Source organism: Pinus tabuliformis, chromosome 8 (assembly GCF_031772625.1).
Source record: "Pinus tabuliformis cultivar Carrire ecotype Pingquan chromosome 8, CPIR1, whole genome shotgun sequence".
Taxonomy (NCBI): Eukaryota; Viridiplantae; Streptophyta; class Pinopsida; order Pinales; family Pinaceae; genus Pinus; species Pinus tabuliformis.
This window is the reverse complement of record NC_142294.1, coordinates 2,044,210,508-2,044,354,686: the sequence shown is the minus strand read 5'-3', so window position 1 is coordinate 2,044,354,686 and position 144,179 is coordinate 2,044,210,508. Positions and strand designations below refer to the sequence as shown.

The 144,179-nt window shown below is 38.1% G+C and overlaps 2 pseudogenes; both read right to left on the bottom strand.

Moving 5' to 3' along the window:
* Window positions 1–24,948: 24,948 nt before the first annotated feature.
* LOC149244664 (putative GTP diphosphokinase RSH1, chloroplastic pseudogene) lies at window positions 24,949–30,497 on the bottom strand (annotated as a pseudogene).
* A 25-nt stretch (window positions 30,498–30,522) lies between these two features.
* Window positions 30,523–138,623, bottom strand: LOC149244663 (putative GTP diphosphokinase RSH1, chloroplastic; annotated as a pseudogene).
* Between the last annotated feature and the right edge of the window lie 5,556 nt (window positions 138,624–144,179).

Sequence of the window (144,179 nt, the reverse complement as noted above, 5' to 3'; positions counted from 1 at the left end):
AGAGAATGAAAGAGGTCACCCAGGATGGGAGAGCAATTAAGGGTTCTCAAATATGGATATCAGAGGAAAACATATAAATGATCAACTGTGCAAAATAGAGTGTACTTAAATAAGTTCCGAGTTAAATTTCCAGTTAATTAATTCAAATTTGGATAACACTTAATTTTATGAAACACATAAGAAAGTAACAAAATCAGGAAAATAAAATACTTCACTACAATAGCTCATCTCCTGAATCCTGTAATGCAATATTTGTATTACTTGCTCCAGTCTATTGACTTGAAAATTGGTACAATAACACTTAGGTTTAAGATCAAAATAACTCTACAAGTGTATAACAATCCACACTTAATACTTCGATTTATGAAGTATTTATACAAAAAGAATTTACAAAATATCCCTAATTGTCTTGGAAACTAATCTAGGATAAAGAAATATCTTCATGCAAGAAGATAGAGACATATATTGAACTGTTGCTTGCCGTCCCTATTACTTAGGTTCTACTGGCTTTGACCTTTTACCTTTTAATTTGTTTTCTTGTTTGGTATTCACGCTAGATGTTCTATTTACTTTGACCTTTCATTTGATACACTTTGACCTGGCTCACCTGTCAATATCCTTTTACTATGCCCTTTTACTTTTACTATACACTTTACATTTTTACTATATATTTTTACAGTAAATCATTTAGTTTTTCCCATGTCTCAACATCTCGTAATTGGATATTGAGCATATTCTTGTAGATCTCATCTGCCTCTGTATACTTGGAAAAAGTAGGCTTATTGACAAAAAGGTAGTTTACCTCATGCTGGAGGTAAAACAAATTCTCAAAAGTTTGATACAATACTTTGCTAGTAGGTATACCCTTCATGGACGAAGTATTAACCTGATCTCTGGCCACTTCTCTGATATTTTTATTATAGTCTTCCTGTGTCATTAACTTTTCGTTTGTAACCAAGGGATTTGGTAAGCCTTTTATCTCAAAATTTCAAATTTAACCAAGAATCTATCAATGGCCAGTTGCATGGTTTGGCACTTATCCTCTAAGTTCAACATTAAATTCCTCTTGGTGAGGACTCTTTTGTCTTCCAAAACTGTACCTATTCTGTCAGGTATCACTAATTCATTCAACTCATACTCGTTCTTGGAGTTTAGGAAGTGAATGATCCTTATAGCTTCCTTTGACATATCTCCAAGTTCTGCTTTGACTCTTTCTATGGCTTCTGTAGCCTGCTTTATTAAATCAATTTGTTCAAAAATAGCCTAGATGGATGGCCAAATATCATTGACTCAGTTAATGATATTGGCCCATAGTTGCTCCTTAGTTAGATCTAGAGATTCATTCGGTGCCAGTTCCTTCTCTAGGGTTTTGATTCTTTCGATCATCCTTGTAGATTTATGTTGTTCTTCTTTGTGCATTATTTGGGAAAGTTTATAATTTGTTTACAACTAGTCACTTTTTCCTTAAGCCTGTTCATCTCAGTGGTCTAAATGGACATTTATTCCATTGCTTTGACCAACCTGTTTACCTTATCACCTGTAAACCCTGTTGATGATGTAGTTGGTGTAGATGTTGGCAATGCTGTGTCCATTGGAGCTGTGGGGGCCAATGATGCAGCCAAAGAAGAAGGTACAGAAGTGGTAATTGATGGGATGAAAATTGCAGGAGCATCATCAAGACTAGATTGTTTGAGATGAATCAAGCTATCCAATTCTTTCTCCATCTCCTTTAATTGATCATTCAACTGCAACATTGGGTCCATCATCTCTTCATCATTGGTTTCACTCTCGAGGATCTCCTTTGTCAGTGGGTGTTGTAAATGTGGCATCTTGGGTTGTTTCTTGAGGGCTGCTATATCCTCATTCTTCTTTTTTATTAGCTTTTCAGTAGCCTTAATGTCACTTGGATCATGGCCCAGCTCAATGAACAAGTCCTCTAATGACTTTATCATGTTATCTATGGCATGTGAGGAGGCCTTCTCCAATTTGTACTAGGCTATCACATTATCTAGCGAATCCTGCAACCTATGTGAAACCATGGCTTTTCCTGTAAGGGTGGAGTGAATAATTTCTCTATCCTGCTTGTGGAATTCTATTTGGTCAATGGGATGAAAGTCCCTTCCCAAAACCTCAAAATTAGTTTTCTTATAGTCAGTAGAGGTCTTTGGTTGGTAAATAGTGGTCTGCAAAAATGACACATTCATCTTTCCTGCTTTAATGTCAAAGGCTGACATTAACCTACTCTGGTTGGTTGGTTTATGTTTGAAGTATTGCGCATATGTATCTACCTTCAACTTCTCATTCCTCATCTATATTTCTTTGTACTTGTCTTTGATGTCCTTTTCTCTGTTAGTTGGCCTGAGAAAGGAAGAAACCTCAACACTTTGTTGTCTTTCAATCAATTGAGTGTTGGAGGTTGATGGCTGTTGTGTTTCACCTGACGCAATTGTGTCTTTGCTTCTCTGCCCCATTGTTTCACTATTAGTTATTTCCACCTATTCAATGTTCTCCTCCTGTTCAAACATAGGATTCAACTTGGGCCTTTTTTTGAGCTCAAATAGCTCATTTGTAGTCTCCATGGCAGAAATGGATGCCTCTTCCCTATTCCTCTTTGGGTTCTTCTCCTCATTGGTTGGGGTCTGTAATTCACGATTAATATTCATTGGTTCTCCTAGTTTTGGAACCTATAGGAAAGAGCTCTGGTCAAATTTCTTTTCAAGATCATTAAGTGTGTTCTACACATCCACAATTGTTCTATCCATGTCAATCAATTTTTTTTCCAACCACTTAGATTGGTTGGAAAACTGTTCAGTGTCAAGTGTTGGGTGATGGATGTAAGGGCCCAATTTGACCCCGAGTCTTAGCTTGTTTATGACCCCATGAGTGTCATACTTCCACATGAAGTTGTTGCTGAACTTCATCTTTTGTAGTATCTTGTCAGCGTCTGGCCTAGCCTTTTTGTTATTGCAAGTGAATGGGCCCAATTGGTTTTTCATCTTAAACTAGCTCATCTTCCTAGTAGATAGGAAGTGTACCTCATTAGAGTTAATGATTTGTCTGAAGTACTCAGATGCAAATATCCTCAGAGGGAGGTATTTGTGCAACTTATAATGGGCTAGTTGGCAGCTATAAACCCTAGTTTCAGTGTGCTTATGGTACAAGTACTAGTCTCACACCTTGTTTTTCTTAGCCAACTGTAGCACCCTCTTTATTTCTTGGCTGATTCTAGGTTGAATGCTACTGGTCAGGATGTTCATGACTGGGTATACAAATGAATCTATGAAATCTTTGTAGGTAAATGTTGTGGAATACTTCTGGACCAAGGGTGTCCAGTAGACCATTGATCTCTCTTTTCCCTTGGTATCCAACTTTTGGATGATTACAGGGAACTTATCAGCTTAGTAATACAAAAACATATGAAACAATATTGAAGAGTATTTGAAAACTCTTTTAGTGGGCAGTCTCGTGAATTGTTCATGCATTCTGTATGCAATGAACTGAGCATAATTGTGCATGATAACACGAGGCTTTCCTGGGGTAAAAATGTATAGGAAGGCTAGGATGACCTCATCCACATGCTCATCTGAGGTGTATCAGAGGATGCATGAGAGCATGGTGATTATATATCTGCATGTTTCTGAAAAAATGGTAGCAGCATAAGGTGGAGTATCTATAGGAGTATGGCGGTCTTCAATGATGAAAGTATGGAAGATTTGCCTTATCTTAACCAGGTCTAGGGTGATATATAGGTCCAATAGGTCTCCAATGGATAGAGGGGTCTGATTAGGGCTAGGTTGGACTTGAATCATTTAGTTGATGGACTCTGGTGTAATGGTGAATAAGAGCTACTGGTTTGGAGCAAAAATAACTCTTTGGCTAGGGATATAGTAGGCATGACAAAAATGTATGATATCACGGAATGGGTGAACTTCTGGGAATAGGTATTTGGGTAAATTAGATTCCCAAAGGTGGATGTCATCTGCATGGTTTAGAAATTTGTCCTTACTCCAATAGTGGAGCTTTAGGAGGTACGATGGAGCAGTAGTGTCTTTTATTTTGAAATCCCTGTCTACTAGTGACAAATGGTCGATGTCCAGGTGAGGGGTTGACACAAGTCTAACGTCCAGAGAGGTCTTGGAAGCCATTTTTTAGGGGGAAAGGTATGAATTAGGCTTGCATAGGCTGTAGCAGTGAGGCTTTAAAAACTCTGGTGGAGTGTGAGGGTAATTTGCAGTTTTCAAAAGAGGGGTTTGGGTATTCAGGTGGAAATACTCTTCAATTTAGGGGAAAATTAATTAAATTCAATTAATTAATCTTTTAAATTAACTATACGTTTCAAATTGAGAGGGTCATTCTGGTTTTTTCTCAAAATAAGTGGAAATTGGTGGTTCAGGTTGCAAATTGGTTTCAATGGTGACTGTAGAGGGTATAGAGGCTTCATCTGTGCACTAGATGCTTGAATGGAGCATTCGGATATTGTTCGGGAGGTAATTGGTGGTCAATTTCAATTGTAGAGACTTAAGTGGTGTAGGAAGGCTTAGGCAACATTCACAGTGCAAACAAGTGAAAAGAGCAAAAATGAGCTTCTTCGGCCTTTTAACCGGCAATGGTTAGAGTTTGGCGTGGAATTCATAAATGAATAGTGGATGGTTTTGGTTTTTGGCAGGGAAGCGATTTCAAGGGCCATCACACTGCTTTTGGCAGGCGGGCAGTATTTCCTTGAGAGCACGCGATTTCACCTAGAGCTGCCACATAGCAGAATAGGGCCCAAGTAAAATTGTGAATCTCGAGTGCTCTCAGGCTATTAAAGGTCGGAGAGGGAATGAGCACGATATGGGCGTGCACCGTTAGATCTGGGGATGGGAGATCTAACGCCTATCGCCTAGTTAAGATGCACAGAGGGAATCAGGAGTCATGATTTGCGAGGCCGAGGTGGTTAATTACAATCAATTGTAATTAATTGATAAAGAAGGTGGGGATTAAAAATATAATGAGCAGGTTAATGGAGTGGGACCAGGGTTTAATCTGGCGGGGTTTTCTTAACTACACCAAGAGTGGTGGGTTAAAAGGGTTGTTAGGAAAATATGAATTTGGGGAATTAAATAAATAATGTGGGGGGGATAAAACCTTACGATAAGGTTTTTTTATGCTTTTTAGGTAAAATATGGAAATTAATAAGGGGGAAGTTGATTTTTTCAATAGGGAATGGGTTTCACACTAGGGAAAAGGGGTTTTGGATAGGGGGGTGACCTTTGGAGGGTAATTTTCTGGGGAAATGTGTGAAACCAAGGGGTAAGGATCAAAACAAAGGGAAAATGGTATTTTCATAAGACATGATGGGATAATGGGGAAATTAGTAAGAAAGTATGTGGGGGTGAATTGAAATGAGTGGAAGTTAATCAAGGAAGCTTGTGAACATCTCTTCACTCTCATAAATGCTCCTGCACACTGAAACATAGGATTAAGCATGATAAATGTGCTTATGATTTAACAACCTTGTACATTTGCAACCTTTCTTCTACCTACCCTTTACTTATCCTAACATTTTTTCTTCACTTTATTGGGTGCATTTAAGCTAGCAGACCCTTTATTTCCTTTTCTTTTGACAAGTAAACTATCTAATTCTAGCCTTATAACTTCCAATGACTCAGATTAAGTTGTTGAGAACATTTTATTTCTCTACCTATCTATTGATCTGCCAAGGTTAAACTATTTCGGTAGATCTTTATTCTCTATTTATAAACATGAAATTTAAAGCATGAATTTAGTCAAGATTAAGCTATTTGACTATCATGTGTTGTGGCATTTATGACAAGCTGCACACAACCATTATTTTGCATAGTGAAGTAAAAAGTAGTGGCACTTGAATTTGCACACTTTCATGATCTGTTTTTGTTTGGGGTTCATATTTTTTCATTTTTTTGACCTTTTCTTATTCTTTTTGTCCTTTTATATTTTTTTTAGGACATACCCTCTTTACATTTTTTAATTTTTTATATCAAAATTTTTTTGCAGAAACCAAAAGTATGTACAATATTATAAGACGAACCATAGCCAATTCAAAATTATGAATCCTATTATTATAGAACCCTAATAGTGGCTCCACATGGGGATGGCATTTCCTTCTGAAATGTCAAGAACTTTAAGATCAGTAGCCTTTGAATTTTGACTGAAGTTACCTTGTAAACTGTCCTATGAGAGACAATGGATTTCCCAAACCCGGGAAGGAAAGTGACTAAATGAGGATGTCCCAAACCCAACACGAGAAACAATTGAGTGTCATGTTCAAGAGTGACATGCTGCCTTTATAGAATACAAGAGATGTCCGCTTTCATTTTCCCCCTACCATTTCTAGTGAGTACCTCTTTATTTTTACTCAAGCTTGAAGAGGATACCATATGCTTTTCGTATGAGTTCATCCTTCATATGAATCCATCCTAGTAATTTTTACGAGTCCTAGGAAGGATAAACTTGGTCTCGTCATCGTGACAAGTCCTGCGTCGTTTATGTTTTACGATTCCGACAAAGGTGAAATTCAAATTATTTTTCATGTTTAGAGAGTTTAAAAAAAATCAAAAAAGAAAACTCGAAAGGTCCCTTTTCGTAAATCATCTCTTGAACCCAAAAAGGTAGAAAACAATATCCAAGAGAACCTCTTAGACATGTTTGACTAAGGTATTCCTTTTTCATAGCTATTCCATCTTACTCTGGAAAATGGTTAAACCTATACTGAGTAGACGCCACTTCATTTACTTTAATGAGTTTGAAATGATAATTACTCTGCAATATTTTCATTTTTTTTGGAGTCTGAAAAGAGCTAAAAGATGACTCCGCCTGGAAAAATGAGTGGTATGAAAGGATAGAAATTGGTTCCGGCCGTGATGGAACTGCTCAAAAGATGTAAAGGTTAAGAGGTTGGCTAATAAGGCCACCCATTGTAGATTCTCCTCAGGAAAAGGTAAAACAACCAAGTGAAAGTGAATGATTAGCCAAAGAGATGGTGGTGATGGAATGGGAAAAACAATGATCATATGGTAAAAATCGGTTGATAAAAACAATAATCACAAGATGTAAAGTAGGAATCATTTCATTTCTACACAAGCTTGAAACAAGAGAAACTATGCTTGAGTATACTTGAAGATGGTTTCATTTTTTCACAAGCTTAAAACATGGGAAAAAACTATGCTTGGATTTGGTTTTGATTTTCACACAAGCTTGAAACAAAGATAAACTATGCTTGAGATAAGTTTGCATGCCCCCAACATAATGACTCAATTCGAGGTACATGCCCCCAAGCTTCATTTCATTCACCTAAGTAGACTACTAGTTACTAACAAGTGGATGGAATGAAGATTCCCTTACGAGATCAAGTGAAAGACTTGACTGGGATTTTACGAGATATAATGAAGGACTCGAATTGGAAGGGGATTTGTTTCATTTTTTGACGAGCTTGACACTGGAAAAGAACCATGTTCATGACACCTTGTTTCATTTTTTATGAGCTTGGCACAAGTAAAATAACTTTGCTCATGGGAAGTTATTTCATTTTTTAACGAGGTTGACATAGTAAAAGAAATATCCTCATGACCTTGATCATGGACTACAAGAGACCATGGATTCCATGAGGTTCTCATTATATGGGAGAACAACACTCTAGAAGGGATACATGTTCAGGAATCCAAATGAAAAATTGGGCTCCAATGCCCCCAGTACATGATGTACTACATCACATACTAGATCATCAATTGATGTGGGCATGGAACAAGTGCCCATGTAATTAACCTATGGCAGGGGTGATACTGCTTGCATATAAGAACCATTTAGGGATTATGGTTGATTGGTAGTTGATTCAGGACCAATGAACGTAATATGATCAATTATCACAATGCTTGCTTCATGCGTGAAACACGTCACTCAAAAGAGGGAAGAGACAAGATATCCCATGACATAAACATAGTCACGGCCAAGGAGTATATTAAAATCGAAAGGGCCTTGGAAAACCATCACGTCTATATAGACGATATTTCCTCACAAAGTAATAGGTAACTTAAGAAGGATAGTTAATGATTCATTGGTTCCTTTGTTAGATTCTAATGGATTCTGGGTGATGGGGACAAGCTAAGGAGAACCTAAATATTTCCAAATAGTTTAGGAGATAATGCTAACAGATGTACCCTCATCTATGATTGTGCTAGGTACGACCATATTGTAATCCTGTATTGTAATGTAGAAAGGCACGTAAGATGGAAGACAATATCCTTCCAGTCGAGTCCAATCAAAAGAAGTGACTAAAATACTCATAGGGGGTTCCATAGGATCATGAGAGTTGTCATATTGCAATATGAGAATAAGATAACTTCTCTCATGCACCTCAAGAATAGGAGGATTTCCCTCTAGTTCATTCGAAACTAAAGAAAATAGAATAACTTGAGAAGTACAATGTTCACTCTTTGCCGGAAAGGTACAATTAACTGAAGGTGGAGTCAAGTATACCATTTTTTCAACCAATGGTTGGTTGAGAACAGACTCATGAGACTCACTTTCAAAGAGGGTGGGGTTGACCAAAGATGACTTTTGATCAATCACTTGATCAACTAGTGAAGGATCAAGAGAAAGCTTTCGATAACTAGCTGGAAGACGAGGTTGGAAGTTGTAAGGTTTTCCAATTCTTTGGAAGCTTCATTCAGAAGACGACAAAGGTGAATGGCATGATTACCTTCACACACCTTACAGGGAAATGGATCACACTTCTAAGACCTCGGGAATACCAGGACAATTTTGAAGAAGGTGGTCACCCTTACATAACATGTAAGAGAATTTTACTTTCCAAGGCTGGTTGGAATATTTTTCTACATCAATTCATCCATAGAAATGGTTGATTGGTTTCCCTCTTGCTTATTTTTCTTCTTCTTCTTCTTAGTTTGCTGGTTACTAGAATCTAGACTTTCACAAGGCGAAGATGAAGAACGGTGTGAAGAAATAGGTGAAGGAGGTGGGGGGTCAACTTTAGGATCAATTTGAGGTTGATGTTGTTTAGGTGGAGGAGAACTCAGTTGAAAAAATAGTTTGGACACTCAGAATCACCAAGGTAAAAAATAACCAAACTGGTAGAACAATGGTCAATCTAGGAAGGGATAACATTTCCATATAGGGAGCACCAGTATTTCGAAAAGAAGGAAAAGAACTAGGATTCTCGTCCAAGGGTATTCCTTGACCAGTAGATTTAGGAAATGTTTCCATTCATATCAACCTAAGATATATTAAGGAGTATTTCCACAGGAAGGATGTTTTTTCGTGGTCAATTAATTTATTTTAGAAATTAACAAAACAAAATAAGGGAGGAGTAAGCTAGGAAAGAGGGTTTACCAAGTATCTATGAACCGCAATATACATCTCAGCCAAAACCAAGGACTTAATGTATGATGACCAATCTCCCTGAATGATGTGTTCGATGTATCATGTTTACAAGGTGGCTAACTCTGTTACTTGTGACTATAAGATAGAAGCATGGTGGGTTCTCCCAATATATACGTGATGGTACGGGGAGCACAAGTCTGTGTTAGTGTTGTCTAATGCATAATTGTTTGGTGAGAACGTTCCCATATACTTGCCATATTGGTGTGCCTTTGATATACCCAAGAGTATTGGAGAACAATCCTATATACTTTTGTCCGTGGAACAGGATATCACCCCCGAGATACTATTATAAAATTATATATTATGGAGCAATGGAACACATAAAATATTGTAGAAGTATAAACACAGAAAACACATAAAACAAGAGAGACATAGATATACGTGGTTCGCCCAGTTTGGGCTACGTCCACCCCGAACAACCAATCCTTCCTTTCTATTATCTAGCAAAATGAAGAGACACAACCTACAACAAATCCGTTGTAATATCCTCTGTTTTCTCTCACAGTCTCATCTCTCTATTTCTCACTCATAGAATACACATCTATCACACAGCCTCAAATACAACGTCGTCATACGAAGAGAGGGGTTGCCTTCTAGGGCAAAAAACCCTAAACTAAGCATAAGTTCTACCATCAGATCATTCGCCTAATGAACGCCCTAGATTGACTAGAAATTACTATACTTTTACAAGGCAATTTTACATTTATTTTTGGCTTCGGGGGTGCTGCCCCCGAGCCCCCGCCGTGGGACCACTGGCCCCCGGACCCCCGCACCCCCCCCCCCCCCCGCGTGGAGGGGTGTACAAAACTTCCTGGGGTATACATCCGGCTGAAACAAAGACCTCTGAACAATCATGCTCCACAAACAACAATCTCCCACTTGGAGAATGATTGTAGCAACTCCATCGCTGCTTCATTTGCTGGACAATGACTCCTCTTTGGACCTAGCTGTTTCTCATCTTCATCGTCATCCTTCAAGACCAATTGAAACTGAGCATGTTCTTAGTTTCTCCCTCATTACAACTTTTGTTAGCATATCTGCAGGATTCAGGCTAGTGTGTATCTTTTCCAGCTTCAACTCTCCATCTTCCAACACTGATCGTATGAAATGATACTTGAGCTTTATGTGTTTAGTCCTGGAATGAAATGCTGATTTCTTTGCAAGATGAATGGCACTTTGGCTATCACTGTATAACGTACCCATATCATGCTTCTTACCCAAATCATCCATAAACCTTTGTAACCAAATCATTTCTTTACTAGCCTCTGTAGCAGCAACATACTCTACTTCTGTTGTTGAAAGTGCAACAACAGTTTCGATTTTTGAAACCCAACTAACAGTTGTTCCTCCAATAGTAAATACATATCCTGTAGTGCTCCTCTTGTTATCTTTGTCACCTGCCATATCTGCATCAACATATCCCTGTAGGGAGATGTTTGAACCACCAAAGCATAATGCTTGATTTGTGGTACCTTTCAAATATCTCAGAATCCATTTCACTGCCATCCAATGTTCCTTTCCTGGATTGTTCATGTACCTACTTACAACTCCCACTACATGTGCAATATCGGGCCTTGTGCAGACCATTGCATACATTAAGCTTCCAACTGCTGATGCATATGGAACTTTAGACATATAATCCATGTCTTCTTGGGTCTTTGGGCACATTTCCTTGCTAAGTTTGAAATGGCTAGCAAAAGGTGTACTAACTGGTTTTGCATTGTGCATGTTAAATATTTTCAACACCTTTTGTATGTACTCATTCTGAGACAATGTTAATTTGCGATTTTTCCTGTCTCTAGTTATTCTCATACCAAGGATTTGTTTTGTAACTCCAAAATCCTTCATTGCAAACGAATTTGCCAATTTGCTTTTGAGCACATTTATTTCCTGCATGTTAGATCCTGCAACAAGCATGTCATCTACATACAATAATAATATAATATAGCTGCCATCATTTTTCTTTTTCAAATAAACACAATGATCAGAGTGACATCTAGTATAACCTTGTTCAGACATAAACTTGTCAAATTTTAGATACCACTTCCTTGGATCCTGTTTTAAGCCATACGAGCTCTTCTTCAACCTGCACACTAGTTTCTCCTTCCCTTTCACCTCATATCCTTGTGGCTACTGCATATATATCTCTTCCTCCAAATCCCCATGGAGAAAGGTTGTCTTTACATCTAACTGATCAAGATGCAAATCTTCAGCTACTACAAGACTTAAGATAGTTCTGATTGAAGTCATTTTAACAACAGGAGAAAATATTTCATCAAAATCAATACCTTTCTTCTGTGCAAACCCCTTCACTACAAGTCTAGCTTTATACCTCTGTTTTCCTCCATCTTCTTCCTTCAGCCTATAAACCCATTTATTCTGCAATGCTATTTTACCTGCAAGCAACCTGACTAAGTCCCAAGTCTGGTTATGAGCTAAGGAGTCCATCTCTTCTTTCATGGCTTGCTCCCACTTCTTCCTGGTTTCTACCTGCACTGCTTCTTCATAACATTCGGGTTCACCAAAATCAGTCAACAATAAATAATATAATGAAGGAGAGTAACGTTCAGGGGGTCTACTTATCCTGGTAGATCTTCTAACACCACTTTCGGGTGTTTGGGGTGCCTGTTGCTGTTGTGGTGGTTGATGTTGTTGTGGTTGTTGATTATTATTATTTTCAGGCACCTTTACTTTTTCAGTGATTTCGTCAAGAACTGCGTAATCCTTGTTTTCTTTTTCATGCTTCTTTTCCTGCAACTGATTCTTATACAAGACCTTTTCATTGAATATTACATCTCTGCTCCTAATGATTTTGTGATTTTCATAATCATATAAGCGATAACGAAAATCATTAACACCATATCCAATAAAGGTACATTTCTTTGACTTTGCCTCAAGCTTTGTTCTATTTTATTTATCAATATGGACAAAGGTCTCACAACCAAAAGGCTTTAAAAAAGAGTAGTTTACCTTTTTACCTGTCCATGCTTCCTCCGGAACACCACCATCCAAGGAACTTGAAGGCCCTCTGTTTATTAGATAAACAGCAGTATCTACAGCATCTGCCCAAAACTGTAAAGGCAATCCTGCATGCAATCTCATGCACCTTGCACGCTCCATGATTGTTCTGTTCATCCTTTCTGACACGCCATTTTCTTGTGGTGTTCTTGGAACTGTCTTCTCTCTGCGAATTCCATGCTCTGAACAGTACCTATCAAAATCTTTGCTGCAATATTCACCTCCATTATCTGATCTAAGACACTTCAATTTCTTTCCTGTCTCAATCTCAACCAAAGCTTTCCATTTCTTGAAAGTATCAAATACATCAGATTTATTCTTAATACAATAAATCCAAGTTTTTCTAGTTGCATCATCAATAAAAGTAACATAATAACGAGAGCCACCGAGAGATGATACCTAAGCAGGTCCCCATACATCTGTATGCACAAGCTCTAATTTTCCATTCTTCTTTTCTTTCCCAACTCTGAGAAATCTGACTCTCTTCTGTTTTCCATAAATGCAATTCTCACAGAAGTCCAAATCAACATTCTTCAAACCCGGCAACAAATTCCTTGAGTGAAGAATCTTCATCCCCTTTTCACTCATGTGTCCGAGCCTATGATGCCATAATGCTGCATCTGCTCCTTTGGAAGTTAAAGCATTAACAGAGTTAGAAATACCATTGCATAAATACAATGTACCAACATTTTTGCCTTTTGCTATTACCAGGGCTCCTTTGGTGACCTTCCAAGCTTTATCTGTGAAAGTTTTCACACAACCTTCACCGCCTAACTGCCTTGTTGAAATCAGATTTTTCTTTAGATCTGGAACATGCCTTACCTCCTTTAATTGCCATTGGTTTCCATTCTGCTGTTTTACGAGAACCTTACCCATTCCAACGATTTTACAGGGTTTATCATCACCCAAACGAACTTGTCCAAAATATCCTTGAACATAGTCATGAAAGTATTTCTTATCAGGTGTGGCATGGAATGAAGCCCCTGAATCTACCACCCAGGAATCAATAATATTTTTGAAAGAAAGAATCAAAGCATCTTGTAACACCTCACCTGTCACATTTGCTTCATGATTGTTTTCTTGCTGTGCATCTCCTTCTTTTCCCTTCCGAGATCTACAGTCTTTCTTTAGGTGTCCTTTCTTTCCACATTTCCAGCACACTATCCCCGATTTGGACTTGGATCTGCCTTTCCTTGATTTACTGCGATATCCTGAGCTCTTTCCTCCTTCCATTTTTCTTCCTCTAGACCCTGCACTCAAAGAATTTCCTGATGTCTCACCGGAGCTTTTCCATCGCATTTCCTCGCTAAGGATATCACCGACAACATCATCAAACTTTAAAGTACTAGATCTAGAAACGGAGTTACTAATGGCCATTACCAAACCATTCCAACTTTCTGGTAATGAGCACAAGAATAACAGAGCTCTAACTTCATCATCAAAGTTTACCCCTACATAACTTAACTGACTTGTAACTGTATTAAAATCATTTAAATGGTTTGCAACAGATCCACCTTCCGACATATTCATATTAAATAGCCGTTTCATAAGAAATACCTTGTTTGAGGCCGAGGGTTTTTCATATAGTTTCGACAACGTCTTCATCAAACCCTCTATCGTGGTTTCCTTCGAAATGTTGAAGGTGACTGATGCAGCAAGGCACAACCGTATTGTTCCGAGTGCCTTTCTATCGAGAAGGTTCCATTCTTCATCTTTCATACCCGTCGGCATCTTTGTTTTTCCGCCCAATGGTAGGTATAGATCTTTTTGATACATATAATCTTCCATCTGCAACTTCCACAGCGAGAAGTTTTGGTCATTAAATTTCTCGAGCCTAAACTTACCATCTTCCGCCACTGCTCCCACTCGAACCAGGAACCCTTCTTTCCTGTGAGTTTATCAGCCAAATAGACCTTCGGCTCTGATACCAGTTGTTAGAAAATTATATATTACGGAGCAATGGAACACATAAAATATTGCAAAAGTATAAACACAGAAAACGCATAAAACAAGAGAGACACAGATATACGTGGTTCACCCAGTTTGGGCTACGTCCACCCTGAACAGCCAGTCCTTCCTTTCTAACATCCAGCAAAATGAAGAGACACAACCTACAGCAAATCCGCTGTAATATCCTCTATTTTCTCTCACAGTCTCAGCTCTCTGTTTCTCGCTCACAGAATACACATCTATCACACAGCCTCAAATACAATGCCCTCATACAAAGAGAGGGGTTGCCTTCTAGGGCAAAAAACCCTAAACTAAACATAAGTTCTACCGTCAGATCATCCGCCTAATGAACGACCCAGATTGACTAGAAATTACTATACTTTTACAAGGCAATTTTACATTTATTTTTGGCTTCAGGGGACCGCTGGCCCTCGGACCCCCCAGCCAGGGGGGATGGGCCCCCCCGGGGACAAGTCCCCCTCACACCCTCCCGCGTGGAGGGGTGTACAAAACTTCCTGGGGTATACATCCGGCTGAAACAAAGACCTCTGAACAATCATGCTCCACACACAACAGATACAATGCTGGCAGATAATGACAACTACTAGGTTTATAGATACCAGAACACATCTCTAGCCTAGACCTCTAAATGTTTGTGTTAAGATCCAAATTCTCCTTAGGTTAACTCAGTAAATTTTAATGTTTATCAAGAATTATGTTTCAGTTTTGGCCTCAAAACGATGTCACCTAAACACCTAAGATGCAATTATATGAGAAAAGGAAATTTTTCATTTCAATGAAAGCTAGCCTAATCGAGGGAAGAAATTTCAATCAATAATGCATCAAGCAAAACGCCTTTCACTAACTTTGACTTTCATCTTCAAAATTCAATGTCAAAAGTAGAAATTTTTTTCACTTTTCACTATCCTAAATGCAACTTTTTCAAAAGTAAAATGATTTTACTTTACTAAGATGCACTTATATGAATTATGCTTTTCTTTTCATTTTGAATGACTCGATGCACCTAATACAGTTTTTAGCTTTCAATCACTGAAAAATGTAATATATTTTCAATGGTGAATCTCAAAAAATAACTTTTCAATGCAACTAATATAATGCATTTTCACATAAAGTAAACTTTTAAAGACAAGCTAAAACAAATGCAAAATTATGTTTTCAATGATTTCCACAAAAAACAACACTCAATCAATCAACAAAACCAACATCTCAAAGACACTCACAAGCAGCAAGTGACAATCAAATGACCTATAAACCCTAAAATCATTCCAATTGCACTCAAATAGTTAAACGTTCAAAGAAGTAAGAATTTTCTAATAAAATGGGGAAATCAATCAAAAAATCATTAAATCCAGTCATGTAGGACAAACCAAGACCTCATACGCTCACACACACTGGAGTTTGATAGAGAAACCCTAGGTTTTTTTCCAATCTCATAGATCATCGTGACTATTATGGAAAAACTAGAGCTGAACAAGGGATCAACATGACAGTTGTAACATAAAGCACACTAAGCGAGGAATAAGGAAAAAAATAAAAATAATTCCATAAACAATTCCAGACTGACCACTCTAAGATATAAACAAGTGGTTGTGCAGACCTATACATACTGAAACTAACTAAGAACACGATGGTCGGTCAAATTGATCAAGAGATCAGTTGAGAAAAGAGGATGAAAAGGGTATAGCTTCCCCAGTGGAGTTTCCATTATGTTGTGAAGGTAAATCCTCTCTGCAGATAGAGGCAATCCCTATAGCCTAATGAGTGGGTCTAGCAACAAACCAAACAAACTAACATACTCTTTCCTAGTTTATGTTTAACAAATGCAGAGAGAAGAATAAACCTACCTCGCTCTAATGCTAATTTTTCAATCCTTTGGAGATGAATTTGAATATTTCACTCCAAGCCTCTCTCCTTACTTATTCTTCACGTCTGAGTACCTACAAGGAAGGTCAAAGAGTTATGCAAGATACAAGAGCATATATGGCATACATCAAACATAAATGGATTAATATATCAAGGAGTATTAACCTAACAACATAAACATTTACACAATTATGGCAAGTGAAGATCAAATGTATATATTAATAAACTAAAAAGCGAACCATACAACCTATGCCTTGATTTTGGAGACCTCCTTTTGGTGGATGTCGATGTCCAAGTAAATACTCTTCAAGAACTCCTTCTCCAAGCTAGAATGGGTAGAATGTAAGCATAATCTCAGCATAGGGATGCAGCAGTCAATGACCAACCATTTGGAGATGGAAGGGCATAAATTTATAGGAAGGGAGAGGGCATTATGGATCCATAAAAGAGAGAGGAAGGTCCGCATCTCAAGGGGAAAGCCCATGATGATAAGTTCAAGAGGTCCAAATGTCAGAGCCTGACCATATCAATAGTAACCAATATCCAGCTTGTTGTTCTCGAAGGTTCTAGTGTACGAAGCTTCTCCTCTAGTTTGGGAAAACATGCCAGAAGAGGTTCAATGCAAGTTTTCCTATCAAAACCCACATTGGAAGCACTCGTGTATAATTGTGCAACCTATCATCAGCATGGGAAAACAGTGGAGCAAAGTGCGTTGATGCTAAAATTTAGGTTTCTAGATAACCTTCCTCAAAATGAATTCAGGGTAGTTTTTCTTTTATTCTTTAGGGATATTTTGGTCTATCATAATGTATATGCTGCACAGTTGTCAATGTTTCAACACTTCAGGATATGGAACAAGAAGTGAACGGGAGGTATGAAAAAATACCATGTAACAGATATATGTGATGAGATGAGTGATGTCCAAATGATGAGAGAGGTCACTCCTATTTATGCACTTCATTGAGGGTTTGGAGACACATTTATTGGGCTTCATGAACCTACATTTGACTAAGGCCGACCTTGACAATTGTGCATGAGAGAGAGTAAATTAAAAATTCTACTTCTTCTTGTCAGAATGAGATGATATTTATATTAAAATTGGACTTCTCGAAAAGAGGAATCCAATGCAATAATAAGCTCCATCATATGAGTTGTCCTAAGGTGGAATTTTTCCCTGGTTGCCAATTTTAACACTCCCTCTAAACTTGGGAGAATACCACCTTCAAATACATATGTCATCATCATGTAGCCTCATCATCGTGTACCATCTTTGTCATCACTACCCTACTCTGCTCTGCTTTTCTCTGCTGAGCCATGAAGAAATAATGAAGAATAAGTGATTGAGAGTGATTCATAAGATCATACCACTCTCTTTTGACTAAAGTCAGACCTTGATCCCAGATCAAGTTGTTGAACACCATGCAACTTAGTCATAGGGAATACGAAAGTACACGATGAGTCCATTGGTATTGCTATGCTCCCTAACCATATTTTCCTAAACCATTGGCCACATAATAGGTACTTCCAATGAGTCTCAGACTCTATGGGTAGGATGTGTGTGGGGGCATCGATAGGAGGAGGTGAACCACTCATCGTGTTCATATGCCATAGGAGAAGGTGAATCACTCATCCTATGCATATGTCAATTGTAGGGGAATGTTAACCACTGACCCTTCATACATGTGTCTTGATAGGGGAAGGTGACCACTCACCCTACACGTGTCAACCATCATGGGCTATCACAGGGGAAGGTCAACTACTCACCCTGTATATAGCGCACCACTAGGGGAAGGGGAACCACTCACCCTATGGTCACTCATAGATCCAAGAAGTACCCCAAGCCCCTAGGAGCTCCCAAATTTCAGTGTCCAACTCATACGATACCCTCATAGGAGGTTCTTTCCATGACTCCAAGTGTCTCTTGGAAGGTTAAGAATTTGACCTTCCCCAAAGGCTTCATGAGAATTTTTAAAACCTGCTCATTCATCCTGATGTGTTGGAGCCTTATTGCTCCTGATTGTACCATATCCTGGATAAAGTGGTACCTGATATCAATGTGCTTGGAGCAGTTGGGGAACACATGATTCTCTTATAGGTGAATTCCACACTGGATGTCATAGAAAATCACAAGGGAATATAGCATGTGCTCAAATAGCTCACTGAATAGCTTCCTCAGCCAAACGGCTTCACAACATGCCATACTCGTAGTAATGTACTCGGCCTCAGTGCTACTTAAAGTAATTGATTTACTCTTCCATCTCAACCAATATATAGAATCAAACCCTAAAGAGAAGCAACACACAGATATGATCTTACGATCCACCACACTGCCAGCCTAGTCAGCATTTGAAGATCCATGTAGTCTCAAGTTCCCGATAGTGTATCTCAATGCATAGTAGATTATGCCCCAGAGATATCTCAAGAGATTCTTAGTAGAAATCAAATGAATGTGATGAGGCTCAACCATAAATTGGCTCAACACGTTCACAACGAAGCATATGTCAGGACGGGAGTTGACCAAGTACATCAAGGCCTCCACAAGTTGGTGATACTAAAAAATTCACTAATCCAGGCCCAACAACACTTCCACATAGATTCTTAAAGTTTAGTTCCATCGGATTAGTCATAGGCTTGAAATCCACCATCCCACATTTCTCCATTAGCTTCACAATGTATTTTCCTTGATAAAGGAAAATCTCACCTGGCTTTTGCCAGGCCTCCAGCCTTAGGAAGTAATGCATCAGTCCTAGGTCCTTCATCTCAAATTCAAAAGCCAACTACCTATTGAATTGATGAATGGGAGGGTCATCACCTATCAAAAAGAGATCATCCACATAAAGGACTAGAATGAGGGTCTTGTCCTTCTCAACCTTGAACTATAGGTTTAGGTTAGCATCCCTCCTTGTAAATCCCATATTCATAAGATAGTTATCAATCCTCTCATACCAAGCCCTAGGGGTTTGCTTGAACCCATAAAGGTATTTCTTTAACCTGCATACATGTATCTCACGATCTTGAACTTCGAATCCCTCGATTTGTTCAACATAGACCTCCTCTTTAAGTTGATCCATGCAAGAAGGAAATTTTGACATCGATCTAGTGTAGGCTCCATCAATTTGAGAGAAGCCTTGAGAATTGAATCTAGCCTTGAACTTTTCAACACTCCCATAAACTCCATGTTTGATCTTGTAGAGCCTTTTTGAAGTGACCACTGACTTGTCCTTCAGTCTAGGAACCACATCTGAGACATCATTTTTCATGATCGACTCATACTCTTCTTTCATCGCATCCTTCCAAACTTGGTGTTTCATGGCTTCTTCGAATGTACAAGGCTCATATTCTACAATGGTACTCATGGAAGTTAAGTACCCTTGGTACTAGTTCAGATTTTTGCTTTCACAAAATGTCCCCTTCAGTGCAATATGTTTCTCAACATCTTCAAGAGTATCTTTGGTTAGGAATAATACTAAGATGGGGTGGGGGGGGGGATGAATTAGTATTTACAAATCAATAACTTTTTCCATTTCATAATCATATTTATATACACTACTTCAGTGAAGGGAACTGATGTGTGTACACATCTGTTCTTAAGGAAACCAATGTATATCCAATGAGCTTATGATTCACTTATTTCATCATATGTTGATCTTTAATCAGTGCATCATTACTTTATTAAACATCAAATAGTAACCATGTGTAGTAATAACATAATAAACCATCACACATAAGAAACACACATCGATACCAAGATTTAAGGTCGAAACCCAATGTGGGATGAAAACCACCTATTGTTGTTATCTCTGTCTTCTTTTTAATATAAAGAATAACCTGTTTACAATCTTCTACTAGTCCAGACTCATACCAGTATGCACGCACCACCCTGAAAAAGGAATAAACCTTCTCTCGTTCTCCAGATTCTATGGGAAGGGAGCTACAACCTCCTCATCTCTTGTACTAGCTGATATGTTTACCAGTATGTAGGCACCAACCTACAGAAGGCTACTACCTTCACTCATTCTCCAACTACTACTGGAAGGGAGCTCCAACCCCCAGATCTAATCATCATCCACTACTGGGAGGAAGCTTTGACTTCCTCACTGAAGGATCCAACCTTTAGTATCCTCCAGAGAAAAAATGTCATAAATTTTCAGACTGGATACTCCTGGTACACAACACTACAATATGAAGGCCATGTTTCATCAAGTTTTCATACTGGACCCATCAGTAACATTAAAGCTCAAAATCAATCACTACTGCAATATATCCAACAAATACATCGTCATCAACCAATCACTGAAACCCAATCATCAATCTCTTAATCAACCACAATTGAATCAATCAATCACCTAAACCTCTAACATATTTGAATCACCCAATCATCAATTTTTGAATCAATCATTGAAAACTCAATCAACCGACACTTAATAAAAAAATCAACCAATCAACTAGAACAGACATATTAATGTAACTAGTACAGAGATATGAACCCAAAACACTACATCAACAACCAGAACATCTACTATCAACTTACGAAGTTCTAAATAGATAGGAGCAAGGATCACCCTTCTTACTCAACAAATCAATCAACCAGAATCAATCTCCTTATACAATCAATTTTACTTTCAGATCTAATGAATACATCATTGACAAGTAGTATTACATCAACATTGATCCGATAGATCAATCATCTCTGAACAACAAGATTTTCTTCTTGCATACACAACTTGGTAGTGTCGAACCAACATGTAGACGCGCCTTCACCAAGGCGAACCAACGTATAGATATGCAAATGCTAACTTATAACTTCTCAGTTATTCCAGACTTTAGATATACCCAGTTCATCACATTTAAAGAGTAAAACATGCATTAGCATTCAGATCTAGCCTATCCATTATCAAATCACATAATGATCAGTCATTTCAGGTCTTATGATCTTGATCCATCATTAGATCTCATCCATCATCAAACACTTAGGTGCATACTTAGTTCAGATCAAGAAAAGCATCAAAAACCCATAACATGCATATTTTCTTTTGATCTAACTCTTCGTAATATATTGATTACTACCACTCCTTAGCCCTTTGATCTTCTCCTCCTTATATAGTTTTATCCTTCCTCAATACCTCAGACCAAAACAACACTTAGAACCTGTGGTATTCTTGGACGGTATCAAGTAACCGTTATTCCACTCAATATTATGGGAGAATACCATGGTATGGATGATTGGTATGCATTAATCTTAGTTTTCCATAAGTTTCCATCCCATACACGCTTTTCCTCTTATGAAAGTTTCTACATACTTATAAAATCTTTTTGTTCTGTGAACCCACTTGTATATGCTACCTGGACTAGGTGACCTCACGTATACAACTTCAAATAACTTAAAACATTATTTTTCTTCAATTCCTTGATTTTGACCTATAATCCTTTATCTCATCATCCTTTTATTTTATGCCATTACTTTGTTACTCTTGAATATACCTATTACAATGTTTGTTCTCATCATACATCACTTCTGAACTAATTCCTCTAAACTGTCCTATATTTTTTCATAGTTGTAAACACAACTACCATGTATTCTGTCACATCTTTTTTATACCTTTATCAAGTATTCCATTCATCAAATAGGTTGTCATCAAGGACAACTTAACAGTTAGGTTTCTTATCAAGGACACCACTAACACAATCTCCCTGTATCAAACCTTTAACCATTATTCTGTTCCATCATTTAGTCACCTCTGATATCTGTCCTGTAGCTTCATCTAGTTACCATATACAAGTGAGTTGTTCTAATGCAAGTGATTTTCCTTGAAGGACAACACATGCATCATAATTCCAACAATATCCCCCTTTGGACTTTTTGGAAACTACTTTGGTGTTTGGTCACCACACCCTGTAAATAACATCAAGACAAGCACCAAACTTTTCAAAACATCAAGCTACTCTCCAAACACCAAGCTACTCTCCCCCTTTGAAATCAAGGGTGAAGGGCTAAATGACCAATGTTAAATGAAGACTTTTCTATCTGAACTGCTCATGCTCCCCCTAGGCACAATCCCCCTTGGTACATGTTTAGATGCACTATGCTGTTCATGCTCCCCCTGAGCACATGAAGAGTCTACATAAATATTTTCAAAATAAGAACATGAACCTATAACTAAACTATGTGAGTATGACCTTCCTATGACCAAAGAATCATAGCAACTTTAATGACCCAACCAAGTGGGGATATACCAAATTTGACTCATCCATCCAACCAAGTAGGTTTACATATTTGACATGATCTTAAGAGTCCATACATGACTAAATATGAAAATTATTACATCATAATTCTTTACATGACCTTTACATCAAATGATATACATGAAATTTATAACAAATACCAAAGATCTAGACAAGGCTATGATAGTTACAAGCAACTATCATACACCATATATGATCAGCACCATAAGTATCTATCAGAAGCATCCAGAAAAATGACATGTATATATCCATAACCAGTTTGCAAGATAAGCCAATGTACCTTTAATATCATCAACCCATGACAAAGTATGCCGCATATAGATATCAACTCATCTTCTTGATCTTTATCAAGATCACCTTGCTCCATAGCCTTCCATCAATCAACTAAGCATATGTCATATCTCCAAGCAGTAATACAAAACCATTCACATCATATCATATGTATCTATATATATATATATATATATATTTATATAGATATATCTGTGTGTGTGTGTGTGTGTGTGTGTGTGAAACCACCATAGTCATCATCTATTACCATAATATCATCATTTTTATAGCAAGAATGACATGATCTTTCCATAACCACCCTCAATATATTAACCATGTCAATTCACTAGGGATTTGTTCAATCATCCACATATGATGATAATCGACATATTTGATAATCAAACCTATAATCATAAGGTAAGAAGTCATCATCATTATGTGACACAGTAAGCCATGTCTCCAAATAACCATCTCTTCAAATAGATATGTCTTCATGAAACCTGCAATAACACCATTTTCTTGGCCAACCAACATTATTTACCAATGTGTAATTTGAGTAATCATCCATGTATCAACATAATATGTATCCATCATAGAGATATCACTATGTGTCTAGAAAAACATGAGCTCACAGACATTTGCCAAGCTTTCTTGATACCATCAACAAAAGTAATCTTCAACCATTTGAGAGCCAAGAACTATACGAATCCTTATCCATAACTGCACCGTATGAAATTTATGCATCTTTGAAGGAATGATGATAACAACATAAAATAAATGACACTTATCAAATAATGAAGTTGTGTACCCAAGTTTTATTCTTCTCCTCGAACTTATGAAGATCACCATGTAAGCAACATAACTATACGCATCATCAAAAGAGTCATCCACGAATCTGATCAAAGGCATCAAAAAAACTAAGTGTCTCAAGCAAAGTATCATTTATGATTTCATCATAGGCAATTCATGACTGCAACATAGAATTATGTATCATCTAAAAATTTCAACAACATAAGCATCATCACCATCATTAGGTACTAAGCACTTCTAATCATAATGCTAGCAATGCATTATTAGAGCCATAACATATTCTCCCCCTGAACCTATGACAACTATTCACTATTAGATATGATCATTACATATATCACTAGGAATCATTAAGGCATCATCATCGACTAGTTATACATCAAGTCATCAAAAATTTATGAGGGTCAAAAACACTTCTAAGTAACATCCATATACTTTAGTCATCAATCATCAAGATAGAAAAGACAATTGATAAGAGACTAAACCATATCAGACCCCTTTTCAGAGTCTGTCCCACAACTTCTTCATCAATCCAACATATACGCGATTATGCAGCCTCTAACTCGCGTATATACACAACTTGTTTTCATACTATCTGTTAGAGCCTAGATTTTCCTCAGGCTGAAAAGGCAAGCTTCTAGGTTCAACATCAAACAACGCTCAACCTCGTAGCTGGCCCTACAAGGACAGGAGAGGGCTCTCTCCGGGTCAACTCAGTAAAAATACTCAATAGGGTCTAAGATGACTTAAAATGAGAACTGATTTTAGGCTAGTAAATAGATATGAAAGAGAGGTAATTGATTGAATGACTGAATTTTCTGGGCTGTATGGGACCAAAGGACAACAAGAGCTAAGAAATTAAATCAAAGGTACAGATTATTTCGTGAGGCAAGATAGGCATGAGGTTTCGCAATCAAACTGAAATGATATGGAGTGGACAGACTGTTGAGAAGCTGAAAAGGGAATGTATAATGAATCCTTTTCAGATAGAAGAAGACACACAGAGGGTGAAATTTTTGCGAACCTACCTATGGTTTTGTGCATGATTTTGGCACATGGTATTGGACGCGATGGTTTTTCGGTCCATGGTATTGGATGCTTCGGCATGTATAAATATGTATTGTAACATTGAAAGGAACATAATGAAAATTCAAGCTGGTAGTCCCGGTTTTGGGATCCAGGGAAAAATCTCTGTGCATATGTGTTTTATGGGTTATGCTCTCGCATTGTTTATTTTCTTTGTTTAAGAATTCGTATGCAGGTAATTTCTGTACAGGGTTAAAACCTACAATGGAAATGTTCCCAATGCACCGCACGTTGTGGGTGCGCCACACCTCCTCCCTCAGAAATTTCATTATCTTATGATGGGTGCTTCGAGTCCTTGCATATTGTAGCCACTATTGATGCCGATGGAAAACTATTTTTGCTTGAGAGACCATCATAAGTGATAATCTCCACAACTTTAGCATTTGCAAGCGCATGCATTGGGGACACAAGATTCCCATTAACTTTTGCAGCTATCTTTTTTTTGCCAATATCTGTATGTACTTGATAAGCATAATCAATAAATGTTGCACCCAAAATTCTTTTTTCCTCAGAATGTTCCTTTTCCTGCTCTTTGTTTAGCTGTTCAACTCTTCTTTCAAGTCAGCAAATTTATCTAGATTTATATACATGAAGGATAATGTTTCAAGCTCTGACTTGGTTTGGTACATCCCTAACAACTTAGCTAAAGGCGCAAAAAATATTCAATGTTTCTGAAGCGATGCTACGTTGTTTATGTGGCAGCATGTGAGGCAGAGTACGCATGTTGTGTAACCAAGCTTGGAAACCTTTCTTTCTCCTTTGACAACGCGACGTACAACTGGACCAAATTCTTCTTCTATCCTTTCAAAAGTAACAACATTATTGTCTTCCACAGTATCATGTAAGAGGCCAGCTGCAATTGATTCCCAATCTAATTCAAGCTCGCCAAGGATACGGGCAACTTCTACTGGATGTATGATGAACGGCTCCCCACTTCTCCGCTTCTGCCCATCGTGAGCTTCAAAGGCTAACTTAAGAGCATCTTTGACCAATCACAGATGTGCAGATGACAGATATGAAATAGTCGGTTTCAGAACCTCCCACAGTGTTTTAACAGTAACTGTATTAGGATATTCTAGATTGGAATTAGATGAATAGCATGCTCTCCATCTCATATGAGCTCTTGTCCTTAACCTTAGTCTATAAGTCTTCAAATGAGTAACATTGTCAACATGCTTGCTACAAGATTCTCCCGTGAAAGGAATGTCATCACTACACACAAAATATCTAGCACATCGATGACTTCTATTTCTTTCCCCAGCTTTTCACAGTCCATCACCATCTGCTGACGAAGGTCGAGATTGTGTTGTGCTAGCAAAAGATCCACTCAACACCCTCAATGCGTTCCAAGCACATGATAAAATGCTACAGTCAGATCTGCTACCTGTATAACTTTACAAACATTCACAGCCTCAAAAGATACTATACAGCAACAGTTCCATCCACGTCCTCAGTGGAAATTTTGCTTTCATTGATAAAATCAACAAATTTCACTACACATTCCTTATCCAATTGCACCAAACACTGTCCAAAAGCGTTTCACAGCCTTACAAATTTATTTGGAGCAAGGAATTCGAGTTTTTATAGAGCAGAGGCAAAAATTTTCTGTTCCAGCTCTGTGCGCCGTGCACTCTGCCCAGTGCGCCACGCTCAACATTTCTCCATAATTCCAGCCTTTAGACTCAATTTTGCTCCTCCACATTTCACTTGGGCTTCTTTGATATCTTGGGCATGTAGATGGGTTGTAAAAACAATGGATTTACCTTACATAGTTGAGAATTTGATTTTGCTTCTTACAAACCCACTATTTGAAGACTTTGACACTTCTTACAATGAACTCTGTTTTTTATCTTGGACTGAATAATGAATCTCTTTGTTGTATTTTGCAGGGATGGTAGCGTGTCTTAGCGAAGGATAACCAAGGCTACAGTTGAAGTAATTCATGACGGAGGACCTCTAAAAAGACATACTCATTACAAACAATCAATTTGAAAAAGAAGAGGAATCATCCTTGAGCATTATTAATGATGAAAATCAAAAACTCCCTCTAGCCTACAAGTACTATTGAATCACTTTGAGAACAACAATTTGCAAACCCTAGACCTAATGACCAAATTGACTCTTTGCTTATCAAGCGGTAAAAGAAGATTGTAAATGATTTCAAGACCATCTTAATGAACTTTAATAAATAGAGCTGAGTTAGCAGGACATGGCATAACGGGTAAATGAGTGACCAGGTCCTTCCGTCAGAATATGGCATGCCCCTAGTGGAATGCAATTGGGTGAATTGAGCGAGACACCTAAAAATTAAATGCAAAAATAGTTTTGATCTATGACGGAGGACTGACAAGACCGACTCTAACATTGGCTCCAATGGGGATAGTAGCTCCAGCTCCTTGGAGGTGCCAAGAACTGCAGATGTTTGGGTGAGCAGATAGTGCCTACGTCCATTGGGCTATGGAGTCCATTGTTTTGACAAACAACACAAGACTTTGTCTCATTTATTGACTGAAAATTTGACTAAATTTTGAAACTGAAATGACTGAAAGACTTGACTCAACAGACCAAACATAAATGACTTATGACTGACTTAAAACAAAAGCTTTTGAAAAAGGCAGTAGTCCATCAAGATTTGAAATCATGATGATAACCACCTGTGTTTCTTACAAGACAATATACCATCAAACTATATAAAAATGTCAATGCAACCAATCAAGTAGATGCCTTCTTGATTGATTCCCCTGATCAGATCTTCTGGTCAACAGTAGATACTTGTAACTGGGCATCCAAAAATATAGTCAATCATGATCTTCTTCATCACTGAATACTGCAATAATGACCTTCACTGCTGGCTGCAACAGATTTTCCATTGGATCATGAAGAACATGAAGTTTGTCCTCTTGCTGAAAGAGAAAGGTGTTTTTCTCCTTTGATTCTAATCTTTCCTCATCATGTACTTTAGTAAAAATGTGTTCCTGGTCCTCAAATAATTCTGAACAAGTAGATGAGCAAATTTCCTCTTCGAAGAACATTTCATAACATGAAACATATGAAGAAGAATTTGAAAGGGGATCCTGAATGGTTTGATCTTCTAAAGTCTGAATATATGGTAGGTCATCTTCATATGATATGACAGCTAGATTCTCATTACATTCATCAATCATGAGAAACGAAATTTTAGATGTTTCGTGAAACCCAACACTATCACTTCTATCATCTACCAATGTTTCATCCAAGGAAACTTTTTCACTTATTTGAACAAAATTCTCATCTTGTTGTTCATTTACTTGACCTGACTGGATCACCTCTCTATGAAGGCTTTGTTATGATGACATGAGAACAGTTGGATCCATAACTCTGTCTTCTTCATTCTAGATGATTTCAACAGTAGATTTCTCCTTCATAAGATTCAGCACATGGTATTCTTGGTCATCACAAGCTGAATCTAGATCTGAAATAGTTGTCTTGACACTATCACATTCTGAAATTAGAACTGGACTTCCTTGCATGCTGTCTTCTTCTATGGACAGATCTGAAACGACACTTTTTCTTTCATCACTTTCAGCCATATGGACATTTTCAACCTGCTGATCTATAAAAATGATTACAGGACTGCCATCCTTTTTAGAAGAGGAAGAAGTTCCACCATCACTTTCTTAACCATGTGCACACTGTAGATCTACCTTAACTTGAGTTGGAACATGACTGTTCAAGAGTTGATCTATCTCATCTTCAGATAGAGGAGATAATACTTTTTGTTTTCTCTTGCTCAAACAGTGATTGTCTTCATTAATTTCAAGTGAAGGATTGTACAAATTTTCCTCATACTGCTGATCCATTTCATGTAATTCCCATTGACTGTCAAGATGCAAAATTCCTTCATCTTCCACCATACTAAAATCTTGATCCTGCTGCAAATTTTCCTGATTTTTTTGATAAGTATCACTCTCTTTATGCTGTTGGAATGGATTTTCATACAGGGCTTCCATGATCTCATCATCCATGAAATTATCATCCTCGTAATATTTCTCAAGGATTTCAATAAAAGTAGAAGCATGTTTGCAATAGTTCTAAACTAAATCCAAGGATGGATATGATTCTTTATACCTTTCAAAAAATATTGCATGAAAATCTTTTAAACAATAAATAGAAGCAGGTGCCAAACATTCATACCAAGATCGAGCTTCATCTTCCAAAGTAGCCATAAACAATTTCATCAAACAGTCTTCAGGAAAAGTTATCTTTAATTTATGCACATGAATGTGAACTTTCACCAGATGAAGAGCAGCGTCATTACCTTCCGCATTTCTGAACATAGGCAAATTCTTTGACCAATCTACCTTGGGCATTTTATTTGGAAAACCTGGGATATGATCTCGGCTCATGGGAGCGTATCTTCTTGCAATCTGATCCATCTTGAAAACCTTAAAGCTACTAATCTTCCTACAGTGGAGTCACCATGAAGCATTGATCTTTGGATTTTTCAGTGAATGAAGTTGCCAGGTGAATGATTTCAGCCTTCTAATGTCTGATCGTTTTTCACCATCAACCATCAGATTTGAACTTGATACATGTACTGGGGAAATTAACAAGTTAGATGTTACGTTTACAAGCTAGACTGGAGATTGACTGAAGCAACATTTATCTACTTCCGCTAATGCAAAGCAAAAGCGTTTCGAAGGCTACCTGGCATAACTTCAGGCTCCATCTGTAGCTTATAAAACAAATTACATCAACAAGAAAACCATTTTCTTCCCCAGTATGGTCGCCACTATGTTAGAGACTAGATTTGCCTCAAGCTTAAAAGGTAAGCTTCTAGGTTCAATGTCAAACCACGCTCAGCCTTGTAGCTAGCCCTACGAGGACAGAGGAGGGCTCTCTCCGAGTCAACTCAGTAAAAATACTCAATAGGGTCTGAGATGACTTAAAATGAGAACTGATTTTAGGCTAGTAAATAGATATGAAAGAGAGGTAATGATTGAATGACTGAATTTTTTGGGCTGTATGGGACCAAAGGACAACAGTAGCTGAGAAATTAAATCAAAGGTACAGATTATTTCATGAGGCAAGATAGGCATGAGGTTTCACAATCAAACTGAAATGATATGGAGTGGACAGACTGTTGAGAAGCTGAAAAGGGCATGTATAATGAATCCTTTTCAGATAGAAGAAGACACACAGAGGGTGAATGTTTTTCCCAGGTAGAGCAATAAACTGAATTCTACCTTTCTTACTTAAAAAAATTCAGCTGGAAATGATTATGAATGAACTGAAAACATAACAATTTACTCATGAAACAGTAAGAAGAACATATGCTAAACTCACATCGCACGGATCTCAGGAATCAGAGCTGCATCATTTCATTAAAATCTCTACGAAAACTATACAATGAAAGCACTGGGTTTGTCCTCCACACTGCTCCTAGAAACTCCAACCTTTTACAAAGGCTTTACAATACAATAAATAGACTCTTCTACGAGAAAACAAATCAACCAAAAACAAGTGTTTGTTTCAACAGGACTGATAAAGATAGAAAAGAGAATAGCGTTCCCCTTGAAATTCTCTAATGACCAACTATAAAAGACCAAATCTGGAGCGTAGACCCTTTGAAATGCAACTGAAGTCATAAATAGGAAATCGAATCATATTTCTCTGCCACGGTGGATATATACGTTTAAATTTAGCTTTTTGGTTTTGGACTTTTCACCTTCCCTTTTCCGTTTAATAAAAATTGATTCTTCATAGAAAGGATTTTGAACTAAGCTTTTTCCTTTTAATAAAGGAGAAAATGTGTCAATAACCGATCCAACTGGCAAGTCCATGCGTTTTTTAGTGATGGGAGTGAGTTTAGGTGTTTCTCGAGTTTCCTGGCTGTGTGCACCGTGCGCAAGCCCAGTGCGCCACGCCATGTGGGTGCGCCGTGATAGTGTAATTTAACACTACGGAAATGTGCCCAATGCATCGCGCGCTGTGGGTGCGCTGCGACTGCTCCCTTAGAAATTTCATTATCTTATGACGGGTGCTTCGAGTCCTTGCATATTGTAGCCACTGTTGATGCCGATGGAAAACTATTTTGCTTGAGAGACCATCATAAGTGATTATCTCCACAACTTCAGCATTTGCAAGCGCATGCATTGGGGACACAGGATTCCCATTAACTTTTGCAGCTATCATTTTGTTTCCAATCTCTGTATGTACTTGATAAGCATAATCAATAACTGTTGCACCCAAAATTCTTTTTGCCTCAGAAAGTTCCTTTTCCTACTCTTTGTTTAGTTGTTCAACTCTTCTTTTCAGGTCTGCAAATTTATCTAGATTTATATACATGAAGGATAATGGTTCAAGCTCTGACTTGATTTGTTACATCCCTAACAACTTAGCCAAAGGTGCAAAAAATCTTCAATGTTTCTGAAGCGAGGCTACGTTGTTTATGTGGCGGCATGTGAGGCAGAGTACGCATGTTGTGTAACCAAGCTTGGAAACCTTTCTTTCTTCTTCGACAACGTGACGTACAACTGGACCAAATTCTCCTTCTATCCTTTCAAAATTAACAACATTACTGTCTTCAACAGTATAATGTAAGAGGCTAGCTGCAATTGATTCCCAATATAATTCAAGCTCACCAAGGATACGGGCAACTTCTACTGGATATATGATGAACGACTCCCCACTTCTCCGCTTCTGCCCATCGTGAGCCTCAAAGGCTAACTTAAGCGCAGTTTTGACTACTCACAGATGTGTAGATGACAGATATGAAATACTCTGTTTCAGAACCTACCACAGTGTTTTAACGGTAACTGTATTAGGATATTTTGGACTGGAATTAGATGAATAGCATGCTCTCCATCTCATATGAGCTCTTGTCCTTAACCTTAGTCTATAAGTCTTCAAATGAGTAACATTATCAACATGCTTGCTACAAGATTCTCCCGTGAAAGGAATGTCATCACTACATGCAACATATCTAGCACATCGATGACTTCTATTTCTTTCCCAAGCTTTGCGCAGTCCATCACCATCTGCTGACAAAGGTCGAGATTGTGTTGTGCTAGCAAAAGATCCACTCAACACCCTCAGTGCCTTCCAAGCACATGATGAAATGCTACGGTCAGATCTGTTGCCTATATAACTTTACAAACATTCACAGCCTCAAAAGATACTGTACAGTAGCAGTTCCATCCACGGTCCTCAGTGGCAATTTTGCTTTCATTGATAAACTCAACAAAATTCACTACACTCTCCTTATCTAATCACACCAAACACTGTCCAAAAGTGTTTCACAGCCTTACAAATTTATTCGGAGCAAGGAATTCAAGTTTTTATAGAGTAGAGGCAAAAAAAAATTGTTCCAGCTCTGTGTGTCGTGCACTCTGCTGAGTGCACCGCACTCAACATTTCTCCATAATTCTGGCCTTTCGACTCAATTTTTCTCCTCCACATTTCACTTGGGCTTATTTGATATCTTAGGCATGTAGATGGGTTGTAAAAACAATGGATTTACCTTACATAGTTGAAAATTTTATTTTTCTTCTTACAAACCCACTATTTGAAGACTTTGACACTTCTTACAATGAACTCTATTTTTGATCTTGGACTGAATAATGAATCTCTTTGTTGTCTTTTGTAGGGATGGTATCATGTCTTAGCGAAGGATAACCAAGGCTGCAGTTGAAGTAATTCATGACGGAGGACCAATAAAAGGACATACTCATTACCAACAATCAATTTGACAATTTCCCTGAGCATTATTAATGATGAAAATCCAAACCTACCTCTGGCCTGCAAGTACTATTGAAGCACTTTGAGAACAACAATTTTCAAACCCTAGACCTAATGACGAAGTTGAATCTTTGCTTATCAAGCGATAAAACAAGACTGTAAATGATTTCAAGACCATCTTAATTAACTTTAATAAACAAAGATGAGCCAGCAGGACATGGCATAAGGGGTAAATGAGTGACCAGGTCCTTCCATCAGAATATGGCATGCCCCTAGAGAAATGCAACTGCGTGAATTGAGCGAGACACCTAAAAATGAAATGCAAAAAGAGTTTTGATCTCTGACGGAGGACTGACAAGACTGACTCTAACACTATCAGCATATAAGAATTGGAACCCTAAAATTTTATACTTTCAGTTCCTTCTGAGTCTGTTCTGACTGTACCTAGTCCTAGAACTTTTTTTGAAGCATCAGTTCCAAGAATATCATTAGCATGATGGTTCTTCATCAGAGAATCCAATTTTCTCTTGTCTCCAGTCATTTGATGAGCACATCCACTATCATCTTTGTCTTGGAATGAGAAGAGAGAAAGATCACACCTTATCTGATCTTCATTTTCTTGATTCTTGGTGGATTCATGTTTTTTAGATTTTCTGATATAAATCTACTTATTTGATTGCTTACCTATACTACTAGTGTAACCCCTTATTATTATTAGTGTGACCCCCTTATTATATTGTTGTTCCCATGTAGTCCCCATATTGTTATTATTATGCCCCATAGAAGTCCACTATTGTTATTATTGTGCCCTTACATTATTATTTTTATGTCGACTCTGATTATATTATGACCCCTTAGACTCATCTATATAGAAAGGAGGTCTTGTCATTTGTATCATCCAAGAATTGTCGATTTGTGTAATGTAAAGGAGGTTTCCCCCTCGAAGAGGCTTATTTCTAAGGTGTTGATCTATTTTTTATATCTTTTTGTGAGTTGGTTTCATAACATTTGGTATCAGAGCTTTGGATTCTATGGTTTCGCTGCTCCAAATGACTTTTCGTGGAATTTTTGCTATAATCTTTTTTTTTTGTGACATTTTAGACAATAAAAAAGAACCCATTTGAGATGAAATCATTTTTAACCCCGTGTATGAATTTTAGATCTTGTCTCGCTATATTGTCAGAGATATGATATGAGGAAGTTATGTTTTTTACAAGCTCCACAATTCCATCTCAAACAGGTCATCATGGAATTGTCGCTATAATTTGTATTCTATGAAGTTTTATATTCTAAAATTAAAACCTATTTGAGCCAAAAACTTGTTGACACTCGGTCTCAAATTTCAAATCTCGTTTCACTATAGTTTCAGAGATACAGTCCAAGACATTTAGGGTTTCAACATGCTCCCGAATTACATACCAAAAAGGTGACATTGGGAAAATCGTCATAACTTTCTCTTTGAGCATCAGATTGCAATTTCGTAAAATGTAACAAAAATCAGATGGAGGGTAGTTTGTTGGGCATCATTTTTAGAAACTAAGGTCAAAACAGTGACACATGGAACTTTGTACAATTTTTCTCTATTGAACCATTCTATAATTAGGTCATCGCGGTAGATTGGCCTTAACCCTTTCTTCGGGAGTCCAATTGTGATCAGACTTGTAGGGTTTGAAAGAGGACTTAGAAGGCTATAATAGACCAAAATTTCATAATTTAAAGATCCAAAATTACAGAGTTACAGTCGTTTCAAGACCAAGCTCCTAAAATCAAGAAAAATCGATATGAGGAAGTTTGATGGCAAGGATTCGGTAAATTGGATACTATAGATGGAGCGATATTTTGATCTACATGAGGCACAACTGTTCCAAAAGGCACATATTTCATCTTTATATTTAGAACCGAATCAATTTTTATGGTATAAAGGGCTGTGTTCTCATAAAGCACTTGTCACTTGCTCAATTTTCACAGAAGAAATGATAGCACATTATGAGGATACAAAGAGTAACACCTTCTTTAGCCAATTGATAAATCTCAAACAAAAGGGTTCAATGGCAGAGCACATTAAGGACTTTCAAAAATTGAATATAAGGGTAAATGATATTCCAGAGAAGCTAAGGATTGATGTCTTCATAGGGACTTTAAAGGATAACATTCAACATGAGTTTCATCTTTGGGAACTTGATTCATTGAAGAAGGCATTCAGGTGGACAAGAAAAATTGAAAGACAAATTATGGAAACAAGGAATCCCACCACTCATGACTATAATTATGGAAGTGTTTTTTCTCCTAGCCTTCCACAGCCTACAAGGTTTACACCACAATAATTGGAAGAAAAAATAGAAAAAGGGCTTTGTTACAATTGTGATATAAAATACACTAAAGGTCATAAGTGTGCTAAGAAGAAACTATTTTACATAGATTATGAAGAAGAGGAATAAAAGGATCAAGAAACATAAAAAGAAGAGGATATACACCAGGCACCATCCATGGAGAAAGAAGAAATGAATCTGAACATATATTGTAAAGCATTCGCAAGAATCACCACTCTTGAAACTCTCAAGATAGAAGGACATATCAAGAAGAAAAAGGTTCAAGAAGTGAAAGATCACATCGAGAAAGAAGAAATGAATCTGACCATATCTTGTAATGTATTGGCCAGAATTACCACTCCCCAAACTATCAAGATAGAAGGAAATATCAAGAAGAAACATGTTCAAGAAGTGAAAGATCACATCGAGCATCAAGAAATGAATCCGACCATATCTTGTAATGCATTGGAAGAAATTACCATTTCTCAAACTCTCAAGATAGAATGACATATCAAGAAGAAAAAGATTCAGGCAGTGAAAGATCACATCGAGCATCAACAACAAGTTCTCCAACTTTTAAAGGATAACACCACTTTGGTGCATAATCGAATGAAACAACAGGAAGATCAACATCACGGTGAAATGAGTTTTGATGTAGGTGATTGGGTATTTTTACGGATAAATCTCAAGCAAGCTATTTATGAGAAGGAAATGTTGGCAATACTACATGCACTTAAGAAATGGTGACCTTACCTAATGGGAAGACACTTCAAAGTAAAAATGGATCATGATAGTCTTAACTATTTTTTAGAACAAAGATTATCTTTAGAAGAATAAAAAAAACGGGTCACAAATATGCTATGTTATGACTTTGAAATCATATACAAAAAAGGGAAGCAAAATGTTGTTGTAGATGCACTCTCAAGAAAGGATGAGGATGTGGAAGCATTGTTTTGTGATATTTCTATTATCCAACCAGAATGGATAAAGAAAGCAAGGGATGAATGGAAGAAGGACAAATAAGTGTGGCCACTCATTCAAAAGTTGCAGAAGATCCCAGTTCAAACAATATTTCCAGAACTTGATGAGGGAGGAAAAATGATATTGGAACCTAGAGCAGTCATAGAAACAAGAACCTGACCGCTACGAAATCGAACAATTTCAGAGTACCTCATCATGTGGAAGGAATTACCCGCTGAAGATTCCACATGAGAGGACAAGAATTTTACACAGAAGCATCCAGAACTACTCAAGCATTGAGAACAACACCTTTTGAAGGAGAGGGGCATGTTAGGTCCCTATAATACTAGTGTAACCCCTTATTATTATTAGTGCAACCCCCTTATTATATTGTTGTTCCCATGTAGTCCCCATATTGTTATTATTGTGCCCCATAGAAGCCCACTATTGTTATTATTGTGCCATTACATTATTATTGATATGTCAACTCTGATTATATTATGACCCCTTAGACTCCTATATATAGAAAGGACGTCATGTCATTTGTATCATCCAAGAATTCTTCATTTGTGTAATGTAAATGAGGTTGGCCCCTAGAAGAGGCTTATTTCTAAGGGGCTAATCTATCTTTTCTATCTTTTTGTGAGCTGGTTTCATAACATCTTATACGTTTCATATTCCTTATAAAGCAATCAATGGCTTTATGACCAAACATACTGCAAGAAAAAAATGTCCCTTAAAGTACCTAAAAGTTGATGATATTTCTGTGTGACGGTTATTAGCTTGAACCATTCTACTTCTGCATCTGGCTACAACATGTCCAAAATTATGACATATAAAACATTCAACATTATTCATCAGAGGAAATAATCGATTAAGACTTCCATAGTCAAGAGTAAATTATTTTCTTTGAAGACTTTCTTTCCTTGGTTGTTGATGGGGTTGACCTCTTATCTACTTGTTGAGCATTTTAGATTTTGCATTATAATTCCTTTCTTGAGTTTGTGAGCTAGATTCAACTTTAACTGTTTCATGAAAACCAAGACCGGATTTAATGGTAGGAGACCTCTGAATACTAAGAATATCATCCAAAACCTTAAAACTATCTTGAAATTGTAAAAGTTTATCCTTTTCTTCTAATTTAACTTTTAGGATATTTACCTCAACCTGATATTGCTCTTCCTTTTCAAGATACTGATTCTTCATGATTTCTTCAACTTTTCTTCCTTCTTCCACTTGTTGGCTTAATTTGAGAACCTGATTTTCTTGTTCTTCAAATGCTTGAAGTAGTTATTCATTATTCTTATTTTATTTTTTAAGATCTTCTTTTAGAGATACGACCACAACTTCAATACATTCATAGTAACTGGTTCTTATAAGTTCCTTGATTGTTGTATCCTTTTCATTGACTTTTATATTCCTTTTCTTTGTACTATTTCTTTAGTTTGTTTCCTTCCTCCAACTGAGTTTTTAACCTGGTAATCTCTTCTTTGTAGGTACACTCCCTTTTGTCAAATAGATCTTGTTGATCTCTAATTTTGTCTGTGAGCCTTTTAACTTCTGCCTCTATATTTCTTTCACTTTCACACATAAGAGAAAATTTGGTTGTTTCACTATCACTTCCATTATCATCAATATTGTATGAACAGAGAAATGTATCACCAAAAGACTAAAAATTTGTACCTGATAATTGTTTTGATTGTTCATCTTCAATCTGAAGTGATTCTACATCTGAATTATTGCTTCCACCTAATAGCCAATTGTCTCTCCTACTGTCATTGTTCCTTTGAGATGTCTTCTTCTTCTAGGGTGCTTTCTTCTTTTGCTTCTTTCCCATTGTTGCAACAGATCTCCTTCAAGCAATCAATTTTCTGCCAGAGGACCTACTCTAATACCAATTGTTGGTAATAATGGTGAGATGGGGGGTGGGGGTGAATCAATATTTAAAGATCAAAAAAATTTTCCATTTCATAATCAGATTTGTATACACTACTTCAGTGAAGGGAACTTGCGTGTGTATGCAATTGTTCTTAAGGAAACCAACGTATATCTAGTGAACTTATGATTTAGTTATTTCATCATATGTTGATCTTTAATCAGTGCATGTGTACTTTGTTAAACATTAAACAATAACCATGTTCAGTAATAACAGAATAAACCATCACACATAAGAAACACACATGAACACCAAAATTTAAGGTGGAAACCTAATACAAGAGAAAAACCACCTATTGTTGTTGTTGTCTCTATCTTCTTTTTAATATAAAGAATAATCTGCTTACAATCTTGTACTAGTGCAAATGCATACCAATACGTACGCATGACCCTACAGAAGGGAAAAACCTTCTCTCATTCTCCAAATTCTACTGGAAGGGAGATACAACCCCTCATCTCTTGTAATGGCTGATATGTTTACCAGTACATAGGTGCCAACCTACAAAATTCTACTACCTTCACTCGTTCTCTAGCTGCTACTAGAAGGGAGCTCCAACCCCCTGATCTAATCACCATTCACTATTGGCAAGAAGCTTCGACTTTCTCACTTAAGGCTCCAACCATCAGTATCCTCCAAGGACCATGTTACAAAAATTTTAAGAGTACATACTCCTGATACACAGCACTACAATATGAAGGCCACATTTCATCAAATTTTCAGACTGGACCCATTAGTAACATTGAAGCTAAAAATCAATCAATACTGCAATGCATCCATCAAATAAATTTGCATCAACCAATCTCTTAAACCGAATCATCAATCTCTAAATCACCACAACTGAATCAATCAATCACCTAAACCTATGACATATCTGAATCACCCAATCATCAATTTCTGAATCAATCACAACTGAATCAATGAATCATTGAAAACTCAATCAATTGACACTTAATCAAAAATTCAACCAATCAACTGGAATAGACAAATCACTATAACTAGCACACAAATATGAACCCATAACACTGCATCAACAACCAGAACCAACTACAACCTCAAAAATCATGTCAGAATGCATACGCTACTTCAATGAAGCCAACCTGCATGTATACACTACTTCCTTTAGCCCAACTTGTGTATAGCTCTAAAAATACTAAATCATAAAACCTTGAACCACAAACTGTACAAATCAGTGACATTCTGAAGATATACTATCAATTTACAAAGTTCTAAATAGATAGTAGCAAGGATCACCCTTCTTACTCAAACAATCAATCAACTAGACTCAATCTCCTTATACAATCAATTTTACTTTCAGATCAAATGAAGACATCATTAACAAACAACAGTTAAAAAAACATTGATAAGATAGATCAGTCATCTCTGAACAACAATATTTTCTTCTGCATACGAAACTTGATAGTGTCGAACCAACGTGTATACACGCCTTCACCAAGGCGAACCAACGTATATATATGAAAATGCTAACTTATAACTTCACAGTTATTCCAGACTTCAGACATACCCACATCATCACATTTAAAGGGTAAAACGTGCGTTAGCATTTAGATATAGCCTATCCATTATTAGATCACATAATGATAAGTCATTACAAGTCTTATGATCTTGATCCATCATTAGATCGCATCCATCATCAAACACTCAGGTGCATACTTAGTTCAAATCAAGGAAAGCATTAGAAACCCATAACATGCATATTTTCTCTTGATCCAACTCTTCATAATATATTCATTACTACCACTCCTTATCCCTGTGATATTCTCCTCCTTATATAGTTTTAGCCTTTCTCAATACCTCAAACCAAAACAACACTTAGAGCCTATGGTATTCTTGGACAAGATCAAATAACCATAATTCCACTCAATATTGTGGTTAATAACATGGCATGGACCCTTCGTATTCATTAATATTAATTTTCCTTAATTTTCCATCCCATACATGTTTTTCCTCTTGTGAAAGTGCGTGCATATGTATACGCTCTTTTTGTTAGGTGAACCCGCTTGTATACGCTACTTGGACTAGGTGAACCTGTGTATATAACTTGAAATAACTTAAAACATTATTTTTCTTCAATTGCTTGATTCTAATCTGTAATCCTTTGTCCCATCATCTTGTTCTTTTGCGCCATTACTCTGTTACCTTTGAATAGACCTGTTACAATGTGCGTTGTCATCATACATCACTTCTGAACTGATTCCTCTGAACTGTCTAGCATTTTGTCACAACTGTAAACATAACTGCCATGTATTCTATCACATCCTATTTATACCTTTATCAAGTAGTCCATTCATCAAATATGTTTTCATCAGGGACAACTCATTAGCTGGGTTGCTTATCAAGGACACCACTAACACAATCTCCCTGTATCAAACCTTTAACCATTATTCTATTCCATCATTTAGTCACCTCTGATATTTGTCCTGTATATTCATCTAGTTACCATATACACATGAGTTATCATGCTACAAGTGAGGTGCCATCAAGGACAACACATGCATCATAATTCCAACAATCTCCCCCTTTGGACTTGATAGCAACTACTTTGGTGTTTGGTCACCACAACCTATAAATAACATCAAGACAAGCACCAAGCTTTTCAAAACATCAAGCTACTCTCCAGACACCGATCTCCAAACACCATTCTCCAAATACCAAGCTACTCTCCCCCTTTGGAATCAAGGACAAAGGCCTAACTTACCAATGTTAAACGAATACCTTTGTATCTGAACTACTCATTCTCCCCCTATGCACATGCTGATTTTTCTGATCAAACTCCCCCTTTGTACATGTTGAGATGCATTAGACTATTCATACTCCTCCTAAGCACATCTAGAGTATGCATAAATATTTTCAATAGAATAACATGATCCTATAACTTAACTCTGTGAGTATGACCTTCCTATCACCAAAGACTCATACATACTTTACTCACCCAACCAAGTGAGGATATACCAAATTTGGCTCATCCATCCAACCAAGTGGGTTTACATATTTAACATGATCGTAAAAGTCCATACATGACTAAATATGACAATTATAACATCATAGGTATTTACATGACCTTCACATAAAATGATATACATGACAGTTATAACAAATACCAAAGATCTAAACAATAATATGATAGTTATCAACAACTATCATACACCATATATGATCAGCACCATAAGTGTATTTCAACAGCATCCAGAACAACTACATGTATATGTCCATCACCAGTTTGCAAGATAAGCCAATGTACCTTTAATATTGTCTACTTGTGACAAATTATGCCACATATATATACCAACTCATCTTCTTTATCTTTATCTAGATCAACTTGCTCCATAGCCTTCCATGAATCAACTAAGCATATGTCATATCTCCAAGCCATAATACAAAACAATTCACATCATATCATATATGTGTGTGTGTGTGTGTGTGTGAAACCACCATAGTCATCATATATGACCATAATATCATCATTGTCGTAACAAGAATGGCATGATATTTCCATAACCACCCTCAATATGTCAACCATGTATCTTCACTAAGGATTTTTTCAATCATCCACATTTGATGATAATCAACATATGTGAGAATCAAACCTATTATCATAAGATAAGAATTCATCATCATTATGTAACTTAGTAAGCCATGTCTCCAAATAGCCATGTCTTCAAACAAATATGTCTTCATGAGACCTGCAATAACACCATTTTCTTGTCCAACCAACATTATTTACCAATGTGTAATTTGAGTAATCATCCATGTATCAGCATAATATGTATCCATCATAGAGATAGAAATATGTATCTAGAAAACCATGAGCTTATAGAAATTTGTCAATCTTTCTTGATATCATCGACACCAGAAATCCCCAACCATGTGAGAGCCAAGAACTATATGAATCCTTATCCATAACTGCACCATCCGAAATTTATGCATCTTCAAAGGCATGATGACAGAAGCATAAAAGAAATGACACTTATCAAATAATGAAGTTGTGTACTCAAGTTTTATTATTCTCCTCGAACTTATGAAGATCACCATGTAAGAAACGTAAATATATGCATCATCAAAATAGTTATCCACAAATCTGATTAGAGGCATCAAAAGAACTAAGTGGCTCAAGCAAACTATCATCTGTGATTTCATCATAGGCAATTCATGACCGCAACATAACATGATGTATCATTTCAACAACATAAGAATCATCACCATCATTAGGTACCGAGGAATTCTAATAATAATGCCAACAGTGCATTATTTGAGCCATAACATATCCTCCCCCTGAACCTGTTCCAACTATGTACTGTCAGATCTGATCATTGCATATATCAATAAGAATAATCGAGGTATCATCATCAACTATTTATACATCAAGTCAACAACAACTTATGAGGGTCAAAAACACTTCTAAGTAACATCCACAGAATGTAGTCATCAATCATCAAGATAGAAAAGACAATTGATAACTAATTGAACCATATCAAACCCATTTTCTGAGTCTATCCCATAGCTTCTTCATAAATCCAACATATACGCGACTGTGCAGCTTCTAACTTCCTTATATATCCAACTTGTTTTAATACTATCATCGTATGAGAATCAGAAACTTGAAATTTTATACTTTGAGTTCCTGCTGAGTCTTTTATGAATGTACCTGGTCCTAGAACTGTTTATGAAGCATCAGTTCCAAGAATATCATTACCATGATGGTTCTTCATCAGAGACTCCAATTTTATCTTGTCTTGAGTCATGTGATGAGCACATCCACTATCATATTTGTCTTTGAATGATAAGAGTGCAAGATCACACCTTATCTAATCTTCCTTCTCTTGATTCTTGGTGGATTCATGTTTTTCATATTTTATGATATAAATATGCTTATTTGATTGCTTATATTGTCTATGAAGATCCATAGACTTGTCCCTGGATACTTTTTCTATATGCCCAAACTTGCTACAAGCATAACATCATATATGTTTCATATTCCTTATAAAGAAATCAATGGATTTGTGACCAAACATATTGCAAGAAAAACAATGTCCCTTAAAGTACCTGGAAGTTGGTGATCTTTCTATGTGATAGTTATTAGCTTGAACCATTCTACTTCTGCATCTGGCTGCAACATGTCCAAAATTATGACATATAAAACATTCAACATCATTCGTCAGAGGAAAGAATTGACTAACACTTCCATAGTCAAGAGTAAATGATTTTCTTTGAAGACTTTCTTTCCTTGGTTGTTTATGGGGTTGACCTGTTATCTCCTTGTTGAGCATTTTATATTTTTCATTAGAATTCCTTTCTTGAGTTTGTGAGGTAGATTCACCATTAAAAATTTCATGAAAACCAAGACCATATTTGATGGCATGAGACCTTTGACTACTAATAATATCAACCAAAATCTTAGTACCATCTTGAAATCATAAAATTTTATCCGTTTCTTCTAATTTACCTTTTAGGATATTTACCTCAACCTAATATTGCTCTCCCTTTTCAAGATACTTCTTCTTCACGATTTCTTCAACTTTTCTTCCTCTTCCACTTGTTGCCTTAATTTGAGAACCTCATTTTCTTGTTCTTCAAATGCTTGAAGTAGTTCTTCATTCTTCTTATTTGAATTTTCAAGATCTTCTTTTAAAGAGATGACCACAACTTCAATACCTTCACAATAACTGGTTCTTTCTATAATTTCCTTGGTTGTTGTATCCTTTTCATTCACTTCATTTCTCAATGATGTCACTTCATCCTACAACCTTTAACTTTTATCTCCCTTTTCTTTGTATTGTTTCTTTATTTCGTTTCCTTCCTCCAAATGATTTTTTAACCTCATAATCTCTTCTTTTTAGGTACACTCCCTTTTGTCAAATAGATCTTGTTGATCTCTAATTTTGTCTGTGATACTTTTAACTTCTGCCTCAATGTTTCTTTCACTTTCACCCATAAGAGAAAATTTAGTTGTTTCACTGTCACTTTCATTATCATTAATATTGCATGAACAGAGAAATGTATGACCAGAAGACCAAAAATTTGTACCTGATAATTCTTTTTCTTTTTTATATTCAATCTGACCGAATCTGAATGCTTGCTTCCACCTAATAACCAATTGTCTCTCCTGTTGTCACTATTCCTTTGACATGTCTTCTTCTTTTGAGGTGCTTTCTTCTTTTGATTCTTTCCCATTGTTACAACAAATCCCCTTCAAGCAATCACGCTTTTGCCAAAGGACCTGCTCTGATACCAATTGTTGGGAATAATACTGAGAGAAGGGGGAGGGGGGGGGGGGGGGGTGGCGGCGGGCGGGGTGAATCAGTATTTACAAATCAATAACTTTTTCCGTTTCATAACCAGATTTATATACACTACTTAAGTGAATGGAACTCGCGCGTGTATGCAACTGTTCTTAAGGAAACCAACGTATATCCAGTGAACTTATGATTCTGTTAATTCATCATATGTTGATCTTTAATCAGTTCATCAGTACTTTATTAAAAATTAAATAGTAACCATGTGTAGTAATAATGAAATAAACCATCAAACATAAGCAGCACACATGAACACCAAGATTTAAGGTGGAAACCTAATGCACGAGAAAGCCACCTATTGTTGTTGTCTCTATCTTCTTTTTAATATAACGAATAATATGTCTACAACCTTTTACTGGTGCAGAATCATATCAATATGCAAGCACCCACCTACAGAAGGCAACAACCTTCTCTCATTCTCCACATTCTACTGGAAGGGAGCTACAACCCCCTCATCTCTTGTACTATCTGATATGTTTACCAGTACATAGGTGCCAACCTACAGAAGGCTACTACCTTCACTCGTTCTCTAGCTGCTACTGAGAGGGAGCTCGAACCCCATGATTTAATCACCATCCGCTACTGGTAGGAAGGTTTGACTTCCTTGCTTAAGGCATCAACCCTCAATATCCTCTAAGGACCACATTTCATAAATTTTCAGACTGGATACTCCTGGTACACAACACTGCAATATGATGGCCACGTTTCATCAAATTTTCATACTGGACCCATCAGTAACATTGAAGCTGAAAATCAATCACTACTTCAATACATCCAACAAATACATCTGCATCAACCAATCACTAAAACCCAATCATCAATATCTGATATAACTGAAACTCAATCATCAATCTCTGAATCAAGCATAGCTAAATTAGTCAATCACCTAAACCTCTGACATATCTGAATCACATTATCATCAATTTCTGAATCAATCACAACTGAATCAATAAATCACTGAAAACCCAATCAACCGACACTTAATCAAAAATTCAACCAATCAACTAGAATAGACAGATCATTATAACCAGTACACAGATCTAAACCTAGAACACTACATCAACAACCAGAACCAACTGCAGCCTCAAAAATCATATGTTGGAATGCATACGCTACTTCAATGAAGCCAACCTGCATGTGTACACTACTTCCGTTAACCCAACCTGCATATACCTCTAAATAAACTGAATCATAAAACCTCCGAATGAAAAACTATACCAATCGGTGACATTCTGAAGATCTATTATCAATTTATAGAGTTCTAGACAAATAATAGCAAGGATCACCCTTCTTACTCAATCAATCAATCATCCAAACTCAATCTCCTTATTCAATAAAATTTACTTTCAGATCTAATGAAGACATCATTGACAAAAAACAGTAAAACAACATAACTGATTAGATAGATCATTCATCGCTGAATAACAAGATTTTCTTCTACATATGCAACTTGGTAGTGTTGAACTAGCGTGTATATGTCCCTTCACCAAGGCTCACAGTTATTATAGACTTTAGACATACCAAGATCATCACATTTAAAGAGTAAAACATGTGTTAGCATTCATATCTAGCCTATCCATTATCAGATCACATAATCATAAGTCATTTCTAGTCTTATGATCTTGATCCATCATTAGATCTCATCCATCATCAAACACTGAGGTGCATGCTCAGTTCATATCAAGCAAAGCATCAAAAACCCATAACATTCATATTTTCTTTTGATCTAACTCTTCATGAGATATTAATTACTACCACTCCTTAGCCCTTTGATCTTCTCCTCCTTATATAGTTTTAGCCTTTCTCAAAACCTCATACCAAAATAACACTTAGAACCTATGGTATTCTTGGACAGGATGAAGTAACCATTATTCCTCTCAATATTGTGGTCTAATATCATGATATGGACCCTTGGTACTCATTAATATTAATTTTACTTAATTTTGCATCCCATACGAGCTTTTCCTCTTGTGAAAGTATGTGCATACATATACACTCTTTTTGTTCTGTGAACCCGCTTGTATATGCTACTTGGACTAGGTGAACCTGCGTATACAACTTGAAATAACTTAAAACAATATTTTTCTTCAATTGCTTGATTCTGATTTGTAATCCTTTATCCCATCATCTTGTTCTTCTATGAAATTACTCTGTTACTTTTGAATAGACCTGTTATAATGTGCGTTGTCATCATACATCACTTCTGAACTGATTCCGCTGTACTGTCCTACATTTTGTCATAATTGCAAACACAACTGCCATGTATTATGTCACATTATATTTCTAACTTTATCAACTAGTCCATTCATCAAATAGGTTGTCATTAGGGACAACTCATTAGTTATGTTTCTTATCAAGGACACCACTAAAACATTCTCCCTATATCAAACCTTTAACCATTATTCTATTCCATCATTTAGTCATCTCTAATATTTGTCATGTATTTTCATCTTGTTACCATACACAAGTGAGTTGGTCTTCTACAAGTGAGTTTCCATCAAGGACAACACATGCATCATAATGCCAACATCTTTGAGTCACAGTGTTATTTTTCTTGAAGTAGTGGGCTCACTAGGAGGTGGATCAATGGGATACATCATACCTTCTACATCAAGCATCAGTTCATTAGATGGAGGTTCATCTAGTTTTCCTGTATCATTGTCATCATTTTTCTTCCTAGAGATAGGAAGATCTCAGACTTTCCTAGGAGAAGAATCTCCATTGAAAGTGACATCATGAGTTAATTCAACTTCCCTTTGAGCAAGCACATAGATTATATATGCCTTCAAAGTTTCAATGTAGCCCTCAAACGTTCCTTTCTTCCCAAATGCATCTAGTTTGTTTCTTTTCTCTTTTGTCACATGAAAATATACAGGACAACCAAAAATTCTAAAATAAGAAACTTCGGGTTTTTTACTATTGAATACTTCTTTGGGTGTCTTGAAGTCCAAATCTTGATGTGGGAATCTATTTTGAACATACACAGTGGTGTTGGAAGCTTCTCCCCATAAGAACATCAGAAGACCTTGATCATGAAGCATGGCACGGGTGGCTTCTAAGATAGTTTTATTGTGAAGGTAAATCCCCTCTGTGGACAGAGGCAATCCCTCTAGCACAATGAGTGGGTCTAGAAACAAACTAAGCAAACTAACATACACTTTCCTAGCTTATATTTAATGAATGCAAAGAGAAGGATAAACCTACATCACTCAGATGCTAATCGCTCAATCCTTTGGAGATGACTTTTAATCCTTTACTTTTAGGCTCGCTTCATACTTTTTCTTCACGTTCAAGTACCTACAAGAAAGATCAAAGAGAAATATAAGGTACAAGTGCATATATGGCATACATCAAACATAAAATGTTTAATATATCAAGGTGTATTAAGCTAAAAGTGTAAATGTTTACACAATTATGGAATGTGAAACATTCATACAACCTATGCCTTGATGTTGGAGACATCCTTTTGGTGGATTTCTAAGTCCAGGAAAATACTCTTCAAGAACTCCTCCAAGTTAGAATGGGTAGCATTTGGGCATAATCTCAATATAGGAATGCAGAAAATCAATGGCCAGCCATTTGGGGATGGAAGGAAGTTGATTTACTGGAAGGGAGAGGGAGTTAGGGATCCACAAAAGAGGGAGGAAGGTCGACATCTCAAGGGGAAAGCCCACATTGATAAGATAAAAGGTCCAAATAGGAGAGCTTGACCATATCAACAACAACCAATATCCATCTCATTGTTCTCAAAGTTTCTGGTGTACAAAGCTTCTCCTCCAGTATGGGAAGACCTGTCAGAATGTATGCTTTAACCTCATACATAAATTACCTATATACGCATTCTAAAAACATAAAATAAACAATGGTGATAGCATAAAAAATAAAACAAATATACACAGATATTTTCCCCTGGATCCCAAAACCATGACTACGAGATTGATTTTTCATTATGTTCCTTTCAATGTTACAATACATATATATACATGTCAAAGCATCCATAAACCCCAATCCATTAACTGTGGATTAGAACATAACTGTAGTTCCCTTGACCGAATCTACAAAATACCATGGATATAAAACCATCATTCCCAATACCATGTGCGAAATTCATGCACAAAACCATAGGTAGGTACGCCCACCTAATACAGGGTCCAAAAAATTTCTTGGGCCATTGCCCTGAACACTGTGCAGGGGGGCTATTGGCCCCCTCCATAGCCCTCCCCCCCCGGATAGCGCCCGACGCAATGTATAGTTTTGGTCAGGTTTTCATGTCAAAACCCATGCTCGCAACACTAGCGTAAAGTAGAGCCAGTGGAGTAAAACACGTTCACCCTAAAAATTAGGGCTTTAGTTAACCTTCTTTAGAATTTACTCAGGGGATTTTTCCTTTGGTTCTTCAAGGAGGTTTTGGTCTGTATATCATGATGGATATGATGCATAATTGTCAATGTCTAGGCACTTTGGGATATGGAACAAGGAAGTGAACAGGAGGTGTGACAAAATATTGTGTAACAAATTCCCCTTAAAGCATGAAGGCAAAAAAGGGAGTGATGGATGAGATGCTTTACAAGCCAGTGCAAGGACTAGAACAACACCATTAGGAGACATGAAAATCAAACATATACATATACATATACATATCTGACCTCTTTTATGATCATGCCTAAGGATACATGAATATGCATCTAATAATATATGAATCCATCGTATGGACACAACCATCCAAATAAAAGGGATCATGTGTATGGATCCACGATATGGTCGCAACCATCCGAATAAAAAGGATCATGGATATGGACACATGGTATGGTCGCAACCATCTATCTAGAGGAAACATGTGTACAATCATGAATAACTCATAACTCCATGCAACTTGGATTTTATCAGACAGAATCCAAGGTCTTGCACTCCATCTTGATCCGATCAATGTAATAATTCTAACATGTGAATAGATGTGTCGAAGTCGAACATGATAGAAAACCACCTAATTACTCGTCAATGATGTTAACCATTAACAAGAATGAGAGAAACCACCAATAATGGCAATGGCTCTCAAGGTACAATCAGCGCAATCCATGAATGTGAATAATGAAGCTGATGCCAAACACCCATGGAGTCATCTGATCGAAGGTCAATGATGTAAAACTGTCATCGAATGTGAAGAACTTGCCATTGAGGCATGCAGCCTCCAAGGTATTGGAATGGAGTTTCTTGATCATCTTCCCAGATAATGAGCTGAAGTCGACAGGAAGTGATCCATCGAAGGAGAGCCATAATGAATCCCACATCATCGGCACAAAACAAAAGGATGTAGTAGAGTAGATAAGTGTGATCCATGACTATGGAAGGAAGTCAAACAATGTATAAGCAGTAAATAAATGGAGATAGGACTTCTCTTAAACATATCGGCGACATGACTCCAAAGATTGGTAGCATTTCACTCAACATAGGGTCATAGGTCATGATGAAGAAGAAATACAATCAAATGAGAGCAATAAATGGATTTCCCAAACCCAGGAGGGCAAGTGACTAAGTGAGAATGTCCCAAACCTTCACGAGCAACAGATGAGTGTCATGCTTAAGAGTGACATGTTACCTTTACAAAATACAAGTGATGATCGGTTTCACTTTTTGCCCTACCATTTCTAGTGAGCACCCCATTTTTTTTAATCACAAGTTTGAAGGGGATAACATGTTCTTGCCATATAAGTTCATCCTTCGGATGAATCCATCCTAATAAGTTTTGCGAGACCTAGGAAGGATAAACATGGTCTCTTCATCATGACAAGTCCTGCATCATTTAAGTTCTACAAGTTCGACAGAGGGGAAACTCGGAATCTTTTTCATGTTTAAAGAGTTTGAAAAAGAAGTGGAAAAGAAAACTCCAAAGGTCCCTTTTCATAAATCATCTCTTGAACCCGAAAATGTAGAAAACGATATCCAACAAAACCTATTAGCCATGTTCGACTAAGGTATTCCTTTTTCGTACAATAGTCTATCTCAGTTCAGAAAAGGGTTAAACTTATACTGAGTAGACATCATTTCATTTACTTTAATGAGTTTGAAATGACAAGTATTCGTAAATCTTTTAATTTTTCGAGAGTCAGAAAAGAGCTTAAAGATGACAATAGGGGATTGCTTTTTCATTTATTTTTGACGAGTCCAAAAAAAGTGATAAAAGAAACTCATTGAATCATTCAAAATAAATCACCATCACTAAGAATCCATCACATGTCACTGCACAAGGAAATGTACACTATTGATTTCAAGGAAACATATTAAGAAATTAGTGAAATATGACCTAATTTGGTATAAAAATATTATTTAAAACTTATAAAAATCCCAAAAAGTAAATGCTTTTTACCATGTCACAAATTTTTAAATATGAGAGCATTTTACCTCATTTTCCCTCAATTTCAGAAATAAGTGTGATAAATGTTACAGACCATTCGTCGAGCTGTCTTTTGTAGGTAAAATATTTGTCCCTTCCCTTAATTTTAGTACTCATTGCATTTTCATTCATTGAACAAGCTACAAATACAATTTTCAAAAAACTTATTTCAAGGGCGATCAGCGTAGGTTTTACCCATCAGATTTGCGTTGCTGTTATATAACTAGGGGGGATAATATGGGGTACCAAGGGAGGTACCCAAGGTAATAATGTAATAATGGGATGGGCTATAGTAATAAATAAGGTAGTTAACCCATGTCATGTAAGGGACCACAAGTAGTTAATAATAATGTAATGGGCCCATGGTATTAGTTGATGGTATGAGGGAACCATGGTAATGACCCATGGTATTGTATGTATGAGGCCTATATAGAGGCTACAGACTCCACATGGAGAGATATGAAGTGAAGTATTATTGTATGAACAAGCATATGGCTTGTGGAGTGCTCTCCTTCCTTAAGGAGTGAATGTATGGTGTTGCCCTACCGTAAGGGTTTGATCAATAAAGAATAATTTCATATTATCTTTGGGTTTACTTGCATTATCTTATATTTTTGTATCTGATATATAATATTCCGGGTTAGATCTACAACAATTGGTATCAGAGCTCTTTCTTGGGCAAACCGTGGAGATTTTTTTCTTTATTTTTGCAGGGATTTTTGGGTGGCGAATTTTCAGATCAGATATGTACGTTTTGGTGAAATATCTGCAAAATAAAATTGTATATCTGTATTCCCGGTGAAAATATAGCCGATTTCAAAAAAAAAATCGGTCGAATCGGAGTCCGGATGAAGGAGATATCGCTGATTTAAAAATCAGTAGGGTTGCAGACAATTTTTCCGGGCAGCGAATTTGCGGCGCCGATCTAGACATCTTGGCACCAGATCTGCAAAATCTAATTGTAAATCTGGAATCTTTGTGAAGAAACACATGATTTCAAAAAACAAATCAGTCGAATCGGAGTCCGGATAAGGGAGATATCGCTGATTTAAAATCAGCTCTTTTTGCAGAAATTTTGGGTGACGGCGGGAGAGTAGCAGCGCAAATATGAAATTCCAGTATCTGAATCAGGATTTCTATCACATGGGCGGATTCAGAATGATGGTTCCATTTCTAAAAACAGGTCATAATAAGGATTCTGAGCAATATTGACGAAACTGTGACAAATTCAAATTTTCGCCAAGTAAGTGAATTTTTCTCATGGAGAAGCTATATTTTACAGGGAAAGATAATGGTCTTACTATTGAAGAATACATAAAACAAAAAAGTTTGTATGGGACAAAAGTTGGAAATGGTGGGTAGTGCATTACTTTAGAGATGGGGCTACCACATGGTGGGGACTACATAACCAAAAGAAGTGTTCCAACCTGTCCGATGAAGAATTTGAAAAATTACTTTTAGACAGATGGTCTCATGCTAGAAAACAAGATAAGGAGAAACATGTGGGATTATTTCCTACTGGTATATCCTTATTGCAGGTTCATGGATTGATTCAGAAGGAGAAAATCATTGTGTCTATAAATCTGAGTTGCAAGCATAATTTTATCAATGTTAATTTGGCAAAAAAATTGCAAGTCCCAGCAAAGCAAATTGAACATACACAGGTTGATGATAAGGATGTTCAAATCTATAAGGATTTGAAGCTCTTTATGGATAAGTATGTGTTTCATGGTGATTTTTATGCTTCAGATATGAATAACATGGATGTTGTTTTGGGATACCCTTGGATGGAATTAGTGGGTACTATCAATATTAATGTGCAGAAGAAATTCCTGAAGCTCTGGTATAAAAAGAAGAAAATTACATTACAGGATATTTCCATCAATAAGAAGGTAGAGCACATGGTGGCTTAAGCGGAAGATGTTCAAGGGACTGACACATCAGATGACGAGCCTTTGATGATCAACAATCAAACACAAACAGAGGCTGCAGAAGAAAAGGTTACAGGTGATGATACATTAGACGAGGGCTCAGTGGTTGAAGTCATATTGAAAAAGAAAACACCACAACAGGCACCACAACAGGGTGAAGTAAAGAAACAGCCATCGTGGGTTAAAACTTCAACATATCATCACCCACATCACCCAGCGAGACAACCATCAAGATGGAAACCAAGTCGTCACATGACGGATCGCGAGGAGAGAAGATCCACCCACTGCACATCAACACAGAAGAGCTGCCACGGTCAACTTCCATCACAAGCGAGCGAGGCACCAGCGAGATCGAGGGTTCACCTTTCTCTTGGATGGCTAGATGCATGTGCATGGTATCAGTGGACTACTCTTTTGAGTAGATCTTATTATTTGTGTTCTTCCCATGTTTCGGGGATGAAACATGCTTAGGGGGGTGGAATGTTATATACCTAGGGGGGATAATATGGGGTACCAAGGAAGGTACCCAAGGTAATAATGTAATAATGGGATGGGCTATAGTAATAAATAAGGTGGTTAACCCATGTCATGTAAGGGACTACAAGTAGTTAATAATAATGTAAGGGGCCCATGGTATTAGTTGATGGTATGAGGGAACCATGGTAATGACCCATGGTATTGTATGTATGAGGCCTATATAGAGGCTAGAGACTCCACATGGAGAGATATGAGGTGAAGTATTATTGTATGAACAAGCATATGGCTTGTGGAGTGCTCTCCTTCCTTAAGGAGATAATGTATGGTGTTTCCCTACCGTAAGGGTTTGATCAATAAAGAATCATTTCATATTATCTTTGGGTTTACTTGCATTATCTTATATTTTTGTATCTGATCTATAATATTCCGGGTTAGATCTACAACACTTGCTCACCCTATGGTCAACTAGGCCATTGTGTTGGAAGCACACGAAAACTCACACACAGTCATGTTTGCACCGATGTAGTTTTTTTTTTTGTGAAATCCTCCATGTTGAATGGCTTTCCTTGAATTTGATCTCCATGGAAGCTCATGAAATGTTGTTTTATTGATTTTCCATAGAATAATCAGTCCAAAATGGTGTTTGAATGGAAATAAAGAGGACACAAAGTTGAAGACCATGAAGCAGCTTAGGATCAAAATTGTATTGATGCCCTACGGGTATGCAGATTTGAAGACTTCTTCAAGATTCCTAGGATTAGATCCCAACCTGAGTTATTGTAGCATTTTATTAGTTGGTGGGATGTGGAATTGCAAGGCATTGTCCAGGAACTAAAATGACCCAGAGTGGGAAGATAAATATAAATACCATCACAAATATCTCACTATGAAAAATCTTTCATAGTATGGCCTGAATATTTAGGGATCAGGCGTTGCATGAAGCAATGGAATCTCATTTCTAGTATGCAATCTAGTATTTGAATCCCATTGTCTTGAATTGGAGTGAGGGTTTGTTGGTCTGCATAAAGCGCCAACTTACCAAGTGCATGTTAGGGAGTCTAAAACAATCTAGTTTCGAATCCATTTTGGTGATGTTCTTCCTGGAACGTGTGCCATTGTTTTGTTATTAGTGGATAGAAGTAGATGCACCAGCGCCTAGATATCTAGGATTACTGAAATGGGGTGAGTTGATGCCTCGACATGGAGGCGACCAACAAATGTCATTCACTCTGACATTTTTTGGATGGTTGCGTGATCTGAATTTGAAACTACTTGTAAATTGTTTTCAAGGTATTCAATTCAGAAATATAAATGTTTAAAAGATGTCCATGTCTTGCAGAAAAGAAACAAATGAAATTTTCAGCTGTTCATGACCCATTTATGTATAGCAGATTTATTTCCTTTTACTGTTTAACACACTAAAATGAATTTGTTCTGCAAAATAAATCAACCACAGATGCAAAAGAAGTTGATGAAGCAGTTCACCCTCCTAGGCTACGTCTGCTGGGTCCAACGCTCCCAAATGGGCCTGTCCTTGTTTTAATTAAATGCTCAAATTGAATATACAGCTGAATAGAAGCATCTACAGTTGGAATAGATGGTAAAAATGGATTCAAAACACTTGAATTCTTTAGGATTGACTACTGGTTCACCTCTAATGGATACCTGCAACCCTATACAATTCTCCCAATACTGGGCCCTGGTGGCTCCTAGAACTTCCATGGCTCCAAAACCTCTGCAAATGACCTCAGATGGCTGTAAGACCTACACCAATGGCTTCAGAAGGTCGAAAATACCCAAAATCAAAAAACAATTCATCCAAAACCACCTTTCCTAGCAAAAGTTATGGCCCATTAAAGATTCCCTCTAGTTTAGCCTAAAAAATCTCCAGTTAACTTTAGTTGGAGCCAGTTAGGCCCGCCAAATATGGCGGGTCCACCCAAATTTGGCGCTCTGCCAAAATTTCCACCAACTTGACTGCAGTTATAATAAATTCATATGAACGGTTGGCGGTTTACCTCGGATTTTGTTCCCGACGGTTAAAGGTTTGGCCCACGGTTTTGGGTTGTGGTCACATTGTATGGGGGGGTTGGCCCTTAGGGGCTGGCCCCCTTTGGGCCCCGCCCAACAAAAATCAAAGTTTAAATACGTTTAGCCATTCAAACAAGTCTGATCCACTTGGTGCATTGGTAAGGTGTTGTAGTGTTAGACCAGAGGTGTTAGGTTCAAACCATGGAACTCCCAAAAATTTTAAACCATGCACATACCCTTGCTGACGTCACCCAGGGCCACATGGCACCCCTGGGCATGCCACATGGCAGCTTCTGATTCACTTCCCAAAAGGAATATTCCTTGGAATATTCCACGAAATATTCTGTGGAATATTCTATTTTTAATTTTTTTTTTGGAAAAATTCAATAATTTCAATGTTACTAAGAAATTCTTCTTTTTGCCATAACTTTCTCATACGGAGACCGTTTTTCAAACCGTTTGTAGCACCGGAATCAGGAGGACGAGTACTTTCTATTCGTTCAACTTTCAACCAGTTTTAAGCATTTTAAATTTTGATCATTTTACGACACTTAGGACATGAGCACCTAATCACGCCTCCCCATTGGGAAGCTTTTGGACCCCAAAAGCCTTCAACTACCTGTTAAAGAGGTGAGGGTACAACTCCCTCACTCTGTCCACCTCCATCCACTTTTCCTTGTTCAGTTTTCTACCTTTGAAACCAACCCGAACATAATCTACACTGCCTCTCCTTGAAGTGCGTGTGCTTCTGTCAAGGATTGTATCTTCTTTCAACTCATCTAAGAATTCTGGCGAGAAATCTTCTATAGATGGCAGTTGAACAACACTTTCATGATCAGCAATCAAAGGAGGTTCATACAAACGTAAGTTCTCCACATTGACAACAGAATACATTTGCATGTAGGAAGGCAAATCTGATTGAAAAGCATTATTTCCAACCTTCTTGAGGATTCTGAGTGGACCATAACGAATAGGCTTCAGATTTTTACCTTCTCCTTGCATCCTTTCCTTACTAATGTACAGCCATACCTCATCCCCTTCTTGAAACTTGTTATCGACTCTATGTTTGTCATGTCTTTCCTTGTACTTGCCTTGACTCTTCTCAAGCTGTTCTTGAATTTGCTGATGTATTTGCTGAATTCTTTCAATGAATGAACGAGCTTGGTCAATATCACTATGTCCCTCAATGGCAACATCTTTCTCAAGAATGAAATCAAGAGGTGATTTTGGCAAGTAACCAAAACAAGCTTCAAACGATGAGGTGTTTGTGGAAGAGTGCTTGGCACGGTTGTAAGCATGCTGTATGTAGTGCAAATGTTCATCCCAAAGCTTGGGATGCTTGCTGCAATATCCTCTCAAGAGGTGCACAATGGTTCTGTTCACAACTTCTGTTTGTCCATCTATTTGTGGATGGAAAGCAGTACTTTTCTTCAACTTGGTGTCCATCATCTCCCATAGGTTGGACCAAAAATTCCCCACAAATCTGGAATCCCTGTCACTAATAATGGAAGTAGGCAAACCAAAGTGAATCTATACATGATGAAAAAATAATTCAAGAGTTTGTTCAGTAGTTATAGTTTTCTTACAAGGCATAAGTATACACATTTTGCTGAAACGATCAACTACTACATATAAATAATCATGCTGCTTTCTAGATTTTGGCAAACCTCCTACAAAATCCATAGAGATGCTCTCCCATGGTCTAGAAGGTACCGGCAAAGGAGTATACACACCAAGCTTCCTATTACTAGGCTTGCTTGTAGCACATAATGAACAACCTCTTATGAACCTTGAAACAGAATCTACCATGCGAGGCCAATAGCAATACCTCTGTAGATGTGCAACTGTTTTGCGTAAACCAAAATGGCCAGCAATAAGAGAAGAATGAGCTTCTCTTATGACATTTATTCTCTCCCCCTATGGTATACACAACTTGAAAAAATGAAACAACAAATTGTTATGCATGTGATAGTCATTTTCCTCTACATGATTCCCTTTACTCAAGTTAGCATACACATCTTTAAAGTCATCATCAGATGCATATTGTTCTATGTAACTATCATGTACCATGGAATCATTCTTAAGTAAAGTAACAGCACCAATAATAGGCCTTGAAAGCATATCAGCAACTTTATTCAGAGTACCTTTCTTGTACCTTATTACCAAATGGAACTGTTGCAAGAAGCCCATCCATCCGAAGTGTCGTGACTGTTGTAACTTGCTTTGTGATTGCAAGTACGGTAAGGGCTGATGGTCGGCATGTATAATAGTTTCTTTGCCCATCAAATAGTGTTTCCACTTTTTGATGCTTTGTACCAATGCATACAACTCCTTGTCATACGTAGGATAATTTACAAAAGCACCATTAAAAGTTTCAAAATGAAAAGCAATAGGCTTACCATGCTGTAGAAGAACTGCACCCATGGCATAATCACTAGCATCGGTTTGTATCTCAAATGGTTGTCTCAAATCCGGTAATGCAAGGACTGGAGTTGAACTAATCTTCTCTTTCAAAGATTTGAAAGCTTTTTGCTGCTTGCCTCCCCATTGGAAAGCATGCTTCACACTTGTCACTGCATGCATAGGAGCTGCTATAGAAGAGAAGTTAGAGATGAACTTCCTCCTATATTGAGCTGCACCCAAAAAACTTCTTACCTCTATTATGGATTTGGGAGTAGGCCACTTCACAATAGCCTCAATCTTAGCAGGATCAATTCTCAAAGCACCTCCTCCTACTATGTGTCCCAAATAAACCAAATAAGTCTTTCCAAATTCACACTTTGACATTTTAATAAATAACTGATTCTTCTTCAAAACATCAAGTACTTTCCTAACATGCATGACATGATCTTCTCTAGACTTGCTGAAAATTAAGATGTCATCTAAGTAGACAATAATGAAATCATCAAGAAAAGGACGCAAGACATCATCCATTGCCTGCATGAAAGTTGCAGGTGCATTGCACAAACCAAATGGCATCATAAGCCACTCAAAGAGTCCTTGTTTGGTTTTAAAGGCTGTCTTCCAAATGTCACTTTATTCAATTCTTACTTGATGATATCCACTGCGCAAGTCTAACTTAGTGAAATATCGAGCATCTTTCAGCTGGTCTAGAAAATCATCTATCCTTGGGAGTGGGTAACGATTCTTTACCGTTATCTTGTTCAAGGCCCTGAAATCAACACACATACGCCAAGTGCCATCTTTCTTTGGAATCAGTACAATCGGTGACCCACATGGCGAAGTACTTGGCCTTATGAAACCCTTGTCCAACAAGTCCTTGATTTGCTTCTTTCTTTCAGCATTCTCCATAATAGACATGTGGTACATGCCTATGTTTGGAAGAGGACAATCTGGATGCAAATGGATTTCATGATGAATCTCCCTCTTAGGAGGCAAACCTGTTGGCTCCTGAAACATCTCATGATATGCATCAACTACATCATCCAGTTCTGACTTAAGTTTTGGATCAAAATTGTCAAATGACTCATGATTCACATCAACCTTGGGCTTAATCATAAGAACAAAATTCTTACTTGAATTGACCAGCCTTTTTACCTGTCCTGCATTCACCATTGCTATATTTGTCTTCTTGCGATGAGCTCTAACAATGAACTCCTTTCCATCTTTGAAAAGATGATATTTGTTTTCATGGCGATGAAAGATAGCTTTCCTGTCAAACAAGTAAGGACTTCCCAAAACAATTCCTGCTATATCAAAAGGTACCACATCAAGTTCAACTGTGTCAATAAAATGTGCAGTAATTGCAAAGCGCAATGTGCACTTTCTTGAAACTTGTAAATTTGCATCCTTGCAAATCCATCCAAGTGGATATGGCTTTGGATGTGGAACGGTCTCAAGTTTAAGCTGCTTGACCAAGTCCTCTGATATAAGGTTTGCTTGTGACCCACTATCAAAAAGTGTGTCAATTTTATTATGTTTTGAAATCACCCTCACATGAAACAATTCAATTCTTTCTTCCTCATGAGGAGCTTGTACATGGCAGTTTGAGGTACTAGTGCTAGCTTGAGTTTCAATTTCTTTTCCCTTCAAGTTTTTCAAACCCATGGCTGCAATTTTGGTTTCATCACCTGAATCATCCCTAAATCCTGTGGTGTAGATGTAGTAGCAGCAGTTTTCTGTTTCCCTTTGGATTTGTTAAATTGAGGTCTTTTTTCAGGATGTAATTTCCAACAGTTTTTCTCCTCATGGCCTAGTTTAGAATAGTGTTTACAGATCACTTTCTCATTCTCTTGTTTGACAGATGCATTCTTTTTGCCCTTTCCCTTGGAGGTTTTCTCTTTGTTCTTCCCCTTGGGGGGCTTGTTTCTACCCTCTTCAAATGTGTTTTTTCCCCTTGCCTCTAAATGTGTAGCTTGGACACAAACCTCGTCCAGGCTAGAAGGGTTAAACATCAAGATGGTGTGTCTAAGGTAGCTATACAAGCCACCAATGTATTTTAGCAAGGTTTCCTGGGTCTGTAAATCTACCCCTAACAAGAGAGCTCTTCTCTTGAATTCTTGGGTGTAGTCTTGGACACTCTGACTCTTAAGTTGTCTGAAATTTTGCCAGTTCATAATGGCTTTCTGCATGTGAGCAAGAGGATAAAACTGTTTTTTAATGGCTAACAGAAATTCAGGCCATGTTAAGGTAACCTTACCAGATTTCTTGATCTCCTCTTTAGTCTTGGCCTCCCACCAGACCAATGCTGCTCCATCCATTCTCAAAGAAACCAACTGAATCTTTGTGGCATCATCATGCATATTCTGGATCCTCAAGTATATTCATGACCCATTTAAGTATAGCAGATTTATTTCCTTTTACTGTTTAACACACTAAAACTAATTTTTTCTACAAAATAAATCAACCATAGATGCAAAAGAAGTTGATGAAGCAGTTCACCCCTCCTGGGCTACGTCTGCTGGGTCCAAGGCTCCCAAATGGGCCTGTCCTTGTTTTAATTAAATGATCAAATTGAATTTACAGCTGAATAGAAGCATCTACAGGTGGAATAGATCGTAAAAATGGATTCAGAACACTTGAATCCTTTAGGATTGACTACTGGTTCACCTCCAATGGATACCTGCAACCCTATACAGTTCTCCCAATACTGGGCCCTAGTGGCTCCTAGAACTTCCACGGCTCCAAAACCTTTACAAATGACCTCAGATGGCTGTAAGAACTGCACTAATGGCTTTAGAAGGTCGAAAATATCCAAAATCAAAAAAAAATTTGTCCAAAACCACCTTTCCTAGCCAAAGTTATGGCCCATTAAAGATTCCCTCCAGTTTAGCCTAAAAAATCTCCAGTTAACTTTAGTTGGAGCCAGTTAGGCCCACCAAATATCGCGGATTTGGCGCTCTGCCAAAATTTCTGCCAACTTGACTGCAGTTATAATAAATGCATATGAATGGTTGGTGGTTTACCTTGGATTTTGTGCCCGGCGGTTAAAGGTTTGGCCCACGGTTTTGGGCTGTGGTCACATTGTATGGGGGGGCTGGCCCTTAGGGGCTGGCCCCCTTCGGGCCCCGCCCAACACAAATCAAAGTTTAAATTACATTTATGCCGCCATTCAAACAAGTCTGATCGACTTGGTGCATTGGTAAGGCACTGTAGTGTTAGACCAGAGGTCTTAGGTTCAAACCACGAAACTCCCAAAAATTTTAAACCATGCACATACCCTTGCTGACGTCACCCAGGGCCACGTGGTAGCTTTTGATTTGCTGCCCAAAAGGAATATTCCCTAGAATATTCCAAGAAATATTCTGTGGAATATTCTTTTTTTAATTTTTTTTTTGAAAAATTCAAAAATTTCAATGTTACTGAGAAATTCTTCGTTTTGCCATAACTTTCTCATATGGCGACCATTTTTCGAACCGTTTGCGGTGCTTGAATCAGGAGGATGAGCAATTTCTAGTCGTTCAACTTTGAACCAGTTCTGAGCATTTTAAATTTTTAGCATTTTACGACGCTTAGGACATGAGCACCTGATCATTGCGTCAGTAGCTAATCATGGTTGAAAATTGGGCATATGAAGGCATGGATTTCCAAGGAGATCCGTATCTTCCACTTCCACCAGGGGCACAGTGGACTGATGCAGGGAAAAACTATTTTTAAATTTTTTGATGTTTTTGATTTTTTGATATGTGTACTGAGATTTAAATTTTGATGATTTGTAGATATGGGATCAGAGATACCTCCAGGGGTTTCTACGATAGCAATATGAGTGGCATGCTAGATTGAGGAGGCTCCTTATGAGGAGGGAGTAGATCATATTATCGAGGTAGAGCATAACTTGGAAACTTTAATGAGGGGCATTCCAAAGTACCCCTCGATAGATGAGGTGCCATTGTGGTACAAGAGACACATTGTAGGGGTTTTCGCAAGACTTCCTCGACTATTGGGCCAAGTCATTAGGGCTATTGCATGCTATCATGAGCACCATGTAGGCGAATAGCCAGCTCTAGTTTACTTTTTGCACTGATGTAGTCTTATGAAGCCATGTGTCTCAGAACACATATTTTGTCATTTTGATATAGCAAAATCTTTTGCAAACTCTCTCTCTCTCTCTCTCTCTCTCTCTCTCTCTATATATATATATATATATATATATATATATATATATATATATATAGATAGATATATATATAGATATATATATAGATACATACTTTTATGTTCACCATGTCTTTTATGTAATGTTTTATGATTTACATGTTTTGCAAATTTCTATCTAACACATAGTTAGCCAATGCATCTGTTAATGTGTTCATGATAAGTAATAAAATTAAAGTTTCATTCCAAGAGATGAACCTGCAAATACATTCTAAAAATTTGAGGGTTTCTAACTTAATATTGTCCATTAAGATGTAGTACAATGATCTGTGAATAATGTTTCACGATTAAATCTCTAATTCCAAGATAAATTTCTTCTGACAAAAGCTCCATGACCACAATATATTTGACATTGTTATTAGTTGTACAACGTAAACATGTACCTTGCAAAGTCACTAATTCACCATTAGGGTCATATATTTTGTATGCCACGGAAGATAGATTATGTGTACTATGACAAGCACCATCTGCAAAATCGACGTAATGGTTGGATGACACCTACAAACCAAGTAGAGTATGAGGTAAGAAGAGGAAAACATGTTTGCAAAAGTAAACTAACACACCAAAACCACATTGCACAGTAATGAAAACACACTAATGTACAAAATTATTTACGCAAAAAATGTGTAAAAAATTTTAGATGGAGTCCATTTGCAGACTCGGGTAATCGATCAACAGAGAGTAAAATCGGAGTTTCACTATTGGCATGATATTTAAGCATTTAATCGACCAAATAGTGGAATGACACACATAAATGAAAATGCCCCCATGCCCCCTAGGTGAGTGAGGGTTACACATCATATGATAAATGCCCCATTAAGATAATGGGTGAATGGTAAAGACTCAGTGAGAAGGTATCATGAAGGAGGGAAAGAACATTTTAACCTCACTGCGAGGAAAATATAATTCTAGTTGAAATATTTTGACAATCTCAGGTTGGACTAGAATGTCAGTGGCAAAGATAGGAGTAATGTTCCCCATGCTTCCCTTAGAAAAAACTTCGTTCACCAAAATAGGCATATGAAGTGGATGAGTCAGTGCATGGGAAACAAAGATATCTAAACACGATGAAATCTCTCCAAGACTCAGGAGAAATGAGGAACAATAATGAACGTCATTCTAGGGAGTTTCTTAAAGAGACATAACCTCGGTGATACTCTCATCTATTGGAAATGTATCATTCCAGGGATCTGGAGAATCCCAAGAACCAAGCCAAGGGGATTGTGAATATGCATCTAAATGCATACTAAGAATAGAATGACTTTTAGAAGTGGCCACTGAAGCCAAAACGATAGCTTGATAGGATTTTTCAGCTAGGCTGAGCGAAATGACATTGCCAAAAGAATCAAATTCATCAAGATGAGGAACAACCCAAGGATCATGTGAAGTGGAGATCATGTTGATAAAAGTGATGTTTGGAGGTGGGAGGGAAAAATTTCCCATAAGAGAAAAGTCTTTAAAAATACGCGCTCTAACATTCTCATAAGGGATGTCAGTATTTCCCACATATGGCACATTTCCATTTGAAGATCTAGAAGAGAAAAATGCTAACTGATCAATGGTGGCTATTTTCACCTCATCAAGAAAATGGAATACATGGAACAATGTAGAAACCATGCAAAACATAGCATGGGTCCAACTCTGACCAAGTAGAAGGTTATAATTCAAGTTGTCATCAGCAACTTCTACTTCTAAGCTAATGGTTTTCCCTTGTAACATTATGAGCATGTTTGTGAGAATACCATATGGACGAGATCCTCTACCATTTAACAATTCTAAGGTGTTAGGAGATTGGTTAAGAGGCAGAGAGCCAATAACTTTCCAGCATGAGACAGACACGATGCAAGTGGAAGCACCCTCATCAACAACCATCTGGTGAATCATCTTTCCTTTGATAATGACTTGGATTAGAAAGAAAAGTTGATGTGGAAGACGTGGAACATCATTTTCCAGGTCAAAGGTGATTAGACTCAAATAAATAGGGCCAATTACTCCTATAGCAGATAGTAATGCTTTCCGCTGCAATTGATGACTCTATAGAACTTCCAAGGTAGACATCGTTGAAGGCACTTGAGCTAAATCTTCGACAATATTGTATTACTAGGCAGCTCATGCTTTCTGATGAGCCCCAATTTTTGGTACAATTTGGGCTCATTTTGGCCTACTTTACTTGCTCAACCATTCATATTTTATTACTTATGCATTCATTTCTTAGTATATTCGTGTTGTTTGTAGGAAGAAGGGCAGGCATTATATCTGTGTGGCTAATACATGGTGATTTCAGGTTTTTGTCATTAAAGAGAGCAAAAGACCACGTAAATGGAGACAAGGAGACAGCAAAGGTGATGGTGCAGGTTTATAGGGAGGTTGTCTACAGCCTTAAATGACCTCCCTCGTAATTATCACCTTAACTCCGAGCTCCAACAGCTCTCCCCACCGAGCTCAAAGGCAGCCAACACGTTCTACAGGATCAACAGTTTTACAGTAGTTTGACTTCAGTTGGACAGCCAAGCCCCACGAATGAAGGAAGCCAGCCTGATCATCATTGTGTATAAATATGCAGGCCGTAGCCTATGTTAGAAGCTTTTTGACCTTTGGAATTATCATTGTAATCTCTCAGCACGAGTTACAAGCTCGGTGTGTGCTTTTGTGTAAGCCAGTTTTGGCATGACATTAGACTTTTGATTATGAATAAAGGCAAGAAGATTTGGATCTAGTTCTGAGCTTTTAAGGGAGCTATAGCTCTCAGGTTAGGGCCCAACCTGAGAGAAATAGACCTCCTCTGTTTTGTAGTGTTATTTACCTTTCGTTCCAGCACTTTGTTTCTTTGCTTTAACATGCAATTCAAAATTACAGTCTGCTGATTTAGTTTTTATGAGATTGAGTAGGATTAGCTTATGGTTAAATTGCTTTCAGTTGCTTAGCTAGAATAGGAGGATTGTAATTTACTGGAGCTCCAAGAAAAAGGTTCAGAAAGACCCCACTGCCATCTCTGTTTGGAGATTGGGGTGCAGTCTACACCAACCACCAAAAAACGCAGTATTTTACCTTTGTGCAAGCTGCAACACTGTCACGTTCATGATAGATCTTTCCATGCACTTCAATCTTGAGTCATACTTCTTCATTTTAAATTCATGCACAACTCCTCTTCACGGTTTACATTGTTGTTCATTGAGTTCATAGCGCAGGTAGCATAGGTTAATGAATTCTCGTTTTTTTGGTGACAGTCATAAGCAATTTGTTTTATTTACACTGCTCCACATCATTCCATTTCCTTCTTCTTCATCTTGACCATGCCCAAAAGCCACATCCTTGACCTCTGTTTAGCTCGGTTATCTTCCAACACCTCCATTCCTCACATAACTTCATTTTCTAGACCTTTCGTTGTTCTAACCTTCCATCCACCAACCAACTTCATACACTTGTTCTCCATCCTATTTCTCTACCCCTGAGCCATCACCAATTTCATCTCCATCCTACATATCCCCCCATACCATTCCATCACTTCACCATCACCCAAAACACCCACGGTAGGACATCCTGTAGAAATTCATAAACTTCCTGTAGGATTCCTGAGTTTGCTGTAGGATCCCCTGCAGACATCCTGTAGGAGCCCACTCACTCGGTTGCTGAGCCTCTGAACGTGAGGAGCTTCTGTGGGTTGATGCTAAATATCCCCTGGGACCTCTCCTAGCCTCCCTGACTTTTCCCAAGCTTTCCTTCCCTTTGCACCACCTCTGCACAACCAAACCCTAATAAGAACAAAATCACAATCACTCCAACCATTTAAGCAAAAACATAAAAACAATATTCTTTTTAATGAAAGTAGTTTGAGTTCATGCATTTCACATCACTAGAGGTAATGGCATCATTCTTAGACATTTTCACTCTCACTATTGCATCATAGAGGTCAAACTAGTCAGATTAGGGTTTCCTAGGGTTTCCATGCTTTGGTTCGCTTTCAGTTCATTTTTGCCAAGTAGATTAGTTTTCTTTGAGATAGCTTTTGTCCATCATTTAGCAAGCTTCTTCTGAGAGCATATAGAAGTTGGCTTGAGCCCTAGCGGACTTGTGCCAGCTGACCAAGTGATAGCTGCGACAAGAGCTAGTACTTGTGCATACAACACCGTCGCTTCCAAGTTTGTACGAACTACCGGGTTGATAAAATTAGAGACAGGAAGCCCCAGGAGTTGTAGCATTATTGCTACAATACTAGAGCTCACCATATTTTTGGCGCCGTTGCCGGGGAAGTGTCAGAGTATTAGTAATTGTTGCTTCTCTTCTATTTTCTTACTCTTGCCTTCTGCTAAGTAGTTTATTTCATTTCCATTCTGCAAAAGTAGCATAGACCTTTCCTGCTTTCATAGATTATCATTTCCTGCTTTCATAGATTAGCATTTCCTGCTTTCATAGATTAGCCTTTCAATTCTGCAAGCGTAGACTAGTGTTTCCATTCCTGCAATTTCATTTGAGCAAAGTAGATTAGTTCTTTCCTGCTTTCAGTTTAATTCTGCATCTTTATAGTTAGTTGTAGATCAATATGTTTCAGTTTTGCAGGTACCAAGGGAAAAAAAGCAAAAACAATCAAAAAAGAGAAAGTATTTTCCATTTCATGCCTCGTAGGAACCGAGATAAATCAGGCAAATTCCTACCCAACACCCCCACCACATCACTGAGTCACCCTTCTCTCTTCTTTGGTGACAGTGACCCAGAAGAACCTATAGGTGAACATCCTGAGATATACAAAGATCCTATAGAAGAAGAAGAGTTAGAGACCACTCCATCTGAAGCTATGGCCAACAATAGAAGAGAAGATGAGAGAATAGAAGGTGCCTTCCCCATCCGAGAGACCAATGGAGAGATGAAAATGAAGAACATTAGCCCCTCCGCCTTACCTCACTTCCATGGACTGACTACTGAAGATCCTGATACCTTCCTGTTTGAGTTTGCTGTCCTTTGTAGAACCTATGACTATACTGAAGATGAGAAAAAGTTGAAACTCTTCCCTTCCACTCTTAAGGATGCAGCATTACGCTGGTTCATGGGCTTACCTGGGAATAGTATCACTACTTGGGCTCAAATGCAGCAAGCCTTCAATACCAAGTACCGGGATTACTGTAGGTCCAAGGAAACCAAGGGAGAAATCTTCCGGATGACCATGGGAAATGATGAGTCCTTAGAGGATTATGAGGAGAGGTTCCAACTTAGCTATAAGCGGGCCAGGTGCACACTTGACCCTGAATCCCTCAAGTTGGTCCTGCTCCGAGGAGTCCCTGAAGACCTCTTAGATACCATTCACATGTTAGCTGGGGGGGACATTTACCAACTGCCTTATGAGGACATCAAGACTGTGTTTAGAAATCACTCCAGGGCAGCTAGGAAACGAGGTAGAGGAAATCTCCTCTCCACTGGTGTCCCTTTCTCCAAACATGAGTTTGCAAACCAATTAGAAGATCTTAAGAGTGAGGTGAGACAGACCATTGCCATGCAGCTGGACAAATTCAGGATCCAGCAGAAGAAGGAAGAAGCTGAGAGAGCCTTGGCTGTCTTCTGCCCTAGGTGCACAAGAAGACACCCTAAGAACGAATGCCCATTGCATTTGGTTGAAGTGTGTTTCGTTTGTGAGGAGGACCATCCGACAAATTAGTGTCCAACCTTACCTAGGTTTAAAGCCATGTACCAAGGGACAGAAGCCCCCACTGAACCTCTCTATTTCATCAACCAAAGGAGGCCACAAGGATCTAGACCTTATCAGCAGGGAATGCAAGGGGCACCTCAAGCTTATCACAGTCCCAACCAATCGACTCCTATGCCTTCCTGGGGTCCCCCTGCTCATCCTTCCTAGTCCATGCCTCCTCCATGGTCTTATCCACCTCAGTACCCTACTCAACCCACTTCTCACTCATATCATGCCCAGTCACAGCCCTAGTGGAGTGCACCTCAGTCGGGGTGGAGGCCCCAATACAACACTCCTCCTGCCATTTTGCCTCCACCACCAGTTCAACCTCAGCCTTTACCTCCTGCTCCTCCAAGACAACCTCAAATTCCTGCTCAACCGAACCCCAACCCCAACAATAGACAGGCCCAGCAGGTATACACTGGGGAAACATCATGTCCTACCTATGTTGTGGAGATCCAGGAGATCAATCTTCGATCTGGAAAGACCCTTCCGGATCGCCAACCTCCTCCCCCAGAGGATGAGGAAGATAAACAGGAAAGTGAACCACAGGCTATTCCACCCTTTCCTAAGAGACTAACAGTCACCACACAACCCAACCCAGAGGAGGATGAGCTTCTGGGAGAGCTCAAGCAGTTGTGTGTGAAAATACCACTTCTCCAAGCCATCAAGGATGTACCAATATACAACAAACTAGTTAAGGAAAGGTGCTTCAAACACCCAGGCAGGCGGAAGAAACATGCCTCAACCATCAATGTCATAGGACAACTGTCTGACCTTATGTTAGGACAAGTCATCTGCCCAAAGTACCTAGATCCTGGAAGTCCTGTAGTAGATGTCCACATCAATGGCACCATCATACCTCACACCTTGATTGATCTGGGGGCTGCTATTAATGTGATGACCAGGGATACTATGCTCAAACTCAACCTTCAGGGTTCCTTGAGGAAGACCTCGACCGTACTACAACTAGCAGATCGCTCCACCGTGACTCCCAAAGGGATTGTGGAGGATGTCTTGGTCTCTATTGACTCTTGGGAATACCCTGCAGACTTCCTGGTCCTGCAACCAAAGGCAAAGCTTACTCGATATCCTCTCATTTTGGGAAGGCCTTGGTTAGCTACTGCAGATGCTTACATAAGTTGTCGTGCAGGAAACATGACCATCAAAAATGGTCCCATGTCCAAGCAGCTAGTCCTATACCCTCCTGCCCAACCCTCCTTAGAGCATGACTTACCACTCTGGTTGGAAGAAGGAGAGGAAGACGAGGTGTACTCAGCACCCCTGTGCACCCTAGATACCACTAGAAGAAACCCTCCAACCGAGGATGACTTGATTGAGACCTTGATCCAGAACCCACCTTCCAGTGCACTATCCTTAGAGAAATTGGTGGAGGATGCCCAAGCTAGCACCTTAGTGGATCTTTGTACAACCAACCCTGTCACTCCCAGAGTCAAGAATGTGGAGTTCGGCCCTGTGAGAGCGTTAAAGATCAGCTCCTCCCTGTCTCCTTCTCAGGAAAAGGAGCTGTGTAGTCTGTTGGCCAGCCACCTAGATGCTTTTGCTTGGAGCTATAAGGAGATGAAAGGAGTCCATCCTTCGGTCTGTACCCATCACATATACATCAAAGAGGATTGTAAACCGGTTAGGAAACCTCAGAGGAGAATGAATCCAACCCTTAAGGACATTGTCAAGGAAGAATTGCAAAAGCTGTTGGATTCCGGATTCATCTACCCCATCTCAGATAGTGAATGGGTGTCCCCTTTGGTGTTGGTTCCCAAGACAAATGGGAAATGGAGAATCTGTGTTGACTACCGAGAACTGAACAAAGCTACCAAGAAAGACCATTTCCCTCTACCTTTCATAGATCAAGTGTTGGATGGACTGGCAGGAAAGAAGTTCTTCTCTTTCCTGGATGGGTTTAGCGGGTACAACCAAATCCAAATCAGCCCGAAAGACCAAGATAAGACCACCTTCACTTGTCCTTGGGGTACCTTTGCCTACCGAGTCCTTCCCTTTGGGCTATGCAATGCTCCTGCTACCTTCCAGAGAGCTGTCTTAAGCATCTTCTCGGAGCTGGTCCATGATGTAGTGGAAATCTACATGGATGACTTCACTCCTTATGGGGCCAACTTCCAGGAAGCGTTGTCCAATCTGGGAAAAGTCCTAACCAAATGCATTGAGATGAACTTGTCCCTTAGTCCTGAAAAATGTGAATTCCTAATGACTGAAGGGACCGTGCTAGGCCAATACCATCTCTTGTCAAGGGTTACAGGTGGATCCTAACAAAATTGCTCTCATCAAGAAGGTTCCACCTCCTCAAAAAGTAAGGGATATTAGGAGTTTCTTGGGATTAGCAGGATATTACCGGAGATTCATTAAAGACTTCAGCAAGCTAGCCTCGCCATGGTTTGGCCTGTTGGCAAAAGATGTGGAGTTTAATTGGACTGACGATTGTCAGAGGGCTTTGAATGAATTGAAGGACAAGTTGGTGTCAGCCCCAATCCTGAGAGGTTCAAACTGGGCCCTACCTTTCCACATCCACACTGATGCCTCGAACAAAGCCATAGGTGCAGCTTTAGGACAAGTAGAGCAGAAACTTCCATATGCCATTTACTTTGTTAGCAAAAACTTGTCCAAAGCTGAGCTGAATTACACTGTAACCGAGAAAGAATTCTTAGCTGTGGTCCATGCACTGAACAAGTTCTGACATTATATCACTGGCTATCAAACATTTGTACATACTGACCATGCTGCAATCAGATATTTAATGAATAAACCAGATGTGAATGCTCGTATTATTAGATGGTTACTTTTATTGTAGCAGTTTGATTTGACCATTGTTGACAAACCGGGTAGAGAAAATGTTGTTGCTGACTTTTTATCTAGATTGGATTTGTCTGCAGATGAGGATGGAACAATGGATGACCAGATGCCCGATGAACATCTGTTTGCTATTTCAGTACTCTCTCCATGGTTTGCTGATATAGCAAACTACCTTGTTTCAGCACAGTTCCCTCCACACCTATCTTCGAGAGAGAAGAGCAGAATCATCAGAAAAGGTGCCTCATTCACTTGGATCGGGGGCAATCTGTTCAAGCTTGGCCCCGATCAGATCTTAAGGCGTTGTGTAAGGGAGGAGGAAGTCTTTGATATCCTCCTCACCTGTCATGATGGGCCTTGTGGAGGACATTTTGCAGCAAAGAGAACTGCCTTCAAAATCCTGCAGGTAGGCTACTATTGGCCCACACTTCATCAAGATGTCAGAAGATATGTCAGCCAGTGTGACCAATGCCAAAGAATGGGGAAACTGACCCAAAGGGATGAGATGCCTCTCCAACCTCAGGTGACTCTTGAGCCATTTGAGAAGTGGGGTATGGAATTTGTGGGCCCAATCAACCCTCCTTCAAGGCAAAGGTCTTACATCATTGTGTGCACTGACTACCTGACAAAGTGGGCAGAGACCAAAGCAATCAAAGTAGCAACAGAAGAAAAGGTGGCCGAGTTCTTAAGAGAAAACATCTTCTATAAGTTTGGCTATCCAAGAGAGCTGGTCACCGATCAAGGGAGCCAGTTCACCTCCAACCTGGTTGAAGATCTACTAGCTCATCACAAGATCAAGCATAGGACTTCCACCCCCTATCACCCTCAAGAAAATGGGCAGGTGGAAGTCACCAATAGAGCATTTGAAGGGATCTTGACTAAGGTGGTGAGCAGCAGTAGAAAGGATTGGGCAGATCACCTGGTTGAAGCCACATGGGCTTACAACAACACTTGGAAGACCACCACCGGCTTCACACCTTATGAGCTGGTCTATGGGAAGAAAGCTTTGCTGTCCATTGAGTTTGAATAAAACACTTTAAGGATGGTAGCTCAGCTGGATCTAGATCTCAGCCATGCACAACAAGAAAGGCTCTTGCAGCTGAATGGACTGGATGAGCACCGAATGCAGGCCCTCCTTCACTCAGAAGTGGTTCAACTTCAGCGAAAGGTGTGGCATGACCAACATCTCCATGACAAGCAGTTTCAGCCGGGAGATTGGGCCTTGTTGTATGACTCCAGATACAAAGATTTCAAGGGGAAGCTGAGAACCAGATGGCTAGGGCCATATTCAGTGGAAAAATGTCATGACAATGGATCTGTTCTTATTCGGACCATTGATGAGGAAGCCATCCCCATGCTTGTCAATGGGCATCGATTGAAGATCTACAGGAAGCCTCCCTCAAGACAAGAGTTCATCATAACTATGGAGAAGGCAGTATTGGTCATAGAGAAGGGTTCTGCCCCTGCTTTGGGCATACCCTGATGAATCTAAAAAAAAATAAAAAATAAAGACCCTTGAGTGAAAACCTTTCTGAGGCGCCCAAGGCAGGTGATAGGGGTGAAAACCTCATTGAGGCGCCCCTATTGTCTTTCAAAAAAAAAAAAAAAAGAGAAAAAGATTGGAAAAGATCCTTGAGTGAAAACCTCTTTGAGGTGCTTAAGGCAGATGGCAAAGGGTGAAAACCTCACTGAGGCGCCCCTGCTATCTTTCGAAAAAAAAGAAGAAAAAACAAAGAAAAAAACAGAGTCAGCAAGTTATTATGTAAAATTGCATGCAGGTGTTCTATGGAGGAGAGGAAGCCTCTCAACTCAAAGCCAAGGGTCCTCATCATGCATCCAGGACACCTCACCAGCACCCCCTCCAAGAATACTCATTTTCTCCAAGGTATGTGCAATTTCATTACAGCTTGAGTCTTCTACAGGAAGATGCAGATTTTCTACAGGAAGATGCGGATTTTCTACAGGAAGGTGCAGACTTTCTACAGGAAGAGCCGCCTTTCTACAGGAAGCTCTGTATTTCTACAGGAAACTTCCTGTAGAAGCTCAGAACGGCCCAGAATTCATTTCATGAGGAGATCTCACGGCTAAGGATGGGTTTGGACGCATGCACGCCACCGTTGTCAACCATGCACATTGTTGTTATCTTGTTCCACCATCCTTGTCGACATGCAACAAAGTACCTGCACCAACAAAGCAGATCGATGAGTCTCGAGAAAAAGCAAACTGTAAATGGAAAAAGCGCTAGAGATCTCACACCACATTCATCACAGTCCGCCAGAAGCTCCGAGAGCATGATCGTGAGGCCATCCATCATCGTGCAGCATGCACCCAAGGAGGAAGAACTGTTCCAAGACATCCCACGAGAGTCCTGTAACAGTTAAGCCTGCTAGAGTGGATACCATTCACCGCGCAGGCCACATGAAGTGAAACGTGGGCGCATGCAACCAAAGCATTCCATCCATCATCGACAGCTCGTGAACATGGACCTCCGGGACTGTGTAAGTTCGCCAGCAGCAGGTAAATCGACTCATCAGCGTCCCAAAGAGCCGAAACATCGTGTGCAGCCACGCAGGTAAGTGTCTCGACCCTTCCTTCCATCAGACTGCATGAATGTTACTTTGATTGATTGCTAAGTGTAAAGGTGAATGGGTTGAGCGACCGTATGACCATTTGGCCGACCACGTCGGTCAGTTTAATGGTCCAGTTGGATGTGTGAGTGGCGGCCATGACAAAGAGAATAGCAGCACGCACGTGAGAGAAATCTCGTCGAGAAAACGAGTTTAACCGAAGAGGCGGTGGCAGATCTGCGGGAATTGATGCGGCAGCAAGTGAAAACACAGTTGAATGATGGGGTGACGTCACCCAACGGTCCGGCGGGGACAGCTCACCCCCGCACCACGAATTCCGCCGAATTCAAAATCTAATCGGCTAGATTGCATTCATGCATGTATCAACCACCGATTTGGACTCGAGCGGCTATCCTGATCCTTCTGCAGTATGATATGCCGAGCCTTTGGCTATCAGAGCGATTGAGAAGCACACCCAAGGCGTAGACCGACTGCAGTCTCTCCCGAAAATTGCGCGCTGCATTCTACAGGAACACTGTCATTCTACAGGAGCACTGCATTCTACAGGAACGCTGTCATCCTACAAGAACACAGTTTTCTACAGGAAAGCGGGTGCCTCACATAAAAAGGTAGCCAATTAAAGAGGTAACCCTGAACTCTTCATGCAACTGGTTATTAAAGGTGGCATAATTGTCTTTCACCGTCTGGTCATAGGAAAGTGGTGAAATTGTTGTCTGCTGTGCCTATACTGTCATTCTACAGGATATTGAGTAATTAGACTGTGTTAAGTTCCTCAGGGATAAAATTTTGTGGGTTATGTGCATTATTCTACGCTCTGTCTCAGTAAACTAAAATCTCTTCCACAATCACCACCTCTGGTTAAGAAAACTATGTCATCATGCCGGGTGGGTTTATTAGACGAGAACCCACTGATTCAGACAAGTTAAGGAGAAATCAGGAAGTGGTGGAGCTCCACACGAAGACAATGGATATCATTTTGTGATAAGCTGCAGGGTTACGATGATGAAGTGGCCGAGGAATTCTTGCAGGCCCTGAGGCCGAAATCCAAGACACTGGCCACAGTGAATTTCAGGGGCCTAAGCCTCCAGCTCACCCCGCAATCTATCAGTAGGATCACTGAACTTCCAATGGGTCTGCCGTGGGATAAGGAAGAATAGAAGTTGAGCCAGCAGGCCAAGAAAGAATTATTCCCACCTGAGGAGGAATTCTCGGAGGACAAAAATGGGGTACGAAGAACAAGTTTGTCGCCACTGTGGAACGAAGTCAGCTTGCAAATCATGAAGTATATAACCTGTGTAGGTCGTTATAGCATCGTGTATGCATATCACTTTCGGCTGCTCACTGAATTAAGACACTGGATTGATCTTCCTGTAGAACAGAAACTGAGCATTCCTTATTTCCTGCTACAATCCTTGATTGAGTGTGCTACAAAGCTCAAAGACGGCATACCAGATCAAGTAGCCCACCATGGGTTGATCAAGCTTCTTGTGGAGGATGCGCTCCATTCATATAAGGTTCCCCTCTCATGGGAATCATTCAGGAATTTGACAAGAGAGGGAGACATAAAAATGTTGATTGAAGAAACGGGTTCCTCTAGCAGTGAACAAGAAGAATCAGAGGCCGAGGGAAAGAAGGAAACTAGCCCGAGGACCCCGACTACAGTGCAGGAGCAACAACGGGAGAAGAAGAAAAAGGAAAAAGATGCTGAGGAGAAAGATGACTCCCCCATCTTGTCAGCAAGGGAAAGAAGGTTGCAGAGCAGAACGGGCAAAGCTGGGGAAGTCCACGTCAGCCCCAGTACCTCATCAGCACCCGCAACCAAACCAAAAGGTAAAACCCCTACAGCAAAGCAAGCCAAGGTGGTGACATCTGTCCCTACAGGAAAGCAGAAACAGGCTTCTACAGGAAGCCCGAAAACAGCTTCTACAGGAAGCCCACAATTAGAGAAACAGGCTTCTACAGGAAGCCCGAAAACAGAAAAACGGGCTTCTACAGGAAGCCCGAAAACAGAGAAACAGGCTTCTACAGGAAGCCCTGCAAAATTAAAACCCAAGGAGGAGAAGGTGGATATTCTGGCCAGGGAGGCCGCAGCCGTATTAGCTGGCCTCAGCACGCCACCTAAGCCAAAAGGAAAGAGGAAGAGGGACACTCCTCTATACTTCAAAGCTCGAAGAAGTGTTAGGATAAAGACGGGCAAGCCTCAGCCTCCGTCCAGCAGCCCGATTGTCATTGAAGATACCCCTGCTTCTCCCAAGGAAAAGTCACCCCCAAAGATAACAGTCACCTACGAGAAGGGGAGCCCAAAGAAAAATACGTGGCAAGAAAGGTTAGACCTGTTGGATGAAAAAACTCGGCTACAGGAAGCTGAAAATGTTCTACAGGACACTCTAGCCCGGCTACAGGAAACGGAAAAGAGGGAAGGAGAAGGACCCTCATCACCGCAAAAGGAGGGTGAGGTAGCACCACCTAAAGAGGTAGAAAGAGAACATATCCCAGAACCTAGCCCTTCACCTAGTCTGAGTTCCTACTACACCATTTTAGAGGCGGGAAAAATCATACCGCAGAAATTTACTGTGCCTCTATTTTTTGCATTAGAGGAGGAGAGGGTCCGTTCCCACACATGGATGCAGATCGCCAAGTCAAAGGGTGTGGCGGACATAGGTCCCTTACAAGAGCAACTCAAGGAGGTCAGGAGTGAATTTTCCATGGCTAAGCATGTGGCTAATTGCCAACGTGTGCTTCTACAGGAAGAAAACCAGAAGTTGAAATTGCAGCTACAGGAGCTAAGGGCAGGGGTAGGTACATCCTCCAAAGGCACCACAGAAGAACAACAGGGCAAAAAGGAGCTGACCACCAGTCTTGAGGAGCCAATGACACTTCTACAGGAAGTAGAACAGCAAGGCCAAATTGAAGTGCAAGCTCTAAAAGAACAGCTGCAACAAAAGGAAGCACAATTGGCCTGCATGGCCAGTTGGCCCATGGAAGCAATACAGTGCAGACAACCTGCAAAATCCTATGGGTTGTAATTAAAAGATCAATGGCTGCAATTCCAAATAAATACCTTGGCACAAAGAGGTATTTCTCAGATCCATAACCCACAGCAATTTTCTGAATTGTGCAGTACTAGTTCATCAGAAGACAAAGCCAAATTAGCGTAGTTCTACCTCCACAATTTGGATTTGCCTAATGAAATCTCCTGGGATCCCAATATTGCCTTGGGTGATATGCAATTGATGGCCTTCGCTTCATGGTTAAACCATGAGGACCAAAGAACAGCTGAGGGAAAATCGGTCATGAACCGAGAAGTGAGCGAGCCACTGTTCATTCGAGCAGAACAAGAAGATCCGGGTGCACTCATCTCAGCACACCAACAGTTGTCTACTGATCCCACAGCTTCCTTGAGATTTATGGACCAACAGGCCCAAGCCATAGCCCATTTTGAAGACATGGAAAGACTGTTAGGAGAAACTGCTGCCCAAGCATGCACACGCAGATGGAATACCTTGGCACACAGTTTGAAGATCCGAGAATACCATACCCCAACTCGGATGAGGGAAGCGTTGGCAAGGGTAAAACTTTACAAGAAATCCATGCAAAGCCTCCAGGCCAGCTGGATTGGCCTTAAACTCAGCCCACCACTGCTGCTAGGGTTGGCTGAAGGTAACACAGAGAAGGATGACAATGAACAATGGGAAAAGGTGGACAGAACAGCTGGCTTTCATATCAGCAAGGAGGACATTACCACAGAAGCTTGGGATGTAAGGGAAGCAGTGAAAGCCATGAAGGATGAAGATTTGGACTAAGTTGCTCAAGGATGAGCAAATGGTTTAGCTGGGGGGTGATGATGAACCCTAATTTTTGGTACAATTTGGGCTCATTTTGGCCTACTTTACTTGCTCAACCATTCATCTTTTATTACTTATGCATTCATTTCTTAGTATATTCGTGTTGTTTGTAGGAAGAAGGGCAGGCATTATATCTGTGTGGCTAATACATGGTGATTTCAGGTTTTTGTCATTAAAGAGAGCAAAAGACCACGTAAATGGAGACAAGGAGACAGCAAAGGTGACGGTGCAGGTTTATAGGGAGGTTGTCTACAGCCTTAAATGACCTCCCTCGTAATTATCACCTTAACTCCGAGCTCCAACAGCTCTCCCCACCGAGCTCAAAGGCAGCCAACACGTTCTACAGGATCAGCAGTTTTACAGCAGTTTGACTTCAGTTGGACAGCCAAGCCCCACGAATGAAGGAAGCCAGCCTGATCATCATTGTGTATAAATATGCAGGCCGTAGCCTATGTTAGAAGCTTTTTGACCTTTGGAATTATCATTGTAATCTCTGAGCACGAGTTACAAGCTCGGTGTGTGTTTTTGTGTAAGCCAGTTTTGCCATGACATTAGACTTTTGATTATGAATAAAGGCAAGCAGATTTGGATCTAGTTCTGAGCTTTTAAGGGAGCTATAGCTCTCAGGTTAGGGCCCAACCTGAGAGCAATAGACCTCCTCTGTTTTGTAGTGTTATTTACCTTTCGTTCCAGCACTTTGTTTCTTTGCTTTAACATGCAATTCGAAATTACAGTCTGCTGATTTAGTTTTTATGAGATTGAGTAGGATTAGCTTATGGTTAAATTGCTTTCAGTTGCTTAGCTAGAATAGGAGGATTGTAATTTACTGGAGCTCCAAGAAAAAGGTTGAGAGAGACCCCACTGCCATCTCTGTTTGGAGATTGGGGTGCAGTCTACACCAACCACCAAAAAACGCAGTCTTTTACCTTTATGCAAGCTGCAACACTGTCACGTTCATGATAGATCTTTCCATGCACTTCAATCTTGAGTCATACTTCTTCATTTTAACTTCATGCACAACTCCTCTTCATGGTTTACATTGCTGTTCATTGAGTTCATAGCACAGGTAGCATAGGTTAATGAATTCTCGTTTTTGGTGACAGTCATAAGAAATTTGTTTTATTTACACTGCTCCACATCATTCCATTTCCTTCTTCTTCATCTTGACCACGCCCAAAGCCACATCCTTGACCTCTGTTTAGCTCGGTTATCTTCCAACACCTCCATTCCCCACGTAGCTTCATTTTCTTGACCTTTCGTTGTTCTAGCCTTCCATCCACCAACCAACTTCATACACTCGTTCTCCATCCTATTTCTCTACCCCTGAGCCATCACCAGCTTCATCTCCATCCTACATATCCCCCCATACCATTCCATCACTTCACCATCACCCAAAACACCCACGGTAGGACATCCTGTAGAAATTCATAGACTTCCTGTAGGATTCCTGAGTTTCCTGTAGGATCCCCTGCAGACATCCTGTAGGAGCCCACTCACTCGGTTGCTGAGCCTCTGAACGTGAGGAGCTTCTGTGGGTTGATGCTAGAGATCCCCTGGGACCTCTCCTAGCCTCCCTGACTTTTCCCAAGATTTCCTTCCCTTTGCACCACCTCTACACAACCAAACCCTAATAAGAACAAAATCACAATCACTCCAACCATTTAAGCAAAAACATAAAAACAATATTCTTTTTAATGAAAGTAGTTTGAGTTCATGCATTTCACATCACTAGAGGTAATGGCATCATTCTTAGACATTTTCACTCTCACTATTGCATCATAGAGGTCAAACTAGTCAGATTAGGGTTTCCTAGGGTTTCCATGCTTTGGTTCGCTTTCAGTTCATTTTTGCCAAGTATATTAGTTTTCTTTGAGATAGCTTTCGTCCATCATTTAGCAAGCTTCTTCTGAGAGCATATAGAAGTTGGCTTGAGCCCTAGCGGACTTGTGGCAGCTGACCAAGTGACAGCTGCGACAAGAGCTAGTACTTGTGCATACAGCACCGTCGCTTCCAAGTTTGTACGAACTACCGGGTTGATAAAATTAGAGACAGGAAGCCCCAGGAGTTGTAGCATTATTGCTACAATACTAGAGCTCACCACTTTCATATTGTATGATTATTTTCAAAGGACACCCTTAGGAGGTGGTCAGATAACAGAGTCATTACTAGGTCTCTCAATATGAAGAAGCCCAGAACTGGGTGGAGTAGAAGTGGAAGGTGTATCAGTAACTTCTTTCTCCACAACCTATTTGGGGTGGAGCCGAATAGTATTTTGACTATATGGCAACATAAATAGGTGTCATCCAACTCGTATAAAGCTGAGAACCCGAAGATGTAGAAGATTACTGTTGTTCTACCAATTTGGTTTCCTATGATGGAAAAGGTTCTTTTAGTACAGTCGGTGTCCCTTGGTTTCCTTTTAACAAATGACTAAATTTAGCAGGATGGGGAAAATCCTTGGTATAGTGATCTTCCTCACAAATTATGTAAGGATATTTGGGCTTACATTTAGATTCATCATCAACAAATGGTTTTAGAGGATCCTGTTTCGAGGTATCAAATTTGGGTTTTTGTTTACCCTTATTTTTATTTTTTGAGGTTTTTTTCTGTCGTGGTAGACTGAACAACATTAACCTCAAAGGTTTAACCCGGGTTTTGAAAGGGATTCAAAGGAGAATTGGATGTAATATTTGAAATGGGTTTCTTATTCAAGGAAGCAGAAGAATATTTACTAGAAGTTTGAGTCGCTGACCCAATATACCATCGATGAGCAATGCCTCTGGAGGTTTGGACGATGTAGGATATGTAGATGGTCTCAGATCATCATGCAAGAGATCATATAATGTGTTAGATTGGGAATATACCAAATATAAATATTGGGCACAGGTAATGGCTTGATCTTCAGTCACACAAACACCCATAGCTATGTCCTTGGAAATTTTATGAATGAATTATTCGGTAAACAATTCAGTTAAAAGCTCATCAGGTATATCAAAATTGATAAGGTGACGTCAACATCTCCATTCATGAATATGATCGGAGATGTCGGTTGCAGTATTCTATTTCAAGGATGTAAGGAGATGGGTACTAGTTTCATATTGAACTGATATATGGAAGTGAGTAAGGAAGGACATTTCCAAAAAGTTGAAGCCTTGGTAGGCACCTCGAGGTAACTTGATCCATTTTGCGACAACACCTGTGAATTTTCGCTGGAAAAGATGTAGATGGATGGAGTAATCAACCCAAGAATTGGTTGAAAACCATAAATGGTAAGTCATAACATGGGTCTGGGGTTATTTTCCATAATTTCCTTCGAATTTAAAACAATCGCCAGGAATCTAAGTAGGAACCAGAGCCCAATACGACAAATGGAGTATTGGGTCATTTTTTAGCCTTGACACACCTGATACTTCCAACGTTTTTAGAAATGGAATTTGTGGATTAAAAGGTACGGGGGGCCTTTTATAAGGCCCATGTTGTGGATTCCAACCTTGCTAGTACTGATTCTTCCCCCAAAGTGGCGGATTTTAACCATAAGGAGCTCAAAATTTCCCCCACTGAGAGGTATTTTGACCATAAAAAGGTGGGTTTTAACTAGGGTAAGGTGGATACTAACTTGTCACAAGTCATTGAGAACCATAAGGTGAATAAAAATCTTGTGAAGAGTATGGAGTATAAGGTTTCTGTCGCAATTGTTTACCCTGGTGGTAAAATGTTGACTATGTTGTTGCAGGGGTTGACCTTGTTGTTGTGAGGGTTGGCCTTGTTGGTACAAGCATTGATTTTTATGTTGTAAGGGCTGACCTTGCTGCTGCAATATCTATTGATAAATACCTTGTTGCACATAAGGCCCTTATTTTACACAAGGCTGATGTTGTTGGAAAGTTCCTTATGGAATTTGTTGAGTTCTAGGTTGGTAGTGATAGGTTCCAGTTTGAAATTGACCAGATGTCCCAAATGATGGATTTGAACCAAACTCCATTTGGGTCTTACTTTTGATGAAGAGGTGGATTTTGAGGATGTTTTGAGCCATACAGAGGTACGGTTGTTGGTAGGGTATCTCGGCTAGAAGAGGTTGTTCATACAGGATTTGGCCTCATCCAGATGGAATATATGATCCACTAGGATAAGGTACACTACTGAAATTTTGACTAACTCTAGTAGCGTGAGTTTGAGGTCCACTCACATAAGTTCCTCCTAAAATAGGAGGTACATATGGAGGATGTGGTTGTTGCCCCCCATATAGTGGGATAGGTGGTGGAACATATTTTCCATTTAATGAAGGACTTGAGGAGCCTATAAGGACATTAACCATCCCAACTGTAACTATCGGTTGTGCTAGAACTAAATAAAATACAGTTCGTACAGGAATTTTAGAGGCCACACTTGAAACAAATGGATCAAAAGTAGGAATGGAACTTGATGACCAAATAGGATTATGATAAAGTGAAGACACAATTGGGGTACCTGAAAATAATTGAGCCAATTAACTATAACCCAGTGGAAACAAAGGTTCGCTTCTTTCAGGCGGTGGTGGAGGTGGCACACTTCCCACATACAGAAAGCCTTCAGGTGGAAATTTATATTCCAAATCATTGCCAACACCAGGAGTGTGTGTGGTTGGAGGAGGATCTCAAGGAGAGGTTGGAAACTCACCTTCCAATGCCATGGGTGGAAACAATTGGTGAGGGGGAATACGCAATGATCGTGGAGAAAGCTCCAAAGTTACACTAGGATTTTCACGTGGACTATACGACTGTTGAGGAGATATGACCAATGGATCAAAAAGTGGATTCGAAGGGAATAATAAATACCTCTGTGGAGCATCAGGAGTTTCAGGGTCGGATTCCTAAGATGATGAGTCTCTAGGTGGAGGACAAGAAGCAATGGGTTGAATACTCAAGACAATTCCAAGTTCAAAACATTGGGTTTCAAGTGACTGTGAAATCATAGGATGGACTCCTTGTGATGACCCTTCAATGTTAGATGTTGAAGGGGATATGTAAGGTGAACCAAGTAGTTTAGTGATGATGACCTTCTCTCGAAAAACAAAAGGAGGTGGCTGATTTGAGCTTACAATTAAAATTTACTATTAATCAGGAAATGTGAGGCTAAGGATAACTACATAGGTAAGTCATGTTATCCTAGGCAATTAAATTTTAAAAATTAAAATAAGAAATAAATAAAAAAGGGTGTACTAGGCAAGAGGGTTTACCAAGTATTCGTGAACAACAATATACACCTTAGCCAAAACCATGCAATTAATGTACGACGACCGATCTCCCTGAATGTTGTGTTCGGTGTATCATGTCTACAAGGCAACTGACTCGATTACCTGTGGCTAAAGGATCTCAACCTAGTGGGGTATAACAATATATACGCGATGGTACGAGGAGAAAAATCCTACGTTAGTGTTGTCTAATGCATAACCATTCGATGAGATCACTCCCATATACTTACCATACTAGAGTGCGTTCGATATACCTAAGAGTACTGGAGAACCTCCTATATACTTACGTGCTAGAACATAATTTCACCCCCAGGATACAATGCAGGTAGCTAATTTCATCTGTTAGGTTTATATATGTCGGAACACATCTATAGCCTAGACCTCTAAATGTTTGTGTTAAGCTCCAAATTCTCCTTAGGTTAATTCAATAAATTTTAATTTTGTTCTTTGAATTATGTTTCAATTTTGTTTCTAAAATGATTTCACCTAAGTCCTAAAATGAAACTATATGAGAAAAGGAAACTTTTCACTTTGATTAATGATATAATAGAAGGGCAGCGAGCTCAACCAATAAATGCAGTAAACAAGAGAATCCATCAAATAACATGCCTCCACTAACTTTCTTTTCCAAATTCAATATGCAAAAGCAAAAAATAAACTTCACTTTCACTATCCAATATGAAATCTATCAATGGAAAAATGATTTTTACTTTACTACAATGCACTTTATCTAAATAATGTTCTCTTTGATTTCAGATGCTCTAATGCAATTAAGCTTCAACTAAAGAAAAAAATGATATTTTTTATTCAAATTCTCCTAATGCAAACGATGCACCAATCAAAGCAACACCAAATCAAATCCAAATGCACTCAATGAAAATGTCTTTCACTTTTCTCTTTTGAATAGATAAAAAAATGCACTCTTTTCCATTTGTAAACCAAGCAATGTAATCTATGCTTGATGAATAACAAAGATGAATCTCAAATGCAAAATGACCTAACACAATTGAAAAGCAACTTTGTAAAATATAAAATGAAACTAATGCAAACCAATGTTTTTAATGATTTTAATAGATCACCAGATCTAACCAACCACAAACTCAGTGACACTTACAAGTGGAAAGTGAAAATCAAATGACTTATAAACCCTAAAATCAATGCAATTTCACTCAAGTACATGAAATTTCAAAAAGAAAAGAATTCGCTAATCCAATTAGATAATCAGACAAAACATCAATAAATCCAATCACATAGGACAAATAAAATAGCTCAAGGGTTCAGACACACTGAATTTTGACAGAGAAACGCTAAATTTTTTCTAATCTCTGAGATCATCACAACTATAATGGCCAAACTGGCGCTAAGCAGGGGATCCACATGACTATTTGAAAGAAAAACACGTTGGTAGTGCGACTGTCAAAGAAAAAAAATAGTGGGCGAGGAATAAGGAAAAAAATATAGAAAAATAAAAAAATAAAAAAATCCAAAAACACTCCAGACTTAACACTCTAAGGTGGAAAAGAGTGGTTGTGTAGACCTATACAAACTCAAACTAACTAAGAACTTGATGGTTGGTCAAACTGATCAAGAGATCAGATGAGAAAATAGATTTAAGAGGCTATAGCTTCCCCAGCTGAGTCACCATTTTGTTGTGAAGGTAAACCCCTCTACGGAGAGAGTTGATCCCTCTAGCCCAATGAGTGGGTCTAGAAACAAGCTAAATAAAATAACATACACTTTCCTAGCTTATATTTAATGAATCAAGAGAGAAGGAGAAACCTACCTCGCTTTGATGGTAATCACTCAATCCTTTGCAGATGACTTTGAATCTTTTTCTTTCATGCTCACTTCATACTTGTTCTTCATGTTCGAGTACATGCAAGAAAGATCAAAGAGAAATACAAGTTACAAGAGCATATATGGCATACATCAAACATAAACTACTTAAAAGATCAAGGAGTATTAAGCTAAAAGCGTAAACATTTACACAATTTTGGAAAGTGAACATCCGATGTATATATGAATAAGTTGAAAATGGAAGTATACAACCTATGCCTTGATGTTAGAGACCTCCTTTTATTGTATGTCCAAGACCAAGCAAATACTCTTCCAACATTCCTTCTCCAAGTTAGAATGAGTGGCATTTGGGCATAATATCAATATAGGAACGCACACAATCAATGTCCAACCATTTGGGGATGGAAGGGAGTTGTTTTATAGGAAGGGAGAGGGAGTTAGGGATCCACAAAAGAGGGAGAAAGTTCCACATCTCAAGGGGAAAGAACATAATGATAAGATCAAGAATTCCAAATGGGAGAGCTCGGCCATATCAACAAAAACCAATATCCAACTCGTTGTTCTCGAAGTTTCTTGGGCATGAGGCTTCTCCTCAAATGGGAAAACCTACCCAAGGAGGTTCAGTTAGGGTTTTCATATCAAAATACGCACTAGCATCGCCAGGGTAAAGTAGAGTAACCTGCCATCAGCACAGGAAGGTAGTGGAGCAAAACAAGTTGGCCCTAAAAATTTGGGTTTTAGTTAACCTTCTTCAGAATTGACTCAAGACAGCTTTCCTTTGGTTCTATAGGGAGGTTTTGGTTTGTATATCATGATGGATATGTTGCATAGTTGTCAATATTTTAGCACTTTGGGACATGGAAGAGGAAGTGAACAAGAGGTGTGACAAAATATTGTGTAACGGTACAATTATTCCTTTTAACAACACCATTTTGTTCAGGAGTATATGAAATAATGGTCTCCTTCTTAATATGAGCTTCTCTACGATAGTCTTTGAATTCATTTGACTCATATTTGGTCCCATTATCGGTCCTCAATATTTTGATCTACTTCCCTGTTTGATTCTCGACCAAGGTTTTTAAAGAGAGGAACCATTTGAAAAATTTATCCTTCTTCTTTAATAAATAGATCCATGTTTTGTGAGAGACTTCATCCAAAAAAAAAACATAGTACAAATATCCACTCAAAGATGTCACGGGCAACATACCTGATAGATCATAATGGACCCATTGAATTATATTGATGGTTTGAGTTTCACTTGAGGGGAATGGTCCCCTTGTATGTTTACCGGTTGCATAACCCTGACAAACTCCTTGATGATCTATGTTGAATTTGGGCATACCTGTGACCATGTTCCTTACATCAAGTAAGGCTTTGTAATGAAGGTGAGCAAATATTTGGTGCCATAATTCAGATTGAAGAGAAGTATCACAAGTCATTTCTCCCAGTGGAATTCCTCCAATCTAATAGATATCTTCAACCCTAAATCCAAATGTAAATGAATCTTTCAGTTTCCTCTTCCAAACGCGAACCTTCCCATCAACGAATGTCACCTTGAAACCTTTATCTTCCATCACAGAAATAGAGATTACATTATTTTCCATATCATATACATATAGAACTTCTTGTAAATGAAGGGTTTAACCTTGATTTAAGTGAAGAGGAAAAGTCCCAATTCCTTTCACGAGATAGGTGGAATTATCCCCAAGTATAATCTCCATATTCGTCTTATTTTCAACGAAGTTTGAGAGAGCCTCTTTTTACCTAGTGAAGTGCCTTGAGGAACCACTTTTAGTCAACCAATGGTCCAATGTATCTGGAGGAGAGGTGGTGGTGAGAACAAAAATAAGATAAAATTACTTTTGCTTTACGACATTCACTTCTTCATACCTGGAGTTTCTCTACTTCTTGGGAGGACTACCATTTCCATTTCGAGTAGCGAGAGCATTCCACTTTTCTTTGTTGTTGAACATGTTGTTTCTTTGATTTCCATTTGCCTTGTAGTTATTGTTATTGTTGTCATCATCTCTTGGAGTATCTTTATTGTGAGGACACTCTCCAGGGAAGTGGCCAAACCTGTTACAATTGAAGCATCTTCCGTTTCTTCCTTCTTTGAATCTCGACTTGAACCCTTGACCTTATCTTCTTGGACCAGAATTGTTCATCCTCTTAGTATGAATGGAGAAGCAAGTAGGATTGTTTCCATTTGAGGGCTTGTCTCTTTCCATCATCCTTATTTCTTCCTTAGTGATTCTAGCCAATAATTCATCAAATCCCAGAATCATATCATTGTTGAGCATGGTAGAGTTGAACACATCCCATTCTCTTGTAAGGCCCCCAAGTGTAATAAGGGTGAGCTCCCTGTCACCAACAAATTCTCCAATAGATAGGAGATCATTCTTGATTTCGGTAATCCTCATGGAGTAGGATTGAATTGATTCTCCTCTATCCATCTTGATGTATTTCAAATTGTTCTTAAGAAAGAGAACTTGATTTGCATTATTTACATTGAAAATCCCAACTAACTTGTCATACATCTCCTTAGATGTTTCCAAATCATAAATATAGGCAACCAAAGGCTTGTAAATACAATCAACAATAATTTTCTTAGCTTTAACCTCACCTTTCTTGTACTTTGTTAGTGTAGCTACGAATGCATTTGAAGGATTTTCCACTACTCTTCTTTTGACATAGTCCATGGCATCATTTTCTTCCAAAGTGAAATCCAGAGACATCTTCCAAGCATGATAGTTGGATTTGTCCTTAAGCTTGTCCTCAGATTTGAAGTAAGATTTATTCGACATTAGGACTAGTTGCAAGTCCTTGCCCAAGGAGAGAGAAATCACTGCTGTTATTTCTGTGGTCAAATGTTGAAGTCAACCTTCGTCAAATTGTCCCAAACACCTAGATATTTGTGGCAATCAATGCGGGCCTCCAAAACATTATTTTTCCCCCTCAAAAACAAATTCAACACTAGTCAAAAGAGCACTGGTCAACGCTAGTCTGTTTTCCGAAAATTTGGCCAGCAGACAAATCCAAAAATTTGGCCTCCTACCACACATACGAAGTAGAAACAAGTTTCCTCTAAGTTATACGAACCAATCAAGAGGGGAGAGATGGAGAGATATGTGATGATATGAGTGATGTAGAAATGAGGAGAGAGGCCACTCATATTTATACACTTTGTTGAGGGTGTAGAGACACATCTATTGGGCTTCATGAGCCTACATTTGACTAAGGTCAACCTTCACAATTGTGCATGAGAGAGAGTAGATTCAAAATTCTGCTTCTTCCTATCATAATGAGATGATATTTGTATCAAAATTGGAACTCTCTAAAATAGGAATCCAATGTAGTAATCATATCCATCATATGAGCTATCCTACAGTGGAATTTGGCCCGAGTTGCCAATTTTAACAAAATTTAAACAAAACAAGCAATGGTGTCAAAATATATCTGGAGGATGATCATGCACATTAGATCAAGGGATGTGGATACATTCCAATAAAATTTCCAAATGGAAGTGTAAGGCCATTCACAATGTTATGTATGTGCCCGGGATCAAGAAAAATCTGATCTTTGTGTCCGCAATCACAGATTAGAATTTGAAGGTTGAATTTTTTAAAACACACTACATAGTAAAGGATTTATTGGATCACTACAAACTAATTGCTTCAGGAGTCAGATTTGGAGGCTTGTACAATCTTGATGTCACCAACAAGAATCATCAAGCAATGGCTTCTATAGCTATGTCAACAAAAAATATTTAGCACATGAAGTATGACCATATTAATTATAATGATTTGTTTTTTTTGCAAAAACATAGAATGGTTGAAGGACTCCCTATGTTAAAGAATGAGTATGTTCCTTGTGAGGGATGTGCATTAGGAAAACTATATGGAAATGCATTCCACGCTATCTTTAATAGAAGAAAAAAATGTTTTGGAACTTGTGCATTCTGATATTTGTGGACCAATGCAAATGAGATCACTATGAGGATATTATTATTTTTTGTTTTTATTGATGATTTTACAAGGTATACTTTGGTTTACTTCGTTAGGAGAAAGAGTGATTTTTTTAGTATCTAGAGGAATTCAAAAACATAGTAGAGAAACATACAAGGAAGTTTATTAAAATTATTCTTTTAGATGAAGGGGGAGAGTACAGGTTAGGGAACTTCATAAACTACTGGAAAGATTATGGAATAGTGCAACAATTTACAGTATCCTACACTCCATAGGAGAATGGTGCTACAAAGTAAAAATAGAATGTTGGTGGAGTGTGCACAGAGTATGATTAAAGGTAAGAATCACTCAAATTATTTTTTGGTTGAGGCCATAAGCACTATTGTTTGTTTCAAGAATAGAATTCCAATAAGCTATCTTGATATAAAAACCCCATTCGAAGCCTTATATAGTCTTAAACCAATTGTTCATCATTTGTGGGTATTTGGGTGTAAGGATTTTGCACATACACTGAAGGAGAATAGAAATAAACTTGATGCTAAAGCCATAAAATGTATTTTTGTAGGCTACTCTTCAGAATTTAAATCTTATAAAATGTTTGATCCCTCTACTCACAAAGTATTTGCAACTGGAGATATAATTTTCCTTGAGTAGGCAAATGAAGGAAACGAGAACAACAACTATGAAAGGTGGCATATACCTTCTAAACTTGAAGATGCTACAGAAGAAGCCAAAGACAAAGAGCAGCAGAAGCCCGAGGAAGAATCTAGTGATATGGATACTACCAGCAGTCATAATTCACCCAAAGGTGAAGAAGGAGCTCTAGAGAATAAATATGAAGACAACGAATTGCCGAGGAGATCTACAGGCTATATTTTCTTAATTATTACAAGAAAATTTGATAAACTAATTGACATAATTAGGGTGAAAATGTCACAAGTGTTTGAGATTAGAGATCTTGGTGAGTTATATTACCGCCTAGGTCTTGAAGTTTTCAGAGATGTTGGTAAAACTTTTATTTCTTAGAGTAAGTATGTCAGAGAAATGCTTCAAAAGATCAAAATGGATCAGTGTAAATATGTTTTTCTTCCAATGCAAGGGAATGTGAAACTTCACATTGATCATGGCTCAAAGGAGGTAGATGGTACAATGTATAGAGAACTGGTGGAAAGCTTGAAATATCTTACTACAACCAGACCTAACATAACATACTCTCTTAGTGTGTGAAGTTAGTTTATGGCGAGACCTCTAGAAAGCCACTGGAAAGAAGTGAAAGGTGTACTAAGGTATCTTAAAGGAACAATTAATTTTGGCATTAAGTATATCGATTCACTTGATGTTGAGATGACAGATTACTTAGATTCAGATTCAATTGGTAATCCAGATGATAGGAGATCTACTACATGTTATGTTTTTAGCATTGGATCTAGGATTGTTTCATGGAGTAGTAAGAAGTAGCCTACTATATCTTTGTCATCCATGTAGGTTTTAACCCTATGCAGAAATTACCTACAAATGAATTCTTAAAATAGAAAAATATACAATGGCAAGAACATAAAACAAATATTCACAGAGATTCTCCCATGCATCCCAAAAATAGGTGTTTTGAAACCAGCTCACAAAAAGAGCGAAAAGAGAGATGAATGCCTTAGAAATAAGCCTCTTCGAGGGGGAAACCTCCTTTACATTACACAAGTGAAAAATTCTTCGATGATACAAATGACAAGACCTCCTTTCCATATATAGGAGTCTAAGGGGTCATAATATAATCAGAGCCGATATAACAATAATAATGTAAGGGAATAATAATAACAATAGTGGGCTTCAATGGGGCACAATAATAACAATATGCGGACTACATGGGCACAACAATATCATAAGGGGGTTGTACTAATAACAATAAGAGGTTACACTAGTAGTATAGGGGCCTAACATGCCCCTCTCCTTCAAAAAGTGTTGTCCTCAACACTTGAGTAATTCTTGAGGCTTCTGCATAAAATCCTTGTCCTCCCATGTGGAATATTCAGCGGGTAAATTCTCCCACTTGATGAGATACTCTGAAATTGATTGATTTCGTAGCTGTCCGGTTCTTGTTTCTATGATTGCTCTAGGTTCCAATATGATTTTTCCTTCCTCTTCAAGTTCTGGCAATATTGTGTGAATTGGGACATCCTGAAATTTTTGAATGAGTGGCCACACTTCTTTGTCCTTCTTCCATTCATCCCTTGCTTTGTTTATCCAGTCTGGTTGGATACTAGAAATAGCACAAAACAATGCTTCCCCATCTTCATCCTTTCTTGAGAGTGCATCTGCAACAAAAAATTTCTTTCCTTTTCTGTAGATGATGTCAAAGACACAACCCAACATATTTGTTACCCATTTTTTCTATTCTTCTAAAGATAGTATTTGTTCTAAAAGGTATTTAAGACTACCATGATCCATTTTTACCTTGAAGTGTCTTCCCATTAGGTAAGGTTGCCATTTCTTAAGTGCATGTAGTATTGCCGACATTTCCTTCTCATAAATAGCTTGCTTGAGATGTAGCCGTAAAAATACCCAATCACCTACATCGAAAAAAAAATCACTGCTATGTTGATCTACCTGTTGTTTCATTTGATTCTACACCAAAGTGGCGTTATCCTTTAAAAGTTGGAGAACTTGTTGCTGATGCTCAATGTGATCTTTCACTGCTTGAACCTTTCTCTTCTTGATATGTCCTTCTATCTTGAGAATTTGAGGAGTGGTAATTTCTTCCAATCCTTTACAAGATATGGTTAGATTTATTTCTTGATGCTCAATGTGATCTTTCACTTCTTGAACATTTTTCTTCTTGATATGTCCTTCTATATTGATAGTTTGAGGAGTGGTAATTCCAGCCAATGCATTATAAGATATGGTTGGATTCATTTCTTCTTTCTCAATGTGTTCTTTCACTTATTGAACCTTTTTCTTCTTGATATGTCCTATCTTGAGAGTTTGAGGAGTGGTAATTCTTGCCAATGCTTTACAAGATATGGTCAGATTCATTTCTTCTTTCTCTGGGGTTGGTTCCTGGTGTATATACTCTTCTTTTGACGTTTCTTGATCCTTTTCTTCCTCCTCTCCACAATCAATGTAAAATAATTTCCTCTCAACACACTTATGACCTTTAATGTATTTTTTATCACAATTGTAACAAAGCCCTTTTTCTCTTTTTTCTTCCAATTTTTGTGGTGTACCCCTTGTAGGTTGTGGAAGGCTAGGAGAAACAACGCTTCCATATTTATAGTTGTGAGGGGTAAACTTCCTTGTTTCCATAATTTTGTTTTCCACTTTGTAACAAAGCCCTTTTTCTCTTTTTTCTTGCAATTGTTGTGGTGTTGCTCTAAAGAAGGTGTTGCTCTTTGTATCCTCATAATGTGTTATAATCTCCTCCATGAAAACTGGCCATGTAACAAGTTGTCTACGAGAAAAAATCCCTTTATACCATAAAAATTGATCTGGTTCTAAATATGAAGATGTAATACATACCTTTTGTAACAGTGGTACACCATGTAGATCAAAATATTGCTCCATCTATAGTATCCAATTTACTGGATCCTTTCCATCAAACTTTCGCATATCGTCTTTTCTTGATTTCAAGAGATCGATCCTTTGTACTTTCAGATCTCAAGGTTCTGAAATTGTCTCTTGCAGTATCCCTCTGAGTCCTCTTTCTAACCCCGCAAGTCTGATCAAAATTTGATTCTCCAAGAAAGAGTTATGCCCAATCTACTAAGATGACCTAATTATATAATGTTTCAGTAGAGTGAACTTGTATGACATGCCACATGTCACTATTTTGACCATCGGATCTAAAAACTATGCACAGAAAACTACAGTCCCTCCTCTTTTTGTAACTACTTAGGACATTTCAATTTGTTGCTTAGAGAGAAATTTATGACGATTTTCCCAAAGTCACATGTTTAGGATGTAATTTGGGGGTTTGCAAAAACCCTAACTACCTAAAATCATATATTCGAAAATATAGCGAGACAAGATCTGAAATTCTGACCCAATATTCAGACCGATTTCTTCTCAAATGGGCTTTTCCTTTAGCTTCTAAAGCTTTGTAGAGAAAAGGTTATAGTGGAAATACCACGATGACCTGCTTTAGATGAAATTCTAGAGCTTGCAAAAACCCTAAATTCCTCATATCATATCTCCAAAAATATAGTGAGGCAATATTTGAAATTTGGACGCACCATTCAGCAAGATTTCTTCTCAAATGGGTTTTTGTTTTAGCTTCTGAAACATTGAAGAAAACAAGTTATAGTGAAAATACCACGGTGACTTAAGCAGCACACATGAACACCAAGATTTAAGGTGGAAACCTAATGCACGAGAAAGCCACCTATTGTTGTTGTCTCTATCTTCTTTTTAATATAATGAATAATATATCTACAACCTTTTAGTGGTGCAGAATCATATCAATATGAAAGCACCCACCTACAGAAGGTAACAACCTTCTCTCATTCTCCACATTCTACTGGAAGGGAGCTACAACCCCCTCATCTCTTGTACTGTCTCATATGTTTACTAGTACGTAGGTGCCAACCTACAGAAGGCTACTACCTTCACTCGTTCTCTAGTTGCTACTGAGAGGGAGCTCGAACCCCATGATTTAATCACCATCCGCTACTGGCAGGAAGGTTTGACTTCCTTGCTGAAGGCATCAACCCTCAATATCCTCTAAGGACCACATTTCATAAATTTTCAGACTGGATACTCCTGGTACACAACACTGCAATATGATGGCCACGTTTCATCAAATTTTCATACTAGACCCATCAGTAACATTGAAGCTGAAAATCAATCACTACTTCAATACATCCAACAAATACATCTGCATCAACCAATCACTAAAACCCAATCATCAATATCTGATATAACTGAAACTCAATCATCAATCTCTGAATCAAGCATAGCTAAATTAGTCAATCACCTAAACCTCTGACATATCTGAATCACATTATCATCAATTTCTGAATCAATCACAACTGAATCAATAAATCACTGAAAACCCAATTAACCGAAACTTAATCAAAAATTCAACCAATCAACTAGAATAGACAGATCATTATAACCAGTACACAGATCTAAACCTAGAACACTACATCAACAACCAGAACCAACTGCAGCCTCAAAAATCATATGTTGGAATGCATACACTACTTCAATGAAGCCAACCTGCATGTGTACACTACTTCCGTTAACCCAACCTGCATATACCAATCATAAAACCTCCGAATGAAAAACTATACCAATCAGTGACATTCTGAAGATCTATTATCAATTTATAGAGTTCTGGACAAATAACAACAAGGATCACCCTTCTTACTCAATCAATCAATCATCCAAACTCAATCTCCTTATTCAATAAATTTTACTTTCAGATCTAATGAAGACATCATTGACAAAAAACAGTAAAACAACATAACTGATTAGATAGATCATTCATCGCTGAATAACAAGATTTTCTTCTACATATGCAACTTGGTAGTGTTGAACTAGCGTGTATATGTCCCTTCACCAAGGCTCACAGTTATTATAGACTTTAGACATAACAAGATCATCACATTTAAAGAGTAAAACATGTGTTAGCATTCATATCTAGCCTATCCATTATCAGATCACATAATCATAAGTCATTTCTAGTCTTATGATCTTGATCCATCATTAGATCTCATCCATCATCAAACACTGAGGTGCATGCTCAGTTCATATCAAGCAAAGCATCAAAAACCCATAACATGCATATTTTCTTTTGATCTAACTCTTCATGAGATATTCATTACTACCACTCCTTAGCCCTTTGATCTTCTCCTCCTTATATAGTTTTAGCCTTTCTCAAAACCTCATACCAAAATAACACTTAGAACCTATGGTATTCTTGGACAGGATCAAGTAACCATTATTCCTCTCAATATTGTGGTCTAATATCATGATATGGACCCTTGCTACTCATTAATATTAATTTTACTTAATTTTGCATCCCATACGAGCTTTTCCTCTTGTGAAAGTATGTGCATACGTATACACTCTTTTTGTTCTGTGAACCCACTTGTATATGCTACTTGGACTAGGTGAACCTGCGTATACAACTTGAAATAACTTAAAACAATATTTTTCTTCAATTGCTTGATTATGATTTGTAATCCTTTATCCCATCATCTTGTTCTTCTATGCAATTACTCTGTTACTTTTGAATAGACCTGTTATAATGTGCGTTGTCATCATACATCACTTCTGAACTGATTCCTCTGTACTGTCCTACATTTTGTCACAATTGCAAACACAACTACCATGTATTATGTCACATTCTATTTATAACTTTATCAACTAGTCCATTCATCAAATAGGTTGTCATTAGGGACAACTCATTAGTTATGTTTCTTATCAAGGACGCCACTAAAACATTCTCCCTATATCAAACCTTTAACCATTATTCTATTCCATCATTTAGTCATCTCTAATATTTGTCCTGTATTTTCATCTTGTTACCATACACAAGTGAGTTGGTCTTCTACAAGTGAGTTTCCATCAAGGACAACACATGCATCATAATGCCAACATCTTTGAGTCACAGTGTTATTTTTCTTGAAGTAGTGGGCTCACTAGGAGGTGGATCAATGGGATACATCATACCTTCTACATCAAGCATCAGTTCATCAGATGGAGGTTCATCCAGTTTTCCTGTATCATCGTCATCATTTTTCTTCCTAGAGATAGGAAGATCTCAGACTTTCCTAGGAGAAGAATCTCCATTGAAAGTGACATCATGAGTTAATTCAACTTCCCTTTGAGCAAGCACATAGATTATATATGCCTTCAAAGTTTCAATGTAGCCCTCAAGCGTTCCTTTCTTCCCAAATGCATCTAGTTTGTTTCTTTTCTCTTTTGTCACATGAAAATATACAAGACAACCAAAAATTCTAAAATAAGAAACTTCGGGTTTTTTACTATTGAATACTTCTTTGGGTGTCTTGAAGTCCAAATCTTGATGTGGGAATCTATTTTGAACATACACAGTGGTGTTGGAAGCTTCTCCCCTTAAGAACATCAGAAGACCTTGATCATGAAGCATGGCACGGGTGGCTTCTAAGATAGTTTTATTGTGAAGGTAAATCCCCTCTGTGGACAGAGGCAATCCCTCTAGCACAATGAGTGGGTCTAGAAACAAACTAAGCAAACTAACATACACTTTCCTAGCTTATACTTAATGAATGCAAAGAGAAGGATAAACCTACATCACTCAGATGCTAATCTCTCAATCCTTTGGAGATGACTTTTAATCCTTTACTTTTAGGCTCGCTTCATACTTTTTCTTCACGTTCAAGTACCTACAAGAAAGATCAAAGAGAAATATAAGGTACAAGTGCATATATGGCATACATCAAACATAAAATGTTTAATATATCAAGGTGTATTAAGCTAAAAGTGTAAATGTTTACACAATTATGGAATGTGAAACATTCATACAACCTATGCCCTGATGTTGGAGACATCCTTTTGGTGGATGTCTAAGTCCAGGAAAGTACTCTTCAAGAACTCCTCCAAGTTAGAATGGGTAGCATTTGGGCATAATCGCAATATAGGAATGCAGAAAATCAATGGCCAACCATTTGGGGATGGAAGGAAGTTGATTTACTGGAAGGGAGAGGGAGTTAGGGATCCACAAAAGAAGGAGGAAGGTCGACATCTCAAGGGGAAAGCCCACATTGATAAGATAAAAGGTCCAAATAGGAGAGCTTGACCATATCAACAACAACCAATATCCATCTCATTGTTCTCAAAGTTTCTAGTGTACAAAGCTTCTCCTCCAGTATGGGAAAACATGTCAGAATGTATGCTTTAACCTCATACATAAATTACCTATATACGCATTCTAAAAACATAAAATAAACAATGGTGATAGCATAAAAAATAAAACAAATATACACAGATATTTTCCCCTGGATCCCAAAACCATGACTACGAGATTGATTTTTCATTATGTTCCTTTCAATGTTACAATACATATATATACATGTCAAAGCATCCATAAACCCCAATCCATTAACCATGGATTAGAACATAACTGTAGTTCCCTTGACCGAATCTACAAAATACCATGGATATAAAACCAGCATTCCCAATACCATGTGCGAAATTCATGCACAAAACCATAGGTAGGTACGCCCACCTAATACAGGGTCCAAAAAATTTCTTGGACCATTGCCCTGAACACTGTGCAGGGGGGCTATTGGCCCCCTCCGTAGCCCTCCCCCCCGGATAGCACCCGACGCAATGTATAGTTTTGCTCAGGTTTTCATGTCAAAACCCATGCTCACAACACTAGCGTAAAGTAGAGCCAGTGGAGTAAAACACGTTCACCCTAAAAATTAGGGCTTTAGTTAAACTTCTTTAGAATTTACTCAGGGGATTTTTCCTTTGGTTCTTCAAGGAGGTTTTGGTCTGTATATCATGATGGATATGATGCATAATTGTCAATGTCTAGGCACTTTGGGATATGGAACAAGGAAGTGAACAGGAGGTGTGACAAAATATTGTGTAACAAATTCCCCTTAAAGCATGAAGGCAAAAAAGGGAGTGATGGCTGAGATGCTTTACAAGCCAGTGCAAGGACTAGAACAACACCATCAGGAGAGAGGAAAATCAAACATATACATATACATATACATATCTGACCTCTTTTATGATCATGCCTAAGGATACATGAATATGCATCTAATAACATATGAATCCATGGTATGGACACAACCATCCAAATAAAAGGGATCATGTGTATGGATCCACGATATGGTCGCAACCATCCGAATAAAAAGGATCATGGATATGGACACATGGTATGGTCGCAACCATCCATCTAGAGGAAACATGTGTACAATCATGAATAACTCATAACTCCATGCAACTTGGATTTTATCAGACAGAATCCAAGGTCTTGCACTCCATCTTGATCCGATCAATGTAATAATTCTAACACGTGAATAGATGTGTCGAAGTCGAACATGATAGAAAACCACCTAATTACTCGTCAATGATGTTAACCATTAACAGGAATGACAGAAACCACCAATAATGACAATGGCTCTCAAGGTACAATCAGCGCAATCCATGAATGTGAATAATGAAGCTGATGCCAAACACCCATGGAGTCATCTGATTGAAGGTCAATGATGTAAAACTGTCATCGAATGTGAAGAACTTGCCATTGAGGCATGCAGCCTCCAAGGTATTGGAATGGAGTTTCTTGATCATCTTCCCAGATAATGAGCTGAAGTCGACAGGAAGTGATCCATCGAAGGAGAGCCATAATGAATCCCACATCATCGGCACGAAACAAAAGGATGTAGTAGAGTAGATAAGTGTGATCCATGACTATGGAAGGAAGTCAAACAATGTATAAGCAGTAAATAAATGGAGATAGGACTTCTCTTAAACATATCAGCGACATGACTCCAAAGTTTGGTAGCATTTGACTCAACATAGGGTCATAGGTCATGATGAAGAAGAAATACAATCAAATGAGAGCAATAAATGGATTTCCCAAACCCAGGAGGGCAAGTGATTAAGTGAGAATCTCCCAAACCCGACACGAGCAACAGATGAGTGTCATGCTTAAGAGTGACATGTTACCTTTACAAAATACAAGTGATGATCGGTTTCACTTTTTCCCCCGCCATTTCTAGTGAGCACCCCATTTTTTTTAATCACAAGTTTGAAGGGGATAACATGTTCTTGCCATATAAGTTCATCCTTTGGATGAATCCATCCTAATAAGTTTTTCGAGACCTAGGAAGGATAAACTTGGTCTCTTCATCATGACAAGTCCTGCATCATTTAAGTTCTACAAGTTCGACAGAGGGGAAACTCGGAATCTTTTTCATGTTTAAAGAGTTTGAAAAAGAAGTGGAAAAGAAATTTCCAAAGGTCCCTTTTCATAAATCATCTCTTGAACCCGAAAATGTAGAAAACGATATCCAACAAAACCTATTAGCCATGTTCGACTAAGGTATTCCTTTTTCGTACAATAGTCTATCTCAGTTCAGAAAAGGGTTAAACTTATACTGAGTAGACATCATTTCATTTACTTTAATGAGTTTGAAATGACAAGTACTCGTAAATATTTTAATTTTTTGAGAGTCAGAAAAGAGCTTAAAGATGACACTAGGGGATTGCTTTTTCATTTATTTTTGACGAGTCCAAAAAAAGTGATAAAAGAAACTCATTGAATCATTCAAAATAAATCACCATCACTAAGAATCCATCACATGTCACTACACAAGGAAATGTACACTATTGATTTCAAGCAAAAATATTAAGAAATTAGTGAAATATGACCTAATTTGGTATAAAAATATTATTTAAAACTTATAAAAATCCCAAAAAGTAAATGCTTTTTACCATGTCACAAATTTTTAAATATGAGAGCATTTTACCTCATTTTCCCTCAATTTTCAGGAAATAAGTGTGATCAATGTTACAGACCATTCGTCGAGCTATCTTTTGTAGGTAAAATATTTGTCCCTTCCCTTAATTTTAGTACTCATTGCATTTTCATCCATTGATCAAGCTACAAATACAATTTTCAAAAAACTTATTTCAAGGGCGATCAGCGTAGGTTTTACCCATCAGATCTGCGTTGTTGTTATATAACTAAGGGGGATAATATGGGGTACCAATGGAGGTACCCAAGGTAATAATGTAATAATGGGATGGGCTATAGTAATAAATAAGGTGGTTAACCCATGTCATGTAAGGGACCACAAATAGTTAATAATAATGTAATGGGCCCATGGTATTAGTTGATGGTATGAGGGAACCATGGTAATGACCCATGGTATTGTATGTATGAGGCCTACATAGAGGCTAGAGACTCCACATGGAGAGATATGAAGTGAAGTATTATTGTATGAACAAGCATATGGCTTGTGGAGTGCTCTCCTTCCTTAAGGAGTGAATGTATAGTGTTTCCCTACCGTAAGGGTTTGATCAATAAAGAATCATTTCATATTATCTTTGGGTTTACTTGCATTATCTTATATTTTTGTATCTGATATATAATATTCCGGGTTAGATCTACAACAATTGGTATCGGAGATCTTTCTTGGGCAAACCGTGGAGATTTTTTTTTTTATTTTTGCAGGGATTTTTGGGTGGCGAATTTGCAGATCAGATATGTACGTTTTGGTGAAATATCTGCAAAATATAATTGTATATCGGTATTCCTGGTGAAAAAATAGCTGATTTCAAAAAACAAATCGGTCGAATCAGAGTCCGGATGAAGGAGATATCACTGATTTAAAAATCAGTAGGGTTGCAGACAATTTTTCGGGGCAGCGAATTTTCGGCGCATATCTAGACATCTTGGCACTAGACCTGTAAAATATAATTGTAGATCTGGAATCTTTGTGAAAAAACACATGATTTCAAAAAAACAATCAGTCGAATCGGAGTCCGGATAAGGGAGATATCGCTGATTTAAAATCAACTCTTTTTGCAGAAATTTTGGGTGACGGCGGGAGAGTAGCAGCGCAAATATGAAATTCCAGTATCTGAATCAGGATTTGTATCACATGGGCAGATGCAGAATTATGGTTCCATTTCTAAAAACAGGTCATAATAAGGATTCTGAGCAATATTGACGAAATTGTGACAAATTCAAATTTTCGCCAAGTAAGTGAATTTTTCTCATGGAGAAGCTATATTTTACAGGGAAAAATAATGGTCTTACTATTGAAGAATACATAAAACAAAAAAAGTTTGTATGGGACAAAAGTTGGAAATGGTGGGTAGTGCATAACTTTAGAGATGAGGCTACCACATGGTGGGGATTACATAACCAAAAGAAGTGTTCCAACCTGTCCGATGAAGAATTTGAAAAATTACTTTTAGACAGATGGTCTCATGCTAGAAAACAAGATAAGGAGAAACATGTGGGATTATTTCCTATTGGTATATCCTTATTGCAGGTTCATGGATTGATTCAGAAGGAGAAAATCATTGTGTCTATATATCCGAGTTGCAAGCATAATTTTATCAATGTTAATTTGGCAAAAAAATTGCAAGTCCCAGCAAAGCAAATTGAACATACACAGGTTGATGATAAGGATGTTCAAATCTATAAGGATTTGAAGCTCTCTATGGATAAGTATGTGTTTCATGGTGATTTTTATGCTTCAGATATGAATAACATGGATGTTGTTTTGGGATACCCTTCGATGGAATTAGTGGGTACTATCAATATTAATGTGCAGAAGAAATTCCTGAAGCTCTGGTATAAAAAGAAGAAAATTACATTACAGGATATTTCCGTCAATAAGCAGGTAGAGCACATGGTGGCTGAAGCGGAAGATGTTCAAGGGACTGACACATCAGATGATGAGCCTTTGATGATCAACAATCAAACAAAAACAGAGGCTGCAGAAGAAAAGGTTACAGGTGATGATACATCAGACGAGGGCTCAGTGGTTGAAGTCATATTGAAAAAGAAGACACCACAACAGGCACCACAGCAGGTGAAGTAAAGAAACAGCCATCGTGGGTTAAAACTTCAACATATCATCACCCACATCACCCAGCGAGACAACCATCAAGATGGAAACCAAGTCGTCACATGACGGATCGCGAGGAGAGAAGATCCACCCATTGCACATCAACACAGAAGAGCTGCCACGGTCAACTTCCATCTCAAGCGAGCGAGGCACCAGCGAGATCGAAGGTTCACCTTTCTCTTGGATGGCTAGATGCACGTTCATGGTATCAGTGGACTACTCTTTTGAGTAGATCTTATTATTTGTGTTCTTCCCATGTTTCAGGGACGAAACATGCTTAGGGGGGTGGAATGTTATATACCTAGGCGGGATAATATGGGGTACCAAGGGAGGTACCTAAGGTAATAATGTAATAATGGGATGGGTTATAGTAATAAATAAGGTGGTTAACCCTTGTCATGTAAGGGACTACAAGTAGTTAATAATAATGTAATGGGCCCATGGTATTAGTTGATGGTATGAGGGAACCATGGTAATGACCCATGGTATTGTATGTATGAGGCCTATATAGATGCTAGAGACTCCACATGGAGAGATATGAAGTGAAGTATTATTGTATGAACAAGCATATGGCTTGTGGAGTGCTCTCCTTCCTTAAGGAGTGAATGTATGGTGTTGCCCTACCGTAAGGGTTTGATCAATAAAGAATCATTTCATATTATCTTTGGGTTTACTTGCATTATCTTATATTTTTGTATCTGATCTATAATATTCCGGGTTAGATCTACAACAGTTGCTCACCCTATGGTCAACTAGGCCATTTTGTTGGAAGCACACGAAAACTCACACACAGTCATGTTGGCACTGATGTAGTTTTTGTTTTGTGAAATCCTCTATGTTGAATGGCTTTCCTTGAATTTGATATCCATGGAAGCTCATGAAATGTTGTTTTATTGATTTTCCATAGAATAATCAGTCCAAAATGGTGTTTGAATGGAAATAAAGAGGACACAAAGTTGAAGACCATGAAGGAGCTTAGGATCAAAATTGTATTGATGCCCTACGGGTATGCAGATTTGAAGACTTCTTTAGGATTCCTGGGATTAGATCCCAACCTGAGTTATTGTAGCATTTTATTAGTTGGTGGGATGTGGAATTGCAAGGCATTGTCCAGGAACTAAAATGACCCAGAGTGGGAAGATAAATATAAATACCATCACAAATATCTCACTATGAAAAATCTTTCATAGTATGGCCTGAATATTTAGGGATCAGGCGTTGCATGAAGCAATGGAATCTCATTTCTAGTATGCAATCGAGTATTTGAATCCCATTGTCTTGAATTGGAGTGAGGGTTTGTTGGTCTGCATAAAGCGCCAACTTACCAAGTGCATGTCAGGGAGTCTGAAACAATCTAGTTTCGAATCCATTTTGGTGATGTTCTTCCTGGAACGTGTGCCATTGTTTTGTTATTAGTGGATAGAAGTGGATGCACCAGCGCCTAGATATCTAGGATTACTCAAATGGGGTGAGTTGATGCCTCGACATGGAGGCGACCAACAAATGTCATTCCCTCTGACATTTTTTGGATGGTTGCGTGATCTGAATTTGAAACTACTTGTAAATTGTTTTCAAGGTATTCAATTTAGAAATATACATGTTCAAAAGATGTCCATGTCTTGCAGAAAAGAAACAAATGAAATTTTCAGCTGTTCATGACCCATTTATGTATAGCAGATTTATTTCCTTTTACTGTTTAACACACTAAAACGAATTTGTTCTGCAAAATAAATCAACCACAGATGCAAAAGAAGTTGATGAAGCAGTTCACCCTCCTGGGCTACGTCTGTTGGGTCCAACGCTCCCAAATGGGCCTGTCCTTGTTTTAATTAAATGCTCAAATTGAATATACAACTGAATAGAAGCATCTACAGTTGGAATAGATGGTAAAAACGGATTCAAAACACTTGAATCCTTTGGGATTGACTACTGGTTCACCTCCAATGGATACCTGCAACCCTATACAGTTCTCCCAATATTGGGCCCTGGTGGCTCCTAGAACTTCCACGACTCCAAAACCTCTGCAAATGACCTGAGATGGCTGTAAGACCTACACCAATGGCTTCAGAAGGTCGAAAATACCCAAAATAAAAAAACAATTCATCCAAAACCGCCTTTCCTAGCAAAAGTTATGGCCCATTAAAGATTCCCTCCAATTTAGCCTAAAAAATCTCGAGTTAACTTTAGTTGGAGCCAGTTAGGCCCGCCAAATATGGCGGGTCCGCCCAAATTTGGCGCTCTGCCAAAATTTCCGCCAACTTGACTGCAGTTATAATAAATTCATATGAACGGTTGGCGGTTTACCTCGGATTTTGTTCCCGACGGTTAAAGGTTTGGCCCACGGTTTTGGGTTGTGGTCACATTGTATGGGGGGGTTGGCCCTTAGGGGCTGGCCCCCTTTGGGCCCCACACAACAAAAATCAAAGTTTAAATACGTTTAGCCATTCAAACAAGTCTGATCCACTTGGTGCATTGGTAAGGTGTTGTAGTGTTAGACCAGAGGTCTTAGGTTCAAACCACGGAACTCCCAAAAATTTTAAACCATGCACATACCCTTGCTGACGTCACCCAGGGCCACGTGGCACCCCCTGGGCGTGCCACATGGCAGCTTCTGATTCACTGCCCAAAAGGAATATTCCTTGGAATATTCCACGAAATATTCTGTGGAATATTCTATTTTTAATTTTTTTTTGGAAAAATTCAAAAATTTCAATGTTACTAAGAAATTCTTCTTTTTGCCATAACTTTCTCATACAGCGATCGTTTTTCAAACCATTTGTAGCACCGGAATCAGGAGGACGAGCACTTTCTATTCGTTCAACTTTCAACCAGTTTTAAGCATTTTAAATTTTGAGCATTTTAAGACACTTAGGACATGAGCACCTAATCACACCTCCCCATTGGGAAGCTTTTGGACCCCAAAAGCCTTCAAATACCTGTTAAAGAGGTGAGGGTACAACTCCCTCACTCTGTCCACCTCCATCCACTTTGCCTTGTTCATTTTGCTACCTTTGAAACCAACCCGAACATAATCTACATTGCCCCTCCTTGAAGTGCGTGTGCTTCTGTCAAGGATTGTATCTTCTTTCAACTCATCTAAGAATTCTGGCGAGAAATCTTCTATAGATGGCAGCTAAACAACACTTTCATGATCAGCAATCAAAGGAGGTTCATACAAACGTAAGTTCTCCACATTAACAACAGAATACATTTGCATGTAGGAAGGCAAATCTAATTGAAAAGCATTATTTCCAACCTTCTTGAGGATTCTGAATGGACCATAACGAATAGGCTTCAAATTTTTACCTTCTCCTTGCATCCTTTCCTTACTAATGTATAGCCATACCTCATCCCCTTCTTGAAACTTGTTATCGACTCTATGTTTGTCGTGTCTTTCCTTGTACTTGCCTTGACTCTTCTCAAGCTGTTCTTGAATTTTCTGATGTATTTGCTGAATTCTTTCAATGAATGAACGAGCTTTGTCAATATCACTATGTCCCTCAATGGCAACATCTTTCTCAAGAATGAAATCAAGAGGTGATTTTGGCAAGTAACCAAAACAAGCCTCAAACGATGAGGTGTTTGTGGAAGAGTGCTTGGCACGGTTGTAAACATGCTGTATGTAGTGCAAATGTTCATCCCAAAGCTTGGGATGCTTGCTGCAATATCCTCTCAAGAGGTGCACAATGGTTCTGTTCACAACTTCTGTTTGTCCATCTATTTGCGGATGGAAAGCAGTACTTTTCTTCAACTTGGTGTCCATCATCTCCCATAGGTTGGACCAAAAATTCCCCACAAATCTGGAATCCCTGTCACTAATAATGGAAGTAGGCAAACCAAAGTGAATCTATACATGATGAAAAAATAATTCAGCAGTTTGTTCAGTAGTTATAGTTTTCTTACAAGGCATAAGTATACACATTTTGCTGAAACGATCAACTACTACATATAAATAATCATGCTGCTTTCTAGATTTTGGAAAACCTCCTACAAAATCCATAGAGATGCTCTCCCATGGTCTAGAAGGTACCGGCAAAGGAGTATACAAACCAAGCTTCCTATTACTAGGCTTGCTTGTAGCACATAACGAACAACCTCTTATGAACCTTGAAACAGAATCTACCATGCGAGGCCAATAGCAATACCTCTGTAGATGTGCAACTGTTTTGCGTACACCAAAATGGCCAGCAATAAGAGAAGAATGAGCTTCTCTTGTGACATTTATTCTCTCCCCCTATGGTATACACAACTTGCAAAAATGAAACAACAAATTGTTATGCATGTGATAGTCATTTTCCTCTACATGATTCCGTTTACTCAAGTTAGCATACACATCTTTAAAGTCATCATCAGATGCATATTGTTCTATGTAACTATCATGTACCATGGAATCATTCTTAAGTAAAGTAACAGCACCAATAATAGGCCTTGAAAGCATATCAGCAACTTTATTTAGAGTACCTTTCTTGTACCTTATTACCAAATGGAACTGTTGCAAGAAGCCCATCCATCTGAAGTGTCGTGATTGTTGTAACTTGCTTTGTGATTGCAAGTACGGTAAGGGCTGATGGTCGGCATGTATAATAGTTTCTTTGCCCATCAAATAGTGTTTCCACTTTTTGATGCTTTGTACCAATGCATACAACTCCTTATCATACGTAGGATAATTTACAACAGCACCATTAAAAGTTTCAGAATGAAAAGCAATAGGCTTACCATGCTGTAGAAGAACTGCACCCATGGCATAATCACTAGCATCGGTTTGTATCTCAAATGGCTGTCTCAAATCCGGTAATGCAAGGACTGGAGCTGAACTAATCTTCTCTTTCAAAGATTCGAAAGCTTTTTGCTGCTTGCCTCCCCATTGGAAAGCATGCTTCACACTTGTCACTGCATGCATAGGAGCTGCTATAGAAGAGAAGTTAGAGATGAACTTCCTCCTATATTGAGTTGCACCCAAAAAACTTCTTACCTCTATTATGGATTTGGGAGTAGGCCACTTCACAATAGCCTCAATCTTAGCAGGATCAATTCTCAAAGCACCTCCTCCTACTATGTGTCCCAAATAAACCAAAGAAGTCTTTCCAAATTCACACTTTGACATTTTAAGAAATAACTGATTCTTCTTCAAAACATCAAGTACTTTCCTAACATGCATGACATGATCTTCTCTAGACTTGCTGAAAATTAAGATGTCATCTAAGTAGACAATAACGAAATCATCAAGAAAAGGACGCAAGACATCATCCATTACCCGCATGAAAGTTGCAGGTGCATTGCACAAACCAAATGGCATCACAAGCCACTCAAAGAGTCCTTGTTTGGTTTTAAAGGTTGTCTTCCAAATGTCACTTTATTCAATTCTTACTTGATGATATCCACTGCGCAAGTCTAACTTAGTGAAATATCGAGCATCTTTCAGCTGGTCTAGAAAATAATCTATCCTTGGGAGTGGGTAACGATTCTTTACCGTTATCTCGTTCAAGGCCCTGAAATCAACACACATACGCCAAGTGCCATCTTTCTTTGGAATCAGTACAATCGGTGACCCACATGGCGAAGTACTTGGCCTTATGAAACCCTTGTCCAACAAGTCCTTGATTTGCTTCTTTCTTTCAGCATTCTCCATAATAGACATGTGGTACATGCCTATGTTTGGAAGAGGACAATCTGGATGCAAATGGATTTCATGCTGAATCTCCCTCTTAGGAGGCAAACCTGTTGGCTCCTGAAACATCTCATGATATGCATCAACTACATCATCCAGTTCTGACTTAAGTTTTGGATCACAATTGTCAAATGACTCATGATTCACATCAACCTTGGGCTTAATCATAAGAACAAAATTCTTACTTGAATTGACCAGCCCTTTTACCTATTCTGCATTCACCATCGCTATATTTGTCTTCTTGCGATGAGCTCTAACAATGAACTCCTTGCCATCTTTGAAAAGATGATATTTGTTTTCATGGCGATGAAAGATAGCTTTCCTGTCAAACAAGTAAGGACTTCCCAAAACAATTCCTGCTATATCAAAAGGTACCACATCAAGTTCAACTGTGTCAATAAAATGTGCAGTAATTGCAAAGCGCAATGTGCACTTTCTTGAAACTTGTAAATTTGCATCCTTGCAAATCCATCCAAGTGGATATGGCTTCGGATGTGGAACAATCTCAAGTTTAAGCTGCTTGACCAAGTCCTCTGATATAAGGTTTTCTTGTGACCCACTATCAAAAAGTGTGTCAATTTTATTATGTTTTGAAATCACCCTCACATGAAACAGTTCAATTCTTTCTTCCTCATGAGGAGCTTGTACATGGCAGTTTGAGGTACTATTGCTAGCTTGAGTTTCAATTTCTTTTCCCTTCAAGTTTTTCAAACCCATGGCTGCAATTTTGGTTTCATCACCTAAATCATCCCCTAAATCCTGTGGTGTAGATGTAGTAGCAGCAGTTTTCTGTTTCCCTTTTGATTTGTTAAATTGAGGTCTTTTTTCAGGATGTAATTTCCAACAGTTTTTCACCTCATGGCCTGGTTTAGAACAGTGTTTACAAATCACTTTCTCACTCTCCTGTTTGACAGATGCATTCTTTTTTCCCTTTCCCTTGGAGGTTTTCTCTTTGTTCTTCCCCTTGGGGGGCTTGTTTCTACCCTCTTCAAATGTGTTTTTTCCCCTTGCCTCTAAATGTGTAGCTTGGACACAAACCTCGTCCAGGCTGGTAGGGTTAAACATCAAGATGGTGTGTCTAAGGTAGCTATACAAGCCACCAATGTATTTTAGCAAGGTTTCCTAGATATGTAAATCTACCCCTAACAAGAGAGCTCTTCTCCTGAATTTTTAGGTGTAGTCTTGGACACTCTGACTCTTAAGTTGTCTGAAATTTTGCCAGTTCATAATGGCTTTCTGCATGTGAGCAAGAGGATAAAACTGTTTTTTAATGGCTAACAGAAATTCAGGCCATGTTAAGGTAACCTTACCAGATTTCTTGATCTCCTCTTTAGTCTTGGCCTACCACCAGACCAATGCTGCTCCATCCATTCTCAAAGAAGCCAACTGAATCTTTGTGGCATCATCATGCATATTCTAGATCCTCAAGTATACTTCCAACTGCCTAATCCAGTTGTCAAGCTTTTCTGCATTCACTTCACCATTAAGCATAGGTAATTCGAATTTTACATCAAGCTTCAAAAAAGGACTTTTTCCAGAGGATCTATGCTTATGCACAAAGAAGAAGACGAGGATGAAGAGGAAGAAGGTGACGATGGGGGTGGTGGATCACCATTACCTCCATGTCCTTTCTTGGAATGATCATCATCCTTCTTACCTCCTAAAGAGCCCTCTCCTTCATGTGGATGTTTGGACCCTTCTCCAGCCAATTTCGCATTTCTTTCTTGGTAAAATATCCTCACCATTTCAGTGAGGTCCAAGAAAGCCTTTCTGAAGACTCTTTCTTCTTCTTTTGGATCCATGTCTGCAGGATTTTCTCCTTCATGTGCAGACATTCTTGAAGCTTTTGCTGAGACTCTTGAGGGTGAAATTGAAGGTGGAGGTGATGGCTCTCTGGCCTTCCTTAACTGAGGATTCTCTCGTTCTCTAGTCAACTGTCCTTCCCCTCTTTTAAGTTTCAACTTGGTAAGCATCAATACTTGCAAGACAGTTAGAAGATCTTTGCACAAAACCAATCAAAAGACAACTACACCAGAGATTGACTGAAAGAGCATTTATCTAGTTTGCAATTGTATAACAAGAGCATTTCGAAGGATTCCTAGCTCATTTCAAGCTCTGTCTATAGCTTATTTGACTGCTTTTGATACAAAGAAACGACAACATAGCTCTGATACCAACTTGATCTGAATTTGAAACTACTTGTAAATTGTTTTCAAGGTATTCAATTCAGAAATATACATGTTTAAAAGATATCCATGTCTTGCAGAAAAGAAACAAATGAAATTTTCAGCTATTCATGACCCATTTAAGTATAGTAGATTTATTTCCTTTTACTGTTTAACACACTAAAACGAATTTGTTCTACAAAATAAATCAACCACAGATGCAAAAGAAGTTGATGAAGCAGTTCACCCCTCCTGGGCTACGTCTGCTGGGTCCAAGGCTCCCAAATGGGCCTGTCCTTGTTTTAATTAAATGATCAAATTGAATTTACAGCTGAATAGAAGCATCTACAGGTGGAATAGATCGTAAAAATGGATTCAAAACACTTGAATCCTTTGGGATTGACTACTGGTTCACCTCCAATGGATACCTGCAACCCTATACAGTTCTCCCAATACTGGGCCCTAGTGGCTCCTAGAACTTCCACGGCTCCAAAACCTTTACAAATGACCTCATATGGCTGTAAGACCTGCACCAATGGCTTTATAAGGTCGAAAATATCCAAAATCAAAAAACAATTCGTCCAAAACCACCTTTCCTAGCCAAAGTTATGGCCCATTAAAGATTCCCTCCAGTTTAGCCTAAAAAATCTTCAGTTAACTTTAGTTGGAGCCATTTAGGCCCGCCAAATATTGCGGATTTGGCGCTTTGCCAAAATTTCTGCCAACTTGACTATAGTTATAATAAATGCATATGAATGGTTGGCGGTTTACCTCGGATTTTGTGCCCGGCGGTTAAAGGTTTAGCCCACGGTTTTGGGCTGTGGTCACATTGTATGGGGGGGCTGGCCCTTAGGGGTTGGCCCCCTTCGGGCCCCGCCCAACACAAATCAAAGTTTAAATTAAATTTATGCCGCCATTCAAACAAGTCTAATCGACTTGGTGCATTGGTAAGGCACTGTAGTGTTAGACCAGAGGTCTTAGGTTCAAACCACGGAACTCCCAAAAATTTTAAACCATGCACATACCCTTGCTGACGTCACCCAGGGCCACGTGGCACCCTTTGGGGCTGCCACATGGCAGCTTTTGATTTTCTGCCCAAAAGGAATATTCCCTAGAATATTCCAAGAAATATTCTGTGGAATATTCTTTTTTTAACTTTTTTTTAAAAATTCAAAAATTTCAATGTTACTGAGAAATTCTTCGTTTTGCCATAACTTTCTCATACGGCGACTGTTTTTCGAACCGTTTGCGGTGCTTGAATCAGGAGGATGAGCACTTTCTAGTTGTTCAACTTTGAACCAGTTCTGAGCATTCTAAATTTTTATCATTTTACGACACTTAGGACATGAGCACCTGATCATTGCGTCAGTAGCTAATCATGGTTGAAAATTGGGTATATGAAGGCATGGATTTCCAAGGAGATCTGTATCTTCCACTTCCACCAGGGGCACAGTGGACTGATGCAGGGAAAAACTATTTTTAAATTTTTTGATGTTTTTGATTTTTTGATATGTGTACTGAGATTTAAATTTTGATGATTTGTAGATGTGGGATCAGAGATACTGTCAGGCGGAAAGAGTCGATTGTGCGGACACAACCAACCTCCCTAGGAGCCTAAGACTCTCTAGTGACAAACAAGACAAACGAGAGCAATCCTTCTCTAAACATGCATTTACTATATGGGAAATCAAGTGTTTAGATCCTACCTGTAATCCAACGCTGTTGTAGCAGTCCAGCTCCACTGATCCGGATGAGCTCCTCCTTCACTTTGAAACCTGCATACACTAACAATCAAACGATTAAATAGCACTTGATAATCTTATAGAATAAAACATATTTAACACATAGACCAAGGAGTACATGAAACAACTCATAAATAACAAGTTATTGAGAAGAATGGACTCATTTGCATTAATAGGTAACAAAAGGAACAAATACAACCTGAGCCTTGGTGTTGTGCAAGTCCCTCCCAGGGTCCATCAAGAGTTCTCCTTTACTTTGACAAAGCTCACCCACTTCCAAATAGAACAAGCAAAGATGGCAATCTCTCCTCACAAGCTTCTAAATGGGAGTCCTAATTCCTGCAGCATTTACCCTTAGAAATGTATAGCTTTCAACCTCCCTTCCTTCTGGCCCAATGCCTGTACTTATAGTGTTCAAGAGGAAGTTAATCAGGTCCACCATCAATGGGATAATCCCCTCTTTGGATGGGATAGCTCCCCTATTGATGGGATAAGTTCCTCTTTGGTAGGAGTGCATGAACCATCTGGAGGCGCTCAATACACGTCGAACAACCTTCTAGAATGCTCTAGAAATGACCACAAGTGACTTTTTAAAGATGAAACTTGCGCATTTTAACCTTTTCAGGGGGACGCACCTGCACCTTTACATACAGAGCGTCCAAAGACACAGCTTTTGTGAACATTGGGTGCGTCCCCGCAGGTAAGGTTGAGAGAACCTGCGTCCCCAGAGATAAATACATTTAGAAAGACTTTCTCTCTTTTTGGAGTTTGACATGGAAAGCAGAGGCATAAGACTTGCCTAAGAGGGTAGCATGACTGTTGATAGAGCCATCCTAACTGTGAATAGTCATGGTGACATTTTTTAGTGTAACAGATTGCCCCCTAAAGTGCAAAGCCTGAAATAGATTAGGGTTTTGTATTATCTAGGAAGGGTGAAGCGCTTTATCATTTCAAGGATTATCTCGTGGAGAGCCTGGTCAGAACCTGCAATTTTCAACACAAAATACATGTATAAGATTATATCATCACTGAGGTAGGCATTCCCATACTCAGATTAAAACTTTAACTAACAGACTAACTACTCTGATACAGGAATGATCTTGCAGTACATCATAATCATAGACTTTTGTAGACACAGTATGGGCGCAGCCATCTGTTTATGATTAGTCTACTTAGATAATGAATACAAAACTCCTCGCAGCCTGGATGGTGGAAACTAGATCCAGGGTCTTCATTTCTACTTCTCGAATTGGTACGATTTTAGCCATGCGAATAAATGAGTTGATGTCGAACATGGTAGAAACCACTTGATTACCAGTCGATGATGTAAACTGTTAACAAGCGTGAGAGAGACCACCAGTAATTTCAATGGTTCTCAAAGTACCCAGTACAATCCATGAGATGTGAATGAATGAGTTGATGTCGAACATTTCATGGAATCCTTTGATCGAAAGTCAATGATGTAAACTGACGTCAAAGGCGAGAAACCTGCCATTGATGCATGCAGACTTCAAGGTACTGACGATTTCTAAGTCATCTCTCTAGATAATGTGCTGATGTCGATAGAAAGCGACCCGTTGCAGGCAAGCCCGCAACACGAAATCATTGCTCAAGTTGAAGAAATGTTGTTGTAAGGACTGACTCAGGGATGGTCAAATGGATGACAAGTATTTTTTAGATGAAAGTTTTGCTTGCAGACCTCTTGAACACATAACGACACGACAGATGGCTTGGTGCTGAATAACTCAAAGTTAATCCCCGGAACCCGGCTGAAGACTTTCAAAGTGGTTTGATCAACTGTGAGGTAAAGGATTTCCCAACCCAGGTGAATGAAAAGTGTCGTGTTCAAGAGTGGTAATAAAGTTTCTTCTGAGACAAAAGGTAACAAATAGGCTTATTCTTCTCTCTTTTCCCCCACCATTTCTGGAAAGTACCTCTTTATTTTTAACAAGCTTGAGGAGGATAACATATGCTTGATTATAAGCTCATCCTTCGGATGAGTCCAACCTAGTTTTGATTCGAACCCTAGGAAGGAGTGGTTCGTTCCTGTTTGTAATTGAACAGGTCCTTTACTGTGAAATGTTTAACGAGCCCAGTATAGGAGAAACTCGGCGTTTTTCAATTTTAGAGAGTCTGAAAAACTTAAGAAGACTCCAAGTTGAACTTTTTCGTAGATTTGTGTCCCTCAAGCCCGAAAAAGTATAAAATAATACCTGGGGGAACCGCTTGATCTTGCGACCAAGGAGTACTTTCATAATTAGTGCCACTGACCTGAAAAGTAAAAAGCGATCAAGGACACGTCGTTTTATTTCTGTATCGAGTTTGAAACGACAAAAACCCAGGAATCTTTTCCTGATTTTACGGTCAGGAAAGAGCTATAAGGGGACCGTCTTTTAATTCCATTTTAACGAGTGTAAAAGAAACGCTCGACAATCTTTTCATGTTTTAGGAGTCAGAAAAGGGCTTAAAAGATGACTCTGAGGATTCATTTTTTCGTAAGTTTTAGCGAGTTCGAAAAAATGATAAAAATGTACTCATTGTTTTCAATTTTTCATAAGTTTTAATGAGTTTGAAAAAATGATAAAAATGTACTCATATGGCCGACTTTCAATTTAATTTACGAGTACGAAAAGACGGAAAGAACTCGGCATTTTCATTTGTTTTACTAGAATGAAAGATAGAAAAATAATCTCGGTATTTTCATGAGTTTAACGAGTCTTGAAAATAACTGAAATTGACTCGAGATAGGTTTCATTTTTACAAAATCTTGAAACAGAGAAAAACTATGCTTCAAATTAGTTTCATTGTTTTACAAGCTTGAAACAAAGATAAAACTGTGCTTGATGCCCCCTAAGCATAACTGCTAGAGCGCATGCCCCCCTAGCTTCATTTCATTCAACTAAGTACAAGCTGGATGGAATGAAGGTTCATGTACGAGATCGTTTTAAAGACTCAACCTAAAACTGTAAGAAAATTATGCAAAACACTAACCTAAATATACAACTTAACATTTATGAGATCTAGTCAAACTCTCGATGCAAGTAGAGGAGGATTTGTTTCATTTTTTAACGAGCTTGACACAGGAAAAGAACTATGCTCGGATTTGGTTTCATGTTTACGCAAGCTTGAAACGAAAAACTATGCTTGTTATAAGTTCACATGCCCCTAGCATAATGACGCAAAACGAGGTACATGCCCCCCAAGCTTCATTGCATTCAATGAGTTGGATGGAACGAAGCTTTACTTTCAAGATCTTGGAAAGACTTGTGGGAGTTGCTTCATTTTTTAGTGAGGTTGACACAAGAAAATAACTATCCTCAAAATCCTTGTTCCATTTTTTAAACGAGCTTGACACAAGACAAGGAACTATGCTCATAACTACTCTCTACAATCTACCTAAAAAAAACTCTATTCTAAAAACCTTGATTCATTTTTTAACGAGCTTGACACAAGACAAGGAACTATGCTCTAAATCCTTGATTCATTTTTTAATGAGCTTGACACAAGACAAGGAACTATGCTCATGACTACTCTCTACAATCTACTCACTTAACCTACCCTTGTTTCATTTTTTAAAGAGCTTGACACAAGACAAGGAACTATGCTCAAAAAGTTCGCATGCCCCCAGCATAATGATGCAAAGAGAGGTACATGCCCCCCAGGTTTACTTTCAATATTTAACTTGAAAAGGGAGTTGTTTCATTTTTAAGGAGGTTGACACAAGAAAAGAACTATCCTCACACCTGATTCATTTTTTAACGAGGTTGACTCAGTAACAGGAACTGTCCTCACACCTGATTCATTTTTTAACGAGGTTGACTCAGTAACAGGAACTATCCTCAAAACCCTACTTTCTGCAATCTACCTGATTCATTTTTTAATGAGGTTGACTCAGTAAAAGAACTATCCTCATGCTAGCCTGTTTCATTTTTTAACGAGGTTGATACAGGAAAAAACTATCCTCATAGCATCCAGTTTCATTTTTTAACGAGGTTGAGACAGGAACAAACTATCCTCGTACACACTGATTCATTTTTTAACGAGGTTGACACAGTAAAAGGAACTTTCCTCACACCATCCAATTTCATTTTTTAACGAGGTTGAGATAGGAACAAACTATCCTCGTACACACTGATTCATTTTTTAACGAGGTTGACACAGTAAAAGGAACTATCCTCATACTCACTGATTCATTTTTTAACGAGGTTGACACAGTAAAAGGAATTTTCCTCGTACATCCAATTTCATTTTTTAACGAGGTTGAGAGAGGATCAAACTATCCTCGCTACCCTGTTTCATTTTTTAACGAGGTTGACACAGGAACAAAACTATCCTCACACACACTGATCATGGCTTCCAACTGGAAGAAAGACATGTCAATGGACACACCTTGATCATGGCTTCCAAGAGGTCTTCATCAGAAGGAAGAATACTTCTTTGGAAGGAACACATGTCAAGGGACTCAAAAGGGATAAGAACATCATGTTCATGTAATCCCATAGAGTTTTCCATGTCAATTACCGGATCTAAATCAAAGGAAGATGAGCAAACAGTGAGAGGTTCACTTACATCAGTAACTGAAAACATGGGACCAGTTGCCACATAATTAACCCGTGGCAGGGTAGATACCACTTTAGAATCAGGAACATTTAGGGGTGTCATATTATTGGTAGTTGAGACAAGACTAGGGAACGAAAGCTGGTCTACAGTCACAATACTGCCATTGTGAGGGAAAGACATCACGCGAAAGAGTGTCGATACGACAACTTTCATTGCATAAACATAGTCTTGTCCAAGGAGTAAATTGAAATCCAAGGGACCTCGAACTACCATAAGATCAATACAGACAGTTTTACCTTCCAAAGTAATAGAAAACTTAGGAAGGATCCCTAAAGGTTCACTAATGGTTCTGTTAAAAGCTTTCAGATTCTGCGTAATAGGCGCAAGCTGAGGGGAACCCAAAGCTTTCCAAACAGTTGAGGATAAAATACTAACAGAAGCACCTTCATCTACCTGGATACGATGTATGTCCCTACCACCAGCCTTGACAATGATTTGGAAAGGGATGGAGGAAGGAAGACGAGGTTCTGTCAGACTATTCCAATCAAAGGAAAAGACCTCAGTACTTGGAGGGGGTTCCATAGAAACAGGTGAAATGCCCCCCGGCATAGAAGAATCTGATGTAACAAGAAGAACCTGAGCGGTATGAAGTTCACTCTCTAAAGGGAAAGTGGGATCGACCGAATGTGAAATTGAATCGACCACTTGATCAACTAATGGATCATCAACCTGAGTGACATGAGTTTCACTCTCCAATGGGAGAGTGTGATCGACTATACTTGAATTTAGATCAATCACTCCGTCAGTTGACGGTAGGTTGGGAGAAAGTTTACGGTAACCAGTTGGAAATTCTTGCTGTGGAACAGTAAGGTTTTCCAACAATGTTGAGGCTTCATCCATGTGAGGGCAAATGTGAGTTTGATGACTCCCTTTGCATAACTTACAAGGAAACCTAACTTTACCTTTTTCCCAGGAACCTGACTATCACTGGTTGATGGATCAACGAAAAGTTGATGAGATTTTTCTGACCATACTTCCAAGACCTTTGGAATACCAGGACAATTGACAAGGAAGTGGTCACCCTTACAAAGCCTGCAAGGGTATTTGGGTTTACGATGCATGTCAGAATTTTCCTCAACACAACTAACACTTACAGCCATGGTTGGTTGGTTGACTTCTTTCTTATCTTGCTTCTTCTTCTTCTTCTTCTTCCCTTTCTTCTTCTTCTTAGCCTCCTGGTTACTGGCATCAAGGCTTTTACCAGGCGAAGAGGAAGAAATGGAGGAAGAAAAATTAGGCGAAGACGGTAAAGGGTCAACAAAAGGTTGGTGATGTTGAGATGGTGAACTCTGTTGAGGTGAAGCATCCGGTTGAGGTGAAACAATTGGAGTATTTTGGGCCAACGAAGTTGAAAATAACCATATCGGTAATCCTATTGTAAATCCAGGTAATGACAAAGTAGCCATATAAGGAGGACCAACATTTCCAAAGTAAGGAAAAGTACTAGGATTCTCATTAGGAGGGGTTCCTAGGTTGGTAAATTCCGGAACATTTGCCATTATATTCAACTTCAGTGAATTTTATTAACAATTTAAAACTAAAATTAACAATTCACAATTCACACCTAACAATTAAAATTCACAATTCACACCTATGGTCTCTAAAAGTAAAAACAAACAAATTAACACGCGCTATCAAATATAGGAGTCAAACCATACACAAACAGTAGCCTTCCGGACTGAAAACACTAGTTGGAGATGAAGCCCAACATCGCCGAATTCAGTACAGAAGTGGTGGGTGGAACAGTTACCCCGGCAACCTGCTTAATGAATAGACTAGACCAAGTTCCTCCACTTTAACCGTCTCGAGTGAAGTGAACCCCCCAGAAAATCCAAGTGAGTATAGCCGACGTCTGCTCCAAGTACAGTGAGATCTTCCCTCCACCGTCACCTCGGGTAGAATCCTAAAGATAATGGTCACTAAGGTTACCAACAGCAACAAATGCACCTGGGGGAACAGTCTACACTCCGACAGCACGCAAGGGCAGAGTATCAAGCTCAATCCCCTTGCCGGCTCCTTGACAATAATCCAAGGTTTACCGACAAGTGACCCCTGGCTCCTCGACAATGGTTAATCCGAGGTTTACCGTTTGTAATACGTGCGTGTCTGGCGTCGTTCCCAACGAGGGAGGATTGATCCCCTCACTGGTTCGGACACGAGCTCGTGCTTCTCCTTTAAGAGGAGCTTTCCCAGAGTACAAATGAAACAGTTGGATTTATCCTACCACAAGATGAGCTACTTGTTTGGTTTTACTGTCTTGGAGAGTTAATTACTCTCCTACTCCAAGACACTAGCCTAAGCTATGTTGGTGTTTCAGAGCCCTAGAAATGTAAAAATTACTAGATGAATTTTAATTAAGCGCTGTGTTATTAAGGCTGTTATTACTCAAATGGGTAAATGGATATGAAACCAATGGTGTTATGACCTGACTCAACTGAATGCAATCGAATATGATAATGTAATCTTTTCAATTCGATGAATCCTAACTAAAGTAAGGAGAGAGTTTCCATTCACTTCCAACAATGCAAAAAATTGATCACTAAGAGAAAATATAACAAATTCTCTAATGCACTAATTTTATCAAGAAAAACTAATGCAAATCAATTCCAAACCATTTTTTTATTTTCATTTTTTGTGTAAATTCAAATCAAAGAAAGCTGATCTAAATCTACGATTGATTTTTCAGAATGTAAACTATGCAATTGTAATCTATGCACAATTCACTTGAAAAGTATGCAAATGTAATCTATGCACATTTTTCATTCATATTCCGAAAACGAGAATTCTAATTATGCAAATGTGATCTATGCAAGAGAATTCTCAAACACAAGATGATTCTAATGTGATCTAAGAACCAATCAAGTGCAAGTCGAGAAAACTGGGTGAGAGTTCCAAAGATCAAAACATAAAAACACTCAAAGGCGATTAACACTCATACACAATTTAGCCCCCCCCCCCCGGCGAATGAGGGGGAAATTTTTTTGCAAAAACAAAAGCAAAAAGATGCAAAATTGTGAAAAGACCGAGACAAACCTCCAAGTAATGACCAAAGGAAATCAAATCAAGAATTTCTCAAAAAAGAGACTCAAAACACCCAATTGATGAAAGCTTAAAGTAGGAATGCCAATGAAACAAGATTAGGTGAAGATCTTTGACAGGAGACTAATGGATCTGGGCAGTAAAAACTAATAAAAAGCAAAATCCAAGAGAAAAAATGCAAAAAATGGAATTTTCTTAAATTTTAGCAGGGGACGCAGGCAACCAGTTAAGCCAGGTGCGGGCCCGCTCTGTGCACACTGCGACAGTGCGTCCAGGGACGCACTGTGCAATACGCAGAGGGTGCGTCCTACTGGAAAATTCAAGAAAAACTAAAATGAATCTAACCCTAAGCTAACCCACCCAAAAACAAAGTCACAGAGCCAAAAACCAGAAAATAAATGAATTTTCTCAGAGCAAAGTTCATACAAAGGAAAAGACTTTTCACATTAATGGAGTCCCCAGTATGGTCGCCAATTTGTCAGGCGGAAAGAGTCGATTGTGCGGACACAACCAACCTCCCTAGGAGCCTAAGACTCTCTAGTGACAAACAAGACAAACGAGAGCAATCCTTCTCTAAACATGCATTTACTATATGGGAAATCAAGTGTTTAGATCCTACCTGTAATCCAACGTTGTTGTAGCAGTCCAGCTCCACTGATCCGGATGAGCTCCTCCTTCACTTTGAAACCTGCATACACTAACAATCAAACGATTAAATAGCACTTGATAATCTCATAGAATAAAACATATTTAACACATAGACCAAGGAGTACATGAAACAACTCATAAATAACAAGTTATTGAGAAGAATGGACTCATTTGCATTAATAGGTAACAAAAGGAACAAATACAACCTGAGCCTTGGTGTTTTGCAAGTCCCTCCCAGGGTCCATCAAGAGTTCTCCTTTACTTTGACAAAGCTCACCCACTTCCAAATAGAACAAGCAAAGATTGCAATCTCTCCTCACAAGCTTCTAAATGGGAGTCCTAATTCCTGTAGCATTTACCCTTAGAAATGTATAGCTTTCAACCTCCCTTCCTTCTGGCCCAATGCCTGTACTTATAGTGTTCAAGAGGAAGTTAATCAGGTCCACCATCAATGGGATAATCCCCTCTTTGGATGGGATAGCTCCCCTATTGATGGGATAAGTTCCTCTTTGGTAGGAGTGCATGAACCATCTGGAGGCGCTCAATACACGTCGAACAACCTTCTAGAATGCTCTAGAAATGACCACAAGTGACTTTTTAAAGATGAAACTTGCGCATTTTAACCTTTTCAGGGGGACGCACCTGCACCTTTACATACAGAGCGTCCAAAGACACAGCTTTTGTGAACATTGGGTGCGTCCCCGCAGGTAAGGTTGAGAGAACCTGCGTCCCCAGAGATAAATACATTTAGAAAGACTTTCTCTCTTTTTGGAGTTTGACATGGAAAGCAGAGGCATAAGACTTGCCTAAGAGGGTAGCATGACTGTTGATAGAGCCATCCTAACTGTGAATAGTCATGGTGACATTTTTTAGTGTAACAGATACCTCCAGGGGTTTCCACGATAGCAATATGAGTGGCATGCTAGATTGAGGAGGCTCCTTATGAGGAGGGAGTAGATCATATTATCGAGGTAGAGCATAACTTGGAAACTTTAATGAGGGGCATTCCAAAGTACCCCTCGATAGATGAGGTGCCATTGTGGTACAAGAGACACATTGTAGGGGTTTCCGCAAGACTTCCTCGACTATTGGGCCAAGTCATTAGGGCTATTGCATGTTATCATGAGCACCATGTAGGCGAATAGCCAGCTCTAGTTTACTTTTTGCACTGATGTAGGTTTATGAATCCATGTGTCTCAGAACACATATTTTTTCATTTTGATATAGCAAAATCTTTTGCAAACTCTCTCTCTCTCTCTCTCTCTCTCTATATATATATATATATATATAGATATAGATACATACTTTTATGTTCACCATGTCTTTTATGTGATGTTTTATGATTTACATGTTTTGCAAATTTCTATCTAACACATAGTTAGCCAATGCATCTGTTAATGTGTTCATGATAAGTAATAAAATTAAAGTTTCATTCCAAGAGATGAACTTGCAAATACATTCTAAAAATTTGAGGGTTTCTAACTTAATATTGTCCATTAAGATGTAGTACAATGATCTGTGAATAATGTTTCACGATTAAATCTCTAATGCCAAGATAAATTTCTTCTGACAAAAGCTCCATGACCACAATATATTTGACATTGTTATTAGTTGTACAACGTAAACATATACCTTGCAAAGTCACTAATTCACCATTAGGGTCATAGATTTCGTATGCAACGGAAGATAGATTATGTGTACTATGACAAGCACCATCTGCAAAAATCGACGTAATGGTTGGATGACACCTACAAACCAAGTAGAGTACGAGGTAAGAAGAGGAAAACATGTTTACAAAAGTAAACTAACACACCAAAACCACATTGCACAGTAATGAAAACACACTAATGTACAAAATTATTTACGTAAAAAATGTGTAAAAAATTTAGATTGAGTCCATTTGCAGACTCGGGTAATCGATCAACAGAGAGTAAAATCGGAGTTTCACTATTGGCATGATATTTAAGCATTTAATTGACCAAATAGTGGAATGACACACATAAATGAAAATGCCCCCATGCCCCCTAGGTGAGTGAGGGTTACACATCATAGGATAAATGCCCCATTAAGATAATGGGTGAATGGTAAAGACTCAGCGAGAAGGTATCATGAAGGAGGGAAAGAACATTTTAACCTCACTGTGAGGAAAATATAATTCTAGTTGAAATATTTTGACAATCTCAGGTTGGACTAGAATGTTAGTGGCAAAGATAGGACTAATGTTCCCCATGCTTCCCTTAGAAAGAACTTCGTTCACCAAAATAGGCATTTGAAGTGGATGAGTCAGTGCATGGGAAACAAAGATATCTAAACACGATGAAATCTCTCCAATACTCAGGAGAAATGAGGAACAATGATGAACATCATTCTAGGGAGTTTCTTAAAGAGACATAACCTCGGTGATACTCTCATCTATTGGAAATGTATCATTCCAGGGATCTGGAGAATCCCAAGAACCAAGCCAAGGGGATTGTGAATATGCATCTAAATGCATACTAAGAGTAGAATGACTTTTAGAAGTGGCCACTGAAGCCAAAACGATAGCTTGATAGGCTTTTTCAGCTAGGCTGAGCGAAATGACATTGCCAAAAGAATCAAATTCATCAAGATGAGGAATAGCCCAAGGATCATGTGAAGTGGAGATCATGTTAATAAAATTGATGTTTGGAGGTGGGAGGGAAAAATTTCCCATAAGAGAAAAGTCTTTAAAAAGACGCGCTCTAACATTCTCATAAGGGATGTCAGTATTTCCCACATATGGCACATTTCCATTTGAAGATCTAGAAGACAAAAAGGCTAACTGATCAATGGTGGCTATTTTCCCCTCATCAAGAAAATGGAGCACATGGAACAATGTAGAAACCATACAAAACATAGCATGGGTCCAACTCTAACCAAGTAGAAGGTTATAATTCAAGTTGTCATCAGCAACTTCTACTTCTAAGCTAATTGTTTTCCCTTGTAACGTTATGGGCATGTTTGTGAGAATACCATATGGACGAGATCCTTTACCATTTAACACTTCTAAGGTGTTAGGAGATTGGCTAAGAGGCGGAGAGCCAATAACTTTCCAGCATGAGACAGACATGATGTAGGTGGAAGCACCCTCATCAACAACCATCTGGTGAATCATCTTTCCTTTGATAATGACTTGGATTAGAAAGAAAAGTTGATGTGGAAGACGTGGAACATCATTTTCCAGGTCAAAGGTGATCAGACTCAAATAAATAGGGCCAATTACTCCTATAGCAGATAGTAATGCTTTCCGCTGCAATTGATGACTCTATAGAACTTCCAAGGTAGACATCGCTGAAGGCACTTGAGCTAAATCTTCGACAATATTGTATTACTAGGCAGCTCGCGCTTTCATATTGTATGATTATTTTCAAAGGACACCCTTAGGAGGTGGTCAGATAACAGAGTCATTACTAGGTCTCTCAATATGAAGAATCCCAGAACTGGGTGGAGTAGAAGTGGAAGGTGTATCAGTAACTTCTTTCTCCACAACCTATTTGGGGTGGAGCCAGATAGTATTTTTACTATGTGGCAACATAAATAGGTTTCATCCAACTCGTATAAAGCTGAGAACCCGAAGATGTAGAAGATTACTGTTGTTCTACCAATTTTGTTTCCTGTGATGGAAAAGGTTCTTTAGTACAGTCGGTGTCCCTTGGTTTCCTTTTAACAAATGACTAACTTTAGCAGGATGGGGAAAATCCTTGGTATAGTGCTCTTCCTCACAAATTATGTAAGGATATTTGGGCTTACATTTAGATTCATCATCAACAGATGGTTTTAGAGGATCTTGTTTCGAGGTATCAAATTTGGGTTTTTGTTTACCCTTATTTTTATTTTTTGAGGTTTTTTTTCTGTCGTGGTAGACTGAACGACATTAACCTCAAAGGTTTAACCAGGGTTTTGAAAGGGATTCAAAGGAGAATTGGATGTAATATTTGAAACGGGTTTCTTATTCAAGGAAGCAGAAGAATATTTACTAGAAGTTTGAGTCGCTGACCCAATATACCATCGATGAGCAATGCCTCTGGAGGTTTGGACGATGTAGGATATGTAGATGGTCTCAGATCATCATGCAAGAGATCATATAATGTGTCAGATTGGGAATATACCAAATATAAATATTGGGCACAGGTAATGGCTTGATCTTCAGTCACACAAACACCCATAGCTATGTCCTTGGAAATTTTATAAATGAATTATTTGGTAAACAATTCAGTTAAAAGCTCATCAGGTATATCAAAATTGATAAGGTGACGTCAACATCTCCATTCATGAATATGATCGGAGATGTCGGTTGTAGTATTCTATTTCAAGGATGTAAGGAGATGGGTACTAGTTTCATATTGAACTAATATATGGAAGTGAGTAAGGAAGGACATTTCCAAAAAGTTGAAGCCTTGGTAGGCACCTCGAGGTAACTTGATCCATTTTGCGACAACACCTATGAATTTTCGCTGGAAAAGATGTAGATGGATGGAGTCATCAACCCAAGAATTGGTTGAAAACCATAAATGGTAAGTCATAACATGGGTCTGGGGTTATTTTCTAGAATTTCCTTCGAATTTAAAACAATCGCCAGGAATCTTAGTAGGAACCAGAGGTCATTTTCGAGCCTTGACACATCTGATACTTCCAACGTTTTTAGAAATGGAATTTGTGGATTAAAAGGTATGGGGGGCCTTTTATAAGGCCCATGTTGTGGATTCCAACCTTGCTAGTATTGATTCTTCCCCCAAAGTGGCGGATTTTAACCATAAGGAGCTCAAAATTTCCCCCACTAAGAGGTATTTTGACCATAAAAAGGTGGGTTTTAACTAGGGTAAGGTGGATACTAACTTGTCACAAGTCATTGAGAACCATAAGGTGAATAAAAATCTTTTGAAGAGTATGGAGTATAAGGTTTCTGTTGCAATTGTTTACCCTAGTGGTAAAATGTTGACTATGTTGTTGCAGGGGTTGACTTTGTTGTTGTGAGGGTTGGCCTTGTTGGTACAAGCGTTGATTTTTATGTTGTAAGGGCTGACCTTGCTGCTGCAATATCTATTGATAAATACCTTGTTGCACATAAGGCCCTTATTTTACATAAGGCTGATGTTGTTGGAAAGTTCCTTATGGAATTTGTTGAGTTCTAGGTTGGTAGTGATAGGTTCCAGTTTGAAATTGACCAGATGTCCCAAATGATGGATTTGAACCAAACTCCATTTGGGTCTTACTTTTGATGAATAGGTGGATTTTGAGGATGTTTTGAGCCATACAGAGGTACGGTTGTTGGTAGGGTATCTCAGCTAAAAGAGGTTGTTCATACAGGATTTGGCCTCATCCAGATGGAATCTATGATCCACTAGGATAAGGTACACTACTGAAATTTTGACTAACTCTAGTAGCGTGAGTTTGAGGTCCACTCACATAAGTTCCTCCTAAAACAGGAGGTACATATGGAGGATGTGGTTGTTGCCCCCCATATAGTGGGATAGGTGGTGGAACATATTTTCCATTTAATGAAGGACTTGAGGAGCCTATAAGGACATTAACCATCCCAACTGTAACTATCGGTTGTGCTAGAACTGAAGAAACTACAGTTTGTACAGGAATTTTAGAGGCCACACTTGAAACAAATGGATCAAAAGTAGGAATGGAACTTGATGACCAAATAGGATTATGATAAAGTGAAGACACAATTGGGGTACCTGAAAATAATTGAGCCAATTAACTATAACCCAGTGGAAACAAAGGTTCGCTTCTTTCAGGCGGTGGTGGAGGTGGCACACTTCCCACATACAGAAAGCCTTCAGGTGGAAATTTATATTCAAAATCATTTCCAACACCAGGAGTGTGTGTGGTTGGAGGAGGATCTCAAGGAGAGGTTGGAAACTCACCTTCCAATGCCATGGGTGGAAACAATTGGTGAGGGGGAATACGCAATGATCGTGGAGAAAGCTCCAAAGTTACACTAGGATTTTCACGTGGACTATACGACTGTTGAGGAGATATGACCAATTGATCAAAAAGTGGATTCGAAGGGAATAATAAATACCTCTGTGGAGCATCAGGAGTTTCAGGGTCGGATTCCTAAGATGATGAGTCTCTAGGTGGAGGACAAGAAGCAAGGGGTTGAATACTCAAGACAATTCCAAGTTCAAAACATTGGGCCTCAAGTGACTGTGAAATCATAGGATGGACTCCTTGTTATGACCCTTCAATGTTAGATGATGAAGGGGATATGTAAGGTGAACCAAGCAGTTTAGTGATGATGACCTTCTCTCGAAAAACAAAAGGAGGTGGCTGATTTGAGCTTACAATTAAAATTTACTATTAATCAGGAAATGTGAGGCTAAGGATAACTACATAGGTAAGTCATGTTATCCTAGGCAATTAAATTTTAAAAATTAAAATAAGAAATAAATAAAAAAGGGTGTACTAGGCAAGAGGGTTTACCAAGTATTCGTGAACAACAATATACACCTTAGCCAAAACCATGCAATTAATGTACGACGATCGATCTCCCTGAATGTTGTGTTCGGTGTATCATGTCTACAAGGCAACTGACTCGATTACCTGTGGCTAAAGGATCTCAACCTAGTGGGGTATCCCAATATATACGCGATGGTACGAGGAGAAAAATCCTACGTTAGTGTTGTCTAATGCATAACCATTCGATGAGATCACTCCCATATACTTACCATACTAGAGTGCCTTCGATATACCTAAGAGTACTGGAGAACCTCTATATACTTACGTGCTAGAACAGAATTTCACCCCCAAGATACAATGCAGGTAGCTAATTTCTTCTGTTAGGTTTATATATGTCGGAACACATCTATAGCCTAGACCTCTAAATGTTTGTGTTAAGCTCCAAATTCTCCTTAGGTTAATTCAGTAAATTTTAATTTTGTTCTTTGAATTATGTTTCAATTTGTTTCTAAAATGATTTCACCTAAGTCATAAAATGAAACTATATGAGAAAAGGAAACTTTTCACTTTGATTAATGATATAATAGAAGGGAAGCGAGCTCAACCAATAAACGTAGTAAACAAGAGAATCCATCAAAGAACATGCCTCCACTAACTTTCTTTTCCAAATTCAATATGCAAAAGCAAAAAATAAACTTCACTTTCACTATCCAATATGAAATCTATCAATGGAAAAATGATTTTTACTTTACTACAATGCACTTTATCTAAATAATGTTCTCTTTGATTTCAGATGCTCTAATGCAATTAAGCTTCAACTAAAGAAAAAAATGAGATTTTTGATTCAAATGCTCCTAATGCAAACGATGCACCAATCAAAGAAACACCAAATCAAATCCAAAAGCACTCAATGAAAATGTCTTTCACTTTTCTCTTTTGAATAGATAAACAAATGCACTCTTTTCAATTTCTAAACCGAGCAATGTAATCTATGCTTGATGAATAACAAAGATGAATCTCAAATGCAAAATGACCTAACACAATTGAAAAGCAACTTTGTAAAATATAAAATGAAACTAATGCAAACCAATGTTTTTAATGATTTTAATAGATCACCAGATCTAACCAACCACCAACTCAGTGACACTTACAAGTGGAAAGTGAAAATCAAATGACTTATAAACCCTAAAATCAATCCAATTTCACTCAAGTACATGAAATTTCAAAAAGAAAAGAATTCGCTAATAAAATTAGATAATCAGACAAAACATCAATAAATCCAATCACATAGGACAAATAAAATAGCTCAAGGGTTCAGACACACTGAATTTTGATAGAGAAACGCTAAATTTTTTCTAATCTCTGAGATCATCACAACTATAATGGCCAAACTGGCGCTAAGCAGGGGATCAACATGACTATTTCAAAGAAAAACACGTTGGTAGTGCGACTGTCAAAGAAAAAAAATAGTGGGCGAATAATAAGGCAAAAAATATAGAAAAAAAAAAAGAAGAAAAAAATCCACAAACACTCCAGACTTAACACTCTAAGGTGGAAAAGAGTGGTTGTGTAGACCTATACAAACTCAAACTAACTGAGAACTTGATGGTTGGTCAAACTGATCAAGAGATCAGATGAGAAAATAGATTTAAGAGGCTATAGCTTCCCCAGCTGAGTCACCATTTTGTTGTGAAGGTAAACCCCTCTACGGAGAGAGGTGATCCCTCAAGCCCAATGAGTGGGTCTAGAAACAAGCTAAATAAAATAACATACACTTTCCTAGCTTATATTTAATGAATCAAGAGAGAAGGAGAAACCTACCTCGCTTTGATGGTAATCACTCAATCCTTTGCAGATGACTTTGAATCTTTTTCTTTCATGCTCCCTTCATACTTGTTCTTCATGTTCGAGTACATGCAAGAAAGATCAAAGAGAAATACAAGGTAAAAGAGCATATATGGCATACATCAAACATAAACTACTTAAAAGATCAAGGAGTATTAAGCTAAAAGCGTAAACATTTACACAATTTTGGAAAGTGAACATCCGATGTATATATGAATAAGTTGAAAATGGAAGTATACAACCTATGCCTTGATGTTAGAGACCTCCTTTTATTATATGTCCAAGACCAAGCAAATACTCTTCCAACATTCCTTCTCCAAGTTAGAATGAGCGGCATTTGGGCATAATATCAATATAGGAACGCACACAATCAATGGCCAACCATTTGGGGATGGAAGGGAGTTGTTTTATAGGAAGGGAGAGGGAGTTAGGGATCCACAAAAGAGGGAGAAATTTCCACATCTCAAGGGGAAAGAACATAATGACAAGATCAAGAAGTCCAAATGGGAGAGCTCGGCCATATCAACAAAAACCAATATCCAACTCGTTGTTCTCGAAGTTTCTTGGGCATGAGGCTTCTCCTCAAATGGGAAAACCTACCCAAGGAGGTTCAGTCAGGGTTTTCATATCAAAATACGCACTAGCATCGCCAGGGTAAAGTAGAGCAACCTGCCATCAGCACAGGAAGGTAGTGGAGCAAAACAAGTTGGCCCTAAAAATTTGGGTTTTAGTTAACCTTCTTCAGAATTGACTCAAGACAGCTTTCCTTTCGTTCTATAGGGAGGTTTTGGTTTGTATATCATGATGGATATGTTGCATAGTTGTCAATATTTTAGCACTTTGGGACATGGAAGAGGAAGTGAACAAGATGTGTGACAAAATATTGTGTAACGATACAATTATTCCTTTTAACAACACCATTTTGTTCAGGAGTATATGAAATAATGGTCTCCCTCTTAATACGAGCTTCTCTACAATAGTCTTTGGATTCATTTGACTCATATTTGGTCCCATTATCGGTTCTCAATATTTTGATCTACTTCCCTGTTTGATTCTCGACCAAGGTTTTTAAAGAGAGGAACCATTTGAAAAATTTATCCTTCTTCTTTAATAAATAGATCCATGTTTTGAGAGAGACTTCATCCAAAAAAAAACATAGTACAAATATCCACTCAAAGATGTCACGGGCAACATACCTGATAGATCATAATGGACCCATTGAATTATATTGATGGTTTGAGTTTCACTTGAGAGGAATGGTCCCCTTGTATGTTTACCGGTTGCATAACCTTGAAAAACTCCTTGATGATCTATGTTGAATTCGGGCATACCTGTGATCATGTTCCTTACATCAAGTAAGGCTTTGTAATGAAGGTGAGCAAATATTTGGTGCCATAATTCAGATTGAAGAGAAGTATCACAAGTCATTTCTCCCAGTGGAATTCCTCCAATCTAATAGATATCTTCAACCCTAAATCCAAATTTAAATGAATCTTTCAGTTTCCTCTTCCAAACGCGAACCTTCCCATCAACGAATGTCACCTTGAAACCTTTATCTTCCATCACAGAAATAGAGATTACATTATTTTCCATATCATATACATATAGAACTTCCTGTAAATGAAGGGTTTAACCTTGATTTAAGTGAAGAGTAAAAGTCCCAATTCCTTTCACGAGATAGGTGGAATTATCCCCAAGTATAATCTCCATATCGTCTTATTTTCAATGAAGTTTGAGAGAGCCTCTTTGTACCTAGTGAAGTGCCTTGAGGAACCACTTTTAGTCAACCAATGGTCCAATGTATCTGGAGGAGAGGTGGTGGTGAGAACAAAAATAAGATAAAATTACTTTTGCTTTACGACATTCACTTCTTCATACCTGGAGTTTCTCTACTTCTTGGGAGGACTACCATTTCCATTTCGAGTAGCGAGAGAATTCCACTTTTCTTTGTTGTTGAACATGTTGTTTCTTTGATTTCCATTTTCCTTGTAGTTATTGTTATTGTTGTCATCATCTCTTGGAGTATCTTTATTGTGAGGACACTCTCCAGGGAAGTGGCCAAACCTGTTACAATTGAAGCATCTTCTGTTTCTTCCTTCTTTGAATCTCGACTTGAACCCTTGACCTTATCTTCTTGGACCAGAATTTTTCATCCTCTTAGTATGAATGGAGAAGCAAGTAGGATTGTTTCCATTTGAGGGCTTGTCTCTTTCCATCATCCTTATTTCTTCCTTAGTGATTCTAGCCAATAATTCATCAAATCCCAGAATCATATCATTGTTGAGCATGGTAGAGTTGAACACATCCCATTCTCTTGTAAGGCCCCCAAGTGTAATAAGGGTGAGCTCCCTGTCACCAACGAATTCTCCAATAGATATGAGATCATTCTTGATTTCGGTAATCCTCATGAAGTAGGATTGAATGGATTCTCCTCTATCCATCTTGATGTATTTCAAATTGTTCTTGAGAAAGAGAACTTGATTTGCATTATTTACATTGAAAATCCCAACTAACTTGTCATACATCTCCTTAGATGTTTCCAAATCATAAATATAGGCAACCAAAGGCTTGTAAATACAATCAACAATAATTTTCTTAGCTTTAACCTCACCTTTCTTGCACTTTGTTAGTGTAGCTACGAATGCATTTGAAGGATTTTCCACTACTCTTCCTTTGACATAGTCCATGGCATCATTTTCTTCCAAAGTGAAATCTAGAGACATCTTCCAAGCATGATAGTTGGATTTGTCCTTAAGCTTGTCCTCATATTTGAAGTAAGATTTATTCGACATTAGGACTAGTTGCAAGTCCTTGCCCAAGGAGAGAGAAATCACTGTCGTAATTTCGGTGGTCAAATGTTGAAGTCAACCTTCGTCAAATTGCCCCAAACTCCTAGATATTTGTGGCAATAAATGTGGGCCTCCAAAACATTATTTTTCCCCCTCAAAAACAAATTCAACACTGGTCAAAAGAGCACTGGTCAACGCTAGTATGTTTTCCGAAAATTTGGCCAGTAGACAAATCCAAAAATTTGGCCTCCTACCACACATGCGAAGTAGAAACAAGTTTCCTCTAAGTTATACGAACCAATCAAGAGGGGAGAGATGGAGAGATATGTGATGATATGAGTGATGTAGAAATGAGGAGAGAGGCCACTCATATTTATACACTTTGTTGAGGGTGTAGAGACACATCTATTGGGCTTCATGAGCCTACATTTGACTAAGGTCAACCTTCACAATTGTGCATGAGAGAGAGTAGATTCAAAATTACACTTCTTCCTATCATAATGAGATGATATTTATATCAAAATTGGAACTCTCTAAAATAGGAATCCAATGTAATAATCATATCCATCATATGAGCTATCCTATAGTGGAATTTGGCCCGAGTTGCCAATTTTAACAAAATTTAAACAAAACAAGCAATGGTGTCAAAATATATCTGGAGGATGATCATGCACATTAGATCAAGGGATGTGGATACATTCCAATAAAATTTCCAAATGGAAGTGTAAGGCCATTCACAATGTTATGTCTGTGCCCGGGATCAAGAAAAATCTGATCTTTGTGTCCACAATCACAGATTATAATTTGAATTTTGAATTTTTTAAAACACACTACATAGTAAAGGATTTATTGGATCACTACAAACTAATTGCTTCAGGAGTCAGATTTGGAGGCTTGTACAATCTTGATGTCACCAACAAGAATCATCAAGCAATGACTTCTATAGCTATGTCAACAAAAAATATTTGGCACATGAAGTATGACCATATTAATTATAATGATTTGTTTTTTTTGCAAAAACATAGAATGGTTGAAGGACTCCCTATGTTAAAGAATGAGTATGTTCCTTGTGAGGGATGTGCATTAGGAAAACTACATGGAAATACATTCCCCGCTATCTTTAATAGAAGAAAAAAATGTTTTGGAACTTGTGCATTCTGATATTTGTGGACCAATCCAAATGAGATCCCTATGAGGATATTATTATTATTTTTTTTTATTGATGATTTTACAAGGTATACTTTGGTTTACTTCATTAGGAGAAAGAGTGATTTTTTTTAGTATCTAGAGGAATTCAAAAACATAGTATAGAAACATACAGGGAAGTTTATTAAAATTATTCTTTTAGATGAAGGGGGAGAGTAGAGGTTAGGGAACTTCATAAACTACTGGAAAGATTATGGAATAGTGCAACAATTTACAGTATCCTACACTCCACAGGAGAATGGTGCTACAAAGAGTAAAAACAGAATGTTGGTGGAGTGTGCACAGAGTACGATTAAAGGTAAGAATCACTCAAATTATTTTTTGGTTGAGGCCATAAGCACTATTGTTTGTTTCAAGAATAGAATTCCAATAAGCTATCTTGATCTAAAAACCCCATTCGAAGCCTTATATAGTCTTAAACCAATTGTTCATCGTTTGTGGGTATTTGGGTGTAAGGATTTTGCACATACTCTGAAGGAGAATAGAAATAAACTTGATGCCAAAGCCATAAAATGTATTTTTGTAGGCTACTCTTCAAAATTTAAATCTTATAAAATGTTTGATCCCTCTACTCACAAAGTATTTGCAACTAGAGATATAATTTTCCTTGAGTAGGCAAATGAAGGAAACGAGAACAACAACTATGAAAGGTGGCATATACTTTCTAAACTTGAAGATGCTACAGAAGAAGCCAAAGACAAAGAGCAACAGAAGCCCGAGGAAGAATCTAGTGATATGGATACTACCAGTAGTCATAATTCACCCAAAGGTGAAGAAGGAGCTCTAGAGAATAAATATGAAGACAACGAATTGCCGAGGAGATCTACATGCTATATTTTCTTAATTATTACAAGAAAATTTGATAATCTAATTGACATAATTAGGGTGAAAATGTCACAAGTGTTTGAGATTAGAGATCTTGGTGAGTTATATTACCGCCTAGGTCTTGAAGTTTTCAGAGATGTTGGTCAAACTTTTATTTCTCAGGGTAAGTATGTCAGAGAAATGCTTCAGAAGATCAAAATGGATCAGTGTAAATATGTTTTTCTTCCAATGCAAGGGAATGTGAAACTTCACATTGGTCATGGCTCAAAGGAGGTAGATGGTACAATGTATAGAGAACTGGTGGAAAGCTTGAAATATCTTACTACAACCAGACCTAACATAACATACTCTCTTAGTGTGTGAAGTTAGTTTATGGCGAGACCTCTAGAAAGCCACTGGAAAGAAGTGAAAGGTGTACTAAGGTATCTTAACAATTAATTTTGGCATTAAGTATATCGATTCACTTGATGTTGAGATGACAGATTACTTAGATTCAGATTCAATTGGTAATCGAGATGATAGGAGATCTACTACATGTTATGCTTTTAGCATTGGATCTAGGATTGTTTCATGGAGTAGTAAGAAGTAGCCTACTATATCTTTGTCATCCATGTAGGTTTTAACCCTGTGTAGAAAATTACCTACAAATGAATTCTTAAAATAGAAAAATATACAATGGCAAGAACATAAAACAAATATTCACAGAGATTCTCCCATGCATCCCAAAAATAGGTGTTTTGAAATCAGCTCACAAAAAGAGAGAAAAGAGAGATGAATGCCTTAGAAATAAGCCTCTTCGAGGGGGAAACCTCCTTTACATTACACAAGTGAAAAATTCTTCGATGATACAAATGACAAGACCTCCTTTCCATATATAGGAGTCTAAGGGGTCATAATATAATCAGAGCTGATATAACAATAATAATGTAAGGGAATAATAATAACAATAGTGGGCTTCAATGGGGCACAATAATAACAATATGCGGACTACATGGGCAAAACAATATCATAAGGGGGTTGTACTAATAACAATAAGAGGTTACACTAGTAGTATAGGGGCCTAACATGCCCCTCTCCTTCAAAAAGTGTTGTCCTCAACACTTGAGTAATTCTTGATGCTTCTGCATAAAATTTTTGTCCTCCCATGTGGAATATTCAGCGAGAAATTCTCCCACTTGATGAGATACTCTGAAATTGATTGATTTCGTAGCTGTCCGGTTCTTATTTCTATGATTGCTCTAGGTTCCAATATGATTTTTCCTTCCTCTTCAAGTTCTGGAAATATTGTGTGAATTGGGACATCCTGAAACTTTTGAATGAGTGGCCACACTTCTTTGTCCTTCTTCCATTCATCCCTTGCTTTGTTTATCCAGTCTGGTTGGATACTAGAAATAGCACAAAACAATGCTTCCCCATCTTCATCCTTTCTTGAGAGTGCATCTGCAACAAAAAATTTCTTTCCCTTTCTGTAGATAATGTCAAAGACACAACCCAACATATTTGTTACCCATTTTTTCTATTCTTCTAAAGATAATATTTGTTCTAAAAGGTATTTAAGACTACCATGATCCATTTTTACCTTGAAGTGTCTTCCCATTAGGTAAGGTTGCCATTTCTTAAGTGCATGTAGTATTGCTGACATTTCCTTCTCATAAATAGCTTGCTTGAGATGTAGCCGTAAAAATACCCAATCACCTACATCGAAAAAAAAATCACTGCGATGTTGATCTACCTGTTGTTTCATTTGATTCTACACCAAAGTGGCGTTATCCTTTAAAAGTTGGAGAACTTGTTGTTGATGCTCAATGTGATCTTTCACTGCTTGAACCTTTTTCTTCTTGATATGTCCTTCTATCTTGAGAATTTGAGGAGTGGTAATTTCTTCCAATCCTTTACAAGATATGGTTAGATTTATTTCTTGATGCTCGATGTGATCTTTCACTTCTTGAACATTTTTCTTCTTGATATGTCCTTCTATATTGATAGTTTGAGGAGTGGTAATTCCAGCCAATGCATTACAAGATATGGTTGGATTCATTTCTTCTTTCTCAATGTGTTCTTTCACTTATTGAACCTTTTTCTTCTTGATATGTCCTATCTTGAGAGTTTGAGGAGTGGTAATTCTTGCCAATGCTTTACAAGATATGGTCAGATTCATTTCTTCTTTCTCTGGGGTTGGTTCCTGGTGTATATACTCTTCTTTTGACGTTTCTTGATCCTTTTCTTCCTCCTCTCCACAACCAATGTAAAATAATTTCCTCTCAACACACTTATGACCTTTAATGTATTTTTTATCACAATTGTAACAAAGCCCTTTTTCTCTTTTTTCTTCCAATTGTTGTGGTGTACCCCTTGTAGGTTGTGGAAGGCTAGGAGAAACAACGCTTCCATATTTATAGTTGTGAGGGGTAAACTTCCTTGTTTCCATAATTTTGTTTTCCACTTTGTAACAAAGCCCTTTTTCTCTTTTTTCTTGCAATTGTTGTGGTGTTGCTCTAAAGAAGGTGTTGCTCTTTGTATCCTCATAATGTGTTATAATCTCCTCCATGAAAATTAGCCATGTAACAAGTTGTCTACGAGAACAAATCCATTTATACCATAAAAATTGATCTGGTTCTAAATATGAAGATGTAATACATACCTTTTGTAGTAGTGGTACACCATGTAGATCAAAATATTGCTCCATCTATAGTATCCAATTTACTGGATCCTTTCCATCAAACTTTCGCATATCGTCTTTTCTTGATTTCAAGAGATCGGTCCTTTGTACTTTCAGATCTCAAGGTTCTGAAATTGTCTCTTGCAGTATCCCTCTGAGTCCTCTTTCTAACCCCGCAAGTCTGATCAAAATTTGATTCTCCAAGAAAGAGTTATGCCCAATCTCCTAAGATGACCTAATTATATAATGTTTCAGTAGAGTGAACTTGTATGACATGCCACATGTCACTATTTTGACCATCGGATCTAAAAACTATGCACAAAAAACTACAGTCCATCCTCTTTTTGCAACTACTTAGGACATTTCAATTTGTTGCTTAGAGAGAAATTTATGACGATTTTCCCAAAGTCACCTGTTTAGGATGTAATTTGGGGGTTTGCAAAAACCCTAACTGCCTCAAATCATATATTCGAAAATATAGCGAGACAAGATCTGAAATTTTGACCCAATATTCAGACCGATTTCTTCTCAAATGGGCTTTTCCTTTAGCTTCTAAAGCTTTGTAGACAAAAGGTTATAGTGAAAATACCACGATGACCTGTTTTAGATGAAATTCTAGAGCTTGCAAAAACCCTAACTTCATCATATCATATCTCCAAAAATATAGTGAGACAATATTTGAAATTTGGATGCGCCATTCAGTAAGATTTCTTCTCAAATGGGTTTTTGTTTTAGCTTCTGAAACATCGAAGAAAACAAGTTATAGTGAAAATACCACAGTGACTTGTTTGGAGCAGCGAACCCTAGAATCCAAAGCTCTGATACCAAATGTTATGAAACTAGTTCACACAAAGATGGAAAAGAGAGATAAACACCTTAGAAATAAGCTTCTTCGAGGGGGAAACCTCCTTTACATTACACAAATGAATAATTCTTTGATGATACAAATGACAAGACCTCCTTTCTATATATAGGAGTCTAAGGGGTCATAATATAATCAGAGCCGACATAACAATAATAACGTAAGGGCACAATAATAACAATTGGGGACTACATGGACACAACGATATAATAAGGGGGTTGTACTAATAACAATAAGGGGTTACACTAGTAGTATAGGGGCCTAACAATGGGACTACCATATTGATTTTCATTATATTCCTTTCAATGTTACAATACATATATACACATGTCAAAACATTCATAAACCCCAATCCACTAATCCTAGATTAGAATATAACTGTAGTTTCCTTGACTGAAATCTTCAAAATACCATGGCCATAAAACCATCATGCCAAAAATCATGTGTAAACCCCTTGTACAAAACCATGAGTAGATACTCCCACCATCTTTGGGTCAACCCCACTATTATAGCGTCAACATAAAAAAAAAAAAAAAATATATATATATATATATATATATATATATATATATATATATATATATATATATATATATATATATATATATATATCGGGGTGCTACCCCTGACCCCGTGGAGGATGGCAATACTGCAAACACCCCGACAAGGGGGGCTTTTGCTCCCTGCTACGCTCGTTGTAATGTGCAACACATGGGACTAGTTGGGGAAAGAACATAACACATACCTAACAATCCACTAAGCAAAAGTATACAGCTTTGTGTGCAACAACTTGTGAAGTCGTTTGGTTGCACAAAGTTCTTCAGGTTGGAAAAGAATAAAAGAAGACTACAGTGATTAGATGTGAAAAGTAGAGCTCAATCAAGTTGGCAGATATTCCAATTTATCATGCAGGAACAAAGCATATTGATGCTTAGTTTCATTTTGTTAGAGAGAGTATACAGTCCAAAGGTATTACTCTAACTTATTGCAATACTTTTGAAAATGTTGTTGACATTTTTACTAAGCCCCTTGGGAAGATGAAATTTGAGTTGTTTAGGGATATACTAGGTGTTGAAATAAATCTTTTCTCCATTAAGGGGGAAACTTGGACATAATGGAGAAAATAGTTTAGATTGTGTTTTTATTTAGGTCATAGATCTTATTTCCTAGGAGTTTGTTAGATCTCCCTACCTGAATGTAATTGTATAAATTATGTGCATTATTGTTTTATTTTATTAAGGAGAATATGACAACGTTGTTTGGTAGCCTCCATATGCAACATGTCTCACCTGTGAGCTGCAGAGAGTTCTTCAAGATGTTGGAAAAGAATAAAAAATTGCTATACAAAGAGTTCTTCAAAATGTTGGAGAAGAATAAAATAATGCTATAATGATCGGCTCTCATAACCAAATCTCAATCAAACTAGCAAATAATCTAATTTATCATTAAAAAAATAAAACATATTAATGATCAACTTTATTAATAATATATACTTTACAAATAAAATACATTTAAATATATTTATTTATAATATTAATTTAGAATTAATAAAAAATCATTTGTAAATCATAATCTTTCATTATGTGTAAATAATTTTGATGGAAATTTATAAAATTTTTATAATTTAAAATACATATAAATAAATAAATATTTATTTATTTAGCAATATAAATAAATTTTGATATTTTTAAATTTTAGTGAACATTCCAATTTTATAAATTATACTATTCAAATTCAATACACTGGAAAGTATTTACTACATATTGAAAATTTAATATACCAGAAAATATTTACTATATATTGATAAAATTAACTAAGGAAAAACTAAAACACCAATTACACTAAGCTCAATATTTTTTAATAATAAATAAGCGGGAAAAATAAGCACCATGGGAGCGATGACACTAACCTAAAGTTGAATATCGGAGACTTTTTGCTCGCGAGATAGATCTAGCCATAGTTACCAAGTTCGAATTCGAATTCGGATTTGAATTCGATACGATACGATAAAAATTTGGAAGAAAAAAATTCAATTCCGAGAAAATTCGGCACTATACATCTTTTAGATATCTATATATATATATATATATATATATATATATATATATATATATATATATAGATATAGATATAACTTAAATACTTTTCTTTTGGTTTTCTTCTCATTTAGTTTGAAATTTAAATAAATTTAATCAATATAATATACAAAACTAAAAAATATATCCGTATTTAGTTTCTGATTTTATTTTAAAATCCTTTTTATAGTTAAGACATTTAAAAATTAAATATTTAAAACTTATTTTTTTTTAAATTCTTTTTAACAAAAATATATATTGAAAAATCAATTCTTAACATAAATATATATAAAAAAATCAATTAGTTTTTAGTCAACTTCAAAATTTTCTTTCCTACTTATCTCAGCTTTTTAAACCATTAAAAGAAACATTAAAATTTTGAAATCTGAAAATTTCAGGTTGCCATTAGTTTCCATTTTACCTCTTATCTTGTTTCCATTGACATATATTTTGTCTAAATTTTAAAATCTTGATAAATTTCTGTCGCCATTAGTTTCCATTTTATCTGCTATCCTGCCTTTATTGGTATCAGTTTCCATTTTACATTAGTTTCTATTTTACTGCTCTATCAGTTTCCATTTTACATTAGTTTCTATTTTACTGCTCTCTTGCCTCCATTAACATCTATTTTCAGTTCAAAAATAATTACATTTACCATTGGAAACACTTGAGATTTTTTTCTTTATCTAATTAGAAATAGACTTGCATTTTATGTAACCAGCAAGTAATAGTAAGTAATACTAATCTGAAAAAAATACTCCAAGATACAATAGGAATAGTCTGATTAGGAAAGCAGGCTCTCACATTATGCAAAGATTCAATAGTAAGTAATAATAATATGCAAAAACAATAAGAATAGTCTGATTAGAAATGCACGTTCTCACATTATGCAAAGATTAATAGTAAGTAATAATAATATGCAAAAACAATAGTCAAGAAATAATAAGATGAGTCTGATTAGGAATGCACACTCCACTCTCACAGGGTGAAGTGAATATGAACCGGATCGAATTTTTATCGAACTATTCGAAATACTAATCGAACTCACGAATTTCCGTATTTTTTCCACCGATTCGGACGTATTTGGTAACTATATACCACAAGGATAATAATGACACCATAGGCTTCTAAAAAAGATGCACGGAGGTAGTGGTCGGAGGCCATCGATTTTATTTTTGGAACCTACATACAAAAAAAAGCATTTATAATTCAAAGGATTCACAAATTGATTAAGTTACATAGATTTAAATAAATGTGGTGTAATATTTCTCGGGGAAGCTTTATTCTTTTATGAAGAATTATGCTTGCTTGTGGAGAATTCACCGACTGCCATGGTTAGGGGCTCTGCAATCAATTGTGCAACAATAAATCCGTGATCTGTCTTGCGAACGTAAATGGACCTTCAGATCCACACAATACAAGACGATTTGGCTGCTACTCTGCTCAAGGATCTACTGTTTATTAATGTTTCATTACTGTACCTGATGCGAGATCTGAATGTAACTCCGAAGCATCGCTGACCTAATCTTAAAAATTATGCTTCCTCTGTACCAATCCATCCATGATCACCTTCATCCCGTATTCACTGGATTGAAGATCGACCATCATGTTATTATTATTCTCTGTGTTTCCATTCATCTCTTTCATCTCTTCCAATTGTTCTGACAATATTCGAAGCAAATACCACCAGACAGATGTGAAGAAAATTGCACAGAGCCAGCCATGAAAAACCAAACAGAACAGCGCGATGATCACAACAGTTAATGCACACATATTGGCGTCGTTAGCAATGGCGGGCCTCGGTCTTTCGTACAAGTTATCCGATCTCTGTACCGTTGTCGCAGTTCTGGAGGGCCGATTATCGACGGAGACATGAACCGTTCTGACGGATTTTTTAGGTTTAGGGTTATGATGCTGTTGCTGCTTGCGCTCATGATCAATGCTTTTGGGCTTCACAACATTCATTGAAACCGAAGCCGAGACCTCGGGTGGGTGAACATGAGGTCTCATAGGGTTAATGGTTGGTGCACTCACAGTATGACCCAATATTCCTCCATCTTTTCTCCTCAATTCCCTATCCTTGTTGCCATTCTTTTTATCAACGGATCCGCCGCTAATTTTCTTTTCGATTCCCCGTTTGCTTCTCACCCCAACTGGGATCCATCCATTCTTGAAATACGTGATCCTCACCATGGCCTCTGGAACAGCAATCTCTTTCGCAACGGTTCTGCTTGGACACTGTCTCGAACTCCTGAGGCCCGAGTCTCCGGTGGATCTAGGATTCAGTCTACCCGAATCTTGGCCCGGGCGAGAACACGATTTATTATGTCCCGCCTTCCTTTGAAATCCTTCCCCAACCCATGGAGACCCTTTTATATACTCTCAAAAATCTAATTATAGAAACCTCAAAAATCCAACTCACAGAATTGCTGGATCAGTCGACTCGAAGCCTCAGCCAGCCTGTGAAATCAAGAGCAAATCGCCCCAGTTTTATGACAAACAGAGAGAATTGTGGATGATTGTGAAGTTGAGGATTTTGAGGGTAGATTATGATAACCCGCGAATAATCTGGGGGATTTGGTTACTGCCGTTAAACCAAATTTAACCATTAAGCGCCGGCTCTTTGGAGGGTCTCGGTGCATCTATCTGTCGAGTAACTTTCATGACAGAGATGTATTGGGATTGTACATCATAGCCATATGATGTAATTTTCTTCCCGCAACATTTCAGTGGTGTTGCGGTATTGGCTACGAGGTTGCGGGCAAGGGTTAAATTTTTGACGTGTGCCCCTGCCCATCAGAGGATATTTTTTTGACTTATATTATCAAAAGAATAAATCCGCCATGTACTACCTACCAACAGTAGAGAAAGCATTCCCACTAGGAGTAGTTCTCTCTTATTCGCTTCTTCGCTCACCTGGTCTACACAATATGTTATCTTCAGGGGGGGCTATTCCCGATATGTTCAATTCGTTGGGTGGTTATTCCCACTTTATTCCTCTCTTAGCTGACCAGGTCTCACCGACATGGTTGATTCATTGAAGGTAAAATACAAGTTGTGAGTAAATTGGTTGTACTTTTCTTTTTGACTAGTAGGAAAGAGATTGATTACAATAGGAAAGAGATTGACTACAACAACCGGGTAATAGGGTTCACCAAAGTCCCAAACTTTGTCAATATGTGTTTATTTATGAATTTCACCACACATATTTATGAATTTCACCACCACTTTAGTAGTGGCTTGCTGAGTAGGGCCCAACCATGAACAAGATTTCAATGGAAAAATTACAACTAAGGCTTAAGATGAGAATGAATTGAATTGTGTAAGTTATGCTTATACAACATTATGAAGGGATGATAAGTCCAATGCAAATTATACAATTCCGAATCATAACTATTGAAACTTGATTGCAAAAAAGTGAAAAGCAAGGCATACCTGTTCTTGTTCAAGAATGGAAAACAAGTCTAAATTCGGAATCAGTTTATCAAAATAACTATTGAAACTTGATTCCAAAAAAGTGAAAAGCAAGGCATACTTGTTCTTGTTCAAGAATGGAAAACAGGTCTAAATTCAGTTTCAAAATTAGAGATGCCTATATTATCCAAAGAATATATTAATATCAGTTGAAACTTGATTCTGAAATAGTGAAAGGCACGGCATACCATTTTTTGTTCAAGAACCGCACACAAGTCTTCTGTGGTTGTGATTTAGAGGCCTTTACAAACCTTATGATTGATCCCTACGGGCGTATAACACACCCTTACTCTATCAGTGTCCCTAGCACGGGGGCTTCACTCAATGAACTTGTGGCATATCACGTGCGTTCGTGGCATACTAAAAAATACCCCTAATTTGAATACATATTCGAAAATACCCCTTAAAGTCACATTATTGAACTCCCTACCAATACACACCCAATACACCTTCCCAATTTAAAAAACCCCTACTTTCACTAGATATTGTAGGTATCCATTTTTCATTAACATTTTTTATACCCCTTTATAATTTTTAATTAACTTTGAACTCCATTTTTTATACCTGCTAATATAAAAACCCTTTACCCCACTATATATCCCCCAATATATTATTTCGTTTTTTCCTCAATAAATATCCTTCAATATGAACCCACGTGTTGTGGTATTGCTCTACTAATAAAGCCCCCGCAGTCCCTAGTCAGGAGATGAATGTCTGCTAACCTCCGGGGAATGGAGTTGTACTTTTCCCACAATAAAATAAATTGTTTCCCACTCCCAACTGCTGAAAAACCAACAAATGTCCATAAAATCATCTTGGGCACAACTAACATCATTTTTTCATTCTTTCCTAGTGCACCATAACTTATTTAGCATTTGAGCTTGATGTAGTTATTAGGAACTTCGAACAACTTATGGAGCTATGACTCCCATTCATACATGTCATATTTCCCATAAAGAAGTGTGCCACACACTTTGAGTGACAAAGGTAAACCACCATAGACTCTCAAGAAGCCTTCCACTATGTTGTCAAATCCATTCACTGGGTGGCAATTTGAACGGCCTTCCCACTCTCTGGAGTCTGGAACAACCCGACAATCAGAATTTGGGAAAAGTAGCACAGCAGCACATTGTTGTGTATTTTTTTTTTGTTTTTTTTTTATATGTATATTTTCATAGCTTTATCACCTGCAAGTTACCCGAGTGTAGATTCGGATAATCAAGCCAATAACTTGATTGTAAATTTGGATCATCGGAAACCACTTTGCGGTTTGGCCTCTCATAACCTGAATCTACAATCAAGTTAAACCCGAGGAAACTTCGAACCCTTGTTGACTGGTCAACTGGACACCAAACTTGTAGGTTCTTGTCTTGAGCCTTATGCAATCCCTTCTTGGTTTCTTATGTACAATTCCTTTCGAGATAATCAATCTCATGACCATCAAAGTTGATCAAACCCAAACCCATCAACACCCTAGGTATAAAGAATGCAGGGGTAGCTACACATTTGTTGGCTTAAATATACAAAGAAAAATAAGTCTCAACCGGTTTTGAACACAAGACCATGTCTGCTAAACTAGTCTCCCCAATTAATCATAATTCAAACTACGCCATTATATCTATGGTATTTCATTCTCCATAAAACTCATTCAAACTATGGCATTATATCTGTGATATCATTTGGCTATCAGTGTTGTAACTACTGACATTATAAGCTTGGCTACAAATTTGATTTGAAAAGAATTTGACATCAAGTTTAGGGATAGTGCTATAAGTGCTGACATTATAAGTTTGGCTACAAATTTGATTTGAAAATAATTTTACAACAAGTTTAGGGATTGAACTCTCATCCAGTGGGATTCATAAAGAAACAATATTGTTTTCCTAATTTGATATCATTCCAAATCAAAAGCTCCAAATCGATTCAAATATCCAATTTCCTATATTATTCAAATCCAAATCCAATGAATCAAAGTTTCAAATATATCCAAACGCTAACTTAACTTACAGTATTACAGGAACCGAAGAAATCAAGAGAAATTCTCCATATGATTAAACAACTTATTCGTGAAATGGAATAGTAATACATTATTTAAAGCCAAAATTAATTATTAAAATACAAAGTCTTCGAAACAAATAGAGGTACCAAACATCAATACAGTTGGCTTGCAATAAATTATACGATTTTCACTGGCAGGTTATGTTTGTTCAACAATAAATACATAGCTTGCATATCAGTGTTGGGTAAACCAAAATTTTGGAAAAGGAATGGAAAGATAACTCAATTAGTTTAGGTCTTGGGGTCAAGCAATGATGGGCATAATATTTCCAAATCCTCTAGGACCACCACATAGGATTAGATATTATCAATAATCACAAAATAAGTGGGATGAAATCTATGGTAAATCAATGTGAGATGGAAAAAATGTTAAAAGAACTGTACAATCTAATTTTCTTAAATACTTGACAGTCCATCCGCTAGGGGAAGTAAAGAACTTCACCAACCCATGGTACCAATTAATTATTGAAATGAGTTAAGCTTGCCTGTTGCGTACTCTTGAACTTCAATTCTAATTTAATAAAGGTTAAAACTATATATCTATATCTATATATAACTAGACATTTTTTAACATGCCCATCAATATGACAATTTTTAAAATTATTGGCAAGTCAAAAATGATGTGTATATTTTGAAATAACAAGTATTTGACGTCTAAAACAATAGAAAACGTGTAAATGGGTGTCAAATTTAACCCCTGGTTGCAGGGGTCTTCATTTAATCTCAGTAAGAACAATCGCAATCGGAAATATATATCCGCTAGTATCAGATCCTGAAAATATTTTTCAATTTTGTCTTGTATTCTCCTTTTGTTTTTCTATTAGCATGTATATTGGGGGAATGGTTCTCAACATTTATATCGAGGAAATGGTTGCAAAGTTGTGCTCTTATTTAAGCCTTCATGTTGTCAGTGGATCATTGTCTAGTCCCGGCGGGATTACTCTTGGTTTACACATTGGGTGTTGACTGGACACTTATTGGGTCCTCCATTGCTTGGACCCTTTCAAAGATAAATGTGTCTGGTTTTAATGATTAGTCCTTGTCTAGTGAGATGTGATAGACAATTTACTCGCGTGTCATTTATGTGATTTATTCTCGATGGGTTGGCAAGGAACATGGTATATTTTTCCATAGTGGAAGGTGGGTCGACCCGGTAGCGGTGGTGCACAACACATTAAACATGCCACTCCAACCAATCAACAAACATTAACACATAACCCACCAACAATACACGTTACAACTGCCACCATAAACGTAAATCCATTAAACCACTCGACTAGCGACTACTCCAAAAACGTTAACATGTAACTGCCACAATTAAATATAATGAGCCAATAGGTGGGCTACACATTAATTAGAACTTGATCCACCTCCAACGAATTCTTAAACTTTTCCATTGGGGCAACGAATTTCCTTGGTTTGTAATGACATTGAGAAATATAAAAACCCATCATTTATCTCATTCGCCAACAAAAGGGAGCGTCGAGGCAAGGCCGAGTGGAACTAGGAGCTGACACAATTCTCAAGACAAGAATATTTCATGTTGATGTAGTGAGGAATCTAAAAGATTCCATGGAGGGTTATTTTTCAAAATGACGGAATCATGTCAACTTTATACTCAAAAGAACAAGAATTTCGTAGAGAATGTGATGGTGTGGTCTGTTTCCTCATCTAAGTAGCAAAATTTTAGGTGATTAGCAGTGAGGAATCTTTGGAGAATCTTATGGAATCTAAAAGATTCTCTCAGAGGATGAGCTTTTACGGAGGTGGAATGATGCCAACTTTAAAGTCATTTTTCACAAAATTTTGTAGGGATTAGAGTGGTGTCCTATGAATTTTCATCCTATCAGTGTATTTTTTAGACATCTCCATGAAGGAATATTTAGGGGAATCTTCAAGATTCTCGAGGGTACAAAATTTGACAATGTTCGAAAAGGGTCAAGTTTATAGTCGTTCAACAAGATTTTGTGCCATGAATTCAACAGTGTGGTCCATTTCATCAATTGAGCTTTGAATTTTCTTGCTATCCCTGAAAGTGGAGGTATATGATGTAGTGATGCCATGATTTTCTTCTGATTTGCTGAGATGATGTTTTTGTTGTTGAGATCCTTATTACCATTATGTTTAAGGATACTTGTATCCCATGTCATGTACTAATTTATTAGATTTTCATGCTGAAGGAGGGACCATTTGAGTGAGAGTTCATATAGGAGGACC